The sequence below is a fragment of the Mus musculus genome, chromosome 8 (assembly GCF_000001635.26).
Source record: "Mus musculus strain C57BL/6J chromosome 8, GRCm38.p6 C57BL/6J".
Taxonomy (NCBI): Eukaryota; Metazoa; Chordata; class Mammalia; order Rodentia; family Muridae; genus Mus; species Mus musculus.
Window position 1 is genome coordinate 42,525,228 of NC_000074.6, and position 144,179 is coordinate 42,669,406.

Sequence of the window (144,179 nt, forward strand, 5' to 3'; positions counted from 1 at the left end):
TGTAGCTGGATCCTTTGGGCTGTTGTGGGTATGCATCAATGATGACCTTGGCAATGTAGTTTCCCTGAAGTTGGAAAAGTGAAAAATAAAAGTGGTATGTATTCCAGATGTAATTGGTGAAAGAGAACTAGTACTGAGTAATAAGTATTCCCTGCTTCAAAAATTGAACCCTTTAAGCCTATCTTTTACACAGTCTCTAGAATAAACTTTTGATAAGTAGATATTAGCCCAAAACCTTGGAATACCCAAGATACAGTTCACAGACCACATGAAGCTGAAGAAGAAGGAAGACCAAAGGTGAATGTTTCGGTCCTTCTGAGAAGGGGGAAAAATACTCATGGGAGGAAATAAGGAGACAGAGTGTTGAACAGAGACTGAAGGAAAGGCCATCCAGAGACTGCCCCACCTGGGGATCCATCCATATACAGTCACCAAACCCAAACACTATTGTGGCTGTCAAGAAGTGCTTGCTGACAGGAGCCTGATATAGCTGTGTCCTAAGAGGCTTTGCCAGAGCCTGACAAATACAGAGGCGAATGCTTGCAGCCAACCATTGGACTGAGTACAGGGTTAGAGAAAGGACTGAAGGAGCTGAAGGGGTTTGCAACCCCATAGGAAGAACAACAACATCAACCACCTAGACACCCCAGAGATCCTAGGGACTAAACCACCAACTAAGGAGTACACATGAAGGAACCAATGGTCCAGCTGCATATGTAGCAGAAGATGGCCTTGTCGGGCATCAATGGGAGGAGAGGCCTTTGGTCTTAGGAAGGCTTGATGCCCCAGTGTAGGGGAATGCCAGAATGGGGAGGAGGGAGTGGGTAGGTGAGTGGGGGAGCACCCTCATAGAAACAGGGAGAGGAAGGATGGAATAAGGGGGGTTCTGGACGGGAAACAGGGAAATGGGATAATATTTGTAATGGAAATAATGAAATTATCCAATTAAAAACAAAAGAAAAATATCTTTTACCACACTGATGATTTTTTCCCAATGGCATCTGACAGCTTTTGCATTACTAATATAGTTTGGATGATCTCTGCCTATGTTAGCTTCACTGACAATCCTGTATGTTTACGATGGCTGCTGTTCTTCTGCCCCTTACATTGTTGTCTATTGCTTCCTCCCAGCTAAATACACGGGAGTCACATCACCTAGTTTCAGCTGAAATGTGCATTGATTTACTGTTTATTCTTTTTTTTTTTGCAAGCAAATACTTGTATTTTATTTTGAATTTATAACATGATACATTCTTTGCCACTGGCTGAATAACAAATTCCTGGAGCACATGAGTTCCCTTTGTTTTTCACTATATTTTAAATACCCAGATTACTATTAGGAAAACATAATCATTTCATGACAATTTGAAGTCACTTGTGAGATATAATAACAATATAACTACTTCAGTTAATGCATGAATAGTAAAGAGTATTTATCCAAAACAAATTAATTTTTGATTCATCAGATAACCATTTCAGAAGTAATTATAAACATGAATGAATATACTCAAAATATGATATTTTAATTGATAAAATATTTTACATAAATTCTAGTGTTTTGAAAGGGAAATCTGCAAATTCATCTGGAATAACAAAAAACCTAGGATAGCAAAAATTCTTCTCAAGGATAAAAAAACCTCTGGTGTAATCACCATGCCTGAACTAAAGCTGTACTACAGAGCAATTGTGATAAAAACTGCATGGTACTGGTATAGCGACAGACAAGTAGACCAATGTAATAGAATTAAAGACCCAGAAATGAACCCACACACCTATGGTCACTTGATCTTTGACAAGGGAGCTAAAACCATCCAGTGGAAAAAAGACAGCATTTTCAACAAATCTTGCTGGCACAACTGCCTGTTATCATGTAGAAGAATGGGAATTGATCCATTCCTATCTCCTTGTACTAAGGTGAAATCTAAGTGGATTAAGAAACTCCACATAAAACCAGAGACACTGAAACTAATAGAGGATAAAATAGGGAAAAGCCTCGAAGATATGGACACAGGAGAAAAATTCCTGAATAGAACAGCAATCACTTGTGCTGTAAGATCAAAAATCGACCAATGGGACCTCATAAAATTGCAAAGCTTCTGCAAGGCAAAAGACACCTTCAATAAGACAAAAAGGCCACCAACAGATTAGGAAAGGATCTTTACTTATCCTAAATCAGATAGGGGGATAATATCTAATATATATAAAGAACTCAAGAAGGTGGACTACAGAAAATCAAATAACCCCATTAAAAAATGGGGCTCAAAGCCAAACAAAGAATTCTCACCTGAGGAATACCGAATGGCTGGGAAGCACCTGAAAAAATGTTCAGCATCCTTAATCACCAGGGAAATGCAAATCAAAACAACTCTGAGATTCCACCTCATACCAGTCAGAATGGCTAAGATGAAAAAGTCAGGTGACAGCAGATGCTGGCAAGGATGTGGAGAAAGAGGAACACTCTTCCATTGTTGGTGGGATAGCAAGCTTGTACAACCACTCTGGAAACCAGTCTAACGGTTCCTCAGAAAATTGGACATAGTACTACCAGAGGATCCTGCAATACCTCTCCTGGGCATATATCCAGAAGATGTTCCAACTGGTAAGAAGGACACATGCTCCACTATGTTTATAGTAGCCTTATTTATAATAGCCAGAAGCTGGAAAGAACCCAGATACCCCTCAACAGAGGAATGGATACAGAAAATGTGGGACATTTACATAATGGAGTACTACTCAGCTATTAAAAAGAATTAATTTATGAATTTCCTAGGCAAATGGATGGAGGTCATCATCCCGAGTGAGGTAACCCAATCATAAAAGAACTCACATGATATATACTCACTGATAAGTGGATATTAGCCCAGAAACTCAGAATACCCAAGGTATACAATTTGGGAAACACAAGAAACTCAAGAAGAACGAAGACCAAAGTGTGGACACTTTGCCCCTTCTTAGAATTGGGAACAAAACACCCATGGAAGGAGTTACAGAGACAAAGTTTGGAGCTGAGATGAAAGGATAGACCATCTAGAAACTGCCATATCCGGGGATCCACCCCATAATCAGCTTCCAAACGCTGACACCATTGCATACACTAGCAAGATTTTGCTGAAAGGACCCAGATATAGCTGTCTCTTGTGAGACTAGGCCAGTGCCTAGCAAACACAGAAGTGGATGCTCACAGTCAGCTATTGGATGGATCACAGGGCTCCCAATGGAGGAGCTAGAGAAAGTATCCAAGGAGCTGTGGGGATCTGCAACCCTATAGGTGGAAAAACAATATGAACTAACCAGTACCCCCTGGAGCTCGTGTCTCTAGCTACATATGTATCAGAAGTTGGCCTAGTCAGCCATCAGTGGAAAGAGAAGCCCATTGGTCGTGCAAACTTTATGTGCCTCAGTACAGAGGAATGCCAGGGCCAAGAAGTGGGAGTGTGTGGGTGGGGAGCGTGTGGGGGACTTTTGGTATAGCGTTGGAAATGTAAATGAAATAAATACCTAATAGAAAATATTAATTTCCCCACAAAATTACAATTCTTGGTAAGCACTGAGATAATGGCAAAAAATTGGGTAACATATTAAGCCTGAAAAATTTAGAAATGCAAATACACTAGGATCCCAAATAAAAAATTAATAATATAAGATAACAGTAAGCAACAAGTTTAATTCATTCTTTTTCATGCCTACAAATGTTTCATTAGATGAATGCATGTGTCCAGTAGTATGTTTATGTTTAATGTGACTTGGTTTTTCTTTTATTTGTAAGCATTATTACATATATATATATATAGAGAGAGAGAGAGAGAGATACAACTAATGCTTTTCTGTGTCATTTTATGCATTTATAAATTTCAGTTGAATATTGTCTCAGTTAAGGTGTCTATTACAATAATAAAACAGCATGACAAAAAAAGTAACTCGGGAAGAAAATATTTTATTTCAGTTTATAGTTCCACATCATAGTCACTGAGGGTAGTCATGGCATAAACTGGCGTCAGGAACCAGAAACAGGAACCTATACAGAGACCATTAAGTGATTTTTATTGGCTTGCTCTTTCAGGCTTTCTCTCTTAGCTATTTCGTAGAGTTCAAACCAACTCCCTTAGGACTGGCAGCATCCACAGTGGACTAGGACCTCCCATGTCAGTCACTAATAAAGAAAGTGCATTGACCACTGGCCAATCTCATGGGGGCATATTCTCAGTTGGGGTTCTTCTCAAATGGCTCTAGTTTGTGTGCAGTTGGCATAAAGCTAGATATCACTAGTAATACATAGGAAATTAAATGCAATGAAAGACTTTTTCAGGTTGTGTTTGGTACTTATCAAAAGTTTCTGATGTATCAAAAAGTTTTTATGATTTCAACTCCTATCAATAGTAGATGAGGGGCTCTATTGGTGAGATACTTGTCAAAAATCTCTGGATACTGTCAGACAGGCTCCCTTGTTCTGGTTGTGGCCAGTTATATCTCAACTTGACATTTAATCTTTGAACCATGACTCTTAACAGTATTGCACAGATGTTTTTTATATTTTCATTGTTTTTAGAGATTATTATTTTGAGATGTGCCCAACTAAGCTTTTTCTCACTTTTCTGTTATGTTGTTTTGTTTTCCAGTCTTGAAGGAGTTCTTGACATTTCTTCATGACCCTAGCCTTTAATGGCTGAACTGTCTCCTCAGCTTAATGTTGGAGTATTCTTAGTAAATCATGCTTGCAAGTCTTGAGTCAGAAATACAGATTTCTTATATCTTCCTTCACTCTGTCTCAACAATACAGTGTCTAGTTTTGTCACATTTCCATACATTTATTTTGACAGGATCAATAATTTATTGATTCTTTGTGCTTTGTAAATGTAACATTCTGAAAAATACAAGCCAGGAATTTTATAGAATGTCCTAATTTTTTACTTTGATGTTTTGTATGATTAAATTGGGATTAAATATACTTTAGTAATGTTGCTTCATGTAAGTGTTTTCTTAACATATGTAATCAAGAGTCAAATTACTGATTTGTCTTACAAATCTTTTTTTTATTTTTTATTAGTATTTTCCTCATTTACATTTCCAATGCTATCCCAAAAGTCCCCCATACCCACCCCCCCACTCCCCTACCAACCCACTCCCCCTTTTTAGCCTGGTGTTCCCCTGTACTGGGGCATATAAAGTTTGCAAGACCAATGGGCCTCTCTTTCCAATGATGGCCGACTAGGCCATCTTTTGATACATATGCAGCTAGAGACAGGAGCTCCGGTGTACTGGTTAGTTCATATTGTTGTTCCACCTATAGGGTTGCAGTATCCTTTAGCTCCTTGGGTACTTTCTCTAGCTCCTCCATTGGGGGCCCTGTGATCCATCCAATAGCTGACTGTGAGCATCCACTTCTGTGTTTGCTAGGCCCTGGCATATGCTTGTCTTACGAATCTTAATGTTAACTATTATCATTTATTATGATGTGGACTGCTGTCAGGTCTTATCATTGTTAAGCTGTAATTTTTTTCCTTGATTATTTTTTAAATTTTTTGTTTAATTCTCTCTCTCTCTCTCTCTCTCTCTCTCTTTCTCTCTCTCTCTCTCTCTCTCATGTGTGTGTTTGTGTGTGAGTGCATGTATGGTGTGTGAATGTGTGTATGTGTGTATATGTGTGTGTGTGCCTGTGCCTGATGGGCACATTTGTGTCATGTGATTGTAGAAGCAAGCCAGTGTCATAAGAAAGCATCAGATCCCCTGAAACAGAAGTTATTAACAATTTGCTGGAGATCTACCCAGGGTTTTGTCCAATAGTAGTTAGTGCTCTTAACCTCGGATGTTCCCCAGTCATTATACTTGATAAATAATGAGACCTGTACAATGGGATATGTAGATTATGTAAACACACTAGTATTATTAATTCAGGATAATATTATTCAGTCTTTATTAGGAGAATTGTTAAATGATTGATTTCTCGTCCTCTTCCTCCTCCTTCTCTTCTTTTCTGGTTCTAATAAAATAATGAATAAATTCCTAATATCATGATTCCAAACTAGAAAATATGTATTTATATGATATTTTTATGCACAATTCGTGTTAATCTCCCAGGTGTCATTCTGATTTAGTGTACATTATATAAATTAAGTAAGTTCACTATATGACTGTTTTAAAAAGAGATACTAGAATTTCTATTCATATAATTTTTATTCAACTGTCCATTAGAGTGTGTGGTCTTTTGTGCACATATACAGTCATAATTTCTGTTCATATTTTAATCTAAAACATTTTATATTGTTTTCAATATTCATGCTTCATAAAGTAATAATTGGTACCCCTCCTTCACTCAGAATTTCATGTAAATATTTGAGCAGTATTTTGATTTATTCTACTTTTCTTAGAATCTTAACTGTGCATATATATCATGGTTGCATAGCTTAGCTTCTTGTGGGAGTTCTAAAAGTGGAAGTGTGGTCTGTCTCTGAATCTTGCCAACTTTCAGAGCTGGACCCTTTTCCTTCTACTAGGTTGCCTCATCCAACCTTAATAAGAAAAGAGCTCCAATCTCATGGCAACTTTAAAAATGTTGAGATAAGTCATTGATCCCTGGGTAGCCTGCATTTTTCTGAGGGGAAGCAAAAGATTGGGGGAAAGAAAAGATGGAAAGCAGGGACTGGCATGAGAAGAGGAAGAGGATGTAATATATGAGAGGATAAATTAAAAAAATATTTTGGCTTAGAACTGCTAAAACTTTTAAGAGTAAAGTGTGCAGTGCACAAGAATAGCTCTGAACCAAGACATTCAGTAGTAGGAGCAACAGAGATCATGCCAGTAGTTACAAATGTTGACATGTCATGTTTGCAAGTTTCGATATTTATGTACTATTTCTTACTGAAATAAAATTAACTTATTAAAGTTAAAGCTGGAAATGTTATTTTAAAGGCATATTTGTTTTAGGATTTGCATTCTTTTATAAAACAATTACACTTGCAAAACCGGAAACACCAACTAATATTGCTTCAATTATAAAACTAAATATTCAGAAGATGCCCCAACTGGTAAGAAGGACACATGCTCCACTATGTTCATAGCAGCCTTATTTATAATAGCCAGAAGCTGGAAAGAACCCAGATGCCCCTCAACAGAGGAATGGATACAGAAAATGTGGTACATCTACACAATGGAGTACTACTCAGCTATTAAAAAGAATGAATTTATGAAATTCCTAGCCAAATGGATGGACCTGGAGGGCATCATCCTGAGTGAGGTAACACATTCACAAAGGAACTCACACAATATGTACTCACTGATAAGTGGATATTAGCCCCAAACCTAGGATCCCCAAGATATAAGATACAATTTCCTAAACACATGAAACTCAAGAAGAATGAAGACTGAAGAGTGGGCACTATGCCCCTCCTTAGAATTGGGAACAAAACACCCATGGAAGGAGTTACAGAGACAAAGTTTGGAGCTGAGATGAAAGGATGGACCATATAGAGACTGCCATATCCAGGGATCCACCCCATAATCAGCATTCAAACGCTGACACCATTGCATACACCAGCAAGATTTTATTGAAAGGACCCAGATGTAGCTGTCTCTTGTGAGACTATGCCGGGGCCTAGCAAACACAGAAGTGGATGCTCACAGTCAGCTAATGGATGGATCACAGGGCTCCCAATGGAGGAGCTAGAGAAAGTAGCCAAGGAGCTAAAGGGATCTGCAACCCTATAGGTGGAACAACATTATGAACTAACCAGTACCCCGGAGCTCTTGACTCTAGCTGCATATGTATCAAAAGATGGCCTAGACGGCCATCACTGGAAAGAGAGGCCCTTTGGACACGCAAACTTTATATGCCCCAGAACAGGGGAACGCCAGGGCCAAAAAGGGGGAGTGGGTGGGTAGGGGAGTGGGGGTGGGTGGGTATGGGGGACTTTTGGTATAGCATTGGAAATGTAAATGAGCTAAATACCTAATAAAAATGGAAAAAAATAAAACTAAATATTCATTATTATATAAAAGTAAATATAAATAATAAACCTATTAGTATAAACAACTATGAATATGTAATAAAAGTGTATCTTAGATTCTGTGCATAAGACCCAAATTTATATTGTCTCTATGTTTGCATAAATTAAAAAAACAAATGTACTTCATCTTGGAAAGTAGAGGAATATGACAATTACATAATTCAATATTTTTATTTCCTTTCAAAGGAATGTTAATTACATTTAAAGAATTCATTGAGATTTTACATGATAACATCTTACTTATCGAGGTGATATTCATTTTCTCTCCTGTGACTCTCTAAGGCCAGTCCACTCAGGACTGGGTCCTACCTACCTCCATCTGCACCCTGGAGGTGGGGCTGTTGCGCAGACCTCTGTGCACCTTTCCTGCGAGGGGAGAGCTTACCTCCAAAGAGTGCTCTGACCAAGGGACTCAGGGAAAATCTCCATTTTTTTTCCTCTGATGAGCCTCTAATGTAGGACCAATGAGGAGTGCACAGGCCAAAGAAGCTGCAGGGCAGCTGGCTCCTACCTGCCTTCATCTGCACCCAGAGATGGGGCTGTACCACAGCCCCACTGTGCACTGGTCTTGCCAGGAGAGAGCTGGTCTCCCAGGAGTGCTGATGCAGGCTTATAGACTCACAGGAGGAACAAGTTCCAGCCAGAGACATCAAACACCAGAGATTACCAGATGGCAAAAGGCAAACACAAAAATCTTACCAACAGAAACCAAGACTACTTGGCATCATAAGGTGAACTCTCAATTCTGAACATCTATGCTCCAAATGCAAGAGCACCTACATTCATTAAAGAAACCTTAGTAAGCTCAAAGCACACATTGCACTGTACACAATAATTGTGAGAGACTTCAACACCCAACTCTCATCAATGGACAGATCCTGGAAACAGAAACTAAACATAGACACATTAAAACTAACAGAAGTTATGAACCAAATGGATTTAACAGATATTTATAGAACATTTTATCCTAAAACAAAAGGATATAGCTTCTTCTCAGCACCTCATGATACCTTTTCCAAAATTGACCATATAATCAGTCACTCAAAACAGGCCTCAACAGATACAAGAAAATTGAAATAATCCAATCAGATTACCACAGATTAGGGATGATCTTCAATAACAACATAAATAATAAAAGCCCTCATACATGTGGAAGCTGAACAACACTCTACTCAATGATAACTTGGTCAAGGAAGAAATAAAGAAAGAAATTAAAGACTTTTTAGAGTTTAATGAAAATGAATCCACAACATGCCCAAACTTATGAGACACAATGAAAGCAGTCCTAAGAGGAAAACTCATAGCTCTGAGTGCCTCAAAAAAGAAACTGCAGAGACCATACACTAGCAGCTTGAAAGCACCTCTAAAAGCTCTAGAACAAAAAAAAGCAAATCACCCAAGAGGAGTAGATGGCAGGAAATAATCAAACTCAGGAGCGAAATCAACCAAGTGGAAACAAGAAGAACTATTCAAAGAATCAACCAAACAAGGAGCTGGTACTTTGAGAAAATCAACAAAATAGATAAACCCTTAGCCAGACTAACTAGAGGGCACAGGGAAAGTATTCTAATTAGCAAAATCAGAAATGAAAAGGGAGACATAGCAACAACATCTTAGGAACTCAAAAAAAAAAAAATCATCAGATCCTACTACAAAAGCCTATACTCAACAAAACTGGAAAACCTGGATGAAATGGACAATTTTCTAGACAGAGAACAGATACCAAAGTTAAACCAGGATCAGATTAATAATCTAAACAGTCCCATATCCCCTAAAGAAATAGAAACAGTCATAAATAGTCTCCAAACCAAAAAAAGAAAAAAAAAAAGCCCAGGACCAGATGAGTTTTAATGCAAAGTTCTATCAGAACTTTAAAGAAGACCTAATTCCAATACTCCTCAAACTACTCCATAAAATAGAAACAGAATGTACTCTACCCAATTTGTTCTATGATTCCATAATTACTCTAATACCTAAGCCACAAAAAGACCCAACAAAGAAAGAGCACTTCAGAACAATTTCTTTTATGAATATTGATGCAAAAATACTCAATACCTTTCTCACAAACTGAACCAAAGAACACATCAAAATGATCATCAATCATGATCACGTAGAATTTATCCCAGGGATGCAGGGATGTTTCAACATACGGAAATTCATCAACATAATCCACTATATAAAGAAACTCAAAGGAAAAAAAAACAAATGATCATTTTATTAGGTGCTGAGAAAGCATTTGACAAAATCCCATACCCCTTCATGATGAAAGTCTTGAAAATATCAGGAATTCAAGGCCCATACCTAAACATAGCAAAGCAGTAGCCAACATCAAACTAAATGAGAGAATCTTGAAGCAATCTCACTAAAATAAGCGACTAGACATAGCTGCCACCTCTCTCCATACCTATTCAATATAGTACTTGAAGTCCTAACCAGAGCAATAAGAAAACAAAAAGAGATCAAAGGGATACAAATTGGAAAGAAGAATTCAAACTATCACTATTTGCAGATGATATGATAATACTCTTATGTGATTCTCAAAATTCCACCAGATAACAATTAAGTCTTTTGCCAGTGTTGGCTCAACTGGCAGTTAACATGTAGAAGAATGTGAATCGATCCATTCTTATTTCCTTGTATAAAGATCGAGTCCAAGTGGATGAAAGACCTCCACATAAAAGAAGAGACACTGAATCCTTTTTTTTTTAAAGATTTATTTATTTTATGTATGTGAGTACACTATTGCTGTTCTCAGAAACACCAGAAGAGGGCATTACAGATGGTTGTGAGCCATTCTGTGGTTGCTGGGAATTGAACTCAGGACCTCTGGAAGAACAGTAACTGCTGTTAACCTTTGAGCCATCTCTGCAACCCACTGAATCCTATAGAAGAGAAACTGGGGAAGAGCCTTAAACAGTTACATGGGAAAAATTCCTGAACAGAACACCAATGGCTTGTGCTGTAAGATCAAGAATTGAAAAATGGAACCTCATAAAATTGCAAAGCTTCTGCAAGGCAAAAGATACCATCAATAAGACAAAAGGGCAACCAACAGATTGGGAAAAGATCTTTACTATTCCTATATGTGATAGAGGGCTAATATCGAATATATACAAAGAACTGAAGAAGTTAGACTCCAGAGAATCAAATAACCCTATTAAAATGGGATACAGAGCTAAATAAAGAATTCTCAACTGAGGAATACTAAATGGCTGAGAAGCACCTGAAAAAAATGTTCAACATCCTTAGTCATAAGGAAAATGGAAATCAAAACAACCCTGAGATTCACTTCACAACAGTCAGAATGGCTAAGATCAAAAACTCATGTGACAGCAGATGCTGGCAAGGATGTGGAGAAAGAGAAACACTCCTCCATTGCAAGGTGCAATTGCAAGGTGGTACAACCACTCTGGAAATCAGTTTGGTGGTTCCTCAGAAAATTGAACATTGTACTAATGGAGGCTTCAGCAATTCCACTCCTGGGCATATCCCCAGAAGATGGTCCAACATGCAATAAGGACACATGCTCCACTATGTTCATAGCAGCCATATTTATAATAGCCAGGAGCTGGAAAGCACCCAGGTGTCCCTCAACAGAGGAATGGATACAGAAAATGTGGTACATTTACACAATGGAGTACTACTCAGCTATTAAAAACAAATGAATTATGAAATTCTTAGACAAGTAGATGGATCTGGTGGATATCACCCTGAGTGAGGTAACCTAATCACAAAAGAACACACATGATACGCACTCACTGATAAGTGGATATTAGCCCAGAAGCTTGGAATACTCAAGATACCATTCGCAAAACACATGAAACTCAAGAAGAAAGAAGACCAAAGTGTGGATACTTTGATACTTATTAAAAGGGGGAACAAAATACCCAGAGAAGGAGTCACAGAGACAAATTTCAGAGCAGAGACCAAAACTGAAGGAACGACCATCCAAAGATTGCCCCACCTGGTGATCCATTCTATATACAACCACCAAATCCAGACACTATTGTGGATGCCAACAAGAGCTTCCTGACATGAGCTTGATATAGCTGTCTCCTGAGAGGCTCTGCCAGTATCTGATAAATACAGAAGTGGATGCTCACAGTCATCCATTGGATGAGTACTGAGTCCCCAATGAAGGATCTAGAGAAAGGACCCAAGGAGCTAAAGTGGTTTCCAGCCCCATAGGAGGAACAACAATATGAACTAACCAGTATCCCCAGGACTTCCCTGGGTATTTTCTTTCCCCTTCTAAGAAGTATAGAAGTATCCACACTTTAGTCCCTGGGACTAAACCAACAGCCAAAGAGAAAACATGGTGGGACTCATGGCTCTAGACATATGAAGCAGAGGATGGCTTAGTAGATCATCAATGAGAGAAGAGGCCCTTGGTCCTATGAAGGCTCTATGCCATAGTATAGGTGAATGCCAGGGTTAGAAAGAGAAACTGGGGAAGAGCCTTGAACAGGTAGGTGGGTTGGTGAGCAGGTATAGAGGTAGGGGATAGGTGATTTTTAGAGGGTAAACCAGGAAAGGGGATAACATGTGAAATGTAAATAAAGAAAATATCTAATAAAAAAATGTTACTTAGCAAGAGCATAACCAGAAATCATAGCTAGTATATATGTTATATTTTAAAATTATCTTTTTTTAATATTTCAAATAAACACCATAAAGTATTAAAAGCTAATTGTCCTTGTATTGGCAAATTTTAAAATGTACTCAGGAATGGACGGAAACCTTTTTATTGATATGCATAAATTGCTTGAGGCTCTTTGGTTACTAAAGATTGACTAAAAACTAGAATGCTCTCTAATTACCAAGGGCAACTTGATGACTATTTTGAAGATCTTTGAATGCAAGCCAATGTAAACAAAAACTCTAGGAAGGCAGCACTGTCAAGACACTAGAAGAAGTACCCTGAGAATTTCCAATTGCTGTGTAGGCATGGGCCCGAGTATATAATTGCATAGGAGATGAGTGAAATGCAGCAACTGTGAGTGATGACTGCTGCCTGAAGGACCACACACACACACACACACACACACACACACGGCAATGAACATTTTAAGGGCTTTGCTATTCCAGCTGGGCATCAAGAATAGCCTATCTGTCCCAGCATGCTTCAATTTACCTCCATAAGCCTGAAACATCTAGCCTGCAAAGTAGTTAATCTTGGTATTTTGGTAGCTGTGAAAGACCATTTTGTAGAATCACTGGGTAACCAGTGACAGCCTAAAACGGCATTACAATTCACAAGTATTTTGTTGACAAAGACAGTGAATTGAACCGTTAAGGCAGCCTACCTGGATACAACAGGCATTCTGAAAAGTATACATACCAATCTACCCTATAAAAGTAATTTTCCTTTCAAATACATCCTTTTAGTGGTTCACATTTTCAAGAAAGAGCTTGATAGACTTCAGTTCACTTTATTAAGGTTAATACAAGTTCAGAATTCCTAATCCAAATCCCTGGAGGAAAATGGCTTTTAGTTTTAAGCTTTGCATATTTTAGAAAGTTAATCCTGTACAAATGCCATGTATGTAAGTTATACCTCGGGGTCTGAGGTAGCACCCCATAATCAAATACATTAATATTTATGCAGTGAATAGTAAGATCATTCACTGGAATGGAAGAAATGAAGACGAAGTCTAGCTTAATGTCAACTCAGAATAAATTTCATTGGCATAAATTACCCAAAATTTATTGTAACATTTATGACCTAAAAGCCTTTAGATATTGGAATTGTATACATATAATAGTACAATAATCACCAAAGGGAGTATGAAGTTACTCCACTTCCCAGTTACAAATCAACAGAAAAGTAATGTGATGGAAAAGGAAAAAGAAAAAAACAAAAAAACACGTTGGAAGGACTCCATGCCAAAAAAACGATCACTCTCATGTCAAGTGATAATACAGATGGTTTAAAAGCATCATTTGGGGTAAAGACATAAGATAGATTTAAACTTCTTCAGTGTTCAGTTACCTAATACAAGATTGTTTTATAATACTGTTTATTATGTATCCAGATTATATAATGGGTTTAGACAATGATAAGTAAAGGAAACTGTCTAAGACTTGGATTATACCACACTGGGGGAATACTCCACTCTTATTTCTACTTCTCAAGTCTATGCCATGGCATTTGCATTTTTGTCTCACCTACTATGGAGACTCACAGAAAGTTTCGAGAATATTCAAGCATAATCATATCTAGACTTCACACAAATCCCCTAGCATCATTGTCGAGAAACAAGCAACATAAAAGATTGGCAGTCAAGGGATAGAAGTTCTTATAAACTATAGGGCACGTTTGAAGTGTTTATACAGTAGAATCAACAGACTTATGATTATTTGGATGAAGAGCATAGTACAAGTGAAATTTCCTAGTTGTTCTTTCCAGAAAATGGTATCTATCACAGAATCAGATCACAAAAAGAAGAAACAATTGTATGCATACAGAAAAGAAGTAAAGTTGATAATGAACTTACAATATTGAGCTTATCAACTTTGTGATTACTATGTGATACCAAATAAAAATACACATGTAAACATTAGCTAAAATACTTGAAAGAGAAAAACAGACTGGCAAGTTAGTGATGTATGTTGAGGTTTGGTTTGTTGCTATACATTGTAACGCTACATAATGGCCCTGGTTTCTTCGGGGAGGAAAGGATCCTCATGTATACCTCATGTTATATGACATTGCTCCTTAATTTAAAACAACTGTTTGAATAAAGATGCCAATAACCAAAAGTCTTTGGACATTTGACTGAGGCATGGTGTTTGTGGGGGAAATGTCAGTATTCCTCATGGTGTGTAGGCTCCTAATGAGATGTGCCAGTGTTGGATGGTTAATATAATATCCTTGCTCATAATAGTTTTAACTCATAGAGAAAAATCAATGTCCTCTGTAGCTCTATATGGTATTATATAGAAGGTCTGCATTAATCACGAAAAAAAAATCTTTACTCAATACAGGCTAGATTGGACATTGCATGGTTATCACTAATACTGGGACTCAACTCCTATTTATTATCCAATACACACAAAGGCAGAAAGGAAAAGAACATAATATTTTGAGTTACAAACTGCAGCTTACATCTAAAAAAATCCCTCGAGTTAATTTATATCGAAAATGCTAACAACTGTTCTGCACTTCCATTCTCTGACCTCGAGGAAGTGAAGAACCTTAGACTTTGTAAGTTTTCTTAAAATCCAATCAGGGAAGGCTTTCTCAGTAGTTTTTATCCCTGGAAAACAAACATTTGTTAAACTCTGAAAGTGTCTCTTTAAAAATTCACTCTCAGAATGTGACACTCTGAGAGTTGGCAATCATGGCTTCTAGAAAGTAATGTTATTTAGGAAATGTACTAAAAATGGATGTGTTTCTTTCATTAGAATGTGCAATGGGACTACAAAAAGAAGCCGTCTGAAAAGCTATATGCTATATGATTGGGACAGCTGTTGTCTAAGCACATCATGAAGAAAGGGGGAATATAAATGTTCTCTTTCTTAGGAAAAGAAACAATTTACAACACAGCTTAGGTACTTAATTATCATGTTCATGTAGCTTGAAAATTTACTAGTCAATGCATTACTGTTAAGATATAGAAAACAAATTTAGTATCTGCATACATACTGGCTTTCCAAAAATGATTAAATATATACATGGTTTAAAATCTGTCACTCTGATATGTATTGAATGGATTTTATTATAAGGTTCTTCCATTAAATAGAAGCAATCTGATTACAGTTTTTAAAATGGGACTTAGCTGAAAGACATGGGCCTTTTAATGCTTTTATGTTCCAGTTAGAGTTCATGCTCTGCTAAGATGTGAGATGATGATCCTGGCATCATGGATCAAACCCTCCCACCAGGCATTTTCCACCATAGAGCATACTCTCTAACACAGTCACCCAAGGAAATTCTTCACTCAAGTTGTTTCAATTAGACATTTTGTGACAGCAACAAAAAGAGTTGGGTCTTATAGCCACTTACCTTTACACTTTCTTTTCAATGTTGCCCAAACTGGTCTTTTTTATAGTGAACAGCACCACACAGCTCTTTAAAGTGCACTATGGCCTGGTGGTGGTGATGCACATTTTTAATCCCAGCACTCTGGAAGCAGAGGCACGAAGGTACACAAGTCCAAGGGCCGTCTGGTATATCAGTGAGTTCCAGGACATCCAGGACTATACAGGAAAGCCCTATCTTTAAAATCCAAAAAGAAATAAAGAAAAATATTGAAGTATGCTGGGCCTCTGTCATCCAATCTGAACTCTTTTCTAGGAATTCTTATTTCATGATAGCAATAAAATTCAGAAATATGGAATTCAGAAACAAGCAAAAATAAAATTTAAAAAAATGATGTGACAAATGTATGATAAGTAGAGGAAGTAGGGAAAATAAACACAGGTCATTGACAGTGAAGCTTTCCTTGGGTGACTTCCATCTGGGAAAGGCGATTGAGAAGCTGGAATGTGCCAGGACCTCTTGGGGTAAAACATTGGTGGAAAATGTTCTATATCTGAATTGTGCCATTGATTTCAGTAGTTCATATGTTCATCAAAAATTACTGACTTGAACATTTGTGATGTATATAGAAGAAACATGTAAGTTGTACCCCAATAGAAATGTTTTAAGTATTTTGTTTCCCCTTGTCTCAGGGTCTTACTGCTATGGACAGATACCATGACCAAGGCAAGTCTAATAAAGGACAGCAATTTGTTGGAGCTGACTGACAGGTTCAGAGGTTCAGTCCATTATTATCAAGGCAGGAACATGGTGGCATCCAGGCAAGCATGGTGTAGGAGAAGGTGTGAGTTCTACATCTTGTCTGAAGACTGCTAACTGAATAATGGCTTCCAGAACGCTAGGATGAGGGTCTTAAAACCCCCACATAGTGACACACCTACTTCAACAGACCCATACCTTCTAATAGTGCCACTCCATGGGTCAAGTATATACAAACCATCACACCCCTTCTGAGAAAGATTTAAGAGTCTTTCCTTGGGCCCTCTTTGATATTTTGCTTCTTTGGGTCTGTTGATTATAGCATGGTTACCCTGTACTTTATGGCTAATATCCACTTATAGGTAAGTATATAACACACATGTCCTTTGGGGTCTGGGTTACCTTACTCAGTATGATATTTTTTAGTTCCATTCATTTGTCTGTTAAAATCATAATGTCCTTGTTTTTAATGGCTGTATAGTATTCCATTGTGTATATATACCACATTTTCTTTATCCATTCTCAGTAGAAGGACATCTAGGTGTTTCCAGTTTCTGGCTATTATGAATAAACCTGCTATGAACATAGTTGAGCATGTGTCCTTGTGGGATAGTAGAACATCTTTGAGGTGTATGCCCAGGAGTGGTATAGGTGGGTCTTGAGGCAGAACTATTCCCCGTGTTCTAAGAAACAGCCAACTGATTTCCATTGTGTCTGTTAAAGTTTAGAGGGGATGGGAAGGAGAGCAGGACATGAGGGGGAGGGTCAGATGTGGAGAGAACAGGAAACAGAGAAGAGAAATCAGAAGGGTGGATATTTTCTAGGACATGCCAGAGAACTGGAAGAGGGGGAAGACCCAGGAAGTCTATGAGGGCAGCACTAGCTGAGACTCCTGCCAGTGGGGGATATGGATCTTGAAGTGGCCACTTCCTGTAGATAGGCAGAACTCCCAGTGGAGGGATAAGGACAGCAATCCATCTACAAAACAGTTACCCAAAATGTGTCCTTCCTAAAAGATGTGCAGGGACAAAGACAGATTCTGAGGGAATGGCCAGCTAAATTGCCCCAAATTTAGACCTATCCCCTGGGCAAGAACAAATCCCTGACACTATTAATAATAATTGTTTATACTTGCAGACAGGAACCTAGCATAACTCTCCTCTGAGAGGTCCACCCAGCAGTCAATGGAAAAAGATGAAAAGATTCACAACCAAACATTAAATGGAGCTCAAAAGGTCTTATGGAAGAGTTGAGAGAAGGACTGAGGGACACGAAGATGATAGTGACTCCACAGGGAGACCAAGAAAGTCAACTAACCAGACCCTTTGAAGGCTCCCAGAGACAGAATCACCAACCAAAGAGTGAGCACAGGCTGGACTTAGGCCCCTGCACGTATGTAGCAGATGAGCAGCTTGGTTTTCACGTAAATCCTCCAACATCAGTAGGGTTTCTCCCCGAATCTGTTGCCTGCCTGTCTATAGATCTGGTTCCCCTAAATGGACTCCTTTGTCTGGTCTCAGTGGGATAGGATGTGCCTTGTCCTGCAGCTGTCTGATGTGTGGTAGTAGAGTTATACCTAGAGGGGCACCCTTTCTCAAAGGAAAAGGTTGGGAGAACTGGGGCATGAGGAGGTACGGGGGAAGGTGGTGCTATTATTGGGATGTAAATTGAATAAAAAAAAACAAAATATAACAAAACAAAGCATAAGAAACATCAAAGGCAGCTATTTACAAAGACTGGGCCAGGGCTCCACAACTCTCCTGGCAGGAATATGTTCTAAAGAAACAATTCTGCTCCTCCCTTTGCTACTGAAACAATAAATCACCACCATCTTCCCTACTTAAATGTTACCTAGCAATCTCAAGTTTGGTAAAGGAAAAGCCTGAGAATCTGGTGTCAAGAAAAAGGGTAGCTTGTACTCAGAGACAGATTGACAATTTGCCAGTCCACGTTGCAAGAGAGAGTAGAACCATGGTACTGAACATAGACAGGTCTACATACTATCTTGACCAAGATTGAATAAGTACTCATAATTCCTGCAAAACATTTAGATCTAATACTCATTATGATCCCATAGATTGACTTGGGATGTCACTGGGCCTTTGGCTCTTCTTTCAAATGTGACATATTTAATAAATACTTTTTGTTTTGCTATAAAAATGAAGGCAAAGAATGTTATAATTAATATAATTTTTAGTACAGTTACCAAAAATACATAAATGCTGGCAGTATTTATATATTTGTTGCTTGAAAATAAACATTTTCATATTTATTTGTTAATTTTAGCGTGATATTACAAATAAAACTGTGTTAACATGCTATATCATATTTTTACTAGATGTTACTTTTTGGTCAAGGTAGTACTTTAGGGTGGTCGAAATAGGTTTATTTTAATGAAAGCTTTAATATTTATTTATATAAATATTACTGCTAATATAAAAATTACCAACTATACTTATATATATATATATAAATGAAATCCAAGATACAGAAAATACTAATTATAGCAAATAATTTTCCTTTTGTTAATATTAACATTGCAGAGGCAGATCAGAATATTTTAAATATTAATATAACTATGTGACTTTAAAATGTGAAGCCACATCAATGTAAATTCATTTCTTTTAAATACTGGTGTCAATGTTTACTTTTCAAGTTCTATTTAAAAACGTCAAAATTCACATTTGGTCTCAACTTTAATTTGGCTGATACCTTAAACTTCAGGAAAAAAAATGTCTGAGATCCATGGTGCTTTCTCTTAATTGTGTGGATCAAAACACATTCTGAGAAACAAACCAATGCACTTACTTATCTGCACTTTTCCCTCTGTGCTGCTTCTTACCATGCACAGAAAAAAGACCGGAAGATAAAGATGTTAACTCTGAATGTTATTACCCTGTAAGAGACATCACAGTCGGGCAAGGTGGCTCCGCAGGTAAAGGTACTGGATGGCAAGGTTGATTGATATTAGATCCCTGGATAGCAATGTTGACTGATGTTAGATCTCTGGACACTTCATGGTTGATGGAAGTAGAATATTAGACTGCCACAAATTGTTCCCTAACCTCCCTATGGATGCTGCTGTGCATGTGAGCATGCATGGGTACACACACACTACTCTATAAAATAAATAAATGTGAAATAAACATAAATAACACATAATTTTGTAAAACCTTATTTTCCATCAATTACATATAAACCTAATAGATAGAAAAGGGCATTCTTTTCATATTATTTTGAGAATCAATGATAAGAAATTAATTAAGGATAACATAGCAAAAAGAACCATTCTTCTTGAAATTATACTGTGTGTTATCATTTTAATTGCCGAGGTAATTTAAAATCTTCATTTCAAGGCTCTCAGTGAAAATAAAACCACTGGACAGAAGTTAGGAAAATATGAACAAAGATTTAGAAAAAAAAAATCTAGTCTATATAGAAAAATGTAAAACATGCTTGAGGAAATAAAGCAAGATGCTTAGTAAATATAGGTGGCTTTTCTTCAGTTTTAGCACATATGTATAGTATGAATGAATGGACTAATGATGAAAAACCACCCATTCTCCAAAGCACTCATAGTCTCCAAAAAAAGGACCTCATCAGTCCTGATGTAAGTTCTCTCTGCTCTAGCATCAAGTGAACACCTACACAGCAGGCCTTTCAGTTTGAAGCAATAGATTCTGTCAAAGAAACTCCCTATCATCTCAATAGCCATCACTGTCATCACTGTCACCTTTCCTCTCATGGGAGACATTCAATATTCATAGATTATAGAAAGCCTGAAGTCAATTTCTCAGCATTATCATCCTGGCATGTTTTCTTCAGACTAAGTGATATGTTTCTCCTGAAGCTCTGATCCTGTCCAGGACCAGCGTATTTGCCATATGTGCATTCAAATCATGTATGTTTTTGGTTTCCCACTAGTCTGAGGCAGTATCACCATCTATCCAATACAGAAAGTTTCCATTTTTTTAGTACTCATGTTTCTGCTAAATCACTGTAAGAGATTTGGGGTTGGTTTCTCACACTTGAGTAGGTATTAGCCGCAATATTTGAAATAACTCTGAGGCCTTAGGAGTATGTTACAGTTTATCATAAATGCCTTCCTACATTAACGTCACTGCAAGTAATTCAGGAAGAAAACTGCAGGTGAAGAATTGGTTGTGAAAATCACACTTCTTAGCAAATTTTAGCTCAGCTTCTTATTCCTAAGATAAGATAAACAATATAAGCTCGTGGTATTATATGACCATTTGAATGGTTCTGTGGGGAGATGTCTGAAAATGTGGATAAAACCTTAAGCAGATACTCACTCTTTCAGCCATAGTCTCATTGAAATGACTTGGGTGGATAAGCATTCATTCTTAGGACTCAAAGAAACTGTTCAACCGGTCCAAATGATTTATTTGTTGTCATACCTTTATGCTCTCAGATATTATGCCACACCAAAACTAAAAAAAATAAAAATACCTAGGGCAGATGAATGGCTCAGCAGGTATGGTTTCTGCTGCCAAGCTTGGAGACCTGAGTTTGATCTCAAGAAACAAAGGTTAAGGGAACCAACTTCCCGTAAGTTTTTGTCATCTAACTTCAACCATGTGCCATGGCATTGAGTATATATATATATACATATATATTCATGAACACACACAAAAATACAAGTAAAATGCAATAAAAGTCAATTAATAAATAAATATAAGAAGCAGTGCAATGGCTTAGTAAGTAAACCCTTGCTTCACAAGGCTAGGTTCAAACCCTGGAACCCACACAATGGTAGAGAAAGAACTCACTCCAGAAAGCTGTCCAGTGGCTACAGTGTGTGCTCACGCATGTGTGCTCTCTTTATCATCTACACATGTAACAATGCAATCTTTAAGTTTTAAAATAGTAATATACACAAAGATTGGAAAGTTTTCAAAATTATAAAACTTTGCATTGATTTCATAATATATAATTATATATATACATATATATAATTTTATTCTTGAATGATTTCTTTAAAAGCTAAGAAGTTTGTTATACGGTGGTGGGAATGTATAATTAATATTTCTGCTGTCTAAATTACTACTATAAAATTGGATAGCTTCCTTAGTGCCAGATAATCAGTTGACAGTTTGCAGTCACTATTGTTGCTGTAGAAGAATCATCTAACATTTTGTGAGCAACTTTCTTAGCGGAAACTGTAAATACTGGCATTATATAATTGGAATGTGTATTGAGTCACAGCTATGAGTAAACAGCCTAAAACTACAAGCCACTCTTTAAAAATATAGCATTCTATGCAAGATAGAAATACAGAAATTCAGATGGGTTAAAGACATAAATTCTGAAATAAAAGTGCCTGATCTTTATATCCTAACATGTTAACAAGTATGTGACATTTTAAAAGATTTACTGTTTTATGTGTTTCATTCCTTTGCCTGCACGTCTATCTGTGCACGGCAAATATGCGCAATAACTAGAGATCTGAAGAGGGCATTGAATCCTCTAGAACTGGAGTTGCAGAGAGTTAGGAGCCATTTGGGAGATAGACCCTCTGTAAGTGCCACAGTGCTCTTAATTACTGAACCACCTATCCTGCTTCCAAACATGAACAATTTTTCTATTTAAAAAGTAATACTATGGTTGGTGGTATGATCCCTGGGAGCTTTGTGGGATCTGGTTTGTTGATGTTGTTCTTCCTGTGGGGTTAGGAACCCCTTCAGCTCCTTCAGTCCTTCCCTAACTCCTCCATTGTGGTCTCCACGATTAGTTCAATGGTTGGCTAAATAAATAACCAATGAAAAAAGTAATAATTTTAAGTGAAAACCTTATTTTTTAAGCTGTGTAGCTCTAATCAAATTCCAAGTAACAGTTGTGTTGCACTGATGAGTTTGTGAATTAAAAATACTTAGACTCAGCTCTTCAGATTATCAAGACTATAAACTAAGATATACATATAAGGCATAGGTCATATTGGCCACAGTTTTAAGGCAGATGGTATGTGTTCTTGTACTCTTTAATACTTCCAAAAAGAAAATATTATATCCATGTAGAATGATGGATTTTAGAGATGAAATAGTCACTCTTTAATTCCTTAATATTTCAAAAATTTAAGTGTTATATCCACTTACCATGACAGTTTCTAGGCAGATCTTTAACTGGCTTTACCTCTAACAACTTAAGTAATGCACGTCCCGTAAAATTAATTATTGTTGCAGGGTTGCTTTTACAGAGCATTTATTCTTCCAGAATTCATAGAACCATTTGTTAATAAGTAAAGCAGAGATGTGTCTAACCTCATGCTCCCCATTTCCTCTTTCCCAGCATGGTTTCCATGGTCTTAGAACCCAGGGTGAGTATAGAGCATTCTTCTCAAAGGAGCTCAATTTCCTGGAAAACCATATCAAAGTTTTCCTGGTCTATTCTCTTTATTTGAAATGGCTTGGAGATGAGGGGATGATGCATATTTTAGAGTTCAAATTCATCCTTCCATGAAGTCAGATTTTTTGTCCAGTCAGTTGATAATTTATCATATCTGTCAAACAGTTTTTACTCAGTCCCACCACTGATCTCTCCTTGAGGTCTTATATACTTCATATTTCACTCAGGTCTTGAAAGGCATCTATCTATGTGCCCCTAATCATCAGGGCTCCAGTTCTAAAGCTCCTTGATGATGTACTTATTTTCTTAGTCCAGGAAGCTTCTGCTAGTGGTTATGATAACTCCTCCTTCATTTACCTCACCATCAATTACTGTTCATGCTATAAAGATGCCAGAAGCCATAGCAGAAGGAAAGTCACCCAGCAGAGGAGAAATGATGCATTGGAAGCTAAGCTTCTCTAAGTATTTCTGTTCACCTTTGCTTTCTCTTCTTCAGAAACTCAAACATCTATCAGAATAGAAGGTGAAAACTCTGTACTTTGATAAAAGTGGGGCACTAGGTTTGATGAAAACAATTATACCTTCACTATCAATTTTATCATGAAGAGAAAAATGACTAATACCAAAGGACAGAACACTTCGACAATTCCTAATTTATCACCAATGTTGTTTCCTGATCCACAGATCCATGAACAAGAGATGTATGTGTGTTCATGACCTTGTGTGGTTATTTTCTCCCCAAAAAGTGCTAAAGAAGGTTCTGATACTTGAAGATGCAAATAAGGCTTTGATGTTTTGACCTGTTAATATGAAATTTTCTTTGTAGGATACATCCTTTATGTAATCTTTCCATTTTACCTGATTCATCAAAAAAGTGCATGAATTATACAGATTTGATTGTAAGAATTCCTTTACCAATATCAGAGTTCTTAAATAGCACAAAGACATGTTTATATTTCAAAGGCAAGGAACAACTTTTTTTTCTCTTCTCAGTGCTCTGTTGCCCTTTTTTTTCCAATTTAACTTGGTCATGAACAAGTTAACAACTCTGTCATTGATTCAAATTAGTATATTTAGTTTATTTTAAATGTTTCATCTTCAGTAAGGAAAGTACATGCATTAAGGTACCGCCTTTCAGGTAATTAACTGACATACACTTTTAGCTTTAATATCCTGTCTAAATCATAAGCATTAATAGTTGGCTCAAAGAATATTTTGGCCACAATTAAACAAATATTTACACAAATATCTTCAGAATATTGCACATTATTATAATTGTGGTTTTGTGTTGAAAGCAACAGTAGGTTTCTTAAACTGTCTTTGTCAAAACAAGTTGTTGCCTCTTCTTAATTTGTTACCATGGTAGTAGTTATTTTTATTTTGGTATGTTTATATTTAAAAGTAAAAGTTAAAATCAAATGATATTTGCAAATAGGTATATTTATCCTACAAATAATTATCTCAAGGAGCATAATATCCCAAATCTTACAGATTCAGTGGATCACATGTAAATACTTTCAACTTAGAGATCTTGTGTCAAATGAATAAAATCACACTTATAGATAAGTTAATTCATGATATTTGTGAAGTTGATATTTCAGAGATTGTTTTCCAAGAGTTTAAATTTTTCAGTATTCCATTATCAAATGAGTCACCTGGAAAAGCAATTGTGTTATCTAATCAAGAGCTGTTAACCACAACTGAAGTGGTTATAAGTAAGCAAATTTATTAACCTCATGTTATACCTACTGGTAAACTCAGTAGGACAGTCAGCTTTCCAAAAGTCTTTCATTTTCTCTTCTTACAGGTAAGCTCAGTTACTAGCCAGAGAAAGACAAAGTCTATCTACACAAGAGAGTCTGCAATTTAGAAGGTTCACTATGAATTTCTCTAAGCCAACATTTTCAATCGTCTCCATGAAAAATTCTTACTCATGCCAAATATATGCCCTAGTAATTTCTATATAATGAGACCCTGCCTAAAGAAAAAAGTAAATTTCCATCTATTAAATAATCTAGTCAACATATAATGGTGAAAAGTCCTCTCATTACATGAGCACACGTCTTTCCTTGTTCCAGAACATTCTTAGTCTCTTTGCTGCTTACTTGATTTTAAAGCAAAACTGTCTCAAGTGTCTTTCCTTTAGTTCACTTTGAGAATACTTACATCAGCGAGTTGCAACTGTCTCTACTGAAGCTCTTGTCAAGTTTACCACTGACTTAACTCTGCTAAAGATGGGTTTTCAGCCATCTTGCCCTTCCATATCTTCAGCATTTCTTCATATATATATGAAGAAATATATATGTCACAGTGTCTTATCAAAGCAATTGGAAAAGAATTAAGACTGACTGTAAGAACTATGATGTCACATCAGTGAGCCAGGGTCCATAGAAAAAGTATCCAGTCTGGAAAACATTCTCTTTTAATTCTATGATGTTCTGACTATAAATACCTTCTTCTGATTTCTGAAATATCCATGCTAAGGAATCAGAAAGATTTCAAAAATTCTCACAAATCTTTAAATACAAAATCCTATGTACGTTGTTGTACCATACATGAATCATATTTGAATTTATTGACCTATTTATATATTTTCTTCCTCAAGTTGACTGCTTCAGCTCTTGGATAGTAATAACTAGTATGGTAATTAACACTTAACTGATATGATTTAAAAATATTATTGTTGATGAATTTTTTTGTCTTATCTAAGTGAGTGTTTTGGTTTCTCTAATTCTAGTTTAAATGTTCTTTCATGACTTCAATTGTGTTTTAAAGCATGTTTATATTTTAATTTCTAGTGCTTTGATTCTTTTGCAAGAAGAAAGGAACTTGCTTCTATTGAACTATTTTTGACAGACTTTTGTTAGTTATTTTACAATTTTAACGGTTTTCATAGAGTCCATAAACTTCTCTCCCTCATAATTTTTTCATTAAATTTGACCTCACTTTCTTAATATAATCTTGATTACCCTAGTGAGTAGGACTTATGTTTCATCTTGCTTTTTAATTAATTTTGCTTACTGGAGAAAATTATTAATTACCATATTTCAATGTAGCACTTCTCCACTTTCTTGAATTACTTTATTTTTTTTCAGTGAATTAGTTCAAGATTTTCAAGTTATATGATTTTAATACAAGCATAATTTTGTCATATTCTTTTATTCATTTTTCTCAGAGCATTAATTCCAGCACTGATTTCAGTAATATGTTATTATTAGTATCAGTACCTCATTCTGCTTCAAAAAAAGTTAAAAATACTGGACTACTATGTGTAATTCACTGTGTTGTATTGTTTGATGGCCATTATCAAGGTAGATACAATTCCTTTACAAAATTAAGTTACGTTCATAATTTTCATCACTATTGCATTGAAAAAAAAGGTTTCAGACTTTTTTGCATAATTTTTCAACTTGGTTTTCAGCTGAATTCTATTTGCCCTTCTGCTATTTTATTTTTTGATTAAATTTCATATAATTTTTTTCATTATGTGAAAAATTATTCTTTTACATCAATCTAGGTTTGCCTTTTAAGAAGAAACTCACTTTCAAATTTCTATAATCATTTCAGTTCTGTTTACTTGAATAGCTCCCTTTTTTCCTTTCGTTTCTTTTTTTCTTTTTTTATTGAATTCAAGAGCATTTAAAACATTAGTTTACTCTAAATACTAACAAATTTTGATTGCTGTTAATCACAGGTAAATGTTACAGTGGTAAACATTTCATCAGAGCAAGTAAACTGACTTCACTAGAATTAATGCATGGTTTTATTGTGGAAGATGTTTAGTTAATTTTCCCAATAGCAACAGATTTTATTCTTTTCATTCTTTATGATACTAATCTATAAGCATTATGTCCTAGAGATTCAGTTTCTTATCATAGGCAAAGAATAAAAAAATTTTAATATATCAACAAAATGATGGACATATATTAAGATTAAAAATGTATGCATGCAATAAGAGGAACTTGGGAAAACACAATTCTAGATTTCTTCAAAGGACCAATTTCATTAATAGATTAATAATGAGAACTATTTTCCATTTAAGGAAAAAGTTGGGGTGCTATAATGTTTTGTGGCTTTCCAAGCAACCCCTGATTTTCACACATATTCTCATCAGGCTCACCACTGAACAACTCAAAAGACATTTCATTTTTTCTAGGCATGGATGTTAATGACTGTAATACCACTCCTCTAGGTGAGTTTGTGACCAGACTGAACTACAGGGTTAGACTCTGTCTTTCCAAATTAAGCAATTTAGGATGGTTTCTGGTTTTTGTTTTCTTTTGATTTAGTTAACATTTTTAACTGTTTAGAACTTTGCTGATAACCTTAGTTCCACTAATTTTCACCAAGTTTGCATCCTTTTTAAATTACTTAATGTAAGAATTGTTTTGGTCTTAAATGTACACATGAATAACCTGAAATAGTTTCACAGACATTTACAAGTGATATGATTATTCTTAGCATTAAACTATATGTGCCAAATAAATATCTTCAAATTTCCTTGATTTAACTCTAGCTTTTATAGGATGTAAGTTGGCCAAAGTCACTGTATATACACTATTTAGTTACACACATATTTTTATTACATCCTTGCTTACAAATATACTATATTCATGATTGGATATTTAGAATACAGTTCAATAAATTCTTGAATGATCTAAATATTAAGATGAGCAATTTGTGATCATTATAAATGGGTCTTTCGCACGACTTTTGAACCATCAATGAAATCTTACTGAAATTAATATAAAAATTTGGACATCTAACTTTATAGAAACTGGGAGAATGGGGAGCAGGTGATGAAAGACAAAAGAAATAATTATGGTTAGTAACTGGTTGAAGTGCTATAAAGAAGAGCATCCTTCAAGTAGGCAACAGGGAAAGATGAAATGAAATGTCAGGATACTAGCCAGGTTCATTGCAGACCCGATGTAGAGTCCCTGGAGTAGAAGAGCTAGACTGGACTCTTGCACACAGATTGGTTGCAGACTGAAATGTCAGAAAATTTCAAAGTTTCTGCTGGAATTCAGACTTCCCTGTCTCTACCCTCTTGCACAACTGACCAGCAATAAACCATGTGCATATAAGGGGTTGATGCAGAGGGACTGGGATTTGGGGAGGATTCAGTAAGAGTCTTCATTCAGACACTATCTAAAGTCAGACTCTCAGCCTCATCCTTGAGTAAAGGACTTACTTTACTCACTAACAGTAACATGGTCTTGAGACAATAAAGATAGTATAAGTTGTGAGTTCCAACAAAAAATAGTCTAGACATTACCAACTATGCTATAGAGAAGTCTATGACGCTATGATAGTCTCCTTAAGCCTCCAGAGTTCACATTAACGTTTGTTTCTTCATCATCTTATTCTTAAATGTTTCCTGTAACCTAGAAGTGCTAGGCTTTGATGAAGGTAGTTCTTGTGAAAAGCAGAGGTACTCAGCAAAATGAAATATACTTCAAGGAGGAAAAATAAAAACCATAATGAAATAATATATAAGTTCAGGAGTATTAAAAGAAAATGAATATAATATGGCACTAAATAAAACGGGATTCTATCATTTTTCAAAAATGCATACTTTACATGTTAGCCACAATTATGTTTCGATATATTTGTATGCATAATCACCTATGAAAGCATTAAAATTGATCAAATAGTTAGATGCTAAATCTGAGCAAATTTCACTAGAGTTGATAGAGTTGATAGTTGATAGATAGTTGATAATTATATATATATATATATATACATATATGTATATATATGTATATATATGCATATATATATGTGATTAGTGCACTGCAAGAACTGTCTAAAATATCAACATCCTTAAACCAGGACTTTCCATAAGAAAGGAGGAAGACAAAATGTTATTGAAAAATTAGACAAAGAGAAAAATTCACAGGACACTCTAAATGGAAAGGGTAATACACATTCATCTCAATGAAAAGATTAACTTCCAAATTACCAAATCACTAAGATTAGGAACAACAGGTTTTAGACAGGGAAGATATCCAAAATGAGTCTGGAGTTTAATGGAGGAAGCATCTAATCTTATAGTCCTGGGATCCAGTATGGCAAAAATGCACAGTAAAGCAAAGCTTTGACTTTTTACCAAAGTAAATGGAAAGACAGCATGTGTTTGTGGGTGGAAGTCTAGATACTATTACATAGTGTCTTAAGTTTCTTTTGCTTTTGCTCTGTTACTCTGACAAAAGCAACTTAAGGGGGTAAGGTGGATTTTAGCTTACAGTTCAAGATACAGTCTACCATGTCAGGATCCTGAAGGGAGCATGAGCTGGAAGAAGCAGCTCACACTTCGTCCACAACTGGGAAACATGGATGAGTACTAACAATGTTCAGCATCCTTTCTCTGTGTTATAAAGTCTAGGATCCCCAACCCAAGGAATGGCCCTACAAAAAAACAAACAAACAAACAAACAAACAAAAAAAAAACCAGGTTGATATTTTGTCTTCAATTTCAGAGATCAAAAAGCCTCCAAAGACATTTCCAGAGATCTGTCTCCCAGAATTTTTAATCCTATGAGTTGATATTTAACACTAGCCATTACCACTCTATCTAGCAGCAATATTCCCCAATTAACTTGCTGGCTGATAATGTAAACTTCAAACTCACATGGAAATATAGACATATCAAATATCTTGGAAAAATCATCAAGAATAAATTGGTAGACACATGCCAATTTTATAATTTACTTCTATTATATTCATCTAGACATTATGATGTTACTATAAAAGTTAAGCATGTTCAACATAATATAATTGACAATACAAAAATATATCTATAGTTTTGTTTGGTTTGGTTTGGTTTGGTTGGTTTGGTTTTTTTCAAGACAGGGTCTCTCTGTATAACCCTGGCTGTCCTGGAACTCACTTTGTAGACCAGCCTGGCCTCGAACTCAGAAATCTGCCTGCCTCTGCCTCCCGAGTGCTGGGATTAAAGGAGTGCACTACCATGCCCAGCTATATCTATGTTTTTATGTTTGAAAGATTTACCAGGAAAACTATTGAAGAAAAAAAGTCTTTCTAATACCCAAGGAGCTAAAGGGATCTGCAACCCTATAGGTGGAACAACATTATGAACTAACCAGTACCCTGGAGCTCTTGAGTCTAGCTGCATATGTATCAAAAGATGGTCTAGTCGGCCATCACTGGAAAGAGAGGCCCATTGGACTTGCAAACTTTATATGCCCCAGTACAGGTGAATGCCAGGGCCAAAAAGTGGGAGTGGGTATGTAGGGGGGTCAGGGAGTGTATGGAGGACTTTTGGGATAGCATGGGAAATGTAAATGAGAAAAATACCTATTTAAAAAAAGAAAGGTCTTTCTAATGAGTTATACAGAAAACAAATCAGCATCCATATTCAAAAGGTTCACCATATCTCACCAATATACAAAAATGAACTCTAACTCAATCACAGAGCTAAATAGAAGGTACAAGCTAAAAAAGAGAGAGAGAGAGAGAAAATACTGAAACGTTGGATTGTGTGATTTTTAGTGTTTTCATTTAACTTTAAAACCAAAGCTAAAAATAGAGAAAATTTGACAAATTAGTAACATCCATGCCAAAGAAGACCCATTAATTAAGTGGAAAACAAGCACTAAATGGTATGAAATACTTTAATATGAGGCAGACAACATAGGGAATAATCAGTCTAGGGACTAGGAACAGCACTTCCATTATACTATGCACACACACCTTCTGTGAATGTGTGTAGAATCCAGAGACTCCTATTACCATGTACTATTACACACACACACACACACACACACACACCCCTTCTGTGAATGTGTTTAGAAGCCAGAGACCCCTATTTCCATGTATTATCACACATGCATACACACACACACATACACACACACATACACCTCACCTCTGCATATGACATATTATATCAAAGTACCTGATAACAATCTAACAGCACCCATCTGCACTGGGCTTCACCCCTATGCCACTTTGAACAATAGGATTAGATTTTCCTGCCCTTAATGACCATCAATCTTAGAATCATTCTAGTCAATACTATTTCAGTTGTGTCTTGGGATAGATGCTTATCTGGCCTGAACTGGCTATAGATATCCTCAAAGTAAACTTCTTAGAAGTCTCTGATAACCATTTTATGCCAATACATAATTGTGGATGTATTTAATTAAAATCAGAGGCTTATGGGGTAGGACATACCCAGAAGGTAAGAGGTTATGGCATGTTAATAAAGACTTACTTTTATTCTTCTCAGTAACAACTAAACTCCTCATGAACCACATAGAAAAACAAACCCTAGGCAAGAAGGAGGATTTTACATACTCATATTCAATCTTAACACTGTATTTCTGGTAAATAGTATTACTTCACCTGAAATAAAATTATCTTGTTATTTTTGTATATCAGTCTGTTCTATAATTTTAAGTTTTTTGAATATGAGGTCATGAACATGTTGTAGACACTGACTGCTGGTAATTTTCAAAAAGTGGATATGTGATTTTTTTGTTTAAGACAGGGTTTCTCTGTATAGCCCTTGTTGTCCTGGAACTCACTCTGTAGACCAGGCTGACCTCGAACTCAGAAATCCTCCTGCCTCTGCCTCCTGAGTGCTGGGATTAAAGATGTATGCCACCACTACCCAGCTATGTGATTTTTTTAAAGAATGAATATCGACTATAAAGCATCTTTACCTTAAATCCATGTGCCAAAGTTGGTAAAGCATTTTCTAAATAGATATTTTCTAAACAGGATAAACAAGTGACCCACAGCACCAAAAAAAAAAAAAATCAAATTATTTTATCAATAAGATGAATAGAAATAAAAACAGTCACACACTCACACACTAGTCCACACACATGGGAAAGGCCATCATTTGGAAAATATGCCACACTGGAGAGAACAGAGTGAGACTAAAATTCCTAGGCAGTTTTTCTGATAATTAAACACATAGTTGCCATGAGTCCCAGCAATTCTTTCTTAGAGACACACCCTTGGTAAAATTTGTGTTGAACACAAAACACACACACACACACACACAAATCAAATCAAAATCATTCTGTGGCATATGGGCATATGGATTTTTGTCTGTGCACACGTGTAGGCAGCTGTGTACGTGTAGGGTAAAGGCCAAAGGTCTACTTCAGGGAACTTCCTAGAATGCTCTCCACCTTATTTATTTTTAAAGCCCTTTTCATTGCATTCAGTTACGTATTTTGTTAGGGGGGTGAGAGAGTATTTATGTATTTATGTCTATATACTCATGCCACAATGTGTAAAGGTCAGAAAACAACTGGTAAAATTGGTTCTCTCCTTTTCCAGTTTGGGTACCAAGCTCCAAAATAGGTTATTAGGCTCTAGAAGCCTCAGAGGAAATGGCTGTCTTTGGTTATGGGTGTGTGCATATGCTGTTTGTTTTGTTTTAGTTTTTACCTACCTGCCTTACCTGTTGTTGTCTCCACTTTAGTTAGTTAGTTTGTTTGTTTGTTTGTTTGTTTTTAATTACATGATCTCTTACCAAATCTGGGTCTTACTTATTGGCTGGATTTGATGAACAATGAGCTTCAGAAAATCTGCCTGTGTCTGTTTCATCAACCCTGGGGTTACATATACGAACCACTACGTCCTCATATTTGCTCAGCAGGCACTTTACCAATGGAATGACATACTGAACCCTTCAAAATTATATATAACAGATATGCAAGAAAACAATCTAAATAAAATAGACTGTTGTTTGGTAATAACATAAGAAAATTCTAGTGCATGTTATAACATAAGCAATTAAAATGTTATGTTCAAAAAGAGAAATGAAGAGGCCCTATATGTGTATATATCTATATATATGTACACACACACACACACACACACATATATATATATATATATATATATATATATACATATATATGAGTATATGTATATATGTGTATGTATATATGTATATACATATGAACATATATTCTTGGAAATATATATACATATACACATATGAATATATATGTATATATATTCTCAGAGTATGTAAGTCCATAGAGAGACAAATCGAATTAAGAGTACTCTCTAATTTGGTGATATTCACAAGTGACTGCTAGCAGTTGTGCGATTTCTCTCTGAACTGACTAAACTAATATGCAATCAGAATTTTGTGGCGATTGCATAATGCTGTAAACATACTTAAGACCCTGAACTGTTCACTTAAAAAATCCACTGGATTACACACTGGTAAATTTTACGGAATATAAATTACAACTTCAACAGACCATACCTTTTAAAAGTGTTCCAGAAATAAAAATAAATTTGGCCCATTTGCTACAGTTTTTGAACTGAATATAATATGGTGTATCCAGTTGAATATGGCCAAGTTGCTTTCAGCACAGAACAGTTAGGAAAGGATCCACACCTTCTAACATGATGTTAACACCTTTTTGAAACCATATTTTAGTGTAGAATGCTTCATTCTCATATTAGTTCCCCACATTAGTGACAGCAGAGCCTTCCCTCTAAATGATTTTTCCACCTAGAATGCTTCACTGAGTGGTTACTGATTCAAATGCTGTCTTTGATTTAACGTGCAGGCTCCCTGTGAAATTCACTTTCAGATGTTTACAAAGCATGAAATGTCTTTCACATTATCATATTCCCCTTCATTAAGTGCATTTGAGAAAATGCAACAAGGCATGTGAGATCTTCAGGCCATGCTAAGTTTTCCCATGTGATAAGCCACATTACTTCCTTACAATGAAAGAAGTCTTTGAGCGTGATGAACACTCACCACCTAAAGCAGACAGCTATTTCCTCCCCACATGTAAAGCAGTTTTAAGAAGACTGAAAGAGTGCTATGCAATGACTCATGATGCTCACTTGAGAAGACCTGTCCTCACTATGGATTGGAGAGCTCTGGCCATCTTATGAAGAATCATGACACTGCATCTTTACTGAGCCCTTCTTATACGCCAGCCTGTCATCCATCTAAATATTGATTGTTAATCTTCAAACAAAACCATAAGTATTTTTTATCACTTTTCAAGTGAGGAATAAGTTAACCTAAATAATTAGCAAAACACCCATAATTTCTGAAACGAACAGACAGAAGTATAAATGTATTAAACACTATCAAAAGTTTGATGGCCTGAAAATGTGACTATTGCAAACTTTATCCTATCAATAAAGTAGATTTTACATATGATAAATTAGTAGCTTTAACTTATTCAAATGGAAATATTGGGATTAACTGTTATACTTCATTGACATGAGAATGTATACTTGAGATTCCACTATCTACTGTGGCATTAGTTTTCAATGTAATTCTATAAGCTAACATAATAATTAAAGAATAAGATAACTTCATCAGAGGAGGAAGGAGGAAGAGGCGGAGGAGGAGTAGAAAGGAAACCCAAGAAGGAAGGAACTTAAAAATATGAATGATCAAAGAATGTCAGATAATTGAAATAAGTGGTAAGGTTGTACAAAAAAAATTAACGTATAAAAATAAAGGCATTCCTCTCCAGGAAGCTTCTGTCTAGAAGACAAGCTCCCATAGTGCCGAACAATGTTATATACACTCATGGCATAGAAAACTTGTCACTAGTCTCTTCCTGCTTGAATACCGTGAGCTACCATAACATGTGGGCTGAGTGGATTGTAGGCATATAGCATAGATGAAACCTATACCTGGCACCATTGTCAGGTGAAGAATGTGTAGCTAGATAGACCATTGGCATTAGAGAAAACTTGCTACTATTATTGTTCTGCTAAATTGGTGTACACTTAAAGTAATTCCTATTAATGAAGATAAATGAATCCCTTAACTCTCATCAGAGGACCTTTATTTACAGTAAATTCTGATTAACTTTGAAAAATCACTTCTAGTCAAGGTATAAATGATGAGAGACTGTGTCCTGTCCAGCAGGGCCTAATTATTCCATGGGTCGTGGAGGACAGAGGCCTACAAGAGAAACGGGCGGAGAAAGGGGAGCGAGACAAAGCAGAGTTGTCAAGGTCTGTTTAATGGAGGCTGGGAGCCTGATTAAAAGCACACAGTGAGAGAAAATAGGGAGGGGTCGAGGGGCCATAATAAAATACAGAGAAAGGGATGGACATCTGGGGCAGATGCTGATTACAGGCTTCTTGCAGCTTATCTTGGAATGTTGGCCCTGAAATAGTCCTGGGCACCAAACGGAGACATGGAGGAGGAGGTGAAGCTGCCTTAATCTAAGCAGTTCTAGGCACCAAGTGAAGGAGGGAGTGAAGCTGGCAGTCTCAGGTGCCAGGTAGAGGAAATGAAGGAGGGGGTGACATAATTCCCTTCAAAGGGTCAGCGGATCTTCAGGGTGAGAGTAACTGCGGGACCTAGTTTCCCACGGTTTGGTCTCTCACATCTCCCTCTTTTTTCTTTATTAAAGTTGGGGGGTGGCCACGGAAAGAGGGTCAGTGAAGCACCTGTCTTAGGCCTTTTCTGTGGTCCATGTCCAATTACCGCAATTTCTAGGCCTTTTCAGGTCCTAGGTGGGCAAGGCTCCTGTCATAGGCTATGTGAGTTGCCCCCACTCCCGGCACCACGTCTTATTCCAATGACTTGATCAGGCCACTGGTAGTTGTGATGGGCACCCAGGCAGTGGACCCACAATAATCCTATCATTGGGTAACCTTGCAGCCAATAGGCGGTGTGCATCTGGCTCGTGGCACCACAAGATCCAGTCATTGGTAACTCTACAGCTTATGACCCTCAGCCACTATAAGATCTGGAGGTCACCCCATCCATCATTGTCGTTTCCATAGCTTATGGAACCAAGAAGTCTCTGTTTCTGCAGCAAGGGTGGAGAATTGAAGGCCAGCGGCTGCTCTCTCTGCATTGCTGGAAGAGAGATCTTCATCTGAATTCTAGTCAATGGTAGTAGACTGCAACTATTTTGTTTAAGGCAGAATCAACCTGAAACTTAACAAAGCTGGTTAATTTGTTGAAAGCCCAAGGGCCAAATAACAAAAGCAACAGAATGCCCACAAAGGGTCCCAAAAGTCTGGGAAGCAAGGTTGAGATCCATGGTTTGATTACACACTTCAAACAGGAGTGAGAGGGGAAGCATCTGGGGTCCTAAAAGACAGAGACCAATACCAGATATGTGGCCAAGAGTCAGCCCTTCTTTAGACTCCAGATGTCATCTCAGAAAGGAAGCATCATTGGCTGCAATCACCTCTCCAAAGAAGGCTATTCCTTCGTTAAAAAAAAAAAAAAAAAGAGAGAGGCTGAGATGAATAACAAATCCAACAATTCCTAGCAAGGGTAGAATTGGCCTCATGAATGGCGTGTAGTGAGACATTAATCATGGTAACAATAAGTTCTGCCGTACATAACTATAATAAGAATTCTAAACTTACATTGCTAAGCTTGCCCTGAGATTTCTAACTCTATGTAGTAGATAGTAAAGCCCGATTTCTTTCACTATCTCTCTTACAATACTAGAGGCCATTCTGCATGTCACTGAATAGACAACATTCTTCTAATATCTGAAATTTCTGCCTTTGTAGTCTTAATATTTGTTATATCCTGCCTGATTGTTGAGACTACTACTTCTAAGACATTAACCTTTGCCTCCAATTTTTATCTATAATAAGTTGCTCTGACAAAGCTATGGAAATATTCTTATGCATATAATTAACAAAATGAGCAGTATGTAGCTGCTGATCTAAAGCTATGGTAGATATTGAAGTTAAAATTGCAATTAAAGCAGTAAATCCTAAAATTGCTCATTTGACCTTTTCTAAGTTTGCATTCCTGGATTTTTAAACCAAGGATCATTCCTTAACTCTAACAGTCAGCAAAACATAAGCATGTCTCTCTAACAAAATCATAACAGCAGATTCCTTATCTACATTAGGATCTACACAATTAGTTAATTGACAAAAATTACAATGAATATGAAAAGACTTGTCAAGATTGGTGATCTTAACTCTTAAAATTATCTAACATTATAGGATATAGGTAAGGTACAAAAGCTTTCACAGCTATAGGACAGTTGGCCTGAATGGCCAAAAACAGTGTCTCTGAAGAAATCTTGTTAAATACACTGTAGCAGTCCCTCTGCCTCATGGGTCATCATTTTTAGTTGTCCCCAAGTTAATACCAGGTCGGCTCTCTTTGCTGTAGCCCATGGAGGAGATAGGAAGTTTCTTCATCTAGTTTGCAAGAGGCTGCTCTCCCTGATTCCTCTTTCTCTGTGTGCTCAACACAGCTTTCTTGTCACCACTGTCAGGGCACTCAGAAACTCACAGGTCAGTCTGTCACACAAATCATTCTGGAAGCTAGAATGCTTCTGCAGCATTCCATGGAAAAAACAGAAACACCTCCTCTCTCCTCCATATTAACTTCCTGTTCAGGATCATGCCATGTGTCAATAAGTGGATCTTTTTCATCTCATCTAGATATGATTATATCTAGTTTTAAGATATTATAAGGCACTTATTAAGTTCTTTAACATCCAAATTTCAAAATTTTAAAATAAAGGTATGATTTAAATAATGTGCACAGGGGTATAATTTCTCCCCTTCTTTGTTTTTTAAGAAGATAGAGTGTTTAAAGTTTCACAATACCTTGTCTTATGGGGTTATAAGAAATTCCAGTTTTTTGTTTGATGCCAAATTCTTTACAAAATGAAATAAAATTCTTGCTAGAGTAGGATGCCCCGTTATCTGTCTTAATAAGTTTAGGCAATCCCATGGCATTAAAGGCTTGTAGGCAATGATCAAATACATTTTTAGAGGCTTCTCCTGTATGCAGAGAAGCAAAAAGAAATCCTGAACAAGTGTCAGTATAAACATATATATATATTTTAATTTTCCAGATTCCACATAATGAGTTACATCCATTTGCCAAATATGATTAGGCATAAGACCTCGTGGATTAACTCCTAAATGTGGCACTGGAGATAATGTAATACATTTAGGACACTGTTTTACAATATCTGGCTCTTTTCCAAAGATAACCATCTGAGCTACTGCTTCATAATATGGCAAGATATTAAGGTTAGGAGAAATCCTCGAATGTATCTACATTAGAAGAGACTTTTGCCATAACCATCCTGTAGGCATATGAATCATATTAAAAATAAACAGATGTAAAGGCAAAGAGTAATCTATATAAGTGACAACTTGCTCTTCAACAGGTTTTTCCACTTGTTGTAAGGCCAGCAATCCTTCTGAGGTTAAAGATCTATGGGAGGTTGGATCAGAACTCCCTTTAAGACTATCAAACAAAGGTTTCAAGTCCCTTGTAGTACGCTTTAAATAGGGGCAAAGGCAATTAATATCACCTAACAATTTTTGAAAATCATTCAAAGTCCTTAAGTTGTCTCTGCAAATAACTATCTTCTAGGGAAAAACAGTTTGATTTGTAAGTCTAAAACCCAAATAATTATAAGGATCCTGAGTTTTTATACTTTCAGGAGCAATCTGTAATCCTTATCAATTACAGCTTTATGTAAACCTCTATAACACAAAAGCAAATCCTGGGGGTCTTTTCCAGGCAACCCAGGAAAATTTCTTAACTGTCCAAAAATAGCCTTCTTAAAGGAACAGTATTTTTTCTTATAAGTTGCATAAGCAATTGCAAGCTTGAGAATTAATAGCATCTGAGGAATGAACAATTTTAAGCAATTGTAAGCTCTGAGATATAATATTGGCTATTAATATACAACTTAAAGTTTGATTGTTCAACATTTTAAAATACCATCTACAGCACACAATTTAATTATCTGTGCTGAAGCAGGAGGAAACTGAAAAGAATAAGTGTGTGATCCAATTCACATATACTTTTCTCCCATAGAAGGACTGTTTTTTAAACACAGTAAATGGGATGCATGCATGCATGAATTTATGGAAGATACAGAAGCATGCATAAAAACAACTTTTAACTTATCTTTGGGATAATGATTGTCAATTTTATTTAAAATGATGGTATGCAATAGATCAAACATCAATATTCTGTAATAATTACTGTTTGGAACAAGGAACAGATACTTTGTAAGGTTCTTAAGACACATTTTTTGTTATAGTTATCCCCTTTTTGGGACCTTTTAGCAAAGAAAAAAAAAAGAAGGAAAATTAAAATAAGCGATTTCAGAGCTCTCCTAGGGACGGAAGGAAATTGAGAGATGTCCTGCTTCCTCTTTGGCTCCTATGGAGAGATTCTTAGTTCTGGTTAGGATATCTGGGTCCCTTTGAGACATTACGTTCTATTCCCTCTCTGTCTATTTTCTGTCCTTGATGCACCATTTGTCCATATATCTGTCTATTTATGTTTGTTTTTGTTTTGATGTTTGAATGATTGTTGTTCTGTGTTTAATGTAGAAAAAAAATGGGGGCTTTCCTTCTGTCCCTAGGAGAGCTCTGAAATAGCTTATTTTAATTTTTCCTCTTTTTTTTTTTTTTTTTTTTTTTTTTTGCTAAAAGGTCCCAAAAAGAAGGATAACTGCTTTTCTGAAACTTATTCTCTCTTTCTCATGTTCAAATTCTAATTCTTTATCTCCTTCTTCTGGGAATTCGGCCAGAGAAGGGAGAGGAGGCACAGTGGTAGCTTCTGATAGTTACTCCCCAATAAGAAAAGATGGTTGCAGGGACCACATCAGGACCCTCATTAGCTAGTTTATCATTTAAATCTCTGCCTACCTTTTGCCATTTTTATGGTGTTTCTCTGCCCCGTCAATGATAAACTATGGGCATGCTTGATCTATAAAAAATAAAAAAGTTTATCAAATCTCTTTTTTTAACTCAAACTCCCCTTTCCCTGAGTGAAGCTTTCAGGTCTCTGATGAAGACCACTTCCTTCCACAGCTTAGTTCCTGTTTCTTAGTGGAAAGGAATTACTCACCGAGGACACTTTCTCCTATGAGCAGTAGGAGTGTTCCTCCAACAACTTATTCTTCCTATTCTTCTAGTTGGGATGAACTTCTCTTGGAGCTAGTCTCCAAGGTCTCCGCCAGGCAAAGGTCCGTGCCTTGAACCCCACATTGTCAGCACCACCTGTCCTATCCAGCAGGACCTAGTTATTCCGTGGGTCAAGGAGGACTGAGGCCTGCAAGAGAAGCGGGTGGAGAAAGGGGAGCGAGACAAAGCAAAGAGTTGTCAAGGTCTGTTTAATGGAGGCTGGGAGCCTGATTATAAGCACACAGTGAGGGAAAATAGAGAGGGGTCAAGGGCCTATAATAAAATACAGAGAAAGGGATGGACATCTAGGGCAGATGCTGATTACAGGCTTCTTGCAGCTTATCTTGGAATGTTGGCCCTGAAACAGTCCTGGGCACCAAATGGAGACATGGAGGAGGAGGTGAAGCTGCCTTAATCTAAGCAGTTCTAGGCACCAAGTAAAGGAGGGAGTGACATTTTTCCCTTCAAAGGGTCAGCGGATCTTCAGGGTGAGAGTAACTGTGGGTCCTAGTTTCCCACGGTTTGGTCTCTCACAAGACTGGGAAATGTTAACCACTGAATGAGACATCTATATCATATATCTTTGTCCCAAGACTCAGGAATTGCTGCATAAAAGGGAGTGACAAGATTGTTAAGAACAAGAAATAGTTTATGACATCCAGGGAATAAGTTTTCAAGACACATCCGTGTCACTGCCCATATCAGTCCACTGTGGTGGTAATGGCATGCATGAGACATCTGTAAGCTCAAGTCAGACCAAATCCAAGTATGATGAATGGGGTGGACATACAAAGTCCTGCCCTCCATAGAGAAATTAGTGGCAATTGATAGCTGCTGGAGAGAGAGAGAGAGAGAGAGAGAGAGAGAGAGAGAGAGAGAGAGAGAGAGATCATGAGAGCATTCTTTTGAGTATAGCCCCTGGTGAACCGTATGGTCAGCCATAATTCAGTGGAAGACCACACACGCAATATTATATGGGCAGCACAAATTGATTTTAGTGCATTTCAAAAGAGAAAGGGAAAAAATTTGGGGGGGAAGGGAAAGAGAAATGGATCTGGAAGGAAAGGGGGAAAGAAATGAATATGATAAAACACGCGCTATGAAGTTCTTAAAGAATTAATAAAAATTAAGAGAAAACTGTTTCCAGTGTATATCACAAACCTCATTTATTATTTTATCACTAATGGAATATATTCTAACCCTAATGGTATATATTCTTTACCACTAATGGTATATATTCTAACCCATTAATTGGATGACAGAATGTGAAGTACAGGAATTCTTTTACAATGGGGATTGTATTTAATGCCAATAATGTCTCTTTACTAATGATCTACATTAGTTAAACACTCTTTTATTTTTTTCGAATTAAGATAAAAGACATTCTCAGACTCAGATCTATGAACATGATGATTACTCCAAGAAGTTTCATCTTGTCGAATTGTGGAACGGAAGATCACCTCTGAGGTGTGAAATGGATGGATGCTAGAAACTTTTTACTAATTTTAGTTTTATAATCTTTAAAAATAGGTATTAAGGTATTATTCTCAACACAATCAACTCTTAGTTCCAACTCTGATTAATTCAGATTAATCAGGACCCATCAGACTAATTACTATATTTCATTTAATTATCGATAAAAATAAATGTGACCTTTGAAAGCTCTTTGTCTTTGTAGGCCACCAAAGATCATGTACAATATGGAGAGCATACAGAAATATTCTTCTAGTGTCTGTTTTCATCTGCACTATTCATGTTCACCATTAGGGAAGTATTATTTTCTTTATTAACTTCTGTCATAAACCAGCATGTATCTGTAGCATGCATATAGCAGACATTGCCTTTCCTCCTGCTTTGCTCTTAACTAACAGAATATACTGGGCAGATCATTAAATCCTCTGCCTTAGACTCTATTTCTGTGTCTGGTTCTCCTGCCCCAATCAGCAGGGATACTGTTTCAGAGTACAGCTTGTTTATTGAAATAGAGAAGCTAGCATATGAAGCTCCAGTCAGCAGGGAGTGGGAGGAAAAGGAACACGAATGAAAGCGCTGTAGTGAGGTCAGGGGCCTTCCAGGTATATCAGCTAGATTATCAGACTGCTGCTCACATGATTTCTGAGAAGCTTAAACAGCTTTATCACGTCATGGCCTTTGTCTCCATGGAGTTGAGTAGGCAAGCAAGTCTGATATGGGTAGAGAGCAACCCCACTCCTGCAGTACTCTCTGAGATACTTCCCTGGTTATGGGCAACATTCTACCAGTTCACATCTGACTTGGGAATCCACATCTGTGTATCAAGAATGTTCTTTGGTGTTATTTATGTAAATATATCATAAATAACACCAAAGAACATTCTCGGTATTTATTTATGTAAATAAATATTTGAGTGCATGCCTTTTGCTGACAATTTTTGAATAATTTTCAAAAATTGTTAGGTGATATTAATTGGCTTTGCCCCTATTCAAAGCATACTACAAGGGACTTGAAACCTTTGTTTGATAGTCTTAAAGGGAGTTCTGATCCAACCTCCCATAGATCTTTAACCTCAGAAGGATTGATGGCCTTACAACAAGTGGAAAAAGCTATTGAAGAGCAATTTGTCACTTATATAGATTACTCTTTGCCTTTACATCTGCTAATTTTTAATACGATTCACATACCTACAGTAGTGTTATGGCAAAAGTCTCTTCTAATGTAGATACATTTGAGGATTTCTCCTAACCTTAATATCTTGCCATATTATGAAGCAGTAGCTCAGATGGTTATCTTTGGCAAAGAGCCAGATATTGTAAAACAGTGTCCTAAATGTATTACATTATCTCCAGTGTCACATTTAGGGGTTAATCCACGAGTTCTTATGCCTAATCAGTTCACATCAGACTTTTCCTTTGTACACTTTTTTTAACCCCAGTTTCTCTTTCTACCTTCAATGTCATGTTCATTTGTAAGGTATCATATGCCTTCACAAAGATGGGGAATATTTCTTAGAGTGATTACAAGATCTAACTAGAGGAACCCTCTATGGCATTAGATAAGAAAATGATGAGAAATAAAATTATCAAATTCATATAAAGTATCATATAAAGGAGATAGTTGATATTACCAAACAATAATGGCTAATATATTTATCTCAGTGAAAAAAAAAAACAGAGGTAATGGCCTTGTACTCCAGTAATTGGCTTGGGATTAATAAGAATTCCTGCTCCATAGGACATTGTAAATAAGAGATATGAATATTTACAGAAGATGAGAGATATGAAAACCTGCCAAACCTCATTGATTTTGACAGTAAGTCAAGTCAAAATTAGACAGACTCTTTCTTCACCAGATTAGCAAATACCAAATGTTTATCAATTCTACATCTTGATTATATGTTTGTGTTTGTGTGTATGTGTATGTCTGTGTATATATTTTCAAATGCATTTATACAATCTCATAGTAACAATGATGGCATCATCAGCTTCATTTACTTTGTACCTTATTGCACAGTATTCAATCACACAAAAGACCATAATTATAGAGTTAATAGTGATCATAGTAAAGATAATCATATATAATAATTTTAACTTTGAGAAGGATGTAGTCATAGTAATCTGTGCACATGTATGCAAATCTCAAACAATAAAATATATATTTTAAAAGAAAAGCACAAACTTTATATGCCCCAGTACAGGGGAACACCAGGGCCAAAAAGGGGGAGTGGGTGGGTAGGGGAGTGGGTGGGGATGGGTATGGGAGACTTTTGGTATAGCATTGGAAATGTAGATGAGCTAAATATCTAATAAAAATTGGAAAAAAAAGAAAAGAAAATATTCAGCCATTCATCTAAGTACAAAGTAGATTTGGAAAAATTAAAAGAAACAAACAAACAAAAAAAGCATTGTCTCTGGTAAGTAAGTTAAAATACAGGTGTCATGGAAGTGATCCAACTTTATCAAGAGAAGCATTTTAAGTATCTTAGATTATGAATGCATAATAAGTCTAAGGAAAATTAGAGAAAGAAAAGACAAGAAACAAAAATATATAAAGAAAATAGAGAGGGGGCAGAGCTTAAATGTTTTCTGCAGTTACATAGTTAGGAGGGAGAGTGAAAGGCAAGGATCCTCATGCAGTATTGAAAGGCAAGCTTAGAATAAACAACATACCACAAAACAAGACTTTGTGTGCACTAGTCTAAGCAGTACAGGCCAGCTACAAGGTCATATAAGAGAGTTAAAGGGGAAAGTCTCCTTTGAGGTACTGCAGACATTAGGTTGAGTAGTGTAGTCCAGCTAACAGGTACTGTGATGATTTTTGACTTGGAGATGTGATCAAGGCTTTCTGACTTATCATATTAATATTTGATACTTGTATAGCAAAAATTACTGACAAAGCCTGAACTACTTGCCGTGGAGTATTTGAGGACTAACATATATTTTTGTTTAAAATGTCAGGTGTACTAGAAGGTCTAGGTTAAGTTCCCTCCATAGCGTATAGTTACTGAAAAAAATAACATTTTTAACATATAACAAGAAATACTATCTCTTTTTGCTTGTGTTTCCTTAACTTTGTCCTTGTGGGTTTGAACTTAGAGTTTCTCTTGTTGTGACTTATTTTATTTCCTAGATAAGAAGTTGTATTTCGGCCAGCAGAGTCTTGCCCAACACCCGCAAGGGCCCACACGGGACTCCCCACGGGACCCTAAGACCTCTAGTGAGTGGACCACAGTGCCTGCCCCAATCCAATCGCGTGGAACTTGAGACTGCGGTACATAGGGAAGCAGGCTACCCGGGCCTGATCTGGGGCACAAGTCCCTTCCGCTCGACTCGAGACTCGAGCCCCGGGCTACCTTGCCAGCAGAGTCTTGCCCAACACCCGCAAGGGTCCACACAGGACTCCCCACGGGACCCTAAGACCTCTGGTGAGTGGATCACAGTGCCTGCCCCAATCCAATCGCGCGGAACTTGAGACTGCGGTACATAGGGAAGCAGGCTACCCGGGCTTGATCTGGGGCACAAACCCCTTCCACTCCACTCGAGCCCCGGGCTACCTTGCCAGCTGAGTCGCCTGACACCCGCAAGGGCCCACACAGGATTCCACACGTGATCCTAAGACCTCTAGTGAGTGGAACACAACTTCTGCCAGGAGTCTGGTTCGAACACCAGATATCTGGGTACCTGCCTTGCAAGAAGAGAGCTTGCCTGCAGAGAATACTCTGCCCACTGAAACTAAGGAGAGTGCTACCCTCCAGGTCTGCTTATAGAGGCTAACAGAGTCACCTGAAGAACAAGCTCTTAACAGTGACAACTAAAACAGCTAGCTTCAGAGATTACCAGATGGCGAAAGGCAAACGTAAGAATCCTACTAACAGAAATCAAGACCACTCACCATCATCAGAACGCAGCACTCCCACCCCACCTAGTCCTGGGCACCCCAACACAACCGAAAATCTAGACCCAGATTTAAAAACATTTCTCTTGATGATGATAGAGGACATCAAGAAGGACTTTCATAAGTCACTTAAAGATTTACAGGAGAGCACTGCTAAAGAGTTACAGGCTCTTAAAGAAAAGCAGGAAAACACAGCCAAACAGGTGATGGAAATGAACAAAACCATACTAGAACTAAAAGGGTAAGTAGACACAATAAAGAAAACCCAAAGCGAGGCAACGCTGGAGATAGAAACCCTAGGAAAGAGATCTGGAACCATAGATGCGAGCATCAGCAACAGAATACAAGAAATGGAAGAGAGAATCTCAGGTGCAGAAGATTCCATAGAGAACATCGACACAACAGTCAAAGAAAATACAAAATGCAAAAGGATCCTAACTCAAAACATCCAGGTAATCCAGGACACAATGAGAAGACCAAACCTACGGATAATAGGAATTGATGAGAATGAAGATTTTCAACTTAAAGGGCCAGCTAATATCTTCAACAAAATAATAGAAGAAAACTTCCCAAACATAAAAAAAGAGATGCCCATGATCATACAAGAAGCATACAGAACTCCAAATAGACTGGACCAGAAAAGAAATTCCTCCCGACACATAATAATCAGAACAACAAATGCACTAAATAAAGATAGAATATTAAAAGCAGTAAGGGAGAAAGGTCAAGTAACATATAAAGGAAGGCCTATCAGAATTACACCAGACTTTTCACCAGAGACTATGAAAGCCAGAAGAGCCTGGACAGATGTTATACAGACACTAAGAGAACACAAATGCCAGCCCAGGCTACTATACCCGGCCAAACTCTCAATTACCATAGATGGAGAAACCAAAGTATTCCACGACAAAACCAAGTTCACACAATATCTTTCCACGAATCCAGCCCTTCAAAGGATAATAACAGAAAAGAAGCAATACAAGGACGGAAATCACGCCCTAGAACAACCAAGAAAGTAATCATTCAACAAACCAAAAAGAAGACAGCCACAAGAACAGAATGCCAACTCTAACAACAAAAATAAAAGGGAGCAACAATTACTTTTCCTTAATATCTCTTAATATCAATGGACTCAATTCCCCAATAAAAAGATATAGACTAACAGACTGGCTACACAAACAGGACCCAACATTCTGCTGCTTACAGGAAACCCATCTCAGGGAAAAAGACAGACACTACCTCAGAGTGAAAGGCTGGAAAACAATTTTCCAAGCAAATGGACTGAAGAAACAAGCTGGAGTAGCCATTTTAATATCGGATAAAATCGACTTCCAACCCAAAGTTATCAAAAAACACAAGGAGGGACACTTCATACTCATCAAAGGTAAAATCCTCCAAGAGGAACTCTCAATTCTGAATATCTACGCACCAAATGCAAGGGCAGCCACATTCATTAGAGACACTTTAGTAAAGCTCAAAGCATACATTGCACCTCACACAATAATAGTGGGAGACTTCAACACACCACTTTCTTCAAAGGACAGATCGTGGAAACAGAAACTAAACAGGGACACAGTGAAGCTAACAGAAGTTATGAAACAAATGGACCTGACAGATATCTACAGAACATTTTATCCTAAAACAAAAGGATATACCTTCTTCTCAGCACCTCACGGGACCTTCTCCAAAATTGACCATATAATTGGTCACAAAACAGGCCTCAATAGATACAAAAATATTGAAATTGTCCCATGTATCCTATCAGACCACCATGGCCTAAGACTGATCTTCAATAACAACATAAATAATGGAAAGCCAACATTCACGTGGAAACTGAATAACACTCTTCTCAATGATACCTTGATCAAGGAAGGAATAAAGAAAGAAATTAAAGACTTTTTAGAGTTTAATGAAAATGAAGCCACAACGTACCCAAACCTATGGGACACAATGAAAGCATTTCTAAGAGGGAAACTCATAGTGCTGAGTGCCTCCAAGAAGAAACGGGAGACAGAACATACTAGCAGCTTGACAACACATCTAAAAGCCCTAGAAAAAAAGGAAGCAAATTCACCCAAGAGGAGTAGACGGCAGGAAATAATCAAACTCAGGGGTGAAATCAACCAAGTGGAAACAAGAAGAACTATTCAAAGAATTAACCAAATGAGGAGTTGGTTCTTTGAGAAAATCAACAAGATAGATAAACCCTTAGCTAGACTCACTAAAGGGCACAGGGACAAAATCCTAATTAACAAAATCAGAAATGAAAAGGGAGACATAACAACAGATCCTGAAGAAATCCAAAACACCATCAGATCCTTCTACAAAAGGCTATACTCAACAAAACTGGAAAACCTGGACGAAATGGACAAATTTCTGGACAGATACCAGGTACCAAAGTTGAATCAGGATCAAGTTGACCATCTAAACAGTCCCATATCACCTAAAGAAATAGAAGCAGTTATTAATAGTCTCCCAACCAAAAAAAGCCCAGGACCAGATGGGTTTAGTGCAGAGTTCTATCAGACCTTCAAAGAAGATCTAATTCCAATTCTGCACAAACTATTTCACAAAATAGAAGTAGAAGGTACTCTACCCAACTCATTTTATGAAGCCACTATTACTCTGATACCTAAACCACAGAAAGATCCAACAAAGATAGAGAACTTCAGACCAATTTCTCTTATGAATATCGATGCAAAAATCCTCAATAAAATTCTCGCTAACCGAATCCAAGAACACATTAAAGCAATCATCCATCCTGACCAAGTAGGATTTATTCCAGGGATGCAGGGATGGTTTAATATACGAAAATCCATCAATGTAATCCATTATATAAACAAACTCAAAGACAAAATCCACATGATCATCTCGTTAGATGCAGAAAAAGCATTTGACAAGATCCAACACCCATTCATGATAAAAGTTTTGGAAAGATCAGGAATTCAAGGCCCATACCTAAACATGATAAAAGCAATCTACAGCAAACCAGTAGCCAACATCAAAGTAAATGGAGAGAAGCTGGAAGCAATCCCACTAAAATCAGGGACTAGACAAGGCTGCCCACTTTCTCCCTACCTTTTCAACATAGTACTTGAAGTATTAGCCAGAGCAATTCGACAACAAAAGGAGATCAAGGGGATACAAATTGGAAAAGAGGAAGTCAAAATATCACTTTTTGCAGATGATATGATAGTATATATAAGTGACCCTAAAAATTCTACCAGAGAACTCCTAAACCTGATAAACAGCTTCGGTGAAGTAGCTGGATATAAAATAAACTCAAACAAGTCAATGGCCTTTCTCTATACAAAGAATAAACAGGCTGAGAAAGAAATTAGGGAAACAACACCCTTCTCAATAGTCACAAATAATATAAAATATCTTGGCGTGACTCTAACTAAGGAAGTGAAAGATCTGTATGATAAAAACTTCAAATCTCTGAAGAAAGAAATTAAGGAAGATCTCAGAAGATGGAAAGATCTCCCATGCTCATGGATTGGCAGGATCAACATTGTAAAAATGGCTATCTTGCCAAAAGCAATCTACAGATTCAATGCAATCCCCATCAAAATTCCAACTCAATTCTTCAACGAATTGGAAGGAGCAATTTGCAAATTTGTCTGGAATAACAAAAAACCTAGGATAGCAAAAAGTCTTCTCAAGGATAAAAGAACTTCTGGCGGAATCACCATGCCAGACCTAAAGCTTTACTACAGAGCAATTGTGATAAAAACTGCATGGTACTGGTATAGAGACAGACAAGTAGACCAATGGAATAGAATTGAAGACCCAGAAATGAACCCACACACCTATGGTCACTTGATCTTCGACAAGGGAGCTAAAACCATCCAGTGGAAGAAAGACAGCATTTTCAACAATTGGTGCTGGCACAACTGGTTGTTATCGTGTAGAAGAATGCGAATCGATCCATACTTATCTCCTTGTACTAAGGTCAAATCTAAGTGGATCAAGGAACTTCACATAAAACCAGAGACACTGAAACTTATAGAGGAGAAAGTGGGGAAAAGCCTTGAAGATATGGGCACAGGGGAAAAATTCCTGAACAGAACAGCAATGGCTTGTGCTGTAAGATCGAGAATCGACAAATGGGACCTAATGAAACTCCAAAGTTTCTGCAAGGCAAAAGACACCGTCAATAAGACAAAAAGACCACCAACAGATTGGGAAAGGATCTTTACCTATCCTAAATCAGATAGGGGACTAATATCCAACATATATAAAGAACTCAAGAAGGTGGACTTCAGAAAATCAAATAACCCCATTAAAAAATGGGGCTCAGAACTGAACAAAGAATTCTCACCTGAGGAATACCGAATGGCAGAGAAGCACTTGAAAAAATGTTCAACATCCTTAATCATCAGGGAAATGCAAATCAAAACAACCCTGAGATCCCACCTCACACCAGTCAGAATGGCTAAGATCAAAAATTCAGGTGACAGCAGATGCTGGCGAGGATGTGGAGAAAGAGGAACACTCCTCCATTGTTGGTGGGAGTGCAGGCTTGTACAACCACTCTGGAAATCAGTCTGGCGGTTCCTCAGAAAACTGGACATAGTACTACCGGAGGATCCAGCAATACCTCTCCTGGGCATATATCCAGAAGATGCCCCAACTGGTAAGAAGGACACATGCTCCACTATGTTCATAGCAGCCTTATTTATAATAGCCAGAAGCTGGAAAGAACCTAGATGCCCCTCAACAGAGGAATGGATACAGAAAATGTGGTACATCTACACAATGGAGTACTACTCAGCTATTAAAAAGAATGAATTTATGAAATTCCTAGCCAAATGGATGGACCTGGAGGGCATCATCCTGAGTGAGGTAACACATTCACAAAGAAACTCACACAATATGTATTCACTGATAAGTGGATATTAGCCCCAAACCTAGGATACCCAAGATATAAGATATAATTTGCTAAACACATGAAACTCAAGAAGAATGAAGACTGAAGTGTGGACACTATGCCCCTCCTTAGATTTGGGAACAAAACACCCATGGAAGGAGTTACAGAGACGGAGTTTGGAGCTGAGATGAAAGGATGGACCATGTAGAGACTGCCATATCCAGGGATCCACCCCATAATCACCATCCAAACGCTGACACCATTGCATACACTAGCAAGATTTTATTGAAAGGACGCAGATGTAGCTGTCTCTTGTGAGACTATGCCGGGGCCCAGCAAACACAGAAGTGGATGCTCACAGTCAGCTAATGGATGGATCATAGGGCTCCCAATGGAGGAGCTAGAGAAAGTAGCCAAGGAGCTAAAGGGATCTGCAACCCTATAGGTGGAACAACATTATGAGCTAACCAGTACCCCGGAGCTCTTGACTCTAGCTGCATATATATCAAAAGATGGCCTAGTCGGCCATCACTGGAAAGAGAGGCCCATTGGACTTGCAAACTTTATATGCCCCAGTACAGGGGAACACCAGGGCCAAAAAGGGGGAGTGGGTGGGCAGGGGAGTGGGGGTGGGTGGATATGGGGGACTTTTGGTATAGCATTGGAAATGTAAATGAGTTAAATACCTAATAAAAAATGGAAAAAAAAAAAAAAAAGAAGTTGTATTTCCTTGAGTGTTAGAAAACATATTTTAAGTTATAAATTTGTTGAGGATAAGAGAATAAAAACATGTTTATTTAGAAGTATTTATTATATTAAAATATTATAATAAAAATTGTATTTATTATTTTAAATATTTTATATATTATAATACACTATATTAACAATATTTAATAATTAATATATTATGTTATAATGTTATTATATTATTCATATAATATATGTAATATAACATAATTTATATTATATAATTATATATTGATAATATGTAAAATATGTAATATATTATACTTACATATTAATTATATTATATTATTTTATAGCATAATATTTAATACTATTATATTACAATTTTATAAACATATTATGAATGATATGATATTTTATGAATAATTATATTCTTTAAAAATAATTTGAAAATAGTCTAGAGCTTCAGGAGACAGTTCTGTCAGTAAAGTACTTTCCATGAGATCATGAATATCTGATTTTGGATCTCTAACACCACATCATAAGAATTAGTGGTTAGTAGCACATATGTGTAACCCACCTAGAACACACTGGCCAAGCATCACCGAATTAGTTAGTTCCAAAGTCAGTGAGAAACCCTAATTAAAAATATGCCTAGTTAAAGAGCAACTGAAGAAAATACCTTGCACTGACCTCTGGATTTCAATGTGTGTTCATATAGGTGCATACATGTTCACATGTACATTTGTACAAATCCATACTGACATATACATATACCACACACACACATGAGTACACATATACTTGAAAAATTAAGAAAAAATATATTTAACAACAAGCATGATTTAAAGGTAAGTATAGTTAACAAATACACAATACTGCCAAAATATCTTCTGAAAATATGATAGTTTTAACACTATTATTATTGAGTTTATGTTTTAATTTTTTAAATAAAATTTATTACTTCCTACCTCTCTTCTTCCTGCATACCTTTGAAGTTACCCTCCCACAAACCCCTTCCATGTTCCTAAACACAGTCTATAGCCTTTTCTTCATGTTTTCTTTGCCACATGTGTCTATATACATTTATATTGCTCATATATATGGTTCCAAGGCTGACCACTCTGCATTGGACAAACAGTAGGCACACATTCCTGGAACAGGCTTATTTCCCTTTTCGTAGAAGTCAATAGTTGCCTGTAGTTCTTTGCCTAGAGGTAGGACCCCTTGAAATCTTCCCCCTTTGATATCAACATATCCATTAATAGTGATACTCCTCCAGTCTTATTTATACAGCCATTTCTAGGAGTCTCACAGCAGACTTCCTGATATTCTGACCCTTACAATCTTTCTGCCTTTTCCTCTGCATTGTCTTCTGAGCTTCAGACATAGGAACCATGATAAACTCACTGGGGCAAGGATCTCCATAGTACACTAACCTCTGCATTATGCCTGGTTGGGGTGTTTCCAATTTTCTTTAACATTCTCTTGATTAAATATTTCAGAAAAACATAAAACCATATAAGTAGCTGTGACTTACAGATTAAATTATATTTGATTATTATACAAGCAATTATAGCCATACCTAAAGAAATAATTGTTCATTTTTTACCCATATATTTTCAAATATTTCACAAGATATTTAGTCTGAAGATAGCTCATGCTTTTTCATTTTTCATAAAAACAAAATCATTAAATACAAAATTATATTATATAATTATTATGTAATTTTAATTATCTTATAATTATTAATTGTTACTTATAGTACTTATATATAAAATAAATATTTTATTTTATTTTTGTTTTGAAAATAGGTATTTTCCTACAGTGTATTCTAATTAGTTTTACCTACCCCCCAACTACTCCTTATTTCTCCCTACTTTCTCTTCCATCAGATATACAATTTTTTATTAAGAAACAAAGAGTCATATAAGGACTAATAAGAAAAGTAAAGTAGTAATGAACCAAAAACAAATGGAATAGGACAAAACAAATAAAGAAAAGAGAGCTGAAGGAAAAACATGAGGAACACATATAGACAGAGACTCTCATTGTTTTAAACTCTGAAAAACAAGCAAAGTATGGCAAAGCCATCATAGCTCAGAAATCTTGACTCCCTTTCTTCAAGTGAACAAAGTTGCAGGTGTAGTCAGTTTGATTTAATTTGGGCTGACTCAATCAAAAAGCTCAATTTGTGAATGGACTCACTACTGTTTCACTGAGGGAAACATTCTGAGCTGAAATGTGTGGATTCAAGTGCAGTTAAGATAGTGCAATTTTCTTGAAATCCCTTTACATTCTCAGGGAAAATACAAGTAAGAAAGAACACTTTGCTACTGAATCATAAAATTCCTATTGAAAATAGATGATCTAGAAACCATAATCAATAGATATGATTTTAAGAGGAATGTGTGTAAGTCTAAAACTGGCTAAGGTTAAGTAATTCAATATAGAGAATCATCCCCTAAAATTGTACCCCTGGTAATTTGGGTACCAAATTATTATGGTTGATTATATTTCAATATCTGTAATACATAATGGATAGCATGTGTTTAATTGTATTTATTGTTATCTACTCCTGTTGTGCTTTCTGTACCAAAAAAAAAAAAAAAAGTCAATCAGGTCTCAAACATGATTCTCTGGGATAACTCCAGCTTGTGTCAAGTTGACACACAAAACCAGCCAATACAACTGACCCTTTGTCAACACAAACACATCACTAGTAAGTCTCAACTCTTACTTTCTTATTTGTCACCAAGATCTAAATAACATCAAAAGTACCACAGTCTTTACAAATTCTTAAATGTTTAAATTTCAATCCCTTTAAAATATCCAATCTCTTCTGAATTTCTTTTTTTTTCCAGTACAAACTGTTTAGTTACAACTTCTCACATCAATCTAACAAGCAATCACAAAGTGTGTCCAGCATTTAATGGAAAATAAGATGTTATTTCTGCTAATATACTCTTATACAACAAAGAATAATTATTGCAATGAACTACTCTTCATCTTTATGCTTCCCCATCAGAACAACATGGCAAAGGACAAGGCCTCTCATTTTTCACCCATACACTGAAAAGCCTCTCAGATTAACATTCTTCTTTAGAATTTATTAAGGTGCAATAAATAGTTCCATAATAGTGGTAGCTCACTGGGAAGAATTTTCCCAGAATTTCTGGTTTCATACTTCTTTACAGAATTAGAATCAAGTGATGCTTTTTGTTGAAAATACCATAATCACTTACTTTTTTGAATGCTGGTTTCTCTGTATAATCCTGGCTATCCTGGAACTATTTTTGTTCACAAGGCAGGACATAAAATCACAGAGATTCACCTGCCTCTGCTCTTTGACTCAATCTTTTTTTTTTTTAATATTTTTTATTACGTATTTTCCTCAATTACATTTTCTTTTTTTTTTTTTTAAGATCATTTTATTTTTTTTTCCATTTTTTATTAGGTATTTAACTCATTTACATTTCCAATGCTATACCAAAAGTCCCCCATATCATATCCACCCACCCCCACTCCCCTGCCCACCCACTCCCCCTTTTTGGCCCTGGTATTCCCCTGTACTGGGGCATATAAAGTTTGCAAGTCCAATGGGCCTCTCTTTCCAGTGATGGCCGACTAGGCCATCTTTTGATATATATGCAGCTAGAGTCAAGAGCTCCGGGTTACTGGTTAGCTCATAATGTTGTTCCACCTATAGGGTTGCAGATCCCTTTAGCTCCTTGGCTACTTTCTCTAGCTCCTCCATTGGGAGCCCTATGATCCATCCATTAGCTGACTGTGAGCATCCACTTCTGTGTTTGCTGGGCCCCGGCATAGTCTCACAAGAGACAGCTACATCTGCGTCCTTTCAATAAAATCTTGCTAGTGTATGCAATGGTGTCAGCGTTTGGATGCTGATTATGGGGTGGATCCCTGGCTATGGCAGTCTCTACATGGTCCATCCTTTCATCTCAGCTCCAAACTCCGTCTCTGTAACTCCTTCCATGGGTGTTTTGTTCCCAAACATAAGGAGGGGCATAGTGTCCACACTTCAGTCTTCATTCTTCTTGAGTTTCATGTGTTTAGCAAATTATATCTTATATCTTGGGTATCCTAGGTTTGGGGCTAATATCCACTTATCAGTGAATACATATTGTGTGAGTTTCTTTGTGAATGTGTTACCTCACTCAGGATGATGCCCTCCAGGTCCATCCATTTGGCTAGGAATTTCATAAATTCATTCTTTTTAATAGCTGAGTAGTACTCCATTGTGTAGATGTACCACATTTTCTGTATCCATTCCTCTGTTGAGGGGCATCTAGGTTCTTTCCAGCTTCTGGCTATTATAAATAAGGCTGCTATGAACATAGTGGAGCATGTGTCCTTCTTACCTGTTGGGGCATCTTCTGGATATATGCCCAGGAGAGGTATTGCTGGATCCTCCGGTAGTACTATGTCCAGTTTTCTGAGGAACCGCCAGACTGATTTCCAGAGTGGTTGTACAAGCCTGCACTCCCACCAACAATGGAGGAGTGTTCCTCTTTCTCCACATCCTCGCCAGCATCTGCTGTCACCTGAATTTTTGATCTTAGCCATTCTGACTGGTGTGAGGTGGAATCTCAGGGTTGTTTTGATTTGCATTTCCCTGATGATTAAGGATGTTGAACATTTTTTCAAGTGCTTCTCTGCCATTCGGTATTCCTCAGGTGAGAATTCTTTGTTCAGTTCTGAGCCCCATTTTTTAATGGGGTTATTTGATTTTCTGAAGTCCACCTTCTTGAGTTCTTTATATATGTTGGATATTAGTCCCCTATCTGATTTAGGATAGGTAAAGATCCTTTCCCAATCTGTTGGTGGTCTTTTTGTCTTATTGACGGTGTCTTTTGCCTTGCAGAAACTTTGGAGTTTCATTAGGTCCCATTTGTCGATTCTCGATCTTACAGCACAAGCCATTGCTGTTCTGTTCAGGAATTTTTCCCCTGTGCCCATATCTTCAAGGCTTTTCCCCACTTTCTCCTCTATAAGTTTCAGTGTTTCTGGTTTTATGTGAAGTTCCTTGATCCACTTAGATTTGACCTTAGTACAAGGAGATAAGTATGGATCGATTCGCATTCTTCTACACGATAACAACCAGTTGTGCCAGCACCAATTGTTGAAAATGCTGTCTTTCTTCCACTGGATGGTTTTAGCTCCCTTGTCGAAGATCAAGTGACCATAGGTGTGTGGGTTCATTTCTGGATCTTCAATTCTATTCCATTGGTCTACTTGTCTGTCTCTATACCAGTACCATGCAGTTTTTATCACAATTGCTCTGTAGTAAAGCTTTAGGTCTGGCATGGTGATTCCGCCAGAAGGTCTTTTATCCTTGAGAAGACTTTTTGCTATCCTAGGTTTTTTGTTATTCCAGACAAATTTGCAAATTGCTCCTTCCAATTCGTTGAAGAATTGAGTTGGAATTTTGATGGGGATTGCATTGAATCTGTAGATTGCTTTTGGCAAGATAGCCATTTTTACAATGTTGATCCTGCCAATCCATGAGCATGGGAGATCTTTCCATCTTCTGAGATCTTCTTTAATTTCTTTCTTCAGAGATTTGAAGTTTTTATCATACAGATCTTTCACCTCCTTAGTTAGAGTCACGCCAAGATATTTTATATTATTTGTGACTATTGAGAAGGGTGTTGTTTCCCTAATTTTTTTCTCAGCCTGTTTATTCTTTGTATAGAGAAAGGCCATTGAATTGTTTGAGTTTATTTTATATCCAGCTACTTCACCGAAGCTGTTTATCAGGTTTAGGAGTTCTCTGGTAGAATTTTTAGGGTCACTTATATATACTATCATATCATCTGCAAAAAGTGATATTTTGACTTCCTCTTTTCCAATTTGTATCCCCTTGATCTCCTTTTGTTGTCGAATTGCTCTGGCTAATACTTCAAGTACTATGTTGAAAAGGTAGGGAGAAAGTGGGCAGCCTTTTCTAGTCCCTGATTTTAGTGGGATTGCTTCCAGCTTCTCTCCATTTACTTTGATGTTGGCTACTGGTTTGCTGTAGATTGCTTTTATCATGTTTAGGTATGGGCCTTGAATTCCTGATCTTTCCAAAACTTTTATCATGAATGGGTGTTGGATCTTGTCAAATGCTTTTTCTGCATCTAACGAGATGATCATGTGGTTTTTGTCTTTGAGTTTGTTTATATAATGGATTACATTGATGGATTTTCGTATATTAAACCATCCCTGCATCCCTGGAATAAATCCTACTTGGTCAGGATGGATGATTGCTTTAATGTGTTCTTGGATTCGGTTAGCGAGAATTTTATTGAGGATTTTTGCATCGATATTCATAAGAGAAATTGGTCTGAAGTTCTCTATCTTTGTTGGATCTTTCTGTGGTTTAGGTATCAGAGTAATAGTGGCTTCATAAAATGAGTTGGGTAGAGTACCTTCTACTTCTATTTTGTGAAATAGTTTGTGCAGAATTGGAATTAGATCTTCTTTGAAGGTCTGATAGAACTCTGCACTAAACCCATCTGGTCCTGGGCTTTTTTTGGTTGGGAGACTATTAATAACTGCTTCTATTTCTTTAGGTGATATGGGACTGTTTAGATGGTCAACTTGATCCTGATTCAACTTTGGTACCTGGTATCTGTCCAGAAATTTGTCCATTTCGTCCAGGTTTTCCAGTTTTGTTGAGTATAGCCTTTTGTAGAAGGATCTGATGGTGTTTTGGATTTCTTCAGGATCTGTTGTTATGTCTCCCTTTTCATTTCTGATTTTGTTAATTAGGATTTTGTCCCTGTGCCCTTTAGTGAGTCTAGCTAAGGGTTTATCTATCTTGTTGATTTTCTCAAAGAACCAACTCCTCATTTGGTTAATTCTTTGAATAGTTCTTCTTGTTTCCACTTGGTTGATTTCACCCCTGAGTTTGATTATTTCCTTCCGTCTACTCCTCTTGGGTGAATTTGCTTCCTTTTTTTCTAGGGCTTTTAGATGTGTTGTCAAGCTGCTAGTATGTGCTGTCTCCCGTTTCTTCTTGGAGGCACTCAGCGCTATGAGTTTCCCTCTTAGAAATGCTTTCATTGTGTCCCATAGGTTTGGGTACGTTGTGGCTTCATTTTCATTAAACTCTAAAAAGTCTTTAATTTCTTTCTTTATTCCTTCCTTGACCAAGGTATCATTGAGAAGAGTGTTATTCAGTTTCCACGTGAATGTTGGCTTTCCATTATTTATGTTGTTATTGAAGATCAGTCTTAGGCCATGGTGGTCTGATAGGATACATGGGACAATTTCAATATTTTTGTATCTATTGAGGCCTGTTTTGTGACCAATTATATGGTCAATTTTGGAGAAGGTCCCGTGAGGTGCTGAGAAGAAGGTATATCCTTTTGTTTTAGGATAAAATGTTCTGTAGATATCTGTCAGGTCCATTTGTTTCATAACTTCTGTTAGTTTCACTGTGTCCCTGTTTAGTTTCTGTTTCCACGATCTGTCCTTTGAAGAAAGTGGTGTGTTGAAGTCTCCCACTATTATTGTGTGAGGTGCAATGTATGCTTTGAGCTTTACTAAAGTGTCTCTAATGAATGTGGCTGCCCTTGCATTTGGTGCGTAGATATTCAGAATTGAGAGTTCCTCTTGGAGGATTTTACCTTTGATGAGTATGAAGTGTCCCTCCTTGTGTTTTTTGATAACTTTGGGTTGGAAGTCGATTTTATCCGATATTAAAATGGCTACTCCAGCTTGTTTCTTCAGTCCATTTGCTTGGAAAATTGTTTTCCAGCCTTTCACTCTGAGGTAGTGTCTGTCTTTTTCCCTGAGATGGGTTTCCTGTAAGCAGCAGAATGTTGGGTCCTGTTTGTGTAGCCAGTCTGTTAGTCTATGTCTTTTTATTGGGGAATTGAGTCCATTGATATTAAGAGATATTAAGGAAAAGTAATTGTTGCTCCCTTTTATTTTTGTTGTTAGAGTTGGCATTCTGTTCTTGTGGCTGTCTTCTTTTTGGTTTGTTGAATGATTACTTTCTTGGTTGTTCTAGGGCGTGATTTCCGTCCTTGTATTGCTTCTTTTCTGTTATTATCCTTTGAAGGGCTGGATTCGTGGAAAGATATTGTGTGAACTTGGTTTTGTCATGGAATACTTTGGTTTCTCCATCTATGGTAATTGAGAGTTTGGCCGGGTATAGTAGCCTGGGCTGGCATTTGTGTTCTCTTAGTGTCTGTATAACATCTGTCCAGGCTCTTCTGGCTTTCATAGTCTCTGGTGAAAAGTCTGGTGTAATTCTGATAGGCCTTCCTTTATATGTTACTTGACCTTTCTCCCTTACTGCTTTTAATATTCTATCTTTATTTAGTGCATTTGTTGTTCTGATTATTATGTTTCGGGAGGAATTTCTTTTCTGGTCCAGTCTATTTGGAGTTCTGTATGCTTCTTGTATGATCATGGGCATCTCTTTTTTTATGTTTGGGAAGTTTTCTTCTATTATTTTGTTGAAGATATTAGCTGGCCCTTTAAGTTGAAAATCTTCATTCTCATCAATTCCTATTATCCGTAGGTTTGGTCTTCTCATTGTGTCCTGGATTACCTGGATGTTTTGAGTTAGGATCCTTTTGCATTTTGTATTTTCTTTGACTGTTGTGTCGATGTTCTCTATGGAATCTTCTGCACCTGAGATTCTCTCTTCCATTTCTTGTATTCTGTTGCTGATGCTCGCATCTATGGTTCCAGATCTCTTTCCTAGGGTTTCTATCTCCAGCGTTGCCTCGCTTTGGGTTTTCTTTATTGTGTCTACTTCCCCTTTTAGTTCTAGTATGGTTTTGTTCATTTCCATCACCTGTTTGGCTGTGTTTTCCTGCTTTTCTTTAAGAGCCTGTAACTCTTTAGCAGTGCTCTCCTGTAAATCTTTAAGTGACTTATGAAAGTCCTTCTTGATGTCCTCTATCATCATCATGAGAAATGTTTTTAAATCTGGGTCTAGATTTTCGGTTGTGTTGGGGTGCCCAGGACTAGGTGGGGTGGGAGTGCTGCGTTCTGATGATGGTGAGTGGTCTTGATTTCTGTTAGTAGGATTCTTACGTTTGCCTTTCGCCATCTGGTAATCTCTGAAGCTAGCTGTTTTAGTTGTCACTGTTAAGAGCTTGTTCTTCAGGTGACTCTGTTAGCCTCTATGAGCAGACCTGGAGGGTAGCACTCTCCTTAGTTTCAGTGGGCAGAGTATTCTCTGCAGGCAAGCTCTCTTCTTGCAAGGCAGGTACCCAGATATCTGGTGTTCGAACCAGACTCCTGGCAGAAGTTGTGTTCCACTCACTAGAGGTCTTAGGATCACGTGTGGAATCCTGTGTGGGCCCTTGCGGGTGTCAGGCGACTCAGCTGGCAAGGTAGCCGGGGCTCGAGTGGAGTGGAAGGGGTTTGTGCCCCAGATCAAGCCCGGGTAGCCTGCTTCCCTATGTACCGCAGTCTCAAGTTCCACGAGATTGGATTGGGGTAGGCGCTGTGTTCCACTCACCAGAGGTCTTAGGGTCCCGTGGGGAGTCCCGTGTGGGCCCTTGCGGGTGTTGGGCAAGACTCTGCTGTCAAGGTAGCCCGGGGCTCGAGTCTCGAGTCGAGCGGAAGGGACTTGTGCCCCAGATCAGGCCCGGGTAGCCTGCTTCCCTATGTACCGCAGTCTCAAGTTCAGCGCGATTGGATTGGGGCAGGCACTGTGATCCACTCACCAGAGGTCTTAGGGTCCCGTGGGGAGTCCCGTGTGGACCCTTGCGGGTGTTGGGCAAGACTCTGCTGGCAAGGTAGCCCGGGGCTCGAGTCTCGAGACTCTTCTGAATTTCAAACTCCTTTTACAATTCAAAGACTCTTAACTGTAGGCTCCACTAAAACACTTTTTTACTTTAAGAGGGAAAAATATCTGGACACAATCACAATCAAAATGAAATTCTAACTATCCAATATCTGGGATCTACTTACCATCTTCTGAGCTCCTCCAAGGGTTTGGGTGAGTTCTACAGTTCTGCCCTTTGTAGCACACACCTTGTCTTCTACACTCCAGCTTCCTGTACTCCACTGCTGCAGCTGATCTTGGTGGTCATCTCATGGTACTGGCATCTCCAAAACACTGCTGTCTTCTGCGGCAACTGGACTGCGCTGTCACAAATAGTCTCTCATAGGCTCTTTTCATGGTGCTAAGCCTCAACTTCTCTGAATGACCACTTTAGTCCTGTGCCTTCAATGGCCACTGAGGCTGGACCTTCACCAATGGCCTCTCCTGGCCTCTCACAGTGCCAACCATCAGCTGATACCTCTTCATGTTTCAAAACCAATACCACCTGGGTGACATTGCCAAGTCTGGCTGCCAACACAAGGTACAACCATGGCGGCCTCTGGAAAATAGCTTCTCCGTGCTCTCAGGAAACACTTCCCAGAGGATTTCACCTTAGTGATGATGGTCTTTTCTTAATCACTGCTAATTTCTTAGCTCCATCTGACCAGTATCAACTGTCCTAGTAAATCAAAGGTTTCACTTTAGTAATTCTGGTATTTTGTTAATCACAGCTGATTCCTCAGCCCCAGCTAATCAAAACCACAGAATCTTCACAATCAAATCACCAACAGCCCTGATAACTCTTTAATCTTCCCTCTGAAATTTCACATGCAAGTTTCCATCATTTGCACTGTTCTCAACATCATCTTCCAAGCAACTACAGAACATCCCACAGAGCACTTAACATCCCAATGATTCTTTTAGCTCAAAGTTCCAAAATCCTTCCACAATCCTCCCCAAAATATGGTCAGGCTGTCACAGGAATACTCCACCCTGAGTACCAATTTCCCTTAACCAGGGTTTGTATTCATGCTTAAAATACCATGACAAGAAGCAAGTTGAGGAGGAAAGGGTTTATTCAGCTTACACTTCTACATTGCTGTTCCTTACCAAAGGAAGTCAGGACAGGAACTCACACAGTGTAGGAACTTAGAGATAGGAGCTGATGCAGAGGCCACAGAGGAATGCTGCTTACTGGATTCCTTCCCTTGGCTTTCTCGGCTTGCTTTCTTATACAACCCAGGACTACCAGCCCAGGGATGGGACCACCCACAATGGGCTACTCAGCCCCCTTGATAACTGATTAAGAAAATGCCTTACTGCTGGATCTTATAGAGGCATTTCTTTAAGGGAGGCTCCTATCTCTGGCATAACTCCAGCTGTGTCAAGTTGACGCACAAAACCAGCTAGTACAAAAACCTATGATATAATTTAATAAACAGCATAATTTATTTATTTAAAAGGGGTTCAATGTAAAACTGCAACCTTGAAAGTAGTAACATAAGAAAAGACTAAAATGTAAATAAAACACTTTTAGGAACATTTTGTTATTTGTGTCAATGCCACAGGATGAAGCCAAAATTTAGTCGAAAGCATACGTTTAATGTGATTTTATTATCTAAAATATGTAAAGAACTAAAATTAACTGAGCACCAAGAAAGAAACAAACAAATTAAAAAATAAGGCCCAGATCTGAACATTTAATTTTCAAGAGTCTAGCTTCTTGAGTTCTTTATCTATTTTGGGTATTAGCTCTTTGTCAGATGTGGGGTTAGTAATAATTTTTTCCCAATCTTTAGGTTGCTGATTATTTGTTCTATTGATTGTGTCTTCTGCTTTACAGAAGCTTTCAGTTTAAGAGGTTCCATTTATCAGCTGATCTTAGGACCTGAAACATTGGTGTTCTATGGAGAACATTTTCCCCCTATGCCAATGCCTTCCGGGCTACTTCCCACTTTCTCTTCTATTAGATTCAGGGTATCTGGTTTTATGTGGAGATACTTGATCAACTTGGACTGGAGCTTTGTACAAAGTGATAAATATAGATAAATTTCCATTCTCCTACATGCAGACCACAGTTAAACCAACATTATTTATGGGAGGTGTTTCTTTTTTCCCCTGTACAGTTTTAGCTTTTTGTCAAAGATCAAGTGTCCATAAGTGTGTGGGTTTATTTCTGGGTCTTCAATTCTATTCCATTAATGGACCTGTGTGTCTTTGTACCAATAGCATGTGGTTTTTATCACCATTGCTCTGTAGTACAGCTTGAGGTTAGTGATGGTGATTCCCCAAGAAGTTCTTAGTGTTGGGAAATGTTTTCACTATCCTGGGTTTTTGTTTTTTTCATATGAAGTTAAAAATTGCCTTTTCCGTGTCTATGAAAAATTTTGTTGGAATTTTGATGGGGATTGCATTGAATCCGTAGATTGGTTTGGTAAGATGGTCATTTTCACTATGATAATTCTACTAATCCATGAAAATGGGAGAGTTTTCCATTTTCTGAGGTATTTTTAAATTTCTTCAAGGACTTGAAATTCTATGTAGTAGAGGGATACCTTGTCTGGCCACAGTAGTAGAGGAGGCACCTAATCCTGTAGAGACGTCATGCCCCAGAGAAAGGGTGTGTGGTGGGGACAGGAGAAGCACACTCTCAGAGGCAAAAGGGGGGTTAGGGTGAAAAACTCTGAGAGAGAGGACCTGGGGGGAGCAACATCTGGGCTGTAAATAAATAAAATAATTAACTAAAAAAAAACAAAACAAAACAAAACAATTTTCCAAAAAGGAAACAGAAATGGCTGAGAAACACTTAGAAATCTTAGATATGATCAACATTCTTAGTCACCAGGGAAATGCAGACCAAAACTATTTCAATATATCTTTAACTTATTAGAATGTCTAAGGTCATTACGCCAATCCATTTTCAGTAAAAGAAAAATGTATTTGGAAAGAAATTCTAACTTTGTAATAATATTTAATGTGAAGTAGCATGTTGTAAAATAATGCCCAATAATAGAAATAAAAAAATAAATGAATAGGCAATACAAGCAGAGCCAGTGCAGTGAATAAGCTGTGCTAATTTACAGGAAAAAAAAAACCACATAAACAAACAAGCAAAGCAAAGAAAAAAACTACATACTTCAGTAAAACCTATTTCTGGTGACAAAAGATGTTCTCAGAAATTATGAAACTGGAAAGCCTAAGCTAAAATGTAAAAGTAATTTCTGAAACGTTATCAGTGATATTATGATAACTGCATCGGTCTCCCAAAATTCTCTTCTATACACCACTTGGTCTATGGGAAGCTAATTTTGCTTTCACTTTTAACTCAGCTAATAATACAATGTGACAGTTTTTTCATTGACTCATTAACAAACACTTACTGAGAATCTACTTGGAATGCATACTTTACCAGCACCAAGTAGAACAGACTAACTGTAGAAACAGGTTTGTGAAAAGCAGAAACTGTAAATGATGCTTTTATTTCCTCAGATAATGGGATGAGATGAGAGCCATATCCAATCTGTGTATATACACAGCTTGGACTGAGCCTGGAGAGTTTCTTTTTGTTATAATTACCCCTAGGCCTGGGTCTGGATGCTTCTACCTCTGTACAAACGAATCTTTCACAATGACTGATTCAGCCTGCTATAGCTAAGCATCTGACTGAATTGCTCTGCTTGACCTTACACTAACTTTGGCAATGTGTTCTGAATCTTCTGATCCTTTATTTAAAAGATTTATTAATTTATTTTATGCAAGTGAGTACACTGTCACACTTTTCAGGCACACCAGAGGAGGGCATTGGATCCCATTAGAGATGTTTGTGAGCCACCATGTGATTGGTGGGAATTAAACCCAGGACCTCTGGAAGCAGTCATTGTTCTTAACCACTGAGCCATCTCTCCAGCCCCCAATCTTTGGGCTCTTTCTTATTCTCTGGTTCAGCTTGTCACCAGCTGTGTCTAGTTTGTTTTCTCTGCAACCTGCCTGTGCAATTGTCCCAGTAAAACACCATATGCACCTCTCTCTCCCTCTCTCTCCCTCTCTCTCTCTCTCCCTCTCTCTCTCCCTCTCTCTCTCTCTCTCTCTCTCTCTCTCTCTCTCTCTCTCTCTCTCTCTCTCTCTCTCTCTTCTCTCCCCTCTCTCCTATGCTCTTAAGTAGCCTCTCTTTCCTGTGCTATTCTCATGTGAGTTGGGAATATCTTATCCCTGACTCAGTTCTGTTAAATCTTCCTTTGATTTGTTACTTTGTCTGCCTCTCAATTAGACATCACTTTCAAACATGGCTGCTTCTGTCTATAAACTAACCTTACCTTCATCCTTAGGAATTAAAGGTGTGTACTATAGATGTGTCAATATCCTAGCCAGATCATACTGTAATCTAGGGCATGTCTGCATTCCAGCCAGATAATATAGAACTAGAAAGTCTTTAGGTGTGATCTCTTGCCAGAACAACCATGTTGCTGGATTAAAATTCCTACAGAATTTCTGCTTCATTCCAGAGCCACTTAGATTGCAGAAGCTACATAGAAAGCCATTGTCTTTTTGGGTGGACTTGATTTGTGGGTTTTGTGTGTGTGTGTGTGTGTGTGTGTGTGTGTGTGTGTGTGTGTGTCTGTGTGTCTGTGTGTCTGTGTGTCCAAACGGACTCTAGGGTCATTTCTTCCTATAGAGGAATATTACGCTGACCAATCATGAGATAAGGATTATAAACTAAAAACTTGACCTGATTAACTGATAGTTTTTAAAATATCATGTTTCTTTCGAAACATATAGATGTCATGTATCCAGATAACCTCACTTCTTTCTTCTAGCCCTGAACTCCTTATGGAAACTATCAGGAAGGACTATTGACTTGGGGATGGAGGGTGCAAACCTATAATCTCAGACCTCAGGAAGGCTGAGAGAACATGCGCGCACGCACACACACACACACACACACACACACACACACACGACTATTGTAGTACAGTTTTTTACTCAGGAAGAAAGTGAGATTTGAGTTTCCTACACTGCATTAAGAAATGTTCTCAGTCCCTCTGCTTATACAAGCAAGTCATTCTTAACGCACACAGACAACATTTAGCAAGTCAGTTCTCTCAACTGTAAATGGCCTCTTCACACACAGTTGGTCATAAGGTCAGCAGTGATTCCAGTCTTTCTCCTTAGTATGCCAGGATGCACTTTATCTCCAAGAATTCACTCAAGCAAGAAGATGCTATGTGCTATAGGGAAGGTAAAAGAGATCCAGGAGAAACAGTATTATCGAAGAAGTTTCTAGACTTCCAGTTAGATAAAAGTCTTCAATCCCTGTTACTTCGTCATGAGTGTGGGAAAAGTCAGTTGGTCAGTTCCTATTTATTACACCATTTCCAGGTCTTTATTTTTGGCATGCATGCTTTGTTTCTGAAATTACTTAAGCTATGGTTTCCAGTTTCTTGTTCTGAGTAACACGCTCTTGTCAGTTTTGTAGTTTCCCTAGTTTCTCCTTGATAAGATGTAGTTTACAAGAATAATGCAGGGTTTTTCAGATAAATTGAAATTTTTTTTTGCCCAGGGAGTATGTACACCAAATGTACTGGTTTTACCTGCTGTCATGTAGAAGTCAGTAGAGTAAAATTTGTTTTACTATGTAATGTTTTATATCAAATAAGAAAAATGTGACATAATCCTCTAGGGAAAAAATGAAAATGACATGAGAATTTAAAAAAAAAATAGAAAATCCCACTTACCAAAAGCTTTGTAAAAAGATTTAAGTGCATCCATAGTTATGATCCCCGCTCACAATATGAAAAAAAAATAGAGATAAAAGGAAAATGTTCGTGCATGGCATTAGATACCTTAAAACTATTAGGGATCATTCCAAATTGATTAAAATTTCAAAGTCACATCTGTAATTTAATATCCCCACTTCTTAGATTCAGCCACACAGAAAGTCTCTGATTTTAAGATCTGTGAATAAAAGTACTCAAATCAACACTACTTGTAGTGTTAAAAGCCTGGAAAGAGTAGAACATCGTGATGTATCTACAATCTCAGCTAATTCCTGCAGTTGAAGGCAGAAGAATTTTGAGTTTAAGAGCAACCTTTAGGAAAAAGAACCTGAAAATAAGGCACATGCCATTCATGTAAGTAAGAAGAAAAAACAGAGAAATATAAAACTAATAGTCACTTCTTTAAAAGAAAGAGCAGCAGTGTGGTAGTTTCAATGAAAATGGCCCCCATAGGCTCATCGAGACTGAGACTATTAGGAGGTGTACTCTGTTGGGGGTAGATGTGGTCTTGCTGGGAAAAGAGTGTCAGTGGGTGCAGGCTTTAAGGTTTCAAATGTTCAAACCAGTCCCTGTGTCACTCTCTCTTCAGACTTCCTGCAGATCCAGATGTAGAACCCTCAGTTGCCTGTCCAATACCATGTCTACCTGAATGCTGCCATGCTTACCACCATAATGACAAAGAATGAAATCTCTGAACAATACGCCAGCCCAAGTTAAAAGCTTTTCTTTATAAGAGATGCCTTGGTCGTGGTGTCTCTTCACAGCAATGAAAATCCTAACTAAGACAAGTAATATGTTTATGTTTATGAATGTTTTTATTTTGACTATGACTATATCAGACTAGAGAGACATGTAAAAATAAATGCATCTCGCTTGCCTGATAATCAGTCACTCTATGCACTATATCTTGCTATGAGCTATCTAATCAGCCCACAACCGATTGAAAATACAGAAGTTGGAAATGCAATGCATCAAATCTACATATAAAATGAAACATTGTAGTCAATCATAAATCATACTGTAGCACACCAGCTACTGGCCTCATGATTAGGTGACAGTCTGAGGTTGTGCCTCAAGGTCATAGCCTGTGCAAATGTGTCACCACTCCCATTCTTCCATTGAAATATATTAAATGGTGTTGATGCCACCTTTTCACAAATGAATCTTGTATTTACTGTTAATGTAATTATACCCAGCTATATAAACAGAATAAAGGAGTGTATGCAGTTACAGCGAAAACAAACTAATTTTTTCCTCACGCTGACATTCAACATTCAGCCTGTAATTTTTCTCTTCTGGCCACTAAAAGTGATTCTCTGCCTACGTCCAATCAGGTCTTCATAGAAAGCCCTGTAATTTAGTGTTATGATAATCTTCTTGAATACTGTCTCAGATCCCACAGGTTAGTAGAACTCAGTGGTAGTTCATATGCCTTGTTTTGCTGATGTCTCTGGGAGGCCTTCTCTTATCTGAGGGGAGGTTTGGAGGGTGGGGATACTGGGAAAGAGGAACACTGGGGTTGGAGGAGGCTGGAGGAAGAGGAAGGGGAAGGAACTACAGTTGGGATATAACATTTGAAGAAGAATTTTAAAAATATACTTTTATAAAAAAGGATTTAGTCATATGAGGGCCTCAACCCATTTCAGATTTCAGGCGTAAGTCCCAGGTTTTTTGATTTGTGCTATTAACAAATAGACTAAAAATAGGTTTACACACACACACACACACACACACACACACACACACACACACACACACCTTACAGAAACAAGGAAAACACTTTGCCTACATTTACCTATTTATTACAAAGGATACAGATGAGCAGTCAGATAGAAGTGATGATTTTTTCCCTTGTCCTTGGTAGAACACCTGATAGAAACTACTTAAAGGGAGTAATTTATTTTGATTCATAATTTAAGGTTCATTGTGACAAGGAAGGTATGGTACCAAATAGCTCTGTCTGTGGTAGGAAAACAAAGTGTCTTGCTTACATCTCACTGACTTATGATGCAGAAAGCTAGGACCAAACAAAGGTGAAGTTGTAAACAGAAAATCTTGTCCCTACATTCGATTTTTCTTAATTATGCTCCATGTGCCAAAAGGTTGCCAAGTTCTCAAACATATGTGCCTGTAGGGGGTGTATCACCGTCAAACAATTACAGAATTTATTCATAAAATAATGATTAGAGAAATATGCACCTTTCAGCCGTATCCATCTCTGCTGTATACCTTGTGCTCAATAAACAGGAAGTCTCAGAACTCTGTCCTTTGAGGCTTTCTGAAGATTTCAATACATAGGTCTGATTAAATATATTGCTGGTCAGTAACTTACAGCTTCTTTTTTTTCCTTGAAATTAAAAGGATTGAACTGAAAGCCTTTGATGGATTTTTTTTTTTCTGGTGAGGAGCACAGTTCTGAAGCTAACTCTGGTCCATTAGCTTCAGTCATCTTGCTAGCTTACAGAAGACATATTTACTACTTTGGTGGTGATCCCAAAAACTTCTTAATGTGTGCCAGAAACTAGAGGCAGAGACCAATACATATTTCCTATCATCTCTGTTCTGCTTTAGAGAATAATTGCCATTGTGGGGAATAACAGCTATTGGGTAACTTGGAAAGAAACCAGTGGCAGTGCTTAGTATCAAATATGTGCAACAGGAATCAGGAAAAAATTTAATTACAAACCACTCCTGGGAAGAGCTCCCTTGGCCCATTTCATAGGTAGAAAACATTAATGTGCATCTAGAGGAAGTGCAAGTGGCTAGTGTTGGATGACATTAAGCAGGCTTGAGTGCTTAGTTACTGTGACTTTTTTGGGGAGGAAAGGCTGGACACATTGAGGATAGCCAGAACCTGAATATGAGCTGAACAAAGACTATAGAGTAGCATGTTAGAGAGAAAGAATCGGGAGCATATTCAAGTTAAATAATATTTTCCTACTCAATATTTTCTGGACATTTCAAGATCATGGATTAGTAAGGTGTAACTACTATTTGTAACTCTCTGAGAGTTAGAGTGACGTGAATTCCTGGCTCTTTAACAGTGAGTGAATAAAAAAGAGAAATGGAAAACTTTTAAAAAGAGTCAGTTCTTCCCTACAGGAAGGGACAGCATGAGCTTCCTTCTTTCCTAGGGAAGTCTCAACCCAAACAGAACAAAGTTGCCATATCTTTGAGAAATAAAACAGAAGGAACTACAGAGTGGCAACCTGATTCCTCCACAAATCTTCAGACTATCCCTAATCTAACATTACAATAATCTTTCCGGTGAGAAAGGAATCATATACTTCATAAACTTACTAGCATTTGCAAACAGCAAATGAAAATGCATTTAGTGCTTTACAAAACACAACACAACAACAACAACAACAAATATTCCCCTAACAGGCTAGCCAAGAGTATACAAAGACCTCATGAAAAAAATTCATAACCTGAAACATTTGATGATACTTGGTGCTATATAACACTATTGCATGTCATATAGCATTAGAACCCTCATGGAAATTTAAGGTAAGGTAATATAGATACTGAATTCTATAAAACAATAAAGTAGTTGTATTATAGACAATGAAAAGCAAAAGAGTGTGTATAACATCTTGGCAAGGCATATTAGGTATTATGTACCTAGAAAAGCCCCCTTATAGTGTAGGTCTGTACATCAGCTGGCATCCATCATGAGTGTTTTCTAATGGTGATAGAAAGGTGCTCCTGTGCTGATGCAACACCATTTCATAGATGATGCAACTCTATGCAAATAGAAAGGTGACTGTTTTAATTAGGTTTTAAGAGACACCATGGTCGTGGCCACTCTTAAAAAGGAAAATATTTAATTTGGGGCTGGTTGACAGTTTCAGTGGTTTAGTTCATTATCATCATGGCAGACAGCACAGCAGCATACAAGCAAACCTGGGGCTGAAGAAGGAGCTGAGAGTTCTAGATCTTGATCTGAAGGCAGCTAGAATGAGACTATCCTTTACAGGAAGCCTATCATCCACATTGGGCAGAACCTGAGCATAGGAGGAGACTCAAAGCTCATCTACACAGTGATGCACTTCTTCCAACAAGGCCACACCTACTGCAAGAAGGCCACAACTCCTAATAGTGCCACTCCCTGTGGGCCAAGCATTCAAACACATATTCAAAGCATCACAGTGACTTAGCAAAGATTGTCTTGATGGCAGCTTCAGAGTCTCCTGAAGCTAGACTACGGATGACCTCAGCTCAAGACATGGCAAGATTACTTGATATACTCATCACTCCTCATTGATATAACTGATTTAATATATATTACTGACATTCCCTTAAGTCACTGTGTAGGAAACAAAAATGTGCTACACAAATAATTCACTTATGTCTCACATAATTGCTTCAACAAGAGGAGGGGTGGGGGTAAAATCGTGGGAAGGGGTAACTGGGATTGGAGGCAGGGATCAGGATGTAAATCAAATAAATGAAAACTTAAAAACAGAAAGGAGAAATGCCAACTGTAACCAAGGAGTAGTAACCTATTATTAGTGCCTACTCTTTGAAATTGAGAAATATGTAGGGATTGCCTTCTGACTTAAAGTATATCACATTTTAATATCCACTAAATGTAATGTTTAGTCCTCAGCCATTGCCTACAGTCCATCTTGGTTTTCCAGCAGTTTACATAAAGACATTTGGAGGATCCTTTAAATTCAGGTTTCATGAGTCACGTCAGTGTAGTAAATCTGAATGTCCACTGCTGTAGCCTGGATATTGCTAAGGATTTTGTCTAGTGCTTTGCGCAGTGTAAGGCAGCAAGCGTTTTTTGACCCTACACTGATCTGTAGACTGCCGTTAGAAACCAATGAAATTACAATGCCATACCACAGGGACTAGAATGGAGCCATTTTGGTACCAGCCTGATTTCTTTCCCAAACCTGCCTTGGATTAGTTTCTTGTCTCAATGTTCACACAGGCAAGCAGGAGCATGACAGGGAAAGGGTTTCCTTTGATTCACAGTTTGAGGAGATGCAATCTGTCATTTCTGGGAAGTCACAATGGTGCGGGGCTCTGTGGTGTCAGGACGAGGTGGCACTGCTTGCTCATATCCCAGTGAGTCAGAAGGCAGAGAAAGGAACACTAACTCAGCTCTCTCCCTTTTCTCTTCTTATGCAGCCTGAGAATCCAGCACATTTTGTCAGTCCCCCTGAGTCAGTTCTCTCTGGAAAGGCCCTCAAAGGCATACCCACAGGCATGCACTTGAATGCCTCCAAGTACACCCTTTTCCAGCTGGGCTGACAGTCACATTCAACCATTATAGGACTGTTTTTATCTGCAGGCTTCTTCCCATTTCCTTCTCCTGTCATGTCATAGTACACTTTGCCATCGTCAAATACTGCCAGTGACTCCGGCTCTATTCTTTTCGTCTGGTAATTATTTTCCAGATGGCTAAGGCATCTAGCTTGTTCATCATTATCCGTCACATTAAAAGACCTGAGCCACAGTCTGCAAAATCACAAAGCTATAACCTAACAGAAACACAGAAAATAGAAAGTCTGACACTTACAAATGATGAAATTAAATAGATATCGTGTGAAAGTGATATTATTGTTTACATTGAAAACCAGGAGAGCTTGAGACAGTGAGTGTAATCCAGGGGAAATAATTGCTAGATCTCCCCATTAACACTGGTGTTGGGTACAGTTTTACTCTTAAGACACAGGACACAGACATTCTAAACCATGATCTAAACAAACTAAACAATAAATCTCATCTGTTTGGAGCTGTATTAATACATTTAGACTTTAGAAAATCTAGCCTCAGAAAATTTAAGCAGTTCGTAGAAGATCACAAAGTTGTGAGTAGGGCCTTCATATGAATCCAAATCTACCAGGCTCCAAGGTCATGCTGGAAGCAGTTAATAGTCTAAAAGCTTGAATTTCCAGAGAAGATAAAGTCCATTTATCAACTGTTTCCTTATTAGTTTTAATCTTTTTTTAAAGTGTATAAAGTTCAAACTAGCGAAATAGCTATGCTAAGTTCTAATGAAAAAATATAACATTTTATAAAACTTAGAATTCTTGCAATGCAGCTGAGATCCTATCTCAGTGTAAAATTATTTTTTTTGTTTTTAATAGTGGAGCAATATGTTCTTTTTGACTTTATTAAAACTGTGATCCATAATATGCTTCATACAACATCCAGGACACAGAAATAATAAAACCTGCACATATGAAGTAACCTTCCTGAACCTTTCCTTTGCAGTAATATGAACACTTTCTTTTGCTATAATGAATCTTGCATATACCTATACATTCTTGCAGTGACTTGAAATAGTTTTTGCTGTATTTGTTACCTATTGCTGTGTAACAAAGCATTCAAAACATCTTGTTGCTGTTGTTATTGTTTAAGTTCTATTAGTTCTACAAGTCAATTGAACATTTCTCTTGCTGGCCTAACCTCTATTATTACTGCATATACAATCAGGAAGCAGCAGGGCTGAAGAAGAAGGGTCCCAGGCTAACCCCCTACTTTTTAAGTTGGGATGGCTGAAGGAGTTAGCTCTCTATTTAAACATGACCTCTTACCCTAGGCTTCTCTACAAAGTGTCAGAAGCATTCCAAGAAAATGAGATAAAAGTTGCAAACTTTCCTGATACTGTTGTTTATAAGTCTCAAAGTAATACACATAAATTATCAAAACAAATTTAAAAACCAGCCCAGGTTCAAGGAATAAGATGTTTACCTCTCCTAAAGGATGACCTGAAGAGGAATGAGGTCACGTTCAAATTAATCAGGTACCCCAAATATGTTACCCTGTGGCAATATCTGTGACAACAGGTGAGGCAGAGTTGTATAGACATAAGAGTAGCAAATGTTGAGACTAATCCTAGTACAGCAGGGCCAGTTTGTCTCACTGACCTGGCTGCTTCAAGCCCTGATTTCAATTGTTGTACCACTAAACATTTTTCTTTAAGTGTTAAGTTGTATTTCCCACATGGAATAATTGTAAAAATTAAATAATGTATAAAGCTACATACACGAACAAATCTTGAAATGTATTAAGTACCCAATGACAGTGAATAATAATAATGATGATGATGATGGTAATAATAATGATAATGAATTAAGTTTTATTTTCCTATCTAGCATTTTGTAACATCTTAAGAAAAAACGTTAGGAGGGATTGTGAGAATTTTTACAAATGCTCGGATCTTAAAAGGTTATTGGTACATAATTTTTATCATTGTCAAGAAAAAATTTAATTGTTCTTTACCAGAAGCAGAAAGGAAATAGAAAGAGAACTCAGGGCAGGACTTCAGACACAACTGAGAAAGAGCAGAAGCTAAAGCGCACATTTCATGATTGGGTTATAGAGAATCATGGTTTTTGGTAAAGTGTGCTAATGTTACTGGATGCTGATCGATAGGGCATTTGTATATTAGGATTTTATAACTAGCGTAGGAGAGAATATGATAAATGTGTAACCAACACCCCCCACCCCCAGTCAGAAACATGGGCCTTGTGAGCACGAGTTCATAGTAATTCCCAGAAATCATAACAAGAGCTTTTGATCCACCATAGCTGTGCAAATACCTGATTCAAACCTAATTTAGTTCCCTATCAAAGGGCAAGGATTTAGCAGTGGAGTATAAGATCACCCCCCACAAATCAAAAGATTTGCTTGATCTGATTTCTAGCCATAGAGTCAGTTAGACAAGACGTTGCAACTTCGGTTTCCTTTCTGCGCTAAAACTTTGGTTGCTTTTATTAGAAAACATGCTGTATGCTTTCTGGATTATAAAAGTACACTTGTGGTTTGTTCTTCTTTATGAGAACCAAGGATAAAGGCACAACCTAGACACTGCTCAACTTGAGTAATGTTCAGAGGACCAGCTGCAAGTGTATCATATTTACACCACTGAAATCTGTAGTTGTCAATGTAACTAAGACAGGTCTCACTCACTGCCTGACATTGAGTTACAGAGCAATGAGGCTTGCACAGAAACCAGATACAAGTGTTACTTGTACAAAGAGAGCGGCAGAGCAAACTAATGACTTCTGTCCCTTTAAATTATGGCTGGCAGAGATTTGATCCAGCCAAGCTGTCTCATTCTAAGAGCCTATCAGCATCACCTCAGAACCATAAACATCAGCGTCACATTGACCCCTGCCCTCCTTTGGTAGGGCCATCTCTCTGGGGGCATTTCGAACCTTTTGTCTTTGCTCTATGTCATCACTGTGAAATATTACAGAAATCACCATGGATGTTGGATTTCTGGTCTGTAAGCTAGTCTGTTTACAGGGAAAGTTTCTAAGTTTTCTCAAAACTGATAGAGCATACAATTGGCCAGAGACCAAATATAAATATAGTTTCTACTTATTACAACTATGGGTCTTATCCTTCCCTACTCTTCCCAGGCATCTAGTTCATCAAGCAGATCCTGAATCAATCATGGCCCTGACTGGGCCCCCTCTCCTCTAATGTCCATTCTACTCATTTTTCTGGTTATTCTCCAGATCTCTTCCATTGTCATTATAATTTTCAGCATATCTTCCTATTAGGAATTCTGTTAGTAAGATATAACCCAGTTAAACTGTTAAAAAACATTTTAGAAAAACAAATATATGCATGATATTTGTGAATGTGAAGTCAGTTATCTTGAAGATTCTTTCCCACTGATAATAATATTGACCAAGCTTTCATGAAAAACAAAACAAAACAACAACAACAAAAAAACAATTACCTAAGAAATGAGTGAGGAAAAATTCAGTGTAGCAGACAATGTGATAAGTCGTGTTTAGCTGGGCAGTAGTGGTACATGCCTTTAATCCCAGCACTTGGGAGGCAGAGGCAGGTGGATTTCTGAGTTTGAGGTCAACTTGGTCCTATAGAGTTATTTCCAGCAAAGCCAAGAGTACACAGAGAAACCCTATCTTGAGAAACCAAAAAAAAAAAAAAAAAAAAATCTAGATAGTACTGATTATGAAACCTAAGGCTGAACTTGTAGGAATCCCCAGAATATTTTATTTTTCAAAACGTCACTTGTTCTGGCCATCTTCTATTGCTTCCTTGCCCTAGCTTATCTGTTTAATACCCCTTTCTTACAAAGAGGCTCAATGGATAGAAGCCCAAGGATGTTTCTGCAGTCCACGGTTCTTACTAGAGCATCATTGTCAATGCTCAGAGCCTACAGTCTAAGATGCTCCCCTCACAGAACTTTGGCTAGGTTTAGCATTACTAGTACCTAAGTTTCATAGATGCCTATAAAAACAGAACCATTGTCTTCAGGTTCTTTTTCCCATGCCTTCATCGTACATACATACATACATACATACATACTTACATACATACACATCAGAAACATGCTACAACTTTTAGACTCAGAATATTTCCTAATCTTATGTAAAAACAATAAGACAAAACAAAACAGCGACAACAGAGAGGGAGGAAGATCACTCTAAGAGAGAAGGATACAAAATACAGCTATGCATGATGGACAGATACCACTTCCTATTATTACAGAGAGGAGTTTCTTTCTTGAGGTTACAATGTATCTGATCAGCCCTTGTCTCTCACATATCTTGGTGACCTCATTCTTAAGGGAAAATTTATTTTTCATTTTATGCTATAACAGTAGGTAGAATCTGAACTCTTACACTCTACTAAGATATTTAGCTAAATAATCCCAATGATTGTTGTGATAAATTCTTGCTATATTCTTTTGTGTTGGCATTAAAGGAATTCTTTGGCTAACCACTTTCAAACTGAGATACTGTGTTAGAATATTCATCAAAAAGTCCATTTACATCTCCATTAGTATTTTATTTGCAGCTTGGATTCACAATGCAGGAGGCAGTGGGAAGCAATAACAGCTAACCATAGACAACCAAGAACCCAGTGCTCTACTGTATGAGAGCTATTTTGTTGTTAGAGAAGAAACCATTCAATAGAATTAAGTAGAAATAATTTATTTTATTTTAATAACTGAATAAACAGAGGAGGAAGAAAGAGCAAGATCAAAGACAGAAGGCAAATCAGTAACTCATCAAACAAAGCCAGTAGTTTCCAAGTCTTTTAAATGATTTCTTTATTATTTCATTTACTGCTAAAGTAAATCTTTCAATTGATTCAGAAATACTGACTAATAACTGAAAAAAAAACTAATGCTGCCTTATATAATAGGTTTTTACAAATGAGAATTATATTTTTACCCAAAGTCCAACAAATAGCCACACTTATTTCAATTATGGATATAGAACAGGAAAAAAAATCTACTTTTCAGTTCTAGAGATAATAAGTTTAAACTTTTTGCTTTTACCAACAACTTGTTGCTACACCAAGTGTTTCCAAATAAACATACTTTTATTAACAAATATAGTATTTCTATAGTTAACGAATAGGATAATATTTAAAGATATGATCAAAACTAATATCATTTATGAGAACATCGTATGAGCCTCTCTATAAAGGGGTTAGGAATTTGCAACTTTAATCTTATTCTGGAAAGCCATTGAACAATTTCATAGGAGCATTCTAGCTAATGAAACCAAAGTCATAACCAAGAGTTGTATAGAGGTATTAGATTACAGAAAATGAAACAGATAATTAATAGTAATAGAATCTGATCTTAGATTGGGTTCTCCACTGAAGATGAAAATAAATCAATTACACTGATAGTTATTTTGGGGAAACTGGGCTCCTGCTGGTATATACTGTGGATTAGATATCGTGAGAGTGTGGATTTTAAGTGTTCTTGCATAGATGCTTGCTTTCCAATATGCCCATTATGGTGATGTCAGATGAGGTGAATCTCAGTGGCATGACCATCAGAAGGAATTAATGTACCCCTCTTTGAGTACTGACTCTCATGAGAGACTTTTATAAAGAATAATACTGATCCCTTGCTAGTCTTGAACGTCCTGCCTTGCCAGGTCATTTCTATTTTTATGTATGTGTGTGTGTGTGTGTGTGAGTGTGTGTGTGTGTGTGTGTGTGTGTGTGTGTGTGTGTGTGTGTGTGTGTATGTATGTATGCATGCATGCATGTATGTATGTATGCATGCATGTATGTATGTATGTATGTATGTATCTGTCTGTCTGTCTGTCTATCTATCTATTTATTTTCATACATGATCTCACCATGTTACCCTGGCTGGCCTAGAACTCACTATATAGATCAAGCTTGACTCAAACTCATTTGCAACTGCCTGCAGGAAACTGGGATAAAGGTATGAATCACTGTGCCCAGCTTCATCATTCTTTATAGGGGCTCCTAATAGTTTCCTCCTCCTCCTCCTCCTCCTCCTCCTCCTCCTCCTCCTCCTCCTCCTCCTCCTCTTCCTCTTCCTCCTGCTTCTTCTTCCTCTCTCTCTCTCTCTCTCTCTCTCTCTCTCTCTCTCTCTCTCTCTCTCTCCATGTTTGTCTCAGTTTTCCTCTATCCATTATTAAATATTTTGAAAAACCAAAGTAGGAGGATACATAAGATTACAGGTTTCTACCTAGGCAAAGGTGATGCATGCCTTTAATCCCAGCATTCAGGAGGGAGAGGCAGGCAGATTATACTCAGATCTATAAAGGAAATGAGATCATAGGTCAAACCACAACCGAAAACCCAAATTGGAGAGAGAGAGAGAGAGAGAGAGGTGGTGGACGCAAATAAGCAAACCACAGAGGAGCAAGACTGCAGGAAGGAAGTCTGGGAAAGGAACCAGAAGTAAAATCAATGAATTGCTGAGTGGCCAATGAGGGCACACCTAGGTGCTAAGAGTTCCAAGGGGCACAGCGATGGAGCACTCTCACAACTCTGATGGTCATACCTCATGGAGGAAGGAAATGATTTCCCAGATTGCAGCAGAGGGTATGATTAAGAAATGATTTGAAATGTGTATAGCACTGTGTTTGTTCTCCCTAAGATATATGAGCCAACAGGCAGCTGATTTGCTGGGATTTCCTTGGAGTTTAACTGTCTGAGGAAAAGAAATTCTTAAACTCCAACCACTCTATCCTGCCAGAGAGGAGAAAAGACGATCACATTGCAGCACACGGAGGCTTTCTGTCCACTCAAGGGAGGAAAAATTACTTAGAGACAATTGTGAAATCTATAGGCCTAAAACACACTCACTAAAATCATGACATAATCACATTATTTTAGAAGAGTTTTTTTTTTCTTCTTGAACTATTTCATTATTTCCCTAAAGCCTATTTTCATGAGTCCCTTTTCTCTTGGACAAGTATGACTATCAATAAATTGACTTGGAATTGTATAAGAAAAAAAAAAAGCAAACATAGTTTGAAAGAAGAGAGCAAATATCAGAACCAAAAACTTGTCAAGAATGTTAAAATATTAGATCAAGAAATTTTAAATTGTAAGTATTCTAAATGCTCAAATGAATAAGGTTCTTCTTAGAAAGGGGAACAAAACAGTCATGGGAGCAAATACAGAGACAATGCATACAGCAGATACTGATACTGAAGAAAAGGTCATCCAGAGCTGCCCCACCTGGGGACCCATTCCATATACAGTCACCAAACCCAGTCACTATTGTAGATGTTATGAACTGCTTGCTGAAAGGAGCCTGATATAGCTATTACCTGAGAGGCTCTGCCGGAGTCTGACAAATACACAGGTGGATGCTTGCAGACAACCATTGGACTGAGCATGGAAGGGTTAGAGAAAGAACTGAAAAAGCTGAAAAGGTTTGCAATCCCATAGGAAGAATAACAATATCAACCATCCAGATACCCCAGAGCTCCCAGGGACTAAGCCACCAACCAAGGAGTACACATGGAGGCACCCATGGCTCCAGCTGCATATGTAGCAGAGGATGGCCTTCATCAATAGGAGGAGAGGCCCTGTGAAGGCTTGATAGATGCCCCATTGTAGGGAAATTGGAGGGTGAGGAGGTGGGAGTGGGGAGAACCACCCTCATGTAAGCAGGGGCAGGGGGATGGAATAGGGGACTTTGCGGGGTGGGAGTGGGGGAACCAGGAAAGGGAATAACACTTGAAATTTAAATAAAGAAAATATCCAATTTAAAAAAAAACATGAATAATGATAAATTGGAAAGGCTTACAAAGACACATGAAACCTGGAAAGAATTACAAAGCTTGAGAAAATACCATTTAGAACCTTCAAAGCTGAACAGCAAAGGAAAATAAAGACTAACTAAAAGCAAATTTGGAAATGGTGTGACTACTACAGAAGTTTAAATACAAGAAAAAAAAGAAAGATTTTTTTAAAAAAAATATTTGAAATAAAACTGCTTGAGACGGCACACCAAATTATTGTCAATTATCAGGACTCAAAGGACAGGAAAGTTAGAAAATGTCAAGTAACTTAGTAAAAACAATCACAAACAAGTACATGGTATTTGAAAACTATTGAAAATCACACAACAATAATACATTTGTCATACTCCCGATTCTTCCTAGGTCCCCATTACTCCCTTTCAAATTCAGGATTTCTCTTTTCCTCAATTATTTAGGAATGATTGAATTATATAAATACTTATAGATTTTTTTCTTGTATAGGTTTGTATAAACACACACACACACATATATATATAATCTTTAGAGAATCAATTGAATATTGTTCACAAAAAAGTCAGGCTGTCTCGGCCCTCTCTGTGTGCAATGAACAGTTGGAGTCACAGAAAGGTTGCATTGCATGAGGTGAGGAAACTGCTCAGTGAACAGCTGGAAGAAGAGAAAAGAAATCCAAAATTTCCTGTAACCATGAACAAGAAATGGAAGGCAATCAGGATCCCCAATCAAGAGGATGTTACAACATAGCCATTAGATTTTTCAGCACCAGACATCCAACCTAAGGCCTGATACATGGTGGGAATTGCTCTGTCACTAAGCTACATCTCTTCATTCTAACATTCCTTTACAATCATTAATGCAAAGTTCTCAAGCAAGAGAAACAAAAATCACTCGTAAAGCCAGGAGGTGAATGCATGTCTCCTGTTTTACAATCAAATGTTCTTCCCAAAGAGGGAACACGATTATTCTAGTGAGCACTAATGAAAAGGAATGAAGTCTATTTATTACACACACAGTGCTTTTAAACATTCACATTGAATGGGGAGGTGCTTCCTCTTTCAGAGATCACAGAGATACTAAAACAGAAGGAAGATATTTATCACCTATCTGTAAGATAACTCAGAGAGATGTTGTTCTTAGACTTGTACTGTTGGAGGAATTTAAAAAGATGTCGAAGACAAAAAGAAGACATCATTATAACATACATTTCAAAAACCTCGAAAAGCTAGGCATGGTAACATTGTGGTACATGCCTATAATTCCAGAACTCTGGAAGTTAAAACAAGGGGATCATGCATTTGATAATAGCCTGGACCCCTAGAAAGTACTGGGACAGCCAGACTGTGAGACAAGACCCAGACTTAAAAGACCAGAGGAAAGAAATCTTCAAACAAAGAGTTTGGAAAATAAGAAAGAAAGAAAGAAGGAGTAAGAAGTAGAAGTTAAAATAATAAATAATTTCCTTTTATATTTTCAAATTGACTTTTAAGTTCATATTTTTAGGTTGTCTATTGCAAATTAGAGAAAAAGAAAAGTGAAAGATAAAAGCCCCTAAACTACTGAGAAGAAAGTGCTTCTCACTGTAGTGGAGGATAAACTTTTAATATCTTGTTAAAAACTGGTGAGCTAGTGTGTCCAGGTTGAGTTATTTGCTGCTGTCAGTGACTATGCCAGGTCAATGGATTTATAAAATCAAAGATTATTGACCTAAATTTCACCACAGATAAGCACATTTATTTTTATGTAATCAAAATCTATAAAAACAGTATATCAAAACACATTTACTAAGAAGACATTTTATTTTTAAAAAACGATGTTATTTTCTTCAGAAGCTAAGGGTTAACGATCTCTGTAAAGAGATACAGAAAGTTGTATTATCTGATCTTCTGTATCCTTTTATTCAACGTGAAAGGTACAACAAATTGCTTTATGTGAGTTTCAATATCCTCTTACACAGCGCTCAATGTTATTTTCTTCAGATACAAAGGGTTAAAGATATCGATAAAGATATATAGAAGGTCATTTTATGTGATTTTCTGTATACTCTTATACAACTTGCAATGAACCACTTTGCCATGGCAAAAGTGCTAAAAGAAAGGCAAGTAAATTTAGCATGTTCCTGTGCTGTTCACGTAAGATGCTGGGTTTATCTAAAAATTGTCTTTATGCATCAAGTAGGCAGAAGATACATCAAGTGTGCTAGAATTGTTGATATGGAAACATGTAAGGATAACATAAGGGGCCTATTGAACATGAACAGTGGATAGCCCCATTCTTAGAACATGTTTAATTCTATCATATATCGTATGTACCATTCCATCCTACCATGAATGACTGTCCTTTCTCAGATTTAAAAAAAAAAAACACATATATTGAATTCTGACCCCTTGATTAAACACTCTTTTTTGTTTTGTAAAAAGTGAGTCCATTTTACTTCTCATGTGAAAAACTAAATCAATAAGCAAAGTCTCCTGGGTTCATAGGGTTTCTCTACTGCCCGGTTCCCACCTGGGTTGTGTTTGTTGTGACACACTTCTGATTGATGTTTCTGGTTCAGTTTTCAGAAGGTGAAGGTATGTCATTTTATACCACACAAATAAAAATCAAAAGGAGCTGGTTTACAACTAGAGAGAAAAGTGGAGCTGAGTGTCCAGGTGAGCAGAGATTTCCTATGATTCCTTTTTTTAAAATTATATTTGTTGGTTTGTTTGTTTGTTTGTTTTGAGAAAGGGTTTCATGTAGCCTAAAAATTGGTCATCTGGTCTTGACTACTTATGCAGCTAAGAGTAATCCCTTGACTCACTGCCTCCCAACAACTATCACATAACTGTGGCCCAGATCAGTCATCCTAGACTTTTCTCAAGTCTAGGATGGTTCATACCTCCTCCTAAATTCTTTGATCTTTCTCTTACTTTAAGTTCTTATGACAACACAAAATATTTTAACTACCAAAGTCACAATAAAAGTTCTAAATTTCACAAGAAAAGATCAAGATACACAACTGTAATATATGTGTGGAGGGCCTATGTTAGTTCCATGCAAGACCATTGGTTGGTCGTTCAGTCCTTGTAAGCCCCTGTGGGCTTAGGTTAGTTGATTCTGTGGGATTTCTTGTGGAGTCTTTGATCCCTCTAGCTCCTACAATCCATTCTCTGCCTCTTTTGTGATATTCCTCATGCTCTGCCTAATGTTTGGCTGTAGATCTGTTCATCTGTTTCCATCAGTTGCTGGGTAAAGATGCTGATAATTGACTAGTTACCAATGTATGCGTATAGGAGAATATCAATAGAAATCATTTAATTGACATTTTTTCCATGTTTGTTTGGTTCTATAACTAATATAAGATAGAGAAACATCCAGTCTCTGCCTCCTATCCATCCTGGCAATTGAAAAGATGGGCTCCCTCTCATGGCACTAGACTCAACCTGAAACAATTGGTTGGCTATTGGTTGGCCATGCCCATAATTTCTGTACCAGCTTTAACCTAGCACATCTTGTAAGGAGGATAAATTATAGGTTGAAAGTACTGTGACTGGTCTTCCAATCCCTCCATTGGAAGTCTTGCCTAGTTATAGCAGATGGCCAGTTAGGGATCTATATTCCCCCATTTCTTGACATTTTAGCTAGTATCACCTTCACAGATTCCTTGGAATTTCCATTGTCCTAGGTTTCTAGCTTGTTTCTGAGATGTGGCTTCCATCCCAGTTATTTCTGACAGTACTCTCATTTCTCTATCCTCCCATCACTTTATCCTTTTCTAATTCCAAGCCCTCATTTCGATCCAGTCCCTTTGTTCATCTACCTGAGATGTCTATTCTCTTTCCCCTTCTCAATGGGATTCACATGCCCCTGCCCATTCTCTGCCCCCCTCCCAACACACACACATTGAACCTTTCTTGTCATTTAGTTTTTTTGGATCTGTAGATTACAGTGTGGTTTTCCTTTAGTTCAGAGCTAATATCTACTAATAAATGAGGACATAGCATGCTTGTCTTTCTGGGTCTGGGTTACTTTGCTCAGGATGAGCTTTTCTAGTTCCATCCATTTGTCTGCAAATTTCATATTGCCATTGTCTTTAATAGCTGAGTAATACTCCATTTTGTAAATGTACCACATTTTCTTCATCTCTGTGGAGTTTAGCAGGGCTGGTCTTCTTTGGAAGACAGCTGAGGGAGGTGAGGTATAGGATGAAGGCAAGTCTTGGCATTACATATGTAAAGGTTCTTTAGTATAAATAATATTTACCTTCCTTAATTCTATGTTATTCTGGGGCCAGAAACTAATGGCTTAAGATCAACTAACACCTACAGCTTAACAGCAAGGATTAAGTAACGTATTTATTGCTAGCTCTCCCTTCTTGACCAGACAGTCAGAAGCCCTTTACTGGCTAGGCTAGTTAGCTCTTCTGAACCGGAAAGAAAAAGGAAAGAAAAGATGTCATTCACAGACACATACACACAGGGTTAAGCATAAAATAGCTACATCACCACATTTGGATGGATAGATGGATGGATGGATGGATGGATGGATGGATGGATGGATGGATGGATGGATGGATGGATGGGTGGATGGTAGATGGATGGATATGTGAGTGGATGGATGACACAGAGCCCACCCCCCAAACCAAACCATCATCTTTTCTTCTTTTCTCTAGACTTTTTATAGACAAAAGTTCTTAGGAAATTGCCTCATAGATAACATGATACACAAAAAGGGTGTTACAAAAGGATGTTGATATTAAGTTTAAAGCAGTGTTTCAATCTGTAAGCTCATTATAAATTCAAAGCATAAGTTTCATATGGCCTTGTCTTATCATAGTGCACTCCTGTGGCTTCATCCTTGGATCTGACCTAGAACAAATGTTTTTCTTTGAACACAAATTTGTCCAAGCTGAATTCTCTTTTTAGTGAAATTATGAAAGCTCATTGTATTTCTTATTACACAGTCTTTATTTACTATTATGAATAGTGACCACATTTTATTCTTGATTCTAACTTTTATCACATCTTTCTAGCAAAACCACCACTTCTTAAAACTTTTTTTCTAAGATTATTTGAATCAAATTGGGAACTCAATAAAATCATTAATTCATCTAAACAGCATTAGTTTATAAAACTTCATCTTTATATTGATCTGTAGGAAATCTGCTCAATGGGGGGATGTCTAGGGATTATTATACTAATTTAATAATTATAGGAAAAGCCTCTCGGCTGCAAGATACAATCCTGAGATGAAGTCTCTTTGGGACCTTGTCTCTCAGAGCTCACCCATCTTATTCCATGCAAAAAGGTGGGCCACCTTCAGGAAGGCTACTTGCTAGAGTTAGCCTTTTTTAGATGGCTCCAGACATTTAATCACTCTTAGGTAAGGGGATATCTATGCTGTTTCCAGTTTTTAGCTATTACACATAAATTATCAATATAATTGGGTAAGATTCTGTGTCCTTGGGGTATATGCCCAGGAGTAGTATAGCTGAGTCTTGATGTAGATCGAATCCCACTTTTGTGAGAAAGAGATATATTAATTTGCAAAGTGGCTGTAGAAGTTTACACTACGAGCAGCAATGGAGGAGTGTTCCCTTTGTTCCACATCTTCCGTGAGCTGTCACTTGTGTCTTTGATCTTAGCCATTCTGACAAGTTTAAGATCAAATTTTAGAGTCCTTTAGATTTGCATTCTCTGATAGCTAACAGTGGGAGAAAAACTGTCTCTGCTCCTGTTGCCTGCCTTTGGGACTTTATTTCTGGACTGGGTTGCTTTGTCTAGCTTTAATAGAAGAGAAAGTACCTGGTCTTACTGCAACCTGACATGCCATGGATGGTTTATATCTCTAAAGGCTCCTTTCTCGACAGAATAGGAAGAGGAATGGATAGAGGAAGTAGCAGGGAGGAACTGGGAGGAGAGGATGGAGGGGACACAGTAGTCATAATGTAAAATACAAAATATTTAAAAGAACTAAATTCAAGAATGATATAGAGCTAATTTTGTTCTTCAAAATTTAGATCATATCTTAACCTGTGGAAATGATATTACTTATAGATAAGATCTTTGAAAATGTGCAATTAATCTGATGAGGCTATCAGGCATTAGCACTGGTGTGAATTAACTATTAGGAATTGATACAAGGTGGAGAAATTAGAATATAAACACACAAATAGAAGAACGCCATGTAAAGTTCTGCTGATAAACTCAGAGGAAAACCATCACTGTACAGACAAATGCAAAGTTTGGAGTGACACATCTGCAAGCCAATAACATCAGGATTTCTGGACAAAACAGGAGCCAGGAAATGTGTGCAGAGCAAATTCTCCATCAGAGCTTCTAGAATAAGCAGCCATATCAACAACGTGGTCCTTTGGGACTTTGAGAGAAAATATTTATGTTAATTAACCATGGGATGTGCGGGGCAATCCCAAAGAAGAAATACAGAGCGTACTGAAGAAAATGCTGGGATTCTATTGATGAAACAGTAAGGCCAAAGGCTAAAGTAGGTAGCTCATAATGCCAACCTCCAACCTCCTTTAAAGGATGATTTGAAGCCAGTCTGGAAATTCCATAAAGTTCTCTGATGTTCTAAAGTAGGTGATGGGTCTGGCAATATTCCAGCAACACAGAGGTGCGAAAGAGACCTGGGAAAAGGTGTGACTGCCACAACACTGGGACAGTCAAGAGGTGACTTTCAACCAGTTAACCATTTCACTGCAATGAGTTAGGATGCTATGTGGCAAAGGACCATAAATCAGAATAGCTCTCCTATTTAGTCCTTTCTAATATAACCAGAAACAAATTTACCAGTGACAACAAGATCAACAAGCTAGCAATAGAGTTAGGTGAGGAGAGTGCTGAGAAGGTAAGCTTCTGGAAGTTTAAGGACAGCCAGAACTGATAGCTATCCTGGGCTCACACGTCATGGTGGCCAACCTGGTTGGTTACTTGGATTATGCTAAATAATGGGCGTCTGCTGCTGCTTTCACACCCATTCCTTTGCACACTGAGAGTTGGCCTGAGCCTTCTTCTTCAAATAGTTACAGGCCTTTTTATTCCTGTGACTTTGGAAATTCAGCAGAAGGAGCTGAGTTCAACTCCACCAACATGCCTGTGATTGCTCCAAAGCAGGTTGCAAGTAGGGAGACAGAACCACTGTCCTCGTCCTGCCTTCTTGTACTCTGATCCTATTCCCCTGCTGTCTCTTTGCTATTATGTCACGTTTTGTGTATCTATGTATGTAAATCTAGTTTCCACTTTCTGTGTTTGAGAGCAAAGATGTAGAATAGTTGCTGTGGGTCTAGCTTATTCTACTTAACATAAAACCTCTAGTCCCATCCACTTTCCAGAAAGTAATATATCTTCATGCGTCTTTATGAACAAGAAAACCCCATTGTGCATATCTGACACAAGGAATTCTGAACACTTGAAAGTAAACTTGGCAAGTCTAAATGTAGAAAAGTAAGATGACAAGAATTAGAAAATATAGAAATATTAAAGTTAGCAAAGTATTCAAGAAATAGAAGTGAAAGCAAGTAATATTATAAGAAGCATGGAACACTAAGGACATACAGCTTTATAAAGCAGAAGGTATGTGTTTTCATGGAACACAAATCTTCCAAAAAGACAATGGAGGTGTATAATGAAATCATCAGGAAGCTCTTGGAAATCATCATCTATTTCCAGGACTGTGCTACGAGGCAGAAAAGCAGAAGATAGAGATAAAAACACTGTCAGATATTGCTTTTATTTATTTTGTTTGTATTTTATTTATATTTTATTTGTATTTTGTTGCATTTTATTTATTTTGTTTGCATTAAATATTGATAGAAACATTGTTTGAGGCTAGGGCAGGACAATGATGAGAGGAAAATGTGAACATTGTATGGTGATAACCTGCTGAGATTCTCTACTTTTGTCCAGGATTTCCTCATTATGTCATTTTGGAATGATAATGTATATTCTGTGATGCTGGAGATATGTGATCTACTTTTTGACTATGATTTTATAATGGATTTCAATTAAGAGATTGCATGAATCTCAGAGGAGACTTTGAAACTTTGGACTTTTAACATTATTAAGACTGCTAGAGACTATGAGGACTTTTGAAGTTTCACTAAATGTATTTTGCATTATATTATGCTTAGGTATGACCACCAAAAACTCATGTTTACAAGCCTATGGAGGCCAGGGAGTAGAATGTGGTGGTTTGAATATGCTTGGTCCAAGGAGTGGCACTATTAGGAAGTTTGGCCTTAACGAAGTAGGTGTGTCCTTGTTTGAGGAAGTGCATCACTGTGGGAGCGGGCTTTGATACCTTGCTCCTAGCTGCCTGAGGACAGGCTGCTCCTGGCTGCATCTGGATAAAAATGTAGAACTCTCACCTCCTCCAGTGCCATTCCTGCCTGGTCACTGAAAACAAAGCCACACCTCCTAGTAGTGCTATTCCCTGGGCCAACCATATTCAAACCACCATATTTCCCAATCTTGAAATTTCCTAGGAGTATCAGTGTGTCAAACAAATAAATTTTTAATTGCTTTAATAAAACTCATAAATTATTTTACATGCTGACAAATATAGTTACTCAAAAACACCGTATGTTATGATTACAAAAATTCATTTAATTGACATATTCTTCAGTGGGAAAGCTATATTTAATGGTTTCTCTTTTTTTGAAAAAGGGAGTTTTTAGGAGTTTATTTAAAATAGCACAACAAATAATTTTTTTTAATTGCAATGTAAGTTGTCAAATTTTGATTGTGGTTCAATTTAATAGTAATAACATTCAAATTTCTTATCAGAAACATTTATTCTTTTGAATGAATGTGAACACATATTTTTGGTTGGTCGAATTTCCTATCTTTTAATAAAAACCAATAGAAGTTAATGAGTAGTTTTCATGGTTTATTCTGATTTGTTTTGTTTTCCATTTGGCAGTGACAATCTACAGGGAGTTCATGACATTATTGGTCAAAATATAGTGGATCATGTTCTGGCTAGCAAATTGAAGTAAAGTATACACTGGCTCTAGATTTATTTTCTTTTTATGTATAGTTAAAGGCCACTGGCAAAATAATAACAGCAAACACACACACACACACACACACCAAAAAAAATAAAAACATAGAAAGCTGTTGTTGAGTAACAGTTTTCCTCAAATCATTTATCATCTTGTACGGTGTGCTCATCTGATAACAGTAATGCAACAACTGAGGATAAATGTACCCAGCAAGCAAATTTGAGCCATGTTATTGTGAGAATCATACTGGGAACAATCATCAGCGCGCAGAAGCCCAAGGTCATGTAGCAATTTACATTACACACATCTTTTATTACTAAACATATGTTCACTAGTAGGAGAGTGGCAAATGCTGTCATCAGCTTGTGTCATCACAGGGACATGGTGTCTAATAATCTGCTCATTGAAACATGATGCAATAAACCAGACCGAGACAGGATACTGTTAAAGAGATCAGCATAATACGGTGTCAGTATTATGCGGAGTGGCTCATGAATGCCCCAAACTGAGATGACACCGACAGCTGTGCAGTGGGCTTTGCTCCAGATGTCACATTTGTCACTTTGAACAGTGTATCATGCCATTTATGAGTCATACTTAGCAACAAATTGCAGAACACAGTCACCAGCAAAGTCGTTCTGGAAAGCTGGTGATGGCAGCATGGTTAGTGAAGCTGATCCTGCTCGCTGTCTCTGGGACAGGTGTCTGTTGCATCAAGTGGTAACTGACGATAGATTTGAAACAGAAAAGAGCATGTGGCAGCTCTTCCGTGAGAAAGTATAATGTCTGCAGCAACGAAGAGGGAAGAAATGAAGAGGAGATGCATTGAAGCATTCTCACTAATGTGCCGTGACAACCCGGACTTCTGACAAGCGAAATGGCAGGCAGGTAACACCAGCAAAGTCAGAAGTGGGGAATGCTGGAGAGCTGTCAGTCAATTGACTCTATATCTGATGGCTAATGCTCAGCAAGATCTTTCTTCCCTTATATTTAAGATAATTGGTATAACTCTTGTTCTGTTTTGTGCTATATTAACAAAATACCACAGACTGGGCAAGTAAAAATGAATAGAACTTGATTGTAACTAAGAAGTCTTATACCAAGGACCTGGCATCTAATACTTCTTGTTGCTCATTACCACCATCTGGTAGGAGGAAGTGAGTTGATAAAGGGGGTATAGGAAGGTGGAAAAGGAGAAAGTCATGAGCTTATCTACTTTATAGAACCTTTCATCTCACTATAGACCCAAGAGAAGAACCTGACTGATTCACCATTCAGAGGTGCTCAATCTGCTAATGTTACAGTGCCAATTAGATTTCAATGAGTTTTAATGGACATAAAAACTCAGAGCATAATCATACCTATCACCAAGAATCAACTTTTCTCTTGACACTCTCCCTTTGGTAAAGACATTCTAATGATTTCTCACATGTTTGCTATATCTCTGACAGCCTGCATGGGAGCCTGGGATAGAAAAGGAGACTGACAATTCTTCCTGTATGGACGTAAGTAATTTTAGAAAGACATGACCCATGAAATATTTGGAGAATATAAGTCTTTCCTCATGTTTTTTCCCAATATTTATTGTACCTTCAGATATGACAGGTAGGAGTATTCTTCTTCATTTATGGGATGATTTCATATATGACCACTAAAATATTAACTGGGTGTTGTAATGTGAATCTAGATGAGCAAAAAGTTGACATCAACATTTTTTGGGATCCAGCCAATAGTTGATGAAGAGAAGCAAAGGGCCCAAAAGTCTATATAGAGAAAGAGATGTGCAGAGGGGATGAAGTGTCAGCCAGCAGTATAGCCTTGTTTATAGAGAATACCTAAAGAAGGAGAGTAAGAATATACATAAAGGAAAGCCTTAGACAAAGCTTCCATGCCTGAACATATCTCTCTAGAAAATTTAAACCTGTGGTACCCGAGCAAGGATACCCAAACTCAAACCCAAATCACCTCCTAAGTAGATAAATTCAGCTCTCCACATCTAAGATATACAGGGAAAAGCATACCGGGCAACTCTAGTCACTGGCTGAACTAGCTCAATTTGACCTCTCTCTGGCTCTTCTTTGCCCCTTTAATATTTTTTCCCTTTGGAGTTACTCTCTTCTACTAGTATATTGGATTCCAGAAACAATAGGATTCAATGATAAGCACTTTTGTGGTTAAGGATCAAAACTACCATAAGCAACAGGAAGGCCACAAGACAGACCACCTTGTAATGAAATTATCCTCCAAATGAGAAGCTCACCCATGACGGTGAAGCTGTCCTTGACTAGATGTAATCATGACATTGGTATCAGGTTGCTTCCTTCAAGAATCAATCCAAAGAGAACCAGAATTGAGATAATATCAATAAAACAGATATCCTGACCAATGTTACCTGCTACACCACCTATGCAGGGCCAATATCTTCCTTTGCTCCATTTTTCTAGAAAATGTCAAGATTAGTATTTACCCCACAAAAATGGACTTGATACGGGTTATTAAGCCTCTTTATTTGTTCTTTCCAGTAGACACGTAGATTAACATCCTATACTAACTGACTCTATTTGCCCTTCACTGCACATTGAGACAGATAGCTAAGATTAGCCTGTTTGGATTTACAGATTTAAGACTTTCACCCTAAAACTCTTGGGAAAAAACCGTGTACCTTTTCAAGGGAGATGTGTTCCAAAAGCTGTAGTTGATGACTGAAACCTTGAAAAGTCCTGATCCTGTATCACTACAGCGTTGTGATTCTGTAAGTAGATCTCATGACATGGTGGCTACTAAATGACCAGCAGGTGGAAGTATAGAGAATGTACATGATGAACAAGCTATTGCTCACTTCTCAAATGGCAGCGGTGTAATGACTTGAGATTTTTATCAAGCCATCGAGATGAGATTATAATATAGAACTTCATAAATCTGTTTGATCATGTGTGTGTGTGTGTGTTTGTATGTGAGTGTGTTTAAGAAAGGGATATTTTAGTAATGTAATATTCTAATTTTTCTAATTTTCCAACTTCATCGTTTACTCACACGATGCAAACAATATGTTAGTCACAGATTTGGGTTGTGCTGCAGCCATCTAAGGTGATTCTCTCTTTAACACATTTTCATTTGCTGATCTTTCTGCTGCAGAGCTGTATGGGACATTCTCGTTTTCATGGGGAGCAGAGCAACCCTTATGTGAATGTGAATTATTGCCATGCTCTCAGCTTTATCAAAGACTGCCGTGCTTCAGACTCATGGACACTGACAGCCTTCCTTGGGTCAGGCTCAGGGATTGACAAAGCCTCAATGTGATCCATTTGCAGATACTGACAGTGTGCAAAACCCAGCACCGACATCTTCCTCCTCCCAGATGACTGCACCTGAGACCACTCCCCTCCAGATTCCCCCATATTGAGACTAGCTAATGCCTCCTTCCTGTGTTGCACATAATAAACTTGCTGCGATTCCTGTTGTTCTCTATGGAGTTGGTGCCACTCCACCAGAGCAAGCACTGCTCATCCAATCCCAGATTCTGTGTATGAGTTTTCTGTGATTCTGTCCCCTCTCCATGCCTTCATCATTAGTCATGTTTCCAAGAACAAGCCACTCGGGACACAGTGCATTTTACTCAGGTTTCTGACAAACATCACCTATTCAGGTGCCTAAATGCATCCTCACTATTCATCTCTGTAGTGATTTGAATCAAATTGTTGCTCATAGGCTCCTGTATTTGAGCATATCATTCTCTGACAGTTGCGTTGTTTAGAAGGGCTATGAGACCAGTAGGAGGCAAAGCTACATAGAAGAAGAAAGTTGGGTTTTAGGAGTTTGTAGCTTTGCCCTACTTGCCATTCTTCCTCTTTGCTTCTTTTGTGAGATGAAAAATGTGATCATCAGCTTGCTCAAACCCAAACTGTTGCCATGGCTTCTCTAAAGTGATAGACCTATTCTCATGGACTGTAAATCAAAATAATCCCTTTCTCTGGAAAGTTGCTTTTTCATATTATTCTATCACAACAACAGAAAAGTAATTCATAATATCATCTCTCCATGTTTATCCTTCGTTCAAATTTGTCTCTATATCGATTACTACTAAATAACACTGTATTTCAAATTGTTTGTTTTCCACCAAGTTTTGATAAAACAGCATTTTCCATACCATCAAAGATAGTGTTTTACCTTGATCTCTAGCTCCTCAACACCCACATTGGTAAGTGGTATTATCCGAAAAAGGTAAACACTCAATAACATGTTGGAAAGAGTTAAAGATTAATGAACTGGTTCGCATCACCGGCTTGAGTGCTGAAGTCTTCCTTGCTCCAACCTTTACTGTCCTGTCAGGCCTCTGCTCTACTAGCCTGATTAAGCTGGGAAATGGTTATCTTGCTCTTAATTGCTAAAAGAGTAGTCAGAATTGGTCAAATATTTGTTGAATTTCACAATTCTAAGTTCACTTTATTTCTTTTTTAAATTTTCTTGTTTTATTTATTTATTCATTATGTATTTTGTTTTTCTTCATCTGTCTCTGTTTTTTAACTCCCCTTCACTCCCCCTCTGTGTGTGTGTGTGTGTGTGTGTGTGTGTGTGTGTGTATGTCTATGTGTGTGTCTGAATGTCTGCGTGTCTGTGACATAATGATATATGTGGAGGTCTAAGGACAATTTGCAGGAACCCCTTATGTCCTTGTGAGGTGTGGCTTCCAGGGATCAGACTTAGGTAGTGAAGCCGAGGAGCAACCAGTCTTCCTCATGTAGCCAGCTCACTGAGTCCCTCCTTTGTTTTCTTGGAACTTGTCTTTTCCACTATTTCTTTATGTCAGTACTTAGAAGTGCAATGACTAAGCAATATGAATGGCATATTCCATTAACAGTGTTCGGGGATCATGACACTGTTGGCTTCTTGGTGAAGGGATACCTTTTCAGTCTGACAAAGCAGATTCAACTACTGTGGCCGCCCCAGCAGACAGATGGGACGCTAGGGACTGCCAAGCAGCTTCAATCAAATAAAGCCCTGGGGATTTGCCCTTCTCCTTGTTTATAGTGGTTTTTCTTCACCAAAGTAAAAGGACTTTGGGCTTTTGAAGAACCAGGTCCAAGCGTGGGCTCCAGATTAGAATACACACTTGTTTGGCTTGTTCCTTTGGAAGGTACTTGTTTGTTTGTTTTTGTTTGTTTGTTTGTTTCTTTGTTGCTGCTGTTTATTTGGGCAATGCCTTACAGGATCCAGACAGGTTATGTCATACCAAATGAACCCAAGGACCTTGTATCTCTATTATTTTGATGTCTCTAGAATAGTTTTCTGCTGGATGTTAGTTTGAGGCCAGGTATCTTTATTGCTTGAGGATTTTAATAGAAATCTGGATCTCTGGTCATTTAGGGTACTGGCCACTGTGAAATCAAGAGAAAGGGCTGAGATTCCCAGGAAATGTGTTTGAAAATATTCATTTGTTTTATCATTCTCTGTTTTTTTATTTTTCTTTCTGGAATAGGCAACTAAGTTTCAATATCATTAAGTCTTCCTAACCACACCCTGGATGATGCATTATTTTCAGTTATGCCTTTTTCTATGACTAAAAAAAAAAAAAAAAAATTGAGGAACAGGTTAGAGGGTGCACCAGAGAACCGGACAGCTTCTGGGACGGGCGGAAGCACAGAGCCGCTGAGGCAGCAGCCTGGGCGGGCCGCAGACAACCGGCCACCATCCGGACCAGAGGACAGGTGTCCGCCTGGCTTGGGAGGCGACCTCAGCCTCAGCAGCAGCGGTCGCCATCTTGGTTCCGGGACTCCACGGGACCTAGGAAATTAGTCTGAACAGGTTAGAGGGTGCGCCAGAGAACCGGACAGCTTCTGGGACGGGCAGAAGCACAGAGCCGCTGAGGCAGCAGCCTGGGCGGGCCGCAGACAACCGGCCACCATCCGGACCAGAGGACAGGTGTCCGCCTGGCTCGGGAGACGGCCTTGGCCTCAGGAGCAGCGGTCACCATCTTGGTTCCAGGACTCCCTGGAACTTAGGATTTTAGTCTGCACAGGTGAGAGTCTGCACCACAGAAGCTGACAGCTTCTGGGAACTGCCAAAGCAACACAGCTTCTGAGAGAGGCCCTGTTTTGGGCCTTCTTCTTCGACCAGGAGGAGGTCCAAAAACAAGATATCTGCGCACCTTCCCTGTAAGAGAGCTTGCCAGCAGAGAGTGCTCTGAGCACTGAAACTCAGAGGAGAGAATCTGTCTCCCAGGTCTGCTGAGAGACGGTAACAGAATCACCAGAAGAACAATCTCTAAACAGAGTCAACTATAACTACTAACTCCAGAGATTACCAGATGGCGAAAGGTAAACGTAGGAATCCTACTAACAGGAACCAAGACCACTCACCATCATCAGAACCCAGTACTCCCACTTCGCCCAGTCCAGGGCACCCCAACACACCCGAAAACCTAGACCTAGATTTAAAAGCATATCTCATGATGATGGTAGAGGACATCAAGAAGGACTTTAATAAATCACTTAAAGAAATACAGGAGAACACTGCCAAAGAGTTACAAGTCCTTAAAGAAAAACAGGAAAACACAATCAAACAGGTAGAAGTCCTTACAGAAAAAGAGGAAAAAACATACAAACAGGTGATGGAAATGAGCAAAACCATACTAGACCTAAAAAGGGAAGTAGAAACAATAAAGAAAACTCAAAGTGAGGCAACACTGGAGATAGAAACCCTAGGAAAGAAATCTGGAACCATAGATTTGAGCATCAGCAACAGAATACAAGAGATGGAAGAGAGAATCTCAGGTGCAGAAGATTCCATAGAGAACATCGGCACAACAATCAAAGAAAATGGAAAATGCAAAAAGATCCTAACTCAAAATATCCAGGAAATCCAGGACACAATGAGAAGACCAAACCTACGGATAATAGGAGTGGATGAGAATGAAGATTTTCAACTCAAAGGACCAGCAAACATCTTCAACAAAATTATTGAAGAAAACTTCCCAAATATAAAGAAAGAGATACCTATGAACATACAAGAAGCCTACAGAACTCCAAATAGACTGGACCAGAAAAGAAATTCCTCCCGACACATAATAATCAGAACAACAAATGCACTAAATAAAGATAGAATACTAAAAGCGGTAAGGGAAAAAGGTCAAGTAACATACAAAGGCAAGCCTATCAGAATTACACCAGATTTTTCACCAGAGACTATGAAAGCCAGAAGAGCCTGGACAGATGTTATACAGACACTAAAAGAACACAAATTCCAGCCCAGGCTACTATACCCAGCCAAACTCTCAATTACCATAGATGGAGAAACCAAAGTATTCCACGACAAAACCAAATTCTCACATTATCTCTCCACGAATCCAGCCCTTCAAAGGGTAATAACAGAAAAAAAACCAATACAAGAATGGGAACAATGCCCTAGAAAAAACAAGAAGGTAATCCCTCAACAAACCTAAAAGAAGACAGCCACAAGAACAGAATGCCAACTTTAACAACAAAAATTACAGGAAGCAACAATTACTTTTCCTTAATATCTCTTAACATCAATGGTCTCAACTCCCCAATAAAAAGACATAGACTAACAAACTGGATACACAAACAAGACCCAACATTTTGCTGTTTACAGGAGACACATCTCAGAGAAAAAGATAGACACTACCTCAGAATAAAAGGCTGGAAAACAATTTTCCAAGCAAATGGACTGAAGAAACAAGCTGGAGTAGCCATCCTAATATCTGATAAGATTGACTTCCAACCCAAAGTCATCAAAAAAGACAAGGAGGGGCACTTTGTTCTCATCAAAGGTAAAATCCTCCAAGAGGAACTCTCAATTCTGAATATCTATGCGCCAAATACAAGGGCAGCCACATTCATTAAAGAAACTTTAATAAAGCTCAAAGCACACATTGCACCTCACACAATAATAGTGGGAGACTTCAACACACCACTTTCACCAATGGACAGATCATGGAAACAGAAACTAAACAGGGACACACTGAAACTAACAGAAGTGATGAAACAAATGGATCTGACAGATATCTACAGAACATTTTATCCTAAAACAAAAGGATATACCTTCTTCTCAGCACCTCATGGTACCTTCTCCAAAATTGACCACATAATAGGTCACAAAACAGGCCTCAACAGATTCAAAAATATTGAAATTGTCCCATGTATCCTATCAGATCACCATGCACTAAGGCTGATCTTCAATAACAAAAAAAATAACAGAAAGCCAACACTCACGTGGAAACTGAACAACACTCTTCTCAATGATACCTTGGTCAAGGAAGGAATAAAGAAAGAAATTAAAGACTTTTTAGAGTTTAATGAAAATGAAGCCACAACGTACCCAAACCTTTGGGACACAATGAAAGCATTTCTAAGAGGGAAACTCATAGCTCTGAGTGCCTCCATGAAGAAACGGGAGAGAGCACATACTAGCAGCTTGACAACACATCTAAAAGCTCTAGAAAAAAAGGAAGCAAATTCACCCAAGAGGAGTAGACGGCAGGAAATAATCAAACTCAGGGGTGAAATCAACCAAGTGGAAACAAGAAGAACTATTCAAAGAATTAACCAAACGAGGAGTTGGTTCTTTGAGAAAATCAACAAGATAGATAAACCCTTAGCTAGACTCACTAGAGGGCACAGAGACAAAATCCTAATTAACAAAATCAGAACTGAAAAGGGAGACATAACAACAGATCCTGAAGAAATCCAAAACACCATCAGATCCTTCTACAAAAGGCTATACTCAACAAAACTGGAAAACCTGGACGAAATGGACAAATTTCTGGACAGATACCAGGTACAAAAGTTGAATCAAGATCAAGTTGACCTTCTAAACAGTCCCATATCCCCTAAAGAAATAGAAGCAGTTATAAATAGTCTCCCAGCCAAAAAAAGCCCAGGACCAGACGGGTTTAGTGCAGAGTTCTATCAGACCTTCAAAGAAGATCTAATTCCAGTTCTGCACAAACTTTTTCACAAGATAGAAGTAGAAAGTACTCTACCCAACTCATTTTATGAAGCCACTATTACTCTGATACCTAAACCACAGAAAGATCCAACAAAGATAGAGAACTTCAGACCAATTTCTCTTATGAATATCGATGCAAAAATCCTCAATAAAATTCTCGCTAACCGAATCCAAGAACACATTAAAGCAATCATCCATCCTGACCAAGTAGGTTTTATTCCAGGAATGCAGGGATGGTTTAATATACGAAAATCCATCAATGTAATCCACTATATAAACAAACTCAAAGACAAAAACCACATGATCATCTCGTTGGATGCAGAAAAAGCATTTGACAAGATCCAACACCCATTCATGATAAAAGTTCTGGAAAGATCAGGAATTCAAGGCCCATACCTAAACATGATAAAAGCAATCTACAGCAAACCAGTAGCCAACATCAAAGTAAATGGAGAGAAGCTGGAAGCAATCCCACTAAAATCAGGGACTAGACAAGGCTGCCCACTTTCTCCCTACCTTTTCAACATAGTACTTGAAGTATTAGCCAGAGCAATTCGACAACAAAAGGAGATCAAGGGGATACAAATTGGAAAGGAGGAAGTCAAAATATCACTTTTTGCAGATGATATGATAGTATATATAAGTGACCCTAAAAATTCCACCAGAGAACTCCTAAACCTGATAAACAGCTTCGGTGAAGTAGCTGGATATAAAATTAACTCAAACAAGTCAATGGCCTTTCTCTACACAAAGAATAAACAGGCTGAGAAAGAAATTAGGGAAACAACACCCTTCTCAATAGTCACAAATAATATAAAATATCTCGGCGTGACTCTAACTAAGGAAGTGAAAGATCTGTATGATAAAAACTTCAAGTCTCTGAAGAAAGAAATTAAAGAAGATCTCAGAAGATGGAAAGATCTCCCATGCTCATGGATTGGCAGGATCAATATTGTAAAAATGGCTATCTTGCCAAAAGCAATCTACAGATTCAATGCAATCCCCATCAAAATTCCAACTCAATTCTTCAACGAATTAGAAGGAGCAATTTGCAAATTCATCTGGAATAACAAAAAACCTAGGATAGCAAAAACTCTTCTCAAGGATAAAAGAACCTCTGGTGGAATCACCATGCCGGACCTAAAGCTTTACTACAGAGCAATTGTGGTAAAAACTGCATGGTACTGGTATAGAGACAGACAAGTAGACCAATGGAATAGAATTGAAGACCCAGAAATGAACCCACACACCTATGGTCACTTGATCTTCGACAAGGGAGCTAAAACCATCCAGTGGAAGAAAGACAGCATTTTCAACAAATGGTGCTGGCACAACTGGTTGTTATCATGTAGAAGAATGCGAATAGATCCATACTTATCTCCTTGTACTAAGGTCAAATCTAAATGGATCAAAGAACTTCACATAAAACCAGAGACACTGAAACTTATAGAGGAGAAAGTGGGGAAAAGCCTTGAAGATATGGGCACAGGGGAAAAATTCCTGAACAGAACAGCAATGGCTTGTGCTGTAAGATCGAGAATTGACAAATGGGACCTAATGAAACTCCAAAGTTTCTGCAAGGCAAAAGACACCGTCAATAAGACAAAGAGACCACCAACAGATTGGGAAAGGATCTTTACCTATCCTAAATCAGATAGGGGACTAATATCCAACATATATAAAGAACTCAAGAAGGTGGACTTCAGAAAATCAAACAACCCCATTAAAAAATGGGGCTCAGAACTGAACAAAGAATTCTCACCTGAGGAATACCGAATGGCAGAGAAGCACCTGAAAAAATGTTCAACATCCTTAATCATCAGGGAAATGCAAATCAAAACAACCCTAAGATTCCACCTCACACCAGTCAGAATGTCTAAGATCAAAAATTCAGGTGACAGCAGATGCTGGCGAGGATGTGGAGAAAGAGGAACACTCCTCCATTGTTGGTGGGATTGCAGGCTTGTACAACCACTCTGGAAATCCGTCTGGCGGTTCCTCAGAAAATTGGACATAGTACTACCGGAGGATCCAGCAATACCTCTCCTGGGCATATATCCAGAAGATGCCCCAACTGGTAAGAAGGACACATGCTCCACTATGTTCATAGCAGCCTTATTTATAATAGCCAGAAGCTGGAAAGAACCCAGATGCCCCTCAACAGAGGAATGGATACAGAAAATGTGGTACATCTACACAATGGAGTACTACTCAGCTATTAAAAAGAATGAATTTATGAAATTCCTAGCCAAATGGATGGACCTGGAGGGCATCATCCTGAGTGAGGTAACACATGCACAAAGGAACTCACACAATATGTACTCACTGATAAGTGGATATTAGCCCAAAACCTAGGATACCCAAGATATAAGTTACAATTTCCTAAACACATGAAACTCAAGAAAAATGAAGACTGAAGTGTGGACACTATGCCCCTCCTTAGAAGTGGGAACAAAACACCCTTGGAAGGAGTTACAGAGACAAAGTTTGGAGCTGAGATTAAAGGGTGGACCATGTAGAGACTGCCTTATCCAGGGATCTACCCCATAATCAGCATCCAAACGCTGACACCATTGCATACACTAGCAAGATTTTATCGAAAGGACCCAGATGTAGCTGTCTCTTGTGAGACTATGCCGGGGCCTAGCAAACACAGAAGTGGATGCCCACAGTCAGCTAATGGATGGATCACAGGGCTCCCAATGGAGGAGCTAGAGAAAGTACCCAAGGAGCTAAAGGGATCTGCAACCCTATAGGTGGATCAACATTATGAACTAACCAGTACCCCGGAGCTCTTGACTCTAGCTGCATATGTATCAAAAGATGGCCTAGTCGGCCATCACTGGAAAGAGAGGCCCATTGGACACACAAACTTTATATGCCCCAGAACAGGGGAACGCCAGGGCCAAAAAGGGGGAGTGGGCAGGTAGGGGAGTGGGGGTGGGTGGGTATGGGGGACTTTTGGTATAGCATTGGAAATGTAAATGAGCTAAATACCTAATAAAAAATGGAAAAAAAAATTGAAAATAAATTGTGTTATTTTATCTCCCATTCACATGTTAAGCTTTTGAGACAAGATGGCTATTTAAAGGTTTTTTATAATTGGATCACTTTGTGAAAAAAAATATGTACAGGGTAAAATCTGTTGTAAACAGACTTTCATATTCTTACATAGTAACTGTTCTAACTGAAAGGAACTGTATCATTGACAGAAAGGAAAGACAGTTTTACCTCCTCCAGAGAGTAAAACTTGGGGTAGGAGGAGAAACAATATTATTTAAAGGTTTTTATCTACAAGATGGGAACCAGGGCATCATCAAGGCTCATGGATTTACTATTGTGAAACATTGCAAAGAATGTATTAGAATTTTGTATATTCCCATTTGTTACCACTTAATAGAATTATTACTGCTGATCATGTATCTCTTCTAATATTTCCAGCTCTTAGATCATTTATTTTTGTCTTTTGGTATCCTTGTTGTCTCAGTCTTAATCCCCTTCATGTAGAGTGATTATCAGCACCTAATTATGCAGACGCTAATGAGAAGAGTTATTTTCTTCTTTCTAAGCCAAAATAGTACAGGTGCCAGGAACCCCTCCTAGCGTGTGAAATGGCCTCATAAGAAACATATCCCGTTTTTGGGTCAGGAGGAACTTTATTGGCTCTTCCATGAGAACTGAATAAGGGGTGAAATGCTTTGTGTTTGGGACTATCTTATGCTTGTTTCATAAATTTAGGGAATAAACCCAAGATAATGGGAAGGAAACAAACTTAACAAGGGGTTAAGTACATGGCAGCTACCTCTATAACCAATATATAACTAGCACCAAAATAAATCCCATGAGTATTGAAAACTGCAGTGTTTCCGGGAAAGCAAGCCTTTACTAAAATAGAAAGTACAACTGAGAATGTTTTGGCTTTATTTCCCCCTAAATATCAAATGTTTAATATCTCTAAATTGGTCCATTTGAACCTAGGCCTTTTTCTAAAAACAACTGCAGCCTATGTTGCTTAGGATTAAAGTACTACAAGTTTGTGGAGCCTCAGAGTAGGTCAGGGAAAGGCTGTGGAGGCTAGAAGATGCCCAGTGAGGTAGGACTGAAAAGACATAAAGACAGGGAAGAACAAGATGTCTGCACACAAGGCAGCGTCTTTGTCACATACAAGTGTGTTTTCTTTGCTCTTCTCCCGTGGGAACCTCACAATGGACTTTGGCATATAATTTGATTAACTGGAGCATGAGGAAGAACTTCTCGTCAGTGAGAAGAGTTAGAGAAGATCTATGGGCAAAATAAAGGGAAGGAGAACAGAGGAAGTTTCAAATGAGTCCCTAGCACAGTTTCTAGTCATTCACTCTCCAATGCTAGACTGAGCAATTGGGTTAAAGTTAGTCTAGTGTCCCACAACAACAACAACAATAACAACAACAACAACAACAACAACAACAACAACAACAACAAAACAAAAACAACAACAAAAAAACCCAAATTTTTATAAAAGTATTTTTTTTTCTTCACTACTGTGAAATTTGACTCTCTCAGTTCGGTACAATGCCATATATTAACATACTCTAAATCTTCATAAAACACACACACATACAAATCCTGCACACCGATTCTCAGGGATCAGGATCATGCTAGACAGTATAACACTGGCAATCACATATGTAAAGCCTTAATTATTGATTTTATTGTATAACTAAGACTCTGGACCAAGTTACAAGTCATAGGTAAATTTAGGATACTACCTCAGGCAAATTACATCTAATATGATGTAGCTGAGAATAGGCTTCAATTGCCAGAAGAAAAATAAAAGGTTAACATGAGACTTCAGACAAAAACCAAAGAAGAAAACAATTGCTTATGTAAATGACTCTGATAGATTTATCAGTCTATCAGTTAGCAATATACCAGTTCTGAACATGGTAGAAAGGTTGACTCTTCTCGCATTAAAAGGGGTCTAACTTCAAACTTCCAGGCTTATACTCTCAGGATTCCAACAAGCTCACCCATGAAAGGACTGAATTGGACTGAGCCAGGCTGATTCCATGACAGGCTGCAAACTAGCAGCAGTTCAGGATACTAGGCCTGATTCTCTATTTCCCAGAATTGGGCAAGTCAGTTATTGGAACAATCTTAGCATTAGGTTGAGAAGTACCCCTCCTCAGGTTACGAAAGCACAATTAGCCAAGCTTAGGGCCAAGAGGTCAAGGGCTACCCATCCTTGAGATGAAGCAAGAATAGTTTGAATCATAGCATCACTCAGACACTCATAGATAGACCCGCCACTCAAGATACAGATCACCTACTCCTCCCAAATGTTCTTCATTTTGGCTTTAAAACTGAATCTGAGAATTAAATATGGTCCTTCCATCCTGATGCTATTGGGAATGATATTGGGTCCCTGTGTGCAGGAATAACCACTCTAGGCCTCTGCATACTATTTGAGTCTGGGGTATCATTCTTGAGTGATTCACAGACTCTAACACCCACAGCTGCCTTATCTTACAGAAGTTCCTCTGGTTCCAAAGCTAAGACAAACGTTGTTGTGGAAAACCAGCTCCTGGACACTTGCTATTCTTTGATCCCATAGTTTGTTAATCTTCAGTTTAATGTTCTTGCAACTGAGCTATTTGGACTGCAGTTTGCTTATCTCTAAACCACATTTAACATAAGACAATAATTTCAGGCTTCCCAAATGGAAGAATCCCTGTGCATTAAAGAGCTCAGGAACCTTTTTATGAGTAATTTATTACCTTGAAAAAAATCACTACACTAGTAACAACTAAAAGAGAAGATAGTTAAATATACTTGGCAGAATAATATATTAAAACTCCATATCAATTATGACATTAGATGAACACAAAATTAGCATCTGTGACACAATCAAAAATATAACTAGCCTTTTCCAGTCTTCTGGCCCAAATAAGTAAAACAGTTGGGATTTCCTAGATAATAAGAACTCAGGAAGACCTAAAGATCTGCAGTTAGCCTGTCTGTTTCCCTAGGCAGATTATTATCTTGTGGGTTCCAAAGGAATTCCTTCTCTGATGTGGGCTAGGATAAAGCAATGAGCTATGGGAGGGAAAGTGGATAGAAAGATCTGTATGATGGCCTGGAAGATGGGAGCAGAGAGGAAGAGGCTACAGAAGGTGGTTTGCTGCTGAGCTAGCATGAGGCTCAGGGTTTGTACCTGTAAAAGCTGAGGGAAGAGGTGAAGATCTACTGTTAGCCTAACTGCTTCCCTGGCTGAATTGCTGTAATGCAACAAAGTCAGTTGAAATATCCCTAAAAATAATCACAATTTACTCCCCAGAAAAATGTCTGAGAGAGTTATAATAGTGACTTTGCCAATTTTATTTAATAATAGGATATTTACTGAAACGATTTGTTTTTCAAAGACAAACAAAATATTTTCTATTTGAATTGGAAATGATTTTTGTAGTATGGAAAACATCTCAAAGTTAAGGTGTTTTAGCTTCTGTAGTTTTTTACTAGTTAATAAGAGTACTAGGCTACCAAAGTTTATATGAGTTAGTGTTCACTGCATTTGACCAATTGAGTGAATGCAACCATAAAGTTGATAAAATATGAACTATTCTTAGCAGCCCAGTGAACAGATCGGGCTATGTTTGTTATTAATTACTTTGTGGTTGATTCTCTTAGATGTATTCACAAAAAATATCATAAATATGGGCAGAATAAAACTTTATAAGTCCTTTCCTTTGACTTAATCTTTTTAAGCTATTCTAGAAGTATGATGTCGCAGTTGAGATTTTGGGGACAATCTTCGTGGAAGTGTGAAGTACATCGTCGTCTGGGCAGGGATCAATGTTTTGCACCTGCACTAAACCTTCTAAATCTTTGTAGTTGTTTGCCATCTATAATGAATAGAACAAGCCATCGCTCTGGAAAGCAACACCATGAAAGAATATTGGCAAATAAAGCTCACTATGAAATTTGAATTTCAAACTGCACAAGAATTTTTGAGGAGAATTTATTTAATTTTATTTCCATGCTTCTAAGAAGCATGGTTGTTTTCTTTTAAATCTGTTCTGCCCATTTGTTTATGTAACAGTATTGTCTGTGTTTACATGAGTCAAATAAAAATCTCCTGTTTGAAAACTGAAATAAATTGGAAGCCTTTTGGAGTTTTAGCTGTTAGCTGAGAATGTTTTTTCTCTCTGGATTGATGATATAGTATGCCAGAAGTATTGAGCTAAATTGACATAAACATTTTGCTTTATATACCTAACCACCTCACTTCTAGTCTTTTCTTCAATGCTATAATTTTCTGACTCTCTGTAAACATATAATTCACAATAAAGCATAAAGGCATAAATCAAAACTATAAAATAAGACAGAAGAGGCCAGGGGCACATTCATCTCACATAGGCACAGGGATCTAGCAGAAAGCACATGAGAATTGATTGAAACTTAGTTCCAACATGTATTAGCTGCAACATGAGTCATAAGTAAGCATGTCTACCTTTCTTTATTTTCCTCTTCTGCCAACATGTGCCTAAAAATGCACTAAATACGTGATTGCTCTATGATCTAATATAGTTATAATGTATTAGCTAAAATTATAAAATTCTGATTGCCTATTTATCACATCATGTGAAATAAAAAATATTATTATCCCCATTTTATAACTAAGGAAGTTGAAGAAAAGCAACCTTAAGACACTCATCAATATACTCATGAAGAGACTAAAGAGCTTAAGCTTGGGCATTTAGAATCAATGCCATACTCTAGCCTCTGACAAGATTGTACTCAACAATCTTTGTAAATATACCTTGTCCAAATTAACAGCAAATTCTCATCTTATTTTTTTACTCTAGAATGCTCATATTTTGTTGCCATAATTAGTCCTATTTTTGTGAGGCAAGCCCACTGGATACTATTACACAGATGCTCTTAGAGTGAGAAATAAAAGTCTTTCTTGCCTGCCAGCAGCAATACAAGAACCTGCCCAAACCATGCAGCCCCAAGGATTTAGCCCCATTGTCTTTTATGCACAAAAGACATATCCTGGTTATCACACTTCAGAAGTAGATATATAGAAGCCAAAAAGGAAGATTAGTACATTTTTTTAGACATTCCTGGAACTATGGACTAGGTCTTTGATGGATTGGGTCTTTGTCCTGTTTTGACAGGAGTTAAGGTCAGAGTGGCACCTCTCACATGTTATCATTTGTGCTAATATCCGAATGCCTATTACATTTACCACTGGTTCTATGGGCATAGGTTTTAGGATTGGGGTTAGAACTAACAATTTAATAGAATTTAATCTTTGTTTTATATACTTAAGTTGATCAAGTAGGGTTTTATCAGGAGAGCAAAAGATTAATGGCCCACCAATGGCCGTAAGTAGTTAACCATGGAGACCAGAGGAACAAGGATTGGTACTAATTGTTAGAATTTTGGTATCTCTGTTCTCTTTCATTAAGATTATTTCTGAATCTAGATAAACTTTCTCTAATTATCCCTGACTAGTTGATACAGAAGCAATGAATTTCTCCCAGTGCGATACTGAGACCTTCTAGTTTCATGAAGGAGATGTCCATTCCTCAGCATTTCAGAAGAACATCCCTTGCTAAGGAGTCTCCCTGAGCTTCCAGACAGGAAAACGTATTTTCCAGATGACCCAGGTCTTTTCTTTTTGAACACTCACTGAGTTCCTTAAGGTTTTCATCCCCACACAATTAAGACTGAAAGTTCAATTGCATTGGAACCCATGGTACATGCCCTAAACAGTGGGAGAGGGATGTATTAAGATGAGGACAGTCTCCATATACTGGGAAACCCAGAATATAGATTTAGGTGGGCCCTATCCTTTAATCCATTATGGATGAACACATGTCATATGTCTTAGTCAGGGTTTATTCCTGCACAAACATCATGACCAAGAAGCAAGTTGGGGAAGAAAGGGTTTATTCGGCTTACACTTCCATACTGCTGTTCATCACCAAAGGAAGTCAGGACTGGAACTCAAGCAGGTCAGGAAACAGGAGCTGATGCAGAGGCCATGGAGGGATGTTCCTTACTGGCTTGCTTCCCCTGGCTCGCTCAGCCTGCTCTCTTATAGAACCCAAGACTGCCAGCCCAGAGATGGTCCCACCCACATGGGACCTTTCCCCCTTGATCACTAATTGAGAAAATGCCTTATAGTTGTATCTCATGGAGGCATTTCCCCAACTGAAGCTCCTTTTTCTGTGATAACTTCAGCTGTGTCAAGTTGACACAAAACTAGCCAATACAATTGACCCCTTGTCAACTTGACACACAAACACATGACTAGTAAGCTTCAACCCTTAGTTTCTTATTCATCCCCAAGCCCTAAATAACTTTAAAAGTCACACAGTATTTACATATTCTTAAAAATTTCAATCTCTTTAAAATATCCAAAGTCTTTTTACAATTAAAAGTCTCTTAACTGTAGGCTCCACTAAAACAGTTTCTTCCTTCAAGAGGGAAAATATCAGGGCACAGTCACAATCAAAAGCCAAAATCAGTCTCCAACCATCCAATGTCTGGGATCCAACTCACCATCTTCTGGGCTCCTCCAAGGGCTTGTGTCACTTCTCCAGCCATGCCCCTTATAGCACACGCATAGTCCTCCAGGCTCCAGATACCTGTACTCCACTGCTGCTGTTCTTGGTGGTCATCTCACGGTACTGGCATCTCCAAAACACTGCATGACCCCTTCAGTCCTGGGTCGTCAATTGCAACTGAGGCTGCACTTTCACCCATGGCCTTCCATGGCCTATCACAGTGCCGAGCCTCAGCTGCTCTGCGTGACCCCTTCATGCCTTCAAAACCAGTACCACCTGGGTGACTCTTACACATTACCAAGTCCAGCCACAACACAAGGTACAACCTTGGCTATCTCTGGAACACAGTCTATGTGCTCTCAGAAAACACTTCCCAGAAGATGTTACCTCAATGATGCTGGTCTCTTCTTAATCACTGCTAATTTCTTAGCTCCAGCTAACCAGCATCAATAGTCCCAGTAATGCAAAGTTTTTGCTTTAATAGTTCTGGTATCTTGTTAATCACAGCTGATTCTTCAGCCCCAGCTAACCAGAACTACAGAATCTTCACAATCAAAACAGCAATGGCCCTGAAGAGAGTCTTTAATTTTTCCTCTGAAATTTCACAAGCCAGGCCTCCATCTTCTGCATTGTTCTCAACATTATCTTCCAAGCTCCTACACAACATCTGACAGAGCTCTTAACAGCGAATGAATCTTCAAGCCCAAAGTTCCAAAGTCCTTCCACAGTCCTCCCCAAAACATGGTCAGGTTGTCACAGGAATACCCCACTATGCTGGTACCAATTTGTCTTAGTCAGGGTTTATTCCTGCACAAACATCATGACCAAGAAGCACGTTGGGGAAGAAAGGGTTTATTCGGCTTACACTTCCATACTGCTGTTCATCACCAAAGGAAGTCAGGACTGGAACTCAAGCAGGTCAGGAAACAGGAGCTGATGTAGAGGCCATGGAGGGATGTTCCTTACTGGCTTGCTTCCCCTGGCTCGCTCAGCCTGCTCTCTTATAGAACCCAAGACTGCCAGCCCAGAGATGGTCCCACCCACACAGGACCTTTCCCCCTTGATCACTAATTGAGAAAATGCCTTACAGTTGTATCTCATGGAGGCATTTCCCCAACTGAAGCTCCTTTTTCTGTGATAACTTCAGCTGTGTCAAGTTGACACAAAACTAGCCAGTACATCATATGACATTCATATGTCATATGAGGATACAAAGGAGTAGGGTCTCCTCTTGTGCAAACAATTCAGAAGATGTACACTTAGAAAAAGTGTTAGTATAAGCAAAGTAGGGTTGTCTCTGGGGCCTATAAATACACCTGACCATGATTCCTGAAGTTAATCTGCTGTGTATGGCCACAGGAATCTGCATAAGGGAGCTACTGAGAAGGCATCTTTGTGACATTAAGAATGCACTGCTTCCATGAAGGTCCCTCAGGATGGGGTTACACCTTCTTGATACAGGGTTACCTAGGCCTTAGGGGACAAATGACATGGAGCTGGCCCAATTTTTGATAGCATGAATGACTATTTAAAGTTCCTCTAAGATCTTCTCCATTCTTTTTACCTGTCCTGAGCTTTGTAGCCTATAGACACCATGTAGTTTCCAATCAACATGTTCAACCTTTGCTGAATATGGGGAAAGTTTGGCTACAACAGATTCAGGTGACTTTCTGTAATTTCTTGCTTAAGACGGAGGCATGAGGGGCCACAGGAGCAGCAGAACTAGACATGGGAAAAGTTCATGGGGGTCTGGAATGTCTCAGGATGAAGATACCCTAGGAACTGTTTTCTTCTACGTTCACAAAGGGAATCTGAGAAGCCCAGTGTTACAGGATCTCCATTTCTGGAACAGTTGCTGGCACCTCTAGATACTGTGAGATAAGTCCAGCAGATCCACCACGTGGATATTCTTAAAGCTAAAAAGAAAGTGTTGATTGCTAGCCCGTGGCTGCATGGAAAAATTATGCAAATCACTCAGCCCCAAGTCTTACAGTCCTTTGTCTTTTATGTCCCCCAAACCACACCCTGGTTGTCATACTCAGCTGGGCAAGAAGCAGAATTAAAGAAGCCCAAAAGCACAGTTAATACATTGGAGGGCTTACCTGGACTAGCAGACTCATTCCCATTTTGCCGGATTTGGGCTCATTTGCTGCATTTTAAGGTCAGAATAGTGCCTTAAGATTGCACTAGCTGTGTTAACTCCCAGGTGATTGTTACAATATGAACTCAGAATTAATAGAGACTGCTGTGTTAAAATCATTTGGCTCTACAGCCAAATTATAATTCCATTGTGTCTACACTCTAAGGTTTTTATTTTTTTCTTTCATACTGCCTGTGCTGGTTATATTTTTGTCAATGTGGCACAAAGTAGAGTCTCCAGAGAAGAGGGAAGCTAAAAATTACCTCCATCAGATTGGTCTGTGGGCACTTTCTTAATTGCTAATTGATATGATGGGGCAAACTCACTGTGGATGTAGTGAGGCAAGCTCACTGTGGACGCAGTGGGGCAAGCTCACTGTGGGTGCAGTGGGGCAAGTTCACTGTGGGTGCAGTGGGGAAGCTCACTGTGGGTGAAGTGGAGCAAGCTCACTGTGGGTGCAGTGGCAAGCTCACTGTGGACGCAGTGGGGCAAGCTCACTGTGGGTGCAGTGGGGAAGCTCACTGTGGGTGCAGTGGGGAAGCTCACTGTGGGTGCAGTGGCAAGCTCACTGTGGGTGCAGTGGGGCAAGTTCACTGTGGGTGCAGTGGGGAAGCTCACTGTGGGTGCAGTGGCAAGCTCACTGTGGATGATGCCATTCTTAGGCAAGTTGGCCTGGGCTGTGTAAGAATAGTAGCTGAGCAAGCCAGTAAGGAGCTTTCTTCCACGATTTTGCCTCAGTTCTTGCCTCTAGGTTTCTATCTTGGGTCCAGGCTTGCTTCAGTGATTCACTACTATCTGTAACCTGAAATAAACTGTTTTTTCCCCAAGTCGCTTTTGAACAGCACTTAAGCACAGCAACAGAAAATAACCAAAAACAATAGCCAAATGTAGAGAATCAAGCATAAGAAGGATTCATCAACTAAGTCTAATTATGTTATTGATCAAAAGCAATGTCGGGGAAATGTACAGTTTAGAAGTAATATGAAAATGATAAGCCTAAAGGAAATAATCACTAATGCCATTTCCAAGGCCCAAATAGAAGAAAAAAATACTTGAAATTTCAGGAAGGAAATACATTTCTAAACAATCTTGAAATCAAATTCTGTTCTCTTTGGACTTTTATTTAGGATATCAGCAAATTGTAATTATATTTGCTGAGTATAAAGAAATGCAATGGCAGATATAACTATGCAGAAGGAAAGTTAATTGAATTCACAGAAGAGAATAGAATGATGTTTATCAGGGGTAAGGATGGGTAGACAGAATGAAAACTGTTTAAGAACATAACGTTCTCTTCACAAAGGAAGAATTGTTATTTGTATGTTAAGCAATGTCTGCCACGGCACTCCAGTCGAGTCAGCCTGTCAGGCAGGGATGCCTAAAAGCTGCTCATGAGGCAAAAAGAGTTTCAAGGAAGCTCTCCTCCTGGAGTCTGGCGTTCTCTTAATTCTCCATTCCCGTGTTAGTCTAGTGTATGGATCCACGTGCTCTCTTTCAGTATCATCCTATCATAAGTGCCTTTTAAGATTGAATTCTGACATAGCTAAAGCCTCGGTGTTCCAACAGTCCTAGATCATCCTTGAGCAAGACCTTGGGCTTGGAATTCAGTACTGCCCCTGGTATTACACTATCACTTTGAGTAAAAGTTAGGTCACTGCCCTTCACAGGAATCTACCATCACCAAGGAAGAAAGACGTTTCTGACCGTAGGAGAAACCAGAATAGATACTTAGAATTATAGCTGAGTTACACCTATATACAGGAATTTACAATGGTTTAGGAAGTAGATCGGGCTGTGGTTTTAGAGTATTGCATTATTCATGAGATGGTTAGCTAGAAGGGAACTCCCTAGTTAGAACCATGACTTGGGTGTGAAAGCCCTTGCCCTAGGAGTGAAAAGTTCTCACACTTGGCTTCTAAGACTATAGCTGACCTTAGATAGGGCTGACTTTGTCTCAGTTATTTTATTGCCCAGTTCCTGCCAGTCTTTGAGTTTTCATTCCTCTGTTCTGTGTAAGAGTCATTAAGCATCCGATAACCTCATTTTGTACTTTGCAGGTATGTCACCCAACTTCCTTATTGTCTTCTGTATAAAAAGTCTGATGCTCGAGTTGTAAAAATACATTCAGATCCTACACAACCTCTCCTGTGTGCATCTGTCTGTCAATTCATCCTAGGCTTTGTCCACCCACGACTAGAGACCCGTTCCACGCAGACAAAGAGGCCCAGAGGGTCTGCGGCAAATGTCCATTGAGGCTTGCTTAGTAAAGATTTGATGTATTTTATCATGGTCACAAGGTAGCACTTTAGCTGTGGGGAGTTGTCCTCAGGTGATTATATGCTTATTTTTAGGTTGAGGCAATACTTTGGTACTATGTAAATTAATTAAAAAATAACAACTCAAGCCTTGTGAGTTTTAAAGTGGTTGGCTCGTCTTTTGTCTTCATATCTGTGACATGGATATCACAAGAGATATGTATTATAAATTTGGAAGGGTTTATCAGGTTTGAAGAATGCAGCTCTCTTTAGAGAAGAAACCTGAGACTATATGCACTGTATCAAAAACATAGCCGTTCTAAAAGTGTTTGTGTGTCCCAGTCAGGTATAAAAGGATATGCTATTAAGGTACCATTGCCTATGTAGAAGCAAAACTTAATGTCTCAGCTAGGAACTCTTCAGGCTCATCATTGTCTTAGCATATCATTCTGCATTCCTTCTTATCCATGAACCTTGAAGAATTTACTAATCCTCTGTGGGGTGGTGGGCTGTGTAAACACCCTGGTCCCCAGTCGAGGAAAGGCAGACAACCTCCCACCCACCCCTCACCCCCAGGTATGTGTTCATCAGTCATGTAGGAGCAGCATCAAGCACTCCCACATGCAAATAAGGTTTCCCCAAAGCTCTCAGACCAAACCAATGAGAACTACCTGTTGTCAGACCCTTACCCACCCCAAAACTGTATATAAGAATAAGAATCCTAACCAGAAGGGTTAGGGGTTTGAGAACTACTCCTTCATCTGAGCCTTTTGTCCTAAGAGCTATAAAACTTGGGAAGAGATCTGCTTTCCCAAAGAGCCTCCTGAGGTTCCACCACAGTCCTTGCTGGCTAGTTGGCCTCTCCTTGACCTGGCCCGACCTGACTCAGTTCAGGGTGGCCTGGAATTACTGAGTAACTTGGAAGGCACAGCAGAGACAGAGGTGGAGCCAACCACCTCAGCAGAAGGGGGTGAGGGGTAAGCAACTTCCCCTCCCTGTTCGCTTTCCTTCGCCTTCTCTGGAACCCTCGCACCAGGCCTGCCAGAGATCTCCATTGATAGCCTCTGATGCACAGGCCCACAATCCTCAACTATCATTTTCCAGTTTCCACTATTGTCATAGTATGGCTTTTAGTTTAGTGTTTCTACGGAAATCTTATGTATGTGAACAATACTTTTCTTTGCTTTCTTTTGGGCTCTTTTCCTTCTGTTTTTGCTTGTTTGTTTCTTCTTTTGATTGTTTTTTGTTTTATCTAATTCTGATGTGTTAGGCTTTGTTTTATCTTATTTTATTTTGTTGTAAAAAAGAAAAGAAACAGACATCTCTAAAGGTCTTAATGCATAATACACTATAATAGCAATCAAGCTTGAGTCCTAGAGTTTGAAGACTGGTGTGTGTATATATATGTATGTATATACATATATACATACACATACACACACACACACACACACACACACACACACACACATATATATATATATATATATATAATGCATATTCAACTCATCTCTGCTGTCGCCGCTGTCCACCATGGGGAAAAACAAAGTCATAATAAATGTGTTTGCTATATGAGAGACCTCAGAGGTATTTGCATTTTATAAGGAGTAATATTTTCTTTTTCAGGATCTCTCCAAGGTGCTTTATATCCTGGTCCACAGCATAAAGATTTAAATGTATAATATATACATACATATACATATATGCGTGTGTGTGTGTGTGTGTGTGTGTGTGTGGTGTGTGTGTGTGTTATAATATCAAATATATATTATTATATATTATAGTTGTGTTTATCTGTATCCCACCACTGTCATATGTACCTCCAATCAATCAACTTAAAGGGAAGAAAGGATTATTTTGATTGGCTCCGTGAGAGATTTCTCTTGATGGTCACTTGACTCCATTGATTTGGGCCTGAACTTAGGCAAAACATCGTGGTGGTGGTTCACTAACAAGCAACCTGTTCACATTCTGATGACCTGAACACAATGAGATAGAAAAGAAACTAACATCTCAATATCTCCTTCAAGTGCACAACCTGTAGTAACCTAGCATCCTTTCTCTATCGCCTGCTACCCTCCTAAAAGCTCCATTATTTCCCAAGAGCACCATAGCAACTGACCCTTTGGAGGGTGATTTGAGCCATAACCCATCACAGCGGTCTGAACAGTTGCCTTCCATGTGTAAGGCTATTAGATTGGTTTCACTTATGGTGGACAATATAATCTTCAGAACAATCCCTCTAAAATTTCAACTTCATTGACTTGACAGTTCAGTTTTAAAAGTACTTTTTTAATTTTTAATACTGAGAAAATGCATAAAAATGCTTCACTTCTGGAAGTCAGTCTTTCTGTAATAGGTATCCAATGGCTTTCTGAAAAATCATTTGGAGGATTCATTTAACATTAAACTCTACAAGCCACATATAAAAATGATAACACTGCAAAGTACCAATAATCAAAGTTTCATATTATGAAGTGAGTTGAAGACAGTTGGGAGTATGGAGCTGATGCAAAACCATATGTAGACATAATTCTGAAGACCATATGACCTTTTTTGAAGTTTCTTTATTAAGCATTTAGTGTAATTATTTTATGTAAAGTTTCAGTAGATATTTGGCATTATTGAGAGATGTGGTAAGAAGTCCTGTGATGTATAAAATGTCAAAGCTTTAAAAAGTATAGACAGATCATATCAGCAGAGTTCAGACATAATATCTCAAACTATAGTAGCGTGGCATTTGAGAAATCAGCAAAAGCAGAAAGGCCACAACTATCTGCTCTACCATGACCTTCACATGATAGCTGCCCTGTCTATACTAAGGACAGAAATGTCACAGGCCACCAAGAAGAACATATTCAGTTCATCTCAGCTTTTCACTTTAGATCACACCTTTGTTGTCCTCCAATAATGCTCTTCTATGTTTGATGTAAAAGCCCATAGTTTTCCCTGTGACTTCCTAGTCTTCATTTCTGCAAGTTTCTATGTCATTTAAAACTTATATTGAAGGAACACACTTCCTTCTTGGTGATCTATATTTTGTAATGGGAATGTCAGTCATGCAAAGGGTGAGGAAAAAAAAGTCTTTTTCTCCCTGACAGGTTCAATGTTTAGACAAAAAAAATTGATTTGAGTTAAATTACTTTCTTACCGTATTTGTTTACGACAATGCAAAGTTTTCATTAAGAACACAATCTGTGAAATTGTTAGGCAACATTTATGTGGAAGTGCTTTGTCATTTATAAATTGAATTTTGAAATGCTTTTTGATTTGTTTTCTAGGAAAATTACCATCCAACAAATTTGGTTTTACAAAGATTAATAGCATATTTGCCATAACCTCCATTTTTATATATGTGAGTTTTCCAGGTATAATTGGATCTGTATGTTACAGGTGTGTTATAGTAGCACTAAATGTTGCAAAACTATTTAAATTGCTACAATAATGCATATTTATTTACAACCCTATCTATTGTGTCCTAGACACTTTAAAATAGTTATTTATTGGTTTATTTTTATTCACTGAGTTTGGGAACTCTACTCTTTGTGCTGTGGACCAGGATATAAAGCACCTTGGAGAGAACCTGAAAAAAGAAAATATTACTCCTTATAAAATGCAAACACCTCTGTAGTCTCCCAGGTATAGGAGACACATTTGTTATGACTTTGGATTTCCCCAGGGTGGGTGGACTATAGAAATAGCAGAGGGGAGTTGACATGCCTGGGGGGCCCCACAATGGATGGCTATTTAATTGTTTATAGTAGCTCTGAAAAGTGGCTGCTTTCTCATTTTACAGTAAGGACAGACTCTGAAGAAGGCTAGCTCCCTTGGCAAAAGACTTCTCATTTCATTTACTCCGTTCCTCTGTTGAATACTGAAAATAAATAGGATACCAAGGATGAGAATTGAGTTTCAGTATGTCTGCTTCCGCTGTGGGAATGAAATAGATATTAAACTCTGTGCAATGTAAATGTGGGCCTTCAAGTTTCTTTGGGAAACTGTGACTTTCTTATTGCTGCTAGAAATAATAATAAGGAAGATTATTCATCAAATGGTTACAGTGTGTCAGAGCTTGTTTCCTGCATGTTATATATAAAATATTTCTTAAATTTTACCATCAACCTGCAAGACAGGGTCCTATTACAAGAATCAGGGAGGTAGCGTTCTGGCATCAAATCCTTCAGCTATTAAACCAGAGTTCAAGGACCCAATTTAGGTTGGCCTGACACTAATACCCATGCTGTGTAAAATTACCACCAAGAATCTTTCTTCAGAAATTTGCAGCACTAAATTTTATGTCGATGATTTTTATGTCTGTCAAAGTTATAGCATGTTTCACAGATAAGACCTAACATTCTGCAGGTTAAAATGTCTCATAAACACAGAAAACTGAAAAACAGATTAGCCAGCCTTTGTATAGAAAGTAGCAGGTAGTAGGAGTAGTATATTCTAACTCAGCTGGAAACTTCCCATGCTTTGAATGTGTATGGGGAGAATTTGTGAATCCTAACATCCTCTTTAGGACAAGCACAATTTTATAGCAAACACACATCAGAGAGCATATTTCTAAAGGACTTCTGCTCACTATACACATTGTTTTATTTTGACACTATTTTACAAAATTTTAAATGTTTTCTTATATATTTATTTCATTTAATTTAAAACATACCACTGAATACCAGGGTGGTATGGTTTAGCCATTGGCCTCAATGCACACATACTCCTTATGTTTAATTTTATCTCAAACTTTCTAAGGAGACAAGTGACTGATCATTTTCACACCTATATTTCATTAGCAAACCTGACTCATAAGGTACTGCTGACAACATCAGTGATGATCAAATTGAGAATGTGATAGAAATGATGTCGTCTCAATGAACTAACAACAGACCCTTCTCTTTGACTAACAAGCTAGTCCATTCAAAGCACATTCACTTTGAGAGCATGCATTATGGGATTTGTGGTGGCAAACACTTGAAGCCTTACCTTCCCAGCTACTCAAATGAGGAGGGGTTCATTGCTGAAGTTAGACTGAATGTAGAAGGATCCCTTTGTAAGTTGTCCTAAGATGCCATACTGCAAGGGTTGCAAACTCAACTTCACTTATTTTCTCATTTTTATTAGTTCTTTGAGAATTTAGATTTTAAAAATTTAATTTTATTTGTAATTCATTTTTTACACTCCATAATCCATTTCCCCCTTCCTCCCACCCTCCAACTGCTCCACATCCTACATCTCCTCCCCACCACACCCCATCTCCACGTGGATGCCCCACCCTCCACCCCATCTGACCTCTAATCTCCCTGGGGCCTCCAGTCTCTTGAGGGTGAGGTGCATCATTTCTCCACAATTAAAAACAAGGACATCATGAATTTTTCAGGCAAATGAGTGGATCTGGAGAGTTTCCTCCTGAGTTAGTTATCACAGACACCAAAGGACCTGCATGGTATGTATTTACATATAAGTGGACATTAGCCATAAAATACAGGATACCCACACTATACTCCACAGACCCAAAGAAGCTAAACAAGAAGGAAGGTAGAAGGGATGATGGTTGAATCTCACACAGAAGAAGGAATAAAATAGTCATAAGAGGCGGATGGAGGGAGGGAGCTAGGTAGGAGAGGGGGTGGAGGGGAAGAGGGGAATGGGACAGTCAAGATCAAATGTGTGGAGGGGCAGGAGGGATACCCAGATGACCATTAGAATCAATGGAAATCTTCAACCGATGGGGTGGGAAGGTAGAGGACATCACCAGGAAGAGACAGAGACCTGGGATAAGGGAGGCACCCAAGAATCAATTCAGGTATCATTAGCTGTGACTCACAACATTAGGATATGGAACCTGAAGAGGCCACCTCCTTTTTCCAGACAAGAACCAACCCACCCACAAAACTTCTGACCCAAAATTTATCACCTGTATCCTGTACTTTATGGCTATTATCCACTTAGAAGTGAATACATACCATGCATGTTCTTTTGGGTCTCGGTTACCTCACTCAGGAAGATATCTTATAGTTATTCCAGCTGGTCAAGACTTTGTTAATACTCAAAGCATTATTTTCAGCTCGAAGAAAATAACCAGGGAGGTCCTTATCGATTGTCTTCATACAATCAACTACTCTTTATAATAACAAACCTCACAATGTAGGATCAAAATCACACACTGTAGGTAATGAGAGCAGTAAGCATCTTGACAAAACCATCCGAGGGAAGAAAATAATGTGACTCATACTAAGAATACAATTACAGTGTTTGCTTGTTGGTACATATTTAGCTGCTTGGTGTTCATTTTGAAGTGTTTGTGTCTACTTTGAATTTTTATTTGTTTTTTGGTGCTTTCTCTTTGAGTTTTGAAAAGGTTTTAAGGGATATGGAATGTTTTATGCATCTAGAAATTGAAATAATAAGCATTATTCTTTAGATTTCTCCCTGGACTACTGGAAAATGATTAAACCACTTATCTTTTTTTATAGGTTGATTTCCTTTTTCCAACACCCCATGGTCCTCTCCTTTGCTGCCTTGGGACTTCTTTTGGGTTTAGATGTCTCATTACTGGTTTCCTTTATAACAAACAGGATATAAACACACATAACCTTTTCTAGTTTGAAAGTGAGGAACATAGGAAAATACATTACATCTTTATTTAGAAATCATTAAACTTGAAAATGCCTCACAGAGTTTTTCTTTCCTAACTTGGGATTTTTTTTTCTCTTATGAAGTTAACTAAAAACAGAAAGGAAACGATAAAAAAAATCATATTAATCTTCAGAAATTTGTAAGTATTGTGTATGTGCCTGATTGATATTTGATATATAGAGGTACCTGTAATTTATTATTCTTTTTATGTCTTGTAAAATCAGATGTAAGATTTATTCATCTGAGTTCAAAAGTAGAAAATTAACATATGAGGTGTGAATATAATGCTATAACATTTCAAAGATCTCTCTCTCTCTCTCTCTCTCTCTCTCTATCTCTATCTCTATCTCTATCTCAGCTTTCTTGGTTTTGTCTGGCATGGAGTGTCACTTCTTAAGTCATCTGGGCAAAAGTGGTTATTAAAAGAAAATCCTCAAATTCACCTCACAAAAGAACAGTGTGTTAGTTGGCTTTCTGTCTGGTGAGAGGATGCCTGAGATAAGCAATTTAAAAGGGAAAATGTTTGATTTGGTTTATAGAATCAAATGTTTCAGACCATGCTTACTCTGGCCTTTGGGAAGTTGCCTGTAGCAGCATAGATTTTCCTGGTAGTAAGGAAGAATTGGCCTATGCTAATCAGAAAACGCCAGTGTGAAAAAAGGTTCTGGGGTCTCAACATCCTTTGAAACGCAGACTCAGTAAACAATATTTGTTTCTTTAGGCTTTACCTATTGTTTCCCCAACATCTAAGAGTACTACAGACTAGGAATCAAGCCATTCATTTGGGGTATAATCAAGATGCTAAGTATAACAAGCAATGCCAGTCCATACAGTTTATCTTCAAAAGTTTTCATGAGTCTTATTACAAAGTATAAAGGAAAGAACTATTTTGGTGGTTTGTTTTGTTGTTGTTGTTGTTTGTTTGTTTGTTTGTTTGTTTGTTTAAGTTAAACATTGTAAAGTGTCTCTGGTTATTTTCAATGAATCCAGAACTATTCCATTTTATATCTCACTACTCTGTTGACTTTTCTCTCATCAGGGAGTGACATGTGAGGACTCTTCTGTGATAACTGTGTAACTCTGAGCTCTTTAATCCTTCTTAAAGATAATGACCATTCCTTTTTGTTCACAAATTTGGAGACATTGATCCACTAAGATGGGAAACATCAGCTTAAAATAGTAGTATAAAACAGAAGAACCTGTTAAAAGAGAGAAGCAGAAACAAAAAGAACAGGGAGGACAGCAAAAGAATAATTCAGAATTTTAGAAAAATAAAATTATAAATATCTGTCTTGTATTATTTTAATAGAAAAAAAAATTAAGATTTCTTCAGATTTATTATATAATCAAACACAATCTCATATCCATATGTAAAATAGATACCTTCTAAGTTACATTCTTGTAAAATAAATATTATTTTAAATCTTAAGCAAAAAAAATTATACATTTCTCAGGTAACTTTTCTTAGAATCTATAACTCAATATAAAAATTTAAAAGATAAAGTAAAGCTAACCTGTTATGATTGAAAGGTTTTATATTTTTATGAAAAAGTAAAAAGAGTCATGTTTATACATTCAATAGTTTATGAAGAAGTAAGAAATTCTAAAAGTTACTGCTTAACTTATAAATGTGTATTTTTCAGACAGCACCAAGTGGTACTTTGTAAGATGGAGGTATTAGAGGGAAACTCATGAGTCTGTACATCTCTATGACATTTGTCTTCTGTAGACCATGATGCCCACTGGTCAAACAGTTTCTACCTTTATGTCTGAGGGCTATAGACATAAAGCCCTCTTGGCTTCTTTATGAGTACATGGGTTGTCAGACTTAATCAATTTTAATTCACATGTTTATTCAATATATATTGAGTGTATGCTATACATCTAACCATACACTATGCATGATGGATTAAGTAGTGAACAAGGAATGAAGATCCATGCACTCATAAAAACCAATCTGTATATATATACAGGCAAAACAATATAGTTTCATGCACAGAAAACATAACCAAGGTGCTGTAATGTATCTTGGCCATGTGGTTGACCTTGTAGTGATGTTTGGCTTGACTTCCCATCTTAGAATACCTTTCATGATACTAACTATACTCTGATATTAGGACTTCTTCAGGGATATTTTTATTAGCAAAGACCCTTGGAAGGCATGGTGAGGTAGGCTCGCAGAGAAAAGGACAAGTGTGTTTTTATTCTTCAGTGGTGGATGCCCTAATATTTTACAGCCATAAGAGTTGATGTCCCCCAAAGCTGCATTTTTGTCTTGATGAAGCCATGCCAATGAGGATCCCATCAGCCGTCTTTCCGGTTGGGCATGGTGGACATTGACACTAGTGCCCACATTGTAATTGCTCTGAGTGTCCACCTGTCCTCTGTCTCTAGCTCAGGAAGCTCCTGTTAACTAGAATCATCTACCAAATTGGAGAAGGCTGTTAGCTATGAAGCAGGGCTGCACAATTCTTGATAATCATCATGTTTTATAGAAAGTATATGGAATGGACTTAGTCCAAATCACAATTCTAAAAGTATATGGGACTGATCAAAATATGATTGTTCTTTTAGATTTTATACAAAAAAAAAGCCATAAGGTTCTACTGGAAGATATGGTAAGAACTTAGCAATTGACAATATCTAGTAGAGCTAGAGAAGAAGGTTCTGCACTGTAAAGATGACAGTTTTATGCAAATTAATCTTTTGCTTAATTGAATGCTGATGAAAAATCCAATAGGCTTATTTCATGTAGTTACTTTAGGGGAGTTCTGAGACTGTGTAGAGTATGAGAACTGGGATGGAAGTCGACTTGTAATTTTATCATCTCCATCCAACATCATAGGCAAATGTGTTCCTGAGTTTCACTCATTGTTTCATTTAACTTTAAAAATAAATAAAATGCTTAACCTGTATTCCCTTTTAGAGAAGGCTTTGACTCTGATATAGTAAGCATAAATAAGAAGCATGGTCTATTTTTATCACTGAAAATGAAGTTGGAATCTTGGATGGATTATTTTCAAGTTTGCTTAAATCTTAAAATGCCAGTGAGCATAATTTACTGTTATTTTTTCATGACTTCGTACTAGGCTAAAAATGGCTCAGTGGGTAATTGCTCTTCCAGAGGTCCTGAGTTCAATTCCCAGCAACCACATGGTGGCTCACAACCATCTGTAATGAGATCCGATGCCCTCTTCTGGTGTGTCTGAAAACAGCGGCAGTATACTCATACAAGTAATAAATAAATAAATCTTAAAAAAAAAAAACAACCTGTAACAGATAAAAATTACCAAAAAAAAAGAAATCGTATTTAAATTATTTTAATAGGATGAAAATATCAACAATTTAAAAGCTAAATCATGACTTTTTCAGTAAAACTGAACATTTAATTTATCAAATGACATACTTTCCATTTTACAGTATATTTTCTGTCTTTCTAGATTTTGGGTTGTATTTTAAGACACATGTTTTTAGGGACTAAAATGGCTCAGTGTTTACCAGCACTTTCTGCATTTTCTAAGCACTCTACTTCAAATCCAAGTGGGATGTTGACAAGTTCCTGTAACTCCATCTCCGACATACTCTTATGGGTCCCTTTGGCATCTTCACACACATGCCATGCATTCTTACTAAGACACACACACACACACACACACACACACACACACACACACACACTAAAAATAACAAATATTTTAAAAGTTTTTCTATTCATAAAATAAAATTCTGTTTGCTTATTAAAGAAAAAACAATTATGCTTATCTTAAACTTTATTGTCTTTTCTTTAAAAAAGATAAAGATGGTCTATATCAGGCATTTCAATAAATGCCCTGATACACAGGTCTCCCCTCATGAGTCTTTGACCTTGTAGCACATCAATATAAATGAAAATCCAGAAGAACACAGTAGAGAAAAAATTAAAAATTCAAATATTTTAAATGTTTTTTTTTTCTAAATGTCCTGTTTTCAAAGGACTCTAATGTTTAAGATGGCAGGTATCTCTATTTCTAGCTATATTTATCACATAGCTATATTGTTACATTTTTATATTGCCTGAAGTTATAAATGTGCATCCTACTAATTATAAAATTCATCGACTCAACTCATTGATTTTAAATTCACCTGTTGATATAGTTTTCTTCTCCTAGTTTTGAAAACAATTCCTGGCTGGAGAGATGGCTCAGTGGTTAAGAGCACTGACTGCTCTTCCAGAGGTCCTGAGTTTAATTCCCAGCAACCACATGGTTGCTCACAGCCATCTGTAAAATTAGGAGAATAATTCCTTTTTAAATTAATATTTTCCATAAAGTGCTGCTCTCTTCAGGTCCTCCCCTCACAGAGTTCCTCACTTTTTGTCCCATCCCCTTATCCTCTGAGAGGGTGGGCACTCTTCTGGATATCGCCCTATCCTAGCATATCAAGTCCTTACCAGGATAGGTGCATTCTCTCTCACTGAAGCCAGACAAGGCAGCCCTGTTGGGGAATTGATACCACAGTCAGGCTACAACCTCTTCTCAAATTGTTGGGGGTCCCACATGGAGACTGAGCTGAATATCTGCTACATATGGTCCAGGGGCCTCGTTTCAGTACAGTTGTGCTAGGCTCCTGTCTGAAAGCATAACAGAGTATCATTAATAATCTCAGGGATTGGTGTTTGTCCATGGAATAGGTTTCAATTTGGGCTGACCATTTGACAGCCATTCATTCAGACTCTGCTCCATCCTCTCTAGACAGGAAAAAAAAATGGTCAAAAGTTATTTTTTTTCCCTGAGACAGGGTTTCTTTGTGTAGCCCTGGCTGTCCTGGAGTTCACTTTATAGACCAGGCTGGCCTCGAACTCAAAAATCTGCCTGCCTCTTCCTCCCATGTACTGGGATTAAAGGTATGTGCCACCATGCCCGGCTTGGGTCAAAAATTTTATAGGTGGGTTCATGTCATTATCCTTCCACTGGAGGTCCTGCCTGGCTACCATGGGGTGGCCTCTTCAGGTTCAATGTCCCCACTGTTAGGCATCTTGGCTTATTATCCACACTGACTCCTGGAAGCCTCTGTCATCTCAAGATGGGTTGTTTCAAGTCTCTATTATGAATTAAACTGCTATAAACATAGTGGAGCATGTGGCTGTGTGGTATGGTAGAGCTGGGTCCTCAGGGTGAACTATTTCCATTTTTCTGAGATCCACCAGATTGATTCCCAGTGTGGTTGTACACGTTTCCAATCTCACTAGCAATGAAGGAGTGTTCCCCTTGCTCCACATCCTTGCCAGCATGTGTTGTCACCTGAATTTTCATTTTAGCCAATTTGATGGGTATAAGGTGAAATCTCAGGGTCATTTTGATTGGTATTTCCCTGCTGACTAAGGATTTGCACATTTTGCTAAGTACTAGTCAGCCATTCATGATTCCTCAGTTGAGAATTCTGTTTAGCTTTGTACCTCATATTTTAATTGGGTATTTGGTTTTTTGGAGTCAAACTTCTTGAATTCTTTACATGTTTTGTATTTGAGCCCTCTGTTAGATGTAGGGTTAGTGAAATCTTTTTCCAATCTCTAGGCTAACATCTTGTCCTATTTGTCTTACAGGAGCTTTTCAGTTTCATAAGATCCTAATTATTAATTCTTGATCTTAGAGCCTGGGCCATTGGCATTCTGTTCAGAAAGTGTCTCCTCTATCAATACATTCAAGGCTATTTTCCACATTCTGTCTTATGAGATTTAGCGTATCTGATTTTTGTTGAGGTCCTGAATCCACTTGAACTTGAATTTTGTGCAGGGTGATAGATATGGATTTATTTGCGTTCTTCTACACGCAGACATCCAGATAAACCAGCACTACTTGTTGAAGAAGCTTTCTTTTTCCACTGTATGGTTTTGGTTCTTTGTCACAATTAACGGGCCCATAAATGTTTGGGTTTATTTCAGGGTCTTCTATTCAATTCCATTGATCCATCTGTCTGTTCCTATATGAATACCACGAAGATTTTATTATTATTGCTCTGTAGTGCAGCTTGAAATCAGAGCTGGTGATATCTCCAGAAATTCTTTTGTTGTCCAGGATCCTTTTAGCTATTCTTTGCTTGTGTTTGTTTTTCTATATGAAGTTGAGAATTCCTCTTTCAAAGTCTAAAAAGAATATGTTGGAATTCTGGTGGGGATTGCTTTGAATCTGTAGATTCCTTTTGGTTAGATGCCCATCTTTACCATGCTAATCCTACCTATCCATGAGCATGGGAGTTCTTTCTATCTTCTGATATCTTCTTCAATTTCTTTTTTCAAGACTTGAAGATCTTGTCATACAAATCTTTCACTTGGTTTGTTAGAGTTTTGCTGAAATCTTTTATATTATTTGTGTCTATTGTGAAGGGTGTTGCTTCACTAATTTCTTTCTCTGCCTGTTTATCATTTGAATAGAGGAAGGCTACTGTTGTCATTAAGTTAATTTAATATCCAACTATATTATTCAAGTTGTTTATCCACTGTTAAAGTTCTCTGGTAGAATTTTGGGAATTATTTATGTATGCTACCATGTCTTCTTGTTATAGTGATAGTTATACCTTGACTTCTTCCTTTCTAATTTAGATCCCTTTGATCTCTATCTGTTGTCTTATTGCTCTCAGTAGAACTTCAATACTATCGTGAATTTAGTGGGGTTGCTTCAAATTTCTCTCCATTTAAAATGATGTTTTCTTGCTGTATATTGCTTTTATTATGTTTAGGTATATGTCTTGAATTCCTGATCTCTCCAAGACATTTAACATTAACAGTTAGATTTTGTGGGAAGCTTTTTAAGTAGCTAATGAGATGATCATACAATTCTTTCTTTCACTTTGTTTATATAGTGGTTTACATTGATGGGTCTTTGTGTGTTGAACCATCCCTGCATTCCTGGAATTAAGCCTACTTGATTGTGGTAAATGATTATTTTGATGTGTTCCTGAATTCAGTATAGAATTTTACTGAGTATTTTTGCATTGGTATTCCTAAATGAAATTACTCTGAAGTGCTCTTTCTTTGTTGAGTCTTTGTGTGTTTTAAGTGTCAGGGTGATGATGGCCTCCTAGAATTAATTAAGCAGTGTTCTTTCTGTTTCTATTTTGTGGAATATATTGAGGAGTATTGGTATTAGCTTTTCTTTGAAAGTCTGATAGAATTCTGCAATAAAACTATCTGGCACTGGGATTTTTTGGTTGGGAGACTTTTAGTGACTCCTATTTCCTTAGGGAAATTGCACTATTTAGATGGTTTACCTGATCCTGATTTAACTTTGTTGCATGGTATCTGACTAGATTTTTCAGTTTTGTGGAGTAAAGGCTTTTGAAGCACAGCCTAATAAGGGTTTTCTTGTTTGTTTGTTTGTTTTTGTTTGTTTTTAAATTTTCTCAGTTTCTGTTGCTATGTCTCCCTTTTCTTTTCTGATTTTGTTAGTTTGGATACTGTCTCTGTACCTCTTAGTTTGTCTAAGGGTTTGTCTATCTCATTGATTTTTCTCAAAGAAAAAGCTCTTGGTTTTGTTATTATTTGTATAGTTCTCTTTGTTTCTAATAGATTGTTTCCAGTCCTGCTTTTGATTATTTCCTGCTGTCTACTCCTCTTGCATGTATTTTCTTCTTTTTGTTTTAGAGCCTTCAGGTATGCTGTTAAGTTGCTAGTATAAGATCCCTCTCTCTTTTTTTTTTTTTTTTTGAAGGAGCTTAGTGCTATTATTTTTTTTTCCTCTTAATACTGCTTTTATTGTGTCTCAAAGATTAGGCTACTTTATTCCTTCATTTTCACTTAATTCTAGAAAGTCTTTAATTTTTTCTTTATGTCTTTCCTGACCAAGTAATCACTGAGTAGAAAGTTTTTCAGTTTCAATGATTATGTGAGCATTCTGTTGTTTATGTTATTGTTGAAGTCCAACCTTAATCCATGGTGATCTGCTAGAATGCCTAGGGTTATTTCAAACTTTTTGTATCTGTTGAGGCTTGATCTGTGCCTGATTATACGGTCAGTTTTGAAGAAGGTTTTGTGAGGTGCTGAGAAGAAGGTATATTCTTTTATTTTAGAATGAAATGTTTTGTAGGTATCTGTTAAATCCATTTGGTTCCTGACATCTATTAGTTTCACTGATTCTGTTTTGTTTCTGTTTTGCTGACCTGTCCATTGGTGAGAGTTGTGTGTTGAAGTACCCTACTCTTATTTTGTGGGGTCCAAGGTGTGATTTGAGCTTTAGTGGCCTTTCTTTTATAAAAAAAAAATGGGTGCCCTTGCATTTGGGCTATAGATGTTTAGAACTGAGATGTTATCTTAGTGAATTTTTTTTGTTTGTTTGTTTTTTTGTTTTTCGAGACAGGGTTTCTCTGTATAGCTCTGGCTGTCCTGGAACTCACTTTGTAGACCAGGCTGGCCTCGAACTCAGAAATCCACCTGCCTCTGCCTCCCAAGTGCTGGGATTAAAGGCGTGCACCACCAAGCCCAGCTGAATTTTTCTTTTTATGAGAACAAAGTGTCCTTTCCCATCTCTTTTAATAACTTTCAGATGAAAGTCAATTTATTTAGATACTAGAATGGCTACTTCTACTTGGTTCTTGGGTCCATTTGCTTGGAAAGCCTGTTTCAAGCCCTTTACTCTGAGGTATTTGTATTTGTTACTGAAATGTATTTCTGGTATGAAGTAGAATTATGAATCATATTTATGTATCCAGTCTGTTAACCTATGTTGTTTTCATTGGTGAATTGAATCCATTCAGAGATATTGATGAGCAATAATTGTTAGTTCCTGTTATTTTGATGTTGGAGGTGTTGGTATGTGTAATTCTGTTTTTGTTTTGTTTTGCTGTTAATTGATTAATTTCTTGTGAGTTTGGGGTTGTAGTTAACATTCTTTTGTTGGAGATTTCCTTATAGTATTCTATGTCAGGCTGGATTAGTAGAAAAATATTGTTTAAATTTGTTTTTGTCATAGAATCTCTTTGTTTCTTCATCTATAGTAATTGAGAGTGTTGGTGTGGACTCTGAGAGTCTGCAGGACATCTGTCTAGGATCTTCTAGATTTAGAATGTCTGGAAGTATAGGTGCAGACCAAAAGGAGGATGAAGCTCCTACAGAGCAGGACCGAACCCATGACTGCTGGGTTTGCTATGGTCCCAGGAGTAGGAGACAGGGAGGATTGGTGTGGGGGACTCACCTAAATGTCTCAGGTTAGAGTAAACCTCCTGAGAGAAATGTGGGGTGCAGTGGGGTGCCATGTTACAAAATTGCAGGTATAGGTGCAGATCAGAAGGAGGATCAAAAATGATCCTTTTCAGATTTAAATTTTTATAATTTTAAATTTTAACAATGCCGATTAAATAGTCAACATACTGATTTTTCTTCTTTTGTATGTACACTTTGATGTATCCTAGTTTACTAGCTATAATTTGCTGGTTAAAATATATACGAGTGTGTATGCGCATGTGTGTGTGTGTGTGTGTGTGTGTGTGTGTGTGTGTGTGTGTGTGTACTCAAATTGATAATTAATTTGAGGCATTATAGAACAAATATTTAGCTCAGAAACACGGAACACATGCCTCCAGAGTACAGAAGAGGTAGAAGCCATCATTTTCAGTGCTGCAGATTCTACATCTTCTCTTGTTAGTTTATATACAGGGGAAAGAGAGTCAACCAATGTCTTCAGGAGCCCAGGAATCTTAACTAACTTCAGACCCCAGTTAGTTAAGCAAATCTTTTTGAGGAGATATCTGGGTCAAATGTTCTCTTCCACCATGTGGATTGGTCCTCAGCTCAGAACTTACGTATCTGGCTGCTCAGCAATTTTCTTTACTGGCTATACCATCTTGAAGGCTGTGAAAACTTTGTTTGACTTATTCATGTAATTTTATTTTTTCAATTATTTTGTGCTTAGAGTCAATATAATAAAATCAATTTTGAAATTCCAGAGAACATGCTCTGTGTTTCAAGTGTTTTGTCCCTGACCAAAATTTTCTTTAGAGATTGAATTAAAAAGTCATAAATTTTCCAGAATTAACTCTCATTTCAAAATAAACTTTAGGTTATATTCAAAACGTTAAAAGTGTCTGTCCAAGAAAAACAAGCATCCAAATGGAAATTTGTAACTCTAAGAAAACTATAAAACAAACATCAATTTTTACAATAAATCACTGACTAAACGCAGACCAAAATAACATAGCATAACATAACAAGTTTTCAACTGGACTGACCCTTTCCATCAACCTAAGTGTTAGATGCCCATGGTGGAAGGGGGTTTATAAGCCCTTTAGTCCTGTGTTTGCTGAGAACCAAGTTCATTACACATACTAGAAACAGACAAAGATAAATATTATTCCTTAGGTTTTTCTGGGCCCTATAATTCCTTTATATTCTATTTAATTTACAGTGATTAAATTTTGTTTTTATTATTTTCTGTCTCATTCGTAACAAATAAGCTTATAAACAGAGTCAACAAAAATTCCAAATAAATACCTTGAGTGAATGTGTTTCACAGTTACATTCTTTTTTAACTTATCATTTAGCCAAAAGTAAAAACTACTGTATTGTGACCAGCATCAAAATTAGGCTAGAAAGAAAGAAAAGAGAGAGAGAGAGAGAGGGAGAGAGAGGAGGGGAGGGGAGGGGAAGGGAGGGGAGGGGAGGAAAAGGAAAAGGAAAAGGAAAAGGAAAAGGAAAAGGAAAAGGAAAAGGAAAAGGAAAAGAAAAAGGAACGTATAATCCCTAACCAAGATTCTAGTGACGCTTTCATTTAAATTACAGATTTGTTTGTCAGCATGTTCACTGCATGCCTCCCTACAGATTGTTTTCAAAGATCTGCAGTATACTTCAAAGATAAGAGAATGGCTGATACTGAAGTGATTGATTAAGTAGTGCCTGTCCTTAATGAGCTGAATGCTCCATTATTTATATAAATCACAAGTTAAAAATTTCTAAGTGGAAGAACCTATGTAAGTAAGCTTGACACCAGTCATGTAGTTCATTTCAACAGAATTCTGAAAGAATAAAATTCTGTACTGTTCATAATTTAAGAAACGTAACAGTATCATTGGTTTGACATAGAGTAATATTTTAATTAATTTATTTATTTTTTTACACTTCATATTTTATTCCCACCCCCCATCTACACTTCAGCTGTTCCATATCCCATACCTCCTCCCCACCCCCTGCCTCCATGTGGATGTCCCAAGCCCCTACCCCACCTGATCTCTAAACACACTGGAACCTCTATTCCTTTGAGGGTTAGGGGCATCATCTCTCAATGAACACAGACCCAGCAGTCCACTATATGCATGTTGGAGGCCTCATATCAACTGGTATATGCTGCCTGTTTGGTGGTCCAGTGTTTGAGAGATCTCAGGGGTCCAGATAAATTAAGACTGCTGGTCCTCCTATAAGATCACCCTTCCCCTCAGCTTCTTTCAGCCTTCCCTAATTCAACAACAGGGATCAGCTGCTTCTGTCCATTGGTTGGGTGCAAATAACTGCATCTGACTCTTTCAGCTACTTGTTGGGTCTTTCGGGGAGGGGGAGACAGTCATGATAGATCCCTATTTGTGAGCACTCCATAGCCTCAGTAATAGTGTCAGGCCTTGGGACCTAGCCTTGACCTGGATCCCACTTTGGGCCTGTTGATGGACCTTCTTTTTCTCAAGCTCCTTTCCTTTACCATCCCCGTAAGTCTTTCAGACAGGAACAATTATGGGTCAGAGTTGTGACTGTGTCTTCCCACTGGAGGTGGGCTCTATAAGTTCCTTCTCCCAACTGTCAGGCATTTTATCTAAAGTCCCTTTGAGTTCTGAGAGTCTCTTGCCTCCCAGGTCTCTGGTACATTCTAGAGGGTTCTTTCAACCTCCTATCTCCCGAGGTTGCCTGTTTCCATTCTTTTTGCTGGCCCTAGGGGCTTCAGTCCTTTTCCCACACCAAATACTAGATCAGGTTCCCCTTTTACCCCCCACTTCCCACCCTTGCCACTTCCCATCCCAGGTCCCTCCCTCCCCACTTGGGATTGCTATCTTCTCTCTCCCAAGTAGGACTGAGGTGTCCTCACTTGGACACTTCAGCTTGTTGACCTTTTTCAGTTCTGTGGACTGTATCTTGGGTATTTTATACATTTTATTTTTGCTAATATCCACTTATTAGTGAGTACATTCCATGCCTGTCCTTTTGGGTATGACTTAACTCACTCAGGATGATATTTTCTAGTTCCATCCATTTGCCTGCAAAACTCAGGATGTCCTCGTTCTTAATAGCTGAGTAGTACCCCATTGTGTAAATGAACCACATTTTCTGTATCCATTCTTCTGTCATGGGACATCTAGGTTTTGTCCAGCTTCTGTCTATCACAAATAGGGCCACTGTGAACATAGTGGAACACATCCTTTTGTGGCATGGTAGTGCATCTTTTGGGTATATTCCCAAGAGTAGTATTGCTGGGTCTTCAGGTAGATCTATTTCCAATTTTTTGAGGAGTCTCCAGATTGATTTCCAGAGTGGTTTTTACCAGCAATCCTACCAGCAATGCAGGAGTATTACTCTTTCTCCATGTCCTCCCCAATATGTGTTGTCACCTGAGGTTTTGATCTTAGCCATTCTGAGTGATCAGAGAAATGTAAATAGAGTAATATTTTTATAAGACTCTCATTCTTCAGTCATGCCACACAGCTCTATAATCTTTCCCCTTTCAATTTTTCAGAAAGAGAACAGTAACTACTTATCTCTCTTCTTTCTTTCATGCTTCCCATAGTCTCTATTGGGACATCTTTCCATGAATGTCCTTTGGAATTTTTAGTTCTAACTTTTAGAAGTCACCAGTTTCGAACATGATTTGGGGCAAGTAGACATCATGGAGAGGCATGATATAAGTGCTTCTGTGTCCTTTTCCCACCCCTTCATTCTTGCATCTCAGTAAGTGTGACTTGTAGCTTCTGCTTGTGGCTTTATATCAAATCCTAGTCATTGGGTTGTTTTTTTCTCCAGTGGAAAATCTTCAGGTTTATTAGGATGTGCTACCTCTTTTTTACTATGAAAATCAAGATAGAATTTGTTAAAGTTTATATGAGATGAGGCTCTTAGGAATGGGGATGAAGATTTCCAGCTCTGTGGTGAAGGAGAGAAAGAGATAGGTAGATCGATCTCTTGGGCTTCCAAGCATCCAGCTTCACTACTCAGACTTAAGTAAACTACTTGCGAAACTTCTGTGGAAGGAATGACTACTAAAATTTACCTTTGTTCTTCACAATCACTCAGATTTATACAAACACATGTGAACATGTGCACAAAAATTTGCACCCTACACAAAAATATAACATTGATGATTTCTACATAGTCAATGTTAATTATTCAATGGTCTTCAATAGGTGATCAAGTGAACTGTAATTCCCTAATGGAAAAGGAGAATACTGGAGGAAGACTGTGCTCAGGAAAGTGAGGCTAAGCTGTATTTTGATATACTGACTCTGAGTTACTTTGTGATGGTTTGAATGAAATGTCTACCCCAACCTACACACACACACACACACACACACACACACACACACCATATTCTTAGCAACTTGACTGCTTGGTTCCTACTTGGTGGAAGTTGGAGAAGTATGTTACTAGGGATGGGCAGACTTTAACATTTTGAACTGAATCTCTCTGCTTCATGTTTCAGGTTCCAGTATGAGCTCTTAGCTCTCCTGCTGTGTCTACCTGCTTTCATGCTTCCTTGTTATGATGGGAATAGATTCTTATCCCCCTGGAGCCATCAAAAAAATAAATAAAACCTTCATTCTATAAATTGCCTTGCTCATGATGTTGTATCACAGCAGTAGAAGAAAAATAAGAAAACACTTATTGGGTGCTCTGGTAAAATCCCCATTTGGAATCTCATAGGAAAACTGTAAAGATCAGGAGTCATATGCAAGTAAATGATTGCAATGGCATAAGATAGTGGATGGAAAATTGATGCATAAGATGAACATTGAACAAAGGTCAGAATTCTAAAGAATACCCTGAATATTGATGGACTATCAATACAGTAAAGTATTATCTTTCCCTAAGTGGATTTGGAATATAAGCAACAGTGGGAACACAATATACAAGTCTCAACAGGAAAGATAATTGCTCTAATAATCACATTCATTATAGAATCTCTCAAAAGTTAAATGAGTATATTGATGATTATCCTGATGAGTCTAAAGACCTGTCCTCCTCCTAGTCCACTTTAAACTTGATTAGTGTGCACTCATTGGTGTCTCTATGATTTTCAAAAAGCTATATAAGATTATTTATATTAATAAAAATGTATGTAGAGAATATTGTTCTTATGTTGCATTATTCAATACATTATTTAATTTTCAGCTGATTGATATTCAGTCAGTAGAACTGTCTAAAATGACTGGGCCTCTGAGATGATGTAGCAGTGTTTTATAATAGTACATTCAAAGCTTTATTTACTTTAGAATTTATGAGATTGTACTTCAGATCCAATTTAGTTTTGTGATTTCTATGGACCATAAGTATCACATGATATTTTATCAAAATCAACAAGCATTTTGAAGTCATTTGTTTCTCTTTTTCCCAACATTCCCCCCCCCCCACATACTGGTGATTAGTATGACATTCTACTAGATAAGGTTTTGACAGCATGAGTTATTAGATTCACAAAAAAAACCAGATACATGTAAAATATTAGATTTGTCTTATTTCTGAAATAAGTACAATGGCCACTGTCCAACTGGAAGTGAGCCATTTGAAATGATGAGAACTGGCTGACAAGGAAGAACACATGTGGGTCGATTAAATTACTTTTCTTCTTAATGTGGCAAAGTGTGCAATCTCTATGGCTCATTTTTTTTTCTTCATCTTTTCATGGTGATGAGCAATTCCTATAAAAGGTAGATCTGTTGTTAAGTGTATTCCTGTTTGAAACACAGACCATGAGAAGTTTATAAAATTCCTTAAATATAGTACTTATACATCTCTATGGGGTACATTATGCTAATTCAATGCATGCAATCGTTTGTGAGACTCACATTAGAATTGAAATTTTCTTCTGGGATTAGTTTTCTGAGGCTTCAATTTCACATTTTCCAGTTATTTTGAAAAACAGCAGTTGTTTTTTGTTTGTTTGTTTGTTTGTTTTAATCTATAGTGTCTTTTCTTTGCTGAAGAAGAACTGAGAGTAACTCTTCCATTCCACTTCTTTGGTTTTGTTGGTGGTGGTGGTTGTCTTTTGTTTGTTTGTTTTGTTTTTGATATTGTTTTGTTTTGTTTTGTTTTGCTTTTCATTCACCCTTGTTCTCCCTAGATTGTATTAACCATAACTCCATCAATGGCACAAAAGTTTCTTATCAGTTTCCACAAATGAGCAAGAATCCATATTAATTGTATTTCTGTGTCTTGTTTATTTTACTTAACATAATATTCTCCTGTTTGTGTGTGTGTGTACATGCACATGTGCATGCCCACACGAAAACAGGTGTCACACTGTCAATAAAAAAAATCCTTATTGATGATCACAGTCAAATATGTAAATACACTACATGTCTTCATAAATACCTCCTATGCAGGGAACTTGCTTAATCTCATAGGTTACCTGCTGTTAATTGTCCTACAATAATTTGGAAGTTCAAGTATCTTGGTGAGGAAAAGCATTCATCCCCTTGGGATATAATCTAAGAGATGTGTCATACTCCATATGTATGTGTTTTATTGAGGGACCCCAATACAGCTTTCCATAAAAGCATAAATTTAAGCTCCCTCCAGCTATGTAGGAAAGATTTTGTTTCTCAATATTTTCAGCAGCATCCTTTTTGTCTTTTAGTTTTTATCTATTTTAACAAAAGGAGGTAAACTTTTAACTGATATATATATATATATATATATATATTTTTTATTTATCTCATCATTCTCACAAACACACTGTCCATATGTCAGGACCCATATATATATACTTTAATAACCCTACTTTCTCATTTTATTCTTCCTTTTTTTATTTTTCTCTGTTTAAATATTAAAATTTTATATATAAACAAGACTGAGACTCTACTTTTTAAGGGAACCCTTTGGCTTCCCATGTGCTAATGAACTCTTTCTTTCCATCTTCAGATTCTTAGCGATCATATTTCTGACAGTTTTGAACAAACCTAACTTAGCAATGGTAAAAGGTCAATCACGCCCTCCCAACCAGGCTTGAATTTCCTTATGTATATAAAGAGTAATGAACCACAGAAGACAATTCTAATTTCAAGACTCTGACCAGAAGGTTCACAATAAAATAAAGTAAACGGGCATATCTTAACATGAAGAAAAATTACTCAGCTGAAAATGATAATGAGTGTTACTCACCTGGTCAGAGGAAGTGACTTTATTTAGCTCTACTTTTTGTACCTGCTCAGCAACTTTAAACTTATGTTACTTTCTTAAGAAATTATGCTTTTTTCTCTACTAATTGATTGTCATTTAAAAATCAAGGAAAGAATTAGGCTTTTAGTCTTGTCTTAAAAGTTTCATATTTATATTTTTCATTTTCTTTCTCTTCTTTAGAGTTGCTTTATGTCTTTTGTTGTTGTTATTATTGGTCTATGTAGCTCTGTTAGCCTCAAAGTCATAATCCTTCTCCTTCTAATTCCACAATAGTGGTATTACAGGCATAGGCCATCATGTGCAGCTCCCTTTCTTCACCTTCTATATGTTTCCCTGAGAACTGGAAGGTTCTATAGACATTGATGTGCCATGCTTCTGTGGAATAGCAGAATCATTGTACTAATAGTGCATAAAATGTCATGCATTTGGTATCAATAATGCAATAATACACAATAATATTGCAATACACTGTGTGTGTGTGTGCGTGTCTAATATTTCACTCAAGAGCAAGAACAAATGATAAAGAAGTTGGGACTATCCACTTACAGATGAGCTAGCTTTCAGATGTCTTAAACAGAACAACTAGCTCCTCTGTTATTAACTATTTTAAAGTAGTTTTTAAAAAAAAGATATTTACACCAATAACTGATGCTATGGTGTGCTCACAAAAAGGGGCCTATCATGACTACCCTCTGAAAGACCCAACAGGCAACTGAAAGAGTCAGATGCAGATATTTCCATCCAACCAATGGACAGAAGCTGGTGACTCCTGTGGTTGAATTAGGGGAAAGCTGGAAGAAGCTGTAGAAGAGAGTGACCCTACAGGAAGACCAGCAGTCACAACTAACCTGGACCCCCAGGATCTCTCAGACACTGAGCCACCAACCAGACAGCATACACCAGCTGATATGAGGCCCCTAATACATATACAGAGGAGGACTGCTGCTGGGTCTGGACTCAGTCATAGAAGATTCACCTAACCCTCAAGAGACTTGAGGCTCCAGGGAGTGGGGAGGCCTGCTGGGGTAGGGGTGGGGACCTAGGGACATCCTCTTGGAGACAGGGGAGGGGGCAGTGAGGAGGAGGAGGTATGAGATGTAGAACAGTCAGAGGATGGACAGGGAGGAGAATAAAGTCTGGAATATAAAAAGAAGTTTAAAGAATAAAAATTTAAAAAGAAAACAAAGCTATTTGCAAGAGAACTTGCTTTTTGCAAGTAGAAACTGCTAATATATTTTTTTCTTTTTATAGAAAAAAAAAATACCACTTGATTTTCTCAGATAATGATTCGTGTCTTTTATCCCTTTACATTCTCTAATATTTGTGGAGTAAATCATCTATGGGAGCACATTTTTATCAGTTGTTTATTCCCATTAACATGATGTTAAGATATTATGAGTCTTACTGGTTTTGGATTTCAGTCAGTCAATCAGTAAGTAAATTAATAAGTAAAATTGATTATATAGTCAATCATAAACTTGAGTATGATAATTGGATTGGTTTTAGTATTAAGGCATATGTTGTGTCTTAAAGTCGAGTAATTTCTTTGTACAAAACAATTGGCCCCATGCAAACTCCTCATAAATGAAGGACATGTGCTCTAATGACACAAGTTCTAGAAAGAATGTTTTGGTTATATTCTTGACCTCACTGATCTATTTCTGCCTAACTTTTCCTATCTGCAAACATAGACAATAATTCCTAAAAGTTTAAGAATCAAGTGATAACAAAATATAACAACACAGATGTGTGTGTGTGTGTGTGTGTGTGTGTGTATTAAACTGTTTATCATTAACTATACCTGAACTTTTAGCAAATGTTTTTAAAATCCAGCTACTATGTAACCTCGGCATAGTTAACATTGTAACTCATTGTATCTGTATTCTGTAGCTAGTAAATAACAAATGAACTGATTAACAGCAACATTTTAATTTCTCAGTTCCTGAAATAATGGCAAAGCTAGCTTTGTAAACTCTAAAGATATCTGTGAAACTAGGATATAGAAATGGTGTAACAAGGATCTGAAGAGTCAGTGTTGACAACAAAAATGGATTTGAAACAAGAAGGCTGACAGAAGACTGAAGCTGAGTTCACCTATTTTCCTTGTACCTACTTCACCATAAGTCAGAGAACACAATTTCATTCATCTATATAAGGTTATTCAATGAAGGAAAGCCAGTAATACCCCACACACATCTGAACTGATCAAATCAAACCATGGAGCTAACCCTGTATGCAAAGCAACAAGATAGCCCAGGCCAAATATGTGCACAGCTGGATAATCCAGGAACATTTGCAAAGGCCAACACACCTGGCTGTAAACTGTGAGGACAGGACTGTAGCAGGGAGTTCTCACATCTGGGACAGAAACAATGTTTTGTGGACAGAATAAAAATGAGGATGGAATCTGTCATCCCATTCTGTGATTTTTCTCCCATCCCTGACTCTGAAAAGGAGGCCAAGAGTAATGTTACCAGTAAAATCCTGAGCTGTTGTAACAACTCTAGATAGCTGTAGAGCTTTGCATAGGACATAACCCAAGACAGTAAATGATTCTTGGAGGACTTAGCTATGTTTTATGTCTTATTACAAATATACATAGCTCATGTAGAAGAAGCAGTTATAATTAATTTTTGCTTTCAAAAATTGTATTCTTTCTTAGAGATTTTCAGGCATGAACATAATGTGCATTGATCATATCCACCCCTCTCTATCCATCCTTCAGTTTCTTCTGACCCCCAACATGTCTTTATTCAAATTTCAATTATCATTTTGAAAAAAATTCATTACCCAGAGATTCCAATTACTGGTACTCAAATACACATGGATGTAGGGCCATCCACCGAAGCATGAGTAAACTAGCAGCAGCCACTGCATCCTCCACAAATGACTCTCCTTTATGAACCATCAGCCACCAAGAGAACCTCAACTAAAGGTGGGGTAGCATGGCTCTTCATCTCCTCATTCTATATGTTGACTGGTTTGATCTTATACAGATCTTAGGCAGCCAATAATGGCTGCTCGGAGTTCAGGTTTGCAACAGCCATACCATATGCAAAAGACAGCATTTCACAGCTTTCCTCCATATCTTCTGGTTCTTACATTTCTCCATCCCCTCTTTAGTGAGACTCCTTGAACCTTCAGAGTTTCATATTGAGTCCCAAGCTATGGATGAGAACAAATAGACACTTGTGATAAGCATGTAGAACTTTTGCCTATTATAAAACTCTATATTAGCCTTTAAAAAAAAACTTTTCTGACCATATTTGGTGTCAGTACAAATCTATGATATAAACATAAATTCTCATGAATATTTATGAAAACCTCAACAGTAGGATCCTATCTAGTACCCATAACCTCCCCAGAGTAGTCAAGTCATTTTAGTACAACTGATTACATTTTTCTGGAGAATCAGGATTGTAGCATGCAGCTTCTAGGATTTGGCAACACTACTGCTGCCTTTTCTCCCCAAGGAGACTGAATCGAAATATCTCACACTGCAAAAGCAATTTGATTTATAATTTCCTTTTCACTTCAGGATTTATTTCTTTATGTTCTGTCTTCAGAAGTGGGTACCTACTTATCATGAGCAACTACGAAATATGACAGCAGTCTGTTTATTTTGGTGCCTCTGGGACCTTTCTGATCAATAACTGGTTCAGAGGTATTCAGTGTTTGGCACAGATATTTTTATTTGGTAACATGTGAGTTCTGGAAACATTGCTGATCACTCATGTGCATTTCATCTATTTAAAAAAAACCTTTAAAATATTTTTAATTAGTTTGCAAATAATGGTTTCCCATAAAATCATTTTAGACTCTTTATTTTGGCTAACCTACACCATATTCCTTCCTATCCTTATGCCTCCTACCCCTGTCCTTACTTAAAACTATAACTCCAATCAGCCTTCATTATTTCATATCACATGTGTTCTATTATCTTCTGTAATTATGGGATGCGAGATCGTAAGTTTTCCCTATAGCTTTGTTATGTACCTTTCATTTTGATTAACCTTTCATCTACTCCTTCTTTTCCCACATCATCCACATACTACATAAAATTGGTGTCTAGAATTCACAAAGATAATGATAATAATTAATAATAATAATAATAACAACAACAATAATAGTATAAGCACTGAAACAATGAAACAAAGAACTCAATTAAAAACAGATGGAGGGGCTGAACAGACATGTCTCTCAAAAACAGAAATAGAGGTGGTAACTGAAGACTTTTCAAAGGTTATCAACTTCCTTAGCTATCAGAGAAATTCAAATGGGAAGTACGATTCCATCCAAATGGTTATCATCTGGAATACAAATAAGAATGAATTATGGTATGGATACTGGGAAGTGGAGTCCTTATAAACTGTTGGTGGTTTATCACTAATGCAGACACTTTAGAAATCAGTCAGTATGTTTCTTAGCAAATCCAGATATGGAACTGCCATAATTTTATTAGTTTTTTTATATTTACATCTTTGTATAGTATGTGGCAAGAGATATAATAACAGTAACCAAGTCATAATCATTCATTTTTTCCAAATAGCTTAAATTCTACCTGGCAAACTGGAGTTACATTCAGTATATAAATGTAAAAATCATGTAATAGATAGTTTTGGTAGTTTTCCATATTTTCTACAGTGTTCAATATATCAATGTGATTTAAAAATATAGTCAAGGTTCAGATTGATTATCAGAGTTCTGTATCAACTCTGTTCTGCCATGGTTTGATGCTGGGACAAAAAAAAAAAAAAAAAAAAAAAAAAGGAATACTCATGTTGAATTTATTCACAACCAAGTAATGGAAGTGAGAGTCTTTATCCCGAGCTTTTGTCCCCGCCAGCAAGAACACACCCAGGACAACCGGAATCTTCTGCAGTTTATCTCCCTGACAAATCCCTCTATAGTCTTAGTGGCGATTTTCAGGCCACACTGCTTCAAGACTGACCGTAAAGCCACTACTACAGAGTGGGAGATTCCCATACTGCCGCTGTCCAGGCCTGACCGCGACTGAAACTGGTCGCTGTCCAGGACTTACCGCGACTGAGATTGGTCGCTGTCCAGGCCTGACCGCGACTGAGAATTAGTCAGCAGTGTGGAAGCAAAACGAAACCAAAAGGGAAAGTTCAATCGCCATGCAAACAATCGAAAGGGCGTCTAACTCTGGAGAAATTTCAAGACTGTACGTACCTTGCAGAGCCTTACATGTCCCGCAGTTCTGGTTCTGTCCCACGAATGGGGGATCTCCCTTGCGCCTGTGTGATGGTAGTTCCCGGGTCTTCGGCGCCACTTATCCCGAGCTTTTGTCTCCGCCGGCAAGAACACACTCAGGACAACCGGAATCTTCTGCGGCAAAAGCTTTATTGCTTACTTCTCAGGAAGACCCCGAACCCGGAAAATGGCGTTGCTTATATAGTCCGCAGCGTGACGTTTCAGCACCTGATGTGGCATGACAGCTCCTGATTCGTTGCCCGCCCATCACCCCATTACTACGCCCCGAGATGGGCAGTGACTTGGCGTGAGTTCACTCTCCCACCTGCGTACAAGGCTTGTTTACTAGTTAGGCACAGCGGAGGCCAGCGCCATCTTATAATGGTGATTGCTCGCGGCATGGCTCTCCACAAGTCTTTACTGTAGTATATGATCCAGCCATGCCTGAACATATACCCAAAGAATACGCAGAATTATTTTTGTGTCATGCACAATACCAAAAACATAGAGCAACCCTAGATGTTTCTCTACAGAAGAAAAGATAATTAATTAGTGGCAGATATATACAGTGGTGTTTTACTCAGTTGTTAAGAAAAATGAAATTATGAATTTTGCAGAAAAATCAGTGGAAATATAAGTACTATGTTAAGTGAGGGAACTCAGTCCCAGAAAGACAAATACCGCATGCTATCTCCATCTGCAGGTGTTGATGTCTCATGTTTGTATGTATACAGATTAGGAGATGTGAGAGTTGTTAATACTGGTGCAGTCAACTGGATATCATGACAGGCATCCAGAGATTCTGAGATGGGTAGGGTAAAAAGGAAAAAGAGTAAATGTGACCAAAATAAAAAAGTAGAAAAGGAAGAAATTCCAGAATACCTGTCTCTTTATCTAGTCTAGACCAAAATACACTTAGAATTTCTACATAGTCAAGTATGTTGGTTCCAAAATATAGACTGGGGGTACATGGGAGCAGAGTGGGTAATGGAAACTAGTGGGAAGAGAAAATCAGCAAAAAGTACCACATTTGTTTGAAAAAAATCTAAATGAAACCCAATTCTTTCTAAGATAATAAACAATAAAAATAAAATTTTATAACTAAAAATGATAATCAAGATAGTATTAATCCTGTAGAATATTTGTCTGTTTCAGAATATGCACAATACTACATTGAACTAATATTATCTATATTACTTTATAATAAAATAAGGAAAAAATTTAGGCTTCACAGATACTATAAACCTAGAGAAAGACACATGATTGTCCCATAGAGTCACTTAAATAATTTCATACATAATACATATATTTTATGTTTCTTTTTTTCTAGAAGAATTTCCTTTGTTATTGGCCTATAAGTAGCACATAGTAAATATTACAAACATGTATGTTGACTTTTAAACTCTAATATATGTTGGTTAAAATCTTATTATTCTATACTTTTTTCATGCAAAGCCTGGAAACTAAGTCTATAATTATGCACTGTAATATATTTAGAGGCATTTTGAGTCTATTGAGCAGAATAAATCATTATAACATTTTCCTATATGTACAGAAAATTGTATTATATAGAGGAAATATGTATATAGATGACTGATCCCTCACTGAAAGTAAATTATCCCAGGAGGCAAACTCATTTTAAAGTTGGCTTCAGTGTTACTCCACCAACTGTTTTATGCTTTGTTATTCAGAGGTAATACAGTTCGATGAAGAAGCTTCACCCTTTGTTTTGTAGATACACTAAGTGTATTTTTCTCTACATAATGAGATGGGTATCTTGGAATTTATTTTACAGAGATGTCACTCTAAGGTCTCCTTAGCTTGGCTATTTATGTTTTTACATCGAGCATCATGTCAGTCTTACAACATGTGTCATCTTTAAATATCTATCCTGTGTCAGCAAAAAACAGAAAATGAGTTTGAACAATTTGAATTATGGACTTATCAAAAATGAGATGTTGAATCCAAATACAAGTTTATGTGTGTCAGACCACACCACTAATAAAAAGAGCAGAAAAGGGAAGAAGGGGAAGAAAGGGAAGACTATGATGTCTTAGTCAGGTTTTTTTTTAATTAATTTATTTTTCAATTTATTTATTTATTATTTGTGTGTGTGTAGAATCTGAATGTATTTTGTCAGGTTGAGCATTAGCCAGGGTTTCTATTGCTGGACAAAACATCATGACCAAAAAGCAAGTTGGGGAGGAAAGGGTTTATTCAGCTTACACTTTCACATTGCTGTTCATCACCACAGGAAATCAGGACTGGAACTCAAGCAGGTCAGGAAGCAGGAGCTGATGCAGAAGCCATGGAGGGATGTTCTTTACTGGTTTGCTTCCCCTGGCTTGCTCAGTCTGCTCTCTTATAGAACCCAAGACTGCCAGCCCAGAGATGGTCCCACCAATAAGGGGCCTTTCCTCCTTGATCACTAATTGAGAAAATACCCCACAGCTGGATCTCATGGAGGTACTTCCCCAACTGAAACTCCTTTCTCTATGATAACCCCAACCTGTGTCAAGTTGACACCCCAAACCAGCCAGTACATATGCTTAATTGAAAAACTGAGAAAGATTTTCATCTTGGAATTTACTTTCCTGGTTCCCCTCACACTCAAATTTTTTATTAATGTTGTTTGTATTTTGTAAAACTTAGATGTTCCCCCTTTTTTTTCTATTATACAATTATGTTTAGACAGAAAAAGAAAAGAAAAGCAATGTTTATGGACCCAGTATGAATTTTACTATGGATTTAAATCATATTCAATTTGTTATGTACTCTGCTCTCCTTAAGTATAAAGTTGAGAACATAAACCCATCTAGAGCACAGGGTCTCAACCCTCCTATTGCTATGGCCCTTTGATATAGTTCCATATGCCCTGGGGACGTCCAACCATCAAATTATTTTTATTGCTACTCCATAACTGCAATTTTGCTACTATTATGAATCGTAATGAAATATCTGTGTTTTCTGAATGGCTTAGGTGACCCTTGTGAAGGGTCACAACCCATAGATCGACAACCACTTGATTAGTATAAACATACTGGCACTACTATGCCCTGCCTCTGTGTATCTCTTCCTTCTTTCTGCCTATTTCTTCATTCCTTATTTTTCTTTTTTTTTCATGCTGTTCTCTGTTCTTTCCTTTTCTCCTACTTCCTTCCCTTCCCCCTTTCCGGTTTATTCCTCTTTTTGTTCTAATTATAATTCTAGATATTTTTGCATTCCACAAGTTATTACAAGCCTTCAAGCCAGGAATTATAGATTTGTGGTAAATTAAATTTCTCTTTGAACAACAGCTCCAGTTCCTTCTTCATGCCTAAACCACCAGCAGAGTGCTATAGTCATTATGAACATGGTAAGTGTTTTGAGATAACTGAGATCAACTTTCAAATGCCTTGCTATGAAAAGATAGAAAAACAAGTAGATGTGTGTATTAATTATTGTGATTGAGCCATTTCACATTGTATGTAACACATCATATCCAACGAAACTACACAACTGTAAATTTTTAATGAAAAATACTATAAATAGGATAGTGCCACTCACCTAAAATCTCAACACATGAAAATCTAAGGCAGAACTACTGGTTCAAATCCAAGGACATTCTGAATTACCCACTTGACCCTATCTCCCAAACTCAATAATTTAATAAATTAATAATTAATTAGATATTAATAAAACAAGTGCACATGCAAAAGGACAGAATGTAGGCAAAACGTCAACCCAAAGCATGAAAAAAGATGTAAATTCAAGGTTTTTTTGTAGTTTCAATGTGACATAGATTTTAATTTTTTTATTATGGATAAGTGAACAAAATGTCACAAGTAGTGAAAGTTCAAAACCCAAACTGAATTTCCACAGCTTCAGAATACCCATTAGATCTGCAAAGGAAGTCACTGAGATATGAAGAGTTTGGAAGATGGCACATGATTTGAGCAGCTACCTTAAAGTAGTTATGTGATGTTTTTACTAGTGATTTAATTTAAAAAAAAATTGTATCTAAACAAACAAACAAGCAAATAACAACAAGAGCTCTAACAGACACATTGCTAGCAATACAGATGTTTTCTGAATTGAAAACTAAGTCTGTGGCCCTGCAGGTACAAGACCAGAACTTCCTGAGAATACTTCTTACTCAGGAATCTTAACTGATAGTCAGGACCAAACATGGAACAGCTTCAGTAAACTCCTTCAATAATTGTCATGAATACAAATACCAACATATAAGGAGTGAAGACACTATCGCAGCAATCATTCTACACGGGGAATCTCACATCCTTCCATTGCTGCTCTGACGCTGATATTGCCGCAGCACTGGCTTCAGTAGAGTAATGCATACATCGTTCTATAGAAAACCTACTCTGCTGTTGAGCTTTCTAATTATACGCAAAGTTTTCTTGTATTGTACTTAAATTGACTTTCTATTTCCCTGGCAAGTGTTCTATTGTGGGCACTTGTACCATTAAAAAACAAATGAATTATAAAGAACCTAGAAAGCACTCTAATATATGGATATAATTTGACAGGAGCAGGT